The 144179-nt window shown below is 38.4% G+C and overlaps 3 protein-coding genes across 9 annotated transcripts; 1 reads left to right on the top strand and 2 right to left on the bottom strand.

Moving 5' to 3' along the window:
- Nucleotides 1-2631: 2631 nt before the first annotated feature.
- On the top strand, nt 2632-16864 carry ASIC5 (acid sensing ion channel subunit family member 5; the record flags this gene model as incomplete). The annotated part of the gene is made up of 10 exons (XM_082050983.1): nt 2632-2671; nt 5094-5400; nt 7239-7470; nt 8212-8331; nt 10388-10537; nt 11095-11242; nt 12737-12793; nt 13796-13964; nt 15986-16077; nt 16665-16864. The coding sequence occupies 10 exons, from the start codon at nt 2632-2634 to the stop codon at nt 16862-16864; spliced, it is 1515 nt and encodes a 504-aa protein (XP_081907109.1).
- A 9661-nt stretch (nt 16865-26525) lies between these two features.
- GUCY1B1 (guanylate cyclase 1 soluble subunit beta 1) lies at nt 26526-76084 on the bottom strand. Of its 4 annotated transcripts, none has more exons than XM_082051496.1 (14): nt 75992-76084; nt 75601-75674; nt 58932-59032; nt 57959-58077; nt 52999-53196; nt 46273-46503; nt 44742-44858; nt 43774-43907; nt 42769-42966; nt 41994-42231; nt 41035-41175; nt 38845-38999; nt 38407-38533; nt 26526-26639 (listed from the first exon to the last, which is right to left on the bottom strand). In XM_082051496.1, exons 1-14 carry the CDS (start codon nt 75992-75994, stop codon nt 26532-26534), a joined length of 1944 nt encoding a protein of 647 aa, XP_081907622.1. In that variant the 5' UTR covers nt 75995-76084; the 3' UTR covers nt 26526-26531. The 4 variants fall into 4 exon arrangements, with proteins under 4 accessions (XP_081907622.1, XP_081907625.1, XP_081907623.1 ...); XM_082051497.1 differs by lacking the exon at nt 26526-26639 and adding an exon at nt 33844-35214; XM_082051498.1 differs by lacking the exon at nt 26526-26639 and adding an exon at nt 33844-35173.
- Nucleotides 76085-83418: 7334 nt separating this feature from the next.
- GUCY1A1 (guanylate cyclase 1 soluble subunit alpha 1) lies at nt 83419-120742 on the bottom strand. Of its 4 annotated transcripts, none has more exons than XM_082050488.1 (9): nt 120558-120712; nt 97124-97530; nt 94140-94201; nt 92471-92529; nt 90719-91428; nt 88722-89207; nt 88056-88199; nt 85792-85946; nt 83419-84414 (listed from the first exon to the last, which is right to left on the bottom strand). In XM_082050488.1, the coding sequence occupies exons 2-9, from the start codon at nt 97370-97372 to the stop codon at nt 84213-84215; spliced, it is 2067 nt and encodes a 688-aa protein (XP_081906614.1). In that variant the 5' UTR covers nt 97373-97530; nt 120558-120712; the 3' UTR covers nt 83419-84212. The 4 variants fall into 4 exon arrangements, with proteins under 4 accessions (XP_081906614.1, XP_081906615.1, XP_081906616.1 ...); XM_082050489.1 differs by lacking the exon at nt 120558-120712 and adding an exon at nt 120143-120512; XM_082050491.1 differs by lacking the exon at nt 83419-84414 and adding an exon at nt 86151-86228 and having other exon boundaries at nt 85795-85946; nt 120558-120742.
- Between the last annotated feature and the right edge of the window lie 23437 nt (nt 120743-144179).

The raw sequence follows: 144179 nt of genomic DNA, 5'->3' as shown, positions 1-144179 counted from the left end.
GGGTAGATGTCAAGAGGATGGGATCACACTCAGTGGTGCCCACCAACAGGATGAGGGGCAAAGGGCACAGACTAAAGCACAGGAAGTTTCAGCTGAATATGAGGAAAAGCTTTTTAACTTTGAGGGTGACAGAGCACTGGAACAGGCTGCCCAGAGAGGCTGTGGAGTCTCCTTCTCTGGAGACATTCCAGACCCGCCTGGACACCTTCCTGTGTGATCTGCTCTGAGTGAACCTGCTTTAGCAGGTGGGTTGGACTAGATGATCTCCAGAGGTCCCTTCCAACTCCAACCATTCTGTGATTCTGTGATTCAAAGGGACTAATAATAAACAATTTTCTATATACAATGGGATGAGAAAAGGAGTAACCTTATTTAAATAATGGCAAGATAATACAGACATCAGAAAACAAAAAATAAATCAATTTCTAGTATCTGTAGAGCACTAGAAAACATTGATGAGAGCTCATAATTTTTCCAGTCATAGCTGATTCTGCCTCAATGCAGACAGAGACCAAATGAGTCCTCAGACTCCTTGAGCCCCTTCTTCTGCAGTGACCCCCCCCTCCTTACCGAATCCACTGATGTACCTACTTTGAAGGAAAGAGCAAGACAGATGGTTGTATATACAATTAGTTACCAATTTTCCTCATATCCCAGCATTTGCCACGAAACAGCCATGTCAATGCATTATAACAGTACAGATGGTGGTCACTACTTCTATTTCTGCTCAGTTATTCCATTTTTGCTAATATTTTTGTATGAATTAAATATAAGTATTTGCAGTCTGCTATATTAGCAAATGCATGACTTGCTCTGTCTTAAAAAGAGATAATATTTGAGATGCTTCTATTAAAAAAATAGAGCTAGCAAAACATTATAAGGAGCATTAATATTGATAAGGGACTTAAAGAGCCTCATGCAATGAAACAAGTTGGAAAGAAACACTTTACCATAGTTGAAGATGTCCCTGCTCATTGCAGGGGGGTTGGACTAGACAACCTTTGAAGGTCCCTTCCAACCCAAACTAGTCTATCATTCTGTGATTTTCTCTCAGTAGCCCATAAGAATTCCTACAAGACATTTTGCTGCAATGAGGCTATAAAGAAGTAACTTAACCAGAAACATATTACCGATTTGTTTCAGCAAATAGCCACGTAGTTATGCTGGCTGCAGCATTTTTTTTTTTAATTTAGCACCATAAGATAAAAACCGAACAGCACTGAGGACTGACTTCAAATAACATTTTGAGTACAAATTTTGCAATATGTATGAATACAAAAATCCATGACCACCTCTGTCATTGGTTGGTTTTCCTTACCTTTACTGCATTAAGCTTTAGGAAATGTGCTGTTTAGATAATGAGATACACACTGCAAGGAGTAAGCAGACAAATCAATCTCCTGGTAACCAATTTATAATCTGAAAGCTATTTGTGCAAGCCATTTGGGAAAGATGAATACAAGATGGCTGGCCTTCGCCCCCTAGTGTTTGCTTAAGAATTAATGTAAAACAACCATAAAAGAAATAATATTTTAAAAATTATTTTATTTTGTAAAACACAACTGGAGAACACAAGTCACGTTTGTCCAAAATATTGCATAAGCATAAAGGCTCTTTGTGAGGCACCAACTCACAGGTTTTTTCGTTTGTTTTGGTTTTTTTAAACCAAGTAAGATGAATCATATTTGCTCTGTAGAGAGCAACTTAAAACCTTGTACTTTTTAATTGTATGCACATAGCAATATAAAAGACCAACATAGTTTGGTTTAAGAACTCAAGCAACTCAAGCAAGAGGCGTCGTCTGGGTTCCATGAGTGGTTTGCAATAATAAGACTCAATGGATCTGCAAATAACTGCTTGGCAGCATTTTAGATATGGATTAGTTACATACAAATGTTGAAAACCAGTTTACTGTTAAGCACTTTGCTGCTTGAGTGGATGCAAGTGCTGTGCAAAGCTTGTCCTGGCAGAGAGCCTCAGTGGTGAGGCAAAAGTGGCAAACGGAGCTGGGATTTCCAAGAAGCTGAGTACAGAAATCTTCTGCTTGTCACACGGGAATGAGTACATGGCGCTCAGTGCTCTACCTTGCGGCTCACAGCTTGAATAATATGGCCAGAAAACAGCTAGCAAAAATCTAGACAGTGAGGCACTGAGGGGCCAAGCCACCTGATAATGCAAGAACAATGTGGGCAGTCAGCTGGATCATTACTGAGAGAATGAATGAAAGAAGCAGCAGCCATTCCCCATCCCCTGCAGATCAGAGACGGAATGTGAAGGGTTTTTTTAAAGTATTATTTCCTAAAGCATTATTCAAGCATATCCCAGGTCTGAATATTCTAGAATTTCTTATTGCAAGGTGATGCAACACCCAAAACATTATTAGTATAATATGTACCTGAAATGTATATAAATACATCTGATCCTGTCATAAAAATAATCTTCTCTTTTACTTTGCAGACCATGTTATTTAAAGGCAAAACATAGCAACCCTGGCAGGTAAATTGCCCAGTGTTATGTGTGATTGAGTATCACCTCCCATTTAGTTTTCTATAAAAGCCATTACCTAGTAGTGATCACAGTGATAAGGCAGCTTGTCATCCTTTCCTTCCTTACAGAAATAAGCACAGCCTCATGGACCAGCTTGGGAGATTCATTCGATCAGATGCTAAAGGTATGTGACTAGACATCTTAGAGTGCTTTACTAAGAGTTTTGTTACATTTTCATAGTTTTTTCTTCAGGACTGACAACCAAAATGAGAAAATCTGTCTCCTTTTTCTTGTAACTTTATCCAAAAATAGCAGTAGTGTACATTTGCAAGATATAAAGAAGAAAGGAGATATGAAAAAAGCTTTTAGAAAAACACCTGTACAGTTAGTTAAGAAGTGAGTACAAGTTTCTAGCTGTTGGTTCTTTATGCGTTTAAAATAAAGCTACCATAGTTCTAACCAGGCAATTACTTCTCTGAATGATACCATACTTTAATGATTTTTAGTTTAAGGCAAAGAGGAAATCACAAATCTATCTAAACTAACTAACCCTTGCACAGAGACCACGTTTAACCTTCCTGAAAGAACTCCTTCCAGTTAAGACCTCCAGCTGAAGATGAGCTAACTTCTAAAAAGCCACTCTTTCTTAATATGTCTATTAATGAAAATCCAATCACAATTAAACACTGTGAATATAAAAATAAATATGTTGTACCTACCTTATTTTTGCTATGCAAAAACTTGGCTTCCTCTTCTTTCCAGTGCATCCTGTTACATCTTTTTCTCCACTAGATCAAAGAGCCTATTATTATTATCTACCAGTTCCCTTTACAAGTAGTTATAGATTGTGATCAATTATTTGCTGACTAAATTTTTAAAACCCCTTTAAATTCAATTGACAGTGTTAACATTAAAGATCCTGTGAATTTCTGAGTTTTTTACATAAGCTTTTAATAGTATGTCCCTGGCCATATATCCTTGGTTATACACTCAAGGAAGTCATTTCTTCTTTAACAACACTGACTGGAAAATCAGGCTTATCTGACTAACCATGATGGTTCTCAGGGTTCCTCCAGTAATCAGTTTCCCAAGCTGAAGAATTTGCAGCCCATCCTGAATATATGAGCTGCCTTACTAGTTCTTTCATGCATGTTCTATATTTGGCTCCAAACTGTTCCTGGACCTGGATTCCTCTCATTAAGTTACCTCCTTGTTTTTTTACTTATCCATCCTCTGCATCTTCTATAACTACCAAGTTTATTCACATCTTTGACAAAAATACTTTTATTGTATTGATGATTAAAAGGGGTCACAGTAAATTATACCAGTATTGACCGAAGTTTTTACATAGAGCTTTAGAGAACAACATAAAGAAAACTGTTGCCCTTCAGAAACATTTTGAAATGCAGCGCCACCTCGGATTTCATTATCATAGTCCAGAAACTGTGTAGAGTTCAAAGCAACGTCCTAGAGCACTGTTGTGGTCACAACAGCTTTGGCAGATCACTCTTACCTCCCTTTGTTCCTTTACCAAACCGTAATAGCCTCAAGTAAATCAGTCTTATAAAGGATAAATTCTCTTCCTACTATGCAGGCCACACTATTACATCTATTTTTTGTTAAAAAGAAAATGAATTAGGGAAGCATTTAATTGCTGTTAAGCATTGATCTAAATAATATATTTTCAGATACTATTCATTATTGTCTCACAAACTTTATTTCATTTACTGTTCTTACAGACATTCTTAATGACAGAATAAAGTAACAGATAATATGTAAATGAAGCATTTTGCAAAGAGACTGGTCCAATTAGGACTAGATTCAGGAAAGGTCTTACTAAGTTTCTCTCATTTGAATGTTTTGAGAGAGAACATTCTGTTCAAATGTGATCAAAAGATCATTCAGCAAAGAGCGTAAGAAAATTACTACATTTCCAGGTATTGATTGCTGTTATAGCTCTTAAATTTAGAATTTAAAATTGTTTGATTTGTTTGGGTTTTTTTACATCAGTTTGTAGGAAAAAATGGGGTAGACGACAACTAAAAACATTCTTGTTTCAAAAAAAACCAGACAACTACAAACCTTAAAAAAAAAAAAAAAAGAGCAGATTTCCTTTTGAACCTGTAACCTTTCAAGTTGTACATGGAAACTTTAAGTAGTGAAAGAGTGGAAATCCCTTTCATATCATTCCCTTTTTACTTTATTTCTCAGAGCAAGTATGAAGGACCTGGCCTTTAATGGGATGTTATGGTAAAAATCGGATGCTTCACTTTTTACAGGAGGTTCACAGCAACCCATGGGTTTAGATCACTGAAACATAAAAATCTAATCTCTTCCACAGAAGGGGAACCACTTTTTATAATAATGTGCTTAAAAATTTGTGTGCTTAAAATATTACAAGATATACTCTGTTGTCAGGCAGCACTGAGCTCATCTCTTAGCACACAGATCTTTTATCCTCAGAAGCAAGTTCACTACTTAAAGAGAGAATTTACAAACAAAGAGGAATTTTACAACTACTTTCCAATATCAAAATTACATGGTTTACTTAAGTGCCATTTAAATGCTAGTTTTAAAATCGTGTTTTCACTTTGCTCCATATTAAGGAATGTTGGAAAAGATGCGATTGTGCTTGACAGAGAAACTGCTGCCACATTTGGAAGACAGAAGGAAGTATCATCAGGAGTTTGCCTCATCCACTTCATTTCATGGAGTGCACAATATTGTTCAAACGCGGAGCAAGACTCGCAAAGTGCTGTGGCTGTTAGTAGTCACAGGCTGCCTTACTATTGTCATTTGGCAAATCTGCAGTCGTTTCATGTACTACTTCAGCTGGCCAACCACAACTGCAGTGGTAGTTCAGTATGTGGAAAATGTCAAATTCCCTGCTGTGACTTTTTGCAACTTGAACAGGTAAAAGTTATGTTTGTTGTTTGCTCTTGAGAGGCAACACCTCTTTATCTAAAGCAGTCAGGTTCCACAACTTGCTTGAACAAATCACATGAAATAAGGAAAATATGGCTCTGAGGAGCATGTGTTCCACACCACCACATGATATTTAAAGGAAGACGAAAATATGAGAATCAAGGAAGGGAGGTTGTTGTTTTTTGTTCTTTCACGTATGAGTGTTGCTTCTACATCTTAACCAAGGGACAGTTATCAGTCACATCCAAGTTAAAAACAAAAGATTTGCAAATAGAGATATTACAATAGAAACCTCATACAAGTGTGGAAGTCTTAGGCAAAGCAGACACTTTCTTTTTCAGAGGTGCTCAGCCTTTATGGTTCCAGCTGATGACAGTGGGATTTACAGGAGAGAAGCATTTGTTTTCTTTGGAAGTCAACGTATCTAAGCAGGAACTTCATTACAGTTTTCTACATTTGAATATAATGGTCAAGATTCAGATGCAGCCGCTTTGAAAATTATGTAACAAACCCATGCCTGATTTCTAGGGTAAATATATGACTTAGGAACAGGTTTAGAAATACAGAAAGTTTACCCACATTGTTTCCTCAAGAATTGTTTTCTTATCTTGTACCTTTTGCTGGCAGAATCAGACAGAAGTCCAAGTCTCACATATCTGGAGCTGCTTTGCCTTGCTGTGTGTCCTTCCCATCACCCTGCATAAATCTGTCCTGGGTTATAGTGCACAATGTGCACTGCAGATGGAAGTCCCTTCTAGTTACAGTGGGCTGTCTATTATAAAAATGCCTCACTTCTTGTAACTATAGCAGCAGCACATTGTAAGTAGTCAGCTACCAAGCAGGGTGGTTGTCCAAGTGATAGTTTGCTGCCACATCCATCTGTTGCTTATGCTTCCCTCCTGTTTTTAGTAACTGGCTTTTTCTGTTGGCAGGACAAACAGGCACAAATCTACCTTTGTCTTTATTTTTTGACTCAAATTCAGTCATGAAGAGTTATTCCTACTAATCTTCCCTAAGCTGGGGCATTAAGATCTATTATACAAATGCATTGATAGGTTTTTAAAAATAGGATCACATAAAATAGCAATTCTAAAGAACATGGTAGTGTAGTTTCAGTTGTATTTATTATCTTTTTATATTTACAACTGTTCTGCAAACTCTTACTTCAATAAAGAACTTAAGTGCTGTACTTCAGGAAAGGACCTCCAATGCCTCATCATGTTTTTGAGATTTTTCAAGTGGATTCTAGGAGTAAGGATCCTCCTTGGTTTATACCACTGTGTCACCACACACATCGCTCATGGGAAGCTAGACTGTCTCTACACTGGGGCATACTGCATTAGTAAAGCAGGTATAAGAGATTACTGCACTTAGAAATCGATTTTCTAAATGATGGAAGACAGCTTTTTTGAAAGGAACAGCTCCTCCCAGGTAGCTTCCCACATGTAAGCTGTTCAGCTTGTCATCAGTTCTACAAATCTGTTTGGTGGTTTATGCAGATGGATAATCTACTCTCTTTCGTTGTTGTTTTTCTTTGTTTTTTAATAAACAACCACACAACAGAAATGTTTCCAATATGACTGTCCAGAATAGCCATGGGAAGGTGTCTATTTTCTGTTTTCAGATATGGGAAACACCTTCCTAGAAATGGAGACTATATTGTTTATTCGTGTTGTAGAGATCAAAGTGCAACGTGGTGAGCAAAAAATCACTTGCAGCTTGTGATCAGACAACAAATCACGTCACAGATTTGGTGAGACCAGCCTTGAGACCAGTCCTATAACTCTGCAGAGTTCTAAGCAATTCTTTCTCCTTCCCATTGACAGATTTCAAGCTCATGCAGTAAGCAACCTCAAAATAATTTTTTTAATTTGGAACATTGTGTCTGGAGCTCAACACAAATCTCATGTGGAAGAGAAATATTCTCAAGAGCTACATGATTTTCTTCTTGGGAACAAGAACTTCAGCATCAAAGAGTTTACAAGAAAAAATGGGTTTTATCTAAACAGCAGCACATTGCTAGAATGTGATTTCTTTGGAAAGCCATGTAACCCACAGGTAAACATGTTCATTTTACTAAAACAGTAGCATAGAGGGGAAGGGGATGTAGTCTTACCACTCAACTTGAGACATCTAGCTTTGCAGCAATCCCCCTGTCTTCCCTTTAGAGTCAGCCAATGGAGAAAACAGCTCTGCTTTAAAGCACTCTGAGGGCTCCAGTTCTCCCATTGACTGCAGAGACAGCCTGCTGGACTCCCTGAGCTGCACAAGGGGATTTCAGGCTAAATTGCTTTCTGCTTAGTGCCACTTTTGCACAGACGGCCACCTCTGAACGCTGGCACACCTGCAGGCTGTATCCAACAACCTCTTCTATAACTGACCTTCATTATATGCCATTTTGGACAGAGGTTTTTGCATGACACGCCTGCATAGTTTTGTTCTTGAGATCAAGAATATAGAGAGCCAGGGTAACTGTATGCAGAGTCCACAGGAATTTTAAATAATGAGACGCTCATAGATATTAATAAACAATGTGAAATGTACCCTTTAAGCTTTATTTTCTACAGAAAAGGATGAAATATTTTTGAGTATTTTCACCAATTACCACTTTTCTGATTGTAATACATAGCACTACCTTTGGAAAAGAAAAAAACCCAACACACACACAAGACCCCCCAAAAAACCAAACAAACACAACCTACACAATTACAGTAGTCCATCTCTTGCACTGTAATTCACTACGAAAACTTCAAGTGATCTTTCTTTCATTTTACTCTTCCCTATTTTCCTTTATTGAAGGATTTTGAACATGTTTTCACTGAATATGGAAACTGCTTTACTTTTAATCATAATGATATTTTGGCAAGAAGAGTGAGTTTGTCTGGAAGAGGTTTGCGTTTGCTTTTTGATGTCCAACAGGTACAGCTATCCTAATGATTATAAACAACAAATCATGTAATATCTTATAAATGAGCAGAGTTGTTTTGGTTTGGGCTTGGTTTTGTTGGTTGGTTTTAGACAGACCTTCAGAATTTCATGCACAAAATTCTGTATCAAGATTATTTATGAGAGGGTATTTTAAAGGAAAGTTCTAATACAGATTTTAAAAGTCAGAATTATTATTGACTCTGTTCCCAGCTAAATGATTTTGAAAGTTGTGAGGGGCATAGATATGTATATATGTACAGTTCACCTAAAACTGAAACATGTCAAAGTAGTAATTTAATTTTATACAAGCACTTTGGGATAACATAATTTCATTTTAACAAAAGGCCCATTAGAGAAGTTCATATGGTGCCAATTTCTAAGCAATACTGAATTTCAGTTGTAGCAGCAGCAGCCCTAAGTTCTCAATGCCAGTTAAGATCTGGTCTTTGCACTGTAGTCTCTGACCTTATTAGAATTGTCTTTGACCAACAAAACCCAGAAAGCTCAGGAAATATCACCTTGTGAGATCACAAAATCACAGGATGTTAGGGATTAGAAGGGACTTCAAAAGATCATCTAGTCTAATCCTCCTGCCAGAGCAGGAACACCTAGATGAGGTTACACCGGAAGGTGTCCAGGCAGGTTTTGAATGTCTCCAGAGAAGGAGACTCCACAACCCCCATGGGCAGCCTGTTCCAGTGCTCTGTCACCCTCACTGAGAAGAAGTTTCTTCTCACATTTAAGTGGAACCTCCTGTGTTCCAGTCTGTACCCATTGCCCCTTGTCTTATCATTGCTTGTCACAGAGAAGAGCCTGGAGCCTGAGCCTGAGCTCCATCCTCATGACACTCACCCTTTACATATTTATAAACATTAATGAGGTCACCCCTCAGTCTCCTCTTCTCCAAGCTCAAGAGACCCAGCTCCCTCAGCCTTTCCTCATAAAGGGGATGCTCCACTCCCTTAATCGTCTTTGTGGCTCTGCACTGGACTCTCTCCAGCAGTTCCCTGTCCTTCTTGAACTGAGGGGCCCAGAACTGGACACAATATTCCAGGTGTGGTCTCGCCAGGGCAGAGTAGAGGGGAAGGAGAACCTCTTTTGACCTGCTAACCACACCCCTTCTAATACACCCCAGGATGCCATTGGCCTTGGCCACAAGAGCACAGTGCTGGCTCATGGTCATCCTGCTGTCCACCAGGACCTCCAGGCCCTTTTCCCCTACACTGCTCTCTAATAGGTCATTCCCCAACTTATACTGGAACCTGAGGTTGTTCTTGCCCAGATGCAAGACTCTACACTTGCCCTTGTTGTTATATTTCATTACGTTTCTCCCGCCAAACTCTCCAGTCTGTCCAGGTCCCACTGGATGGCAGCACAGCCTTCTGGTGTGTCAGCCACTCCTCCCAGCTTGGTGTCATCAGCAAACTTGCTGACAGTGCACTCTATTCCCTCATCCAAGTCATTGATGAATATATTGAATAGTACTGGCCCCAGTACCGATCCTTGAGGCACTCCACTAGATACAGGCCTCCAACTAGACTCTGCCCCATTGACCACAACTCTCTGGTTTCTTTCCTTCAGCCAGTTCACTGTCCACCTCACTACCCGACCATTCAGGCAAAACTAAAATCTAGATTGATAAATAACTTAGACATTCGCTTTTGTTCTCTAGGAATTATGAGGCAGGAGTGACAGGTTCTGGAAAAGTAATGGAAAGTTTGCCAAAATGTGATGAGTAGTTTCATATAAAACGCACAAGTATCAAGGTTATGAGTAAATGTTCATTTATGTCTTCTTGCTTTGAAATTGGGAGATGCCAGAGGGAATAAAAAACCTGAAATTTTATAGTAACTGGAAGGAAAACTCACAGAGGTAATCAACAAAATAAATTCAAGTCAGTCTGCTTCTATACTTTTCTGTGAAGTGCCAAAACTGTGAGCAGAGATACGAGACCAAATACAAAAAGTATAGTACCATTTTAAATATAACTAAAGCTTCAGATGGTAAGCAAAGCCAAAATAATTTAAAATAATTGCTTTTCTATCAGGAACAATTCACTGATGAACCTGATCTTGGTTATACCGATGCTGGTATGACTTTTGTTATCCATTCACCCAAAGAGCGTCCACGCTTTGATGGTTTAGGTTTATTAACACCAGTTGGCATGCATGCACAGGTTGCAATCCGACAGCTGAAGGTAAGTGGAAATAATTGGACTTTATTGTCTCTAATTCTATTCTGAAGTGAGACAATGAATTACACATTTTGGAAATTAAAGTATTTATCATGCCAAAGTGACTCCTAAAAATAACATTTCCTCCAGCCACAAACAAAATTATGGCTATTTTTGGAGGGGATGTCATTGGTCCTCACAATCTGTATCTATTAAAGTCAGCCTTTCTTTACTAACATGTTACAGTCTCTCTGACATATAATGACACAAGTACACCATGGCATCTCCCCATCAACACATTCTGTTACCATTATGGTTATCTCAGATTCCTAGCGGAATCCAAGTGGAGCGGACTACTCTTCTACACTAGCCTGTCTGATTAGATCCTGCTTTTGCTGTGAGAGGGGGAGATGATTTTATAATCCTAAAAGCATGGACTGCAATTGCCTCCAATTAAATCACAACGTTACTGCTCATGTCCTCAACAGCCGTCCTTCAGCACTTTAAAATGTGAGAAAATAATATCTAAATTTAAACAGAGGCAAAAAAAAAAATTATCTTCTGTTACTGTTATCCTACAGTCAATTATTCAAGAATACCCATGGGGAGAGTGCAACCCTGATATAAAGCTTCAGTACCACAAGACTTACAGTACTAATGGATGTTTGCAGGAATGCAAAGCTCGGTACATACAGGACTGGTGTGGCTGTTTGCCATTCATTCTTCCAGGTATTTCTCAGAAATATAATTCTACCATATGCTAATGATCTTAATAGGAGACCCCACTTGTTACTGAGCAGCAAAGGAGATGGGGCATATGCTTGAGAGATATCTACAGCTGGGATTCATTAAAACTAGTCTTTTTTTCTTTTTTCAGTTCATAGAAAAAAGCAAAATATCGGGTCAGCTCTAGATCTAGCATCTGGGTCATTGACTATTCTTAGGATACAGACCAAAAAACTTGCAAGAAAAAATTATGCCTTAGGGTTGTGAGACAAGTCTGTACTCTTCAACCTGAATTCCTAAAGAGCTGGAACTAAATACACAAGTAGTCAGAGATTTTCACATGTACCACAGAAAACCTACTTTGCAGGTGTTTAGCAGCCGTGACAGGACTGATTACTTGAAAACAGAAACTGAGGTCTTCCACACAAACCCTGGAAAGAGTCTAGCATCAGAAGAGGGCTCTGTAAAAGCCAAAAGGCTGCGCGGAGCCACCTAATCATCCCAAATTGTGGAGTACAGGTGTATGCTGTAGTACTCCCCATTCAAGAATCCAGGCATCTTAATCACTTGAGAAATGTAACGCAGTAACACTGAGATCTAACCAGCCTTCTCCTTCCCACTTTTTCAGCATTAAAAGTAATGATAATACTGTCACCTCTCTCTGAAGCAAGAGCTGGAACCAAAAATCTCCACTCTCACAGCTCTTCTTTGTCAATTAGTGGGCAAGAAAGTCAGTGTCATGCCTGCACTTTCTGACTCAATGTACTTTCAAATATCCTGAAGCAAGGTAGAATGTTTTCACTAAGGGAGACCCATTAATGAGTAGTCTCTAGCCTGTTTTTTTGACAGCCTCTTGGAAATGAGGTTGGTAATTGCCTGGAAGCTCTCATGGCACGGGGTTTGAGAAGGAAATTAAGCCTAGATCTCCCATACCCAGAGTCAAAGCTTTATACAGTGACAGCTAAAGGAGGGCAATGCTTTTTTAATGGTGTGCTAAACTGCTAAGCAATGTCTTCATGCAAGGGAAAAAATGGGCTGAGATTGAAACCATTTGAAATCAGAAAATTTTGCTGTTTGCTCAGGGTGCTCTCTTACCCCTCAGGTCTCCGAACAACTCTTGCATGAAGTTCAAATCTTTTGCTGAAACACATATGGTGTAACCATATATTCCATCTACCCTACTTTGTTTTTTCATATCCACTAGGAAAAACAGAGTGAACTACAACCTTAAAGGCAGTTCTGGGTGGCACACATTGTAAAGATGTTTGCACCAACAGCAAGCCTCCTGGCTCGGTCCGTTGTCTCTCCTCACTATGTTTCCCTTCTGGTGTTGGTAACTGCACTGGGCCCAACTGAATTGATTTCTCAATTGTATAATGACGATAAGCACGAAGTGACGAGCAGGCTTCAACGGCATTACGTTGCAGTTTAGTACAAATCAGAGCTAAGTGTTAGATTGTTAATTGGAGATCCTGAAGCTTGTTTTTTATTTTTAAGGAAATGGAACAGAATGTGATTTGCTGAAGTTTTACAGTTGTGTTTATCCAGCAGTCCGTAAGTAATAACTTCATGTTTTGAAAGCCAATTCCAAATTGGCTTTCTAGGCAACATCTATCACTTAAAACAAAATACTGAAAGTAATACTGAAATGGAATACATCCCAGTTCATTTAATATTCTAAAAATAGGAACCAGAGAGCATTAAATAGATGACAAGTAAAAACAAACCAAAACCAAACAAAAAACCCCACAAAAATAATAATTCATTTTAGTAATCGAAAATGGTTTAAAAGGGAAGAATGTTCACTTAATCTGTTTTCAGTTATCAAGCCTCTGGCTTGCATTTTTGCATCTTTGTGGTATCACCCTTACAGCTCAAATGTTGTATTCTTCTTGTATGTGACAGAAAAGTGAAGAGCAGAGTTATATAAAAATATACTTGTTTATATAGAGATATAAAAATAACAGGTTTGCTAACTGAAAAAAATATATTTCTAAATCACTGGCCTTAAAGGTTTTATATTTTCAAAAGTAAAATGAATTCTCTATTTTCAGAGTGCTCCAAATGCAATTCATTTCCATAAGCAAATAGTCTGCACACAGTAGATACAAAATTTTTAAGTCACTACAACAGACTTTCTGGAAAATACTGCAGGCAGACATCAAGACCAAGGATTATATATGTACATATACTACTTATGTATGTGATTAGAAAGCAAGCACAGAACATGGAAAGTTTTCTGTAGTCCTACTGTTTAACTGTGGATGAGAAAAAGTAAACGCACGAGGCCCCAGTGGAGGAAGAAAGACTCATGCATGCTGAATTTCTTTGGAAAAAATGACCAAAAAAAAAAAATCTCAGTCCTTATTACTGTGCACTAATTTCCAAGTGCCAGTAACAAATACTTAACAGTTTTGAAGGATCAAATAAGTATCTGCTTCTCTCAGGATACCTAAGCCATATGTTTATCAAAGGTAATTTTGTAAGTTTTAAAAAGTCTGTAAACTGTGTACTTTTTAATAAATGTTATGTAAATTCCGTCTCACAAAATTTCAGATGACATAGAAATAAAAGGATTATGTACAGTAGGAACTCACAATTCTACTTGCCCTGTTCCATGTGAAGAAACAGATTATCCTACTACTGTCACCTATTCAAGTTTTGGAGGAGAAAACGCCATAAAATACTTTTCTGAAAAACTGAAGAAAAGCACAGAATACATCAGGTAATCTTGCTTAACACCTTGTCTAATGAAGAAATTATCAATTTTAAAATATATTCTTATGGGTTGTATTAATCATGTCTGTGAGATAATCTCTTAGACAAAATTTGTTAACGTCTATACATGTTTCTATATATTAAAATATATTTTCATACATCTAAGGCTTTTGGATAACGTAAAATAGATACTGCCGTTAAAAAGTACTATTTTCAGTTACCTTCTGTGTCATTGATCTCTTATAACAAAATTTTGACCACTTTTACAATTAAGAATAAAGAAAGGGCAGGGTTATCAAACCTATCCACACAAGCAATCCATCCGATAGAGAAGATAAATCTTCCTCCTTCCACAACTGAAGTCAATGAACTGAACTGCCTCTTGCTCACAGAAGCAGATGTCAGCAGTACAAATAAGTACTAAGGTGCTACATGAACTCATAATATCCACAATATCAAAATATGTTTATAAAGAACTGTGGAAAATATGGGTAATGAAATAGGAGTGTTTCACTCTCTCAGTGACTTCAGTTTTCTCATTCTTGAAGCCATCAGTCTATATGAATCACAGAATAGTTTGGGTTGGAAGGGACCTTCAAAGGTCATCTAGTCCAACCCCCCTGCAATGAGCTTGGACATCTTCAACTAGATCAGGTTGCTCAGAGCCCCATCCAGCCTGGCTTTGAATGTCTCAGGGGATGGGGCATCCACCACCTCTCTGGGAAACCTATACCATTGTGCTTCACCCCCTTCATCATAAAAAAGTCTTCCTCATTTAGTCTAAAACCATTATTCCTTGTGCTATCGTTACAGGCCCTACTAAAGAGTCTGTCCCCCCTGAAGATTATTAAAACTAAACCTCTTGTTATATGCAAAAGATACTAATCCTTTGAGAACATTCTATCTTTGTTGATTATTTTATTGTCTGTAAACATCATGTGCAACACAGTAATTATTCAATTAAGCAAGTGAAAATCCAGGACATTCTCTTGTTACCAAGCCTTAACCAATAGAAATCCTGCCCACATATTAACAAGTACATATTTCAAACTATAAAATGTAGAAATCAATAGATTTCTGAAGATGTAAGAAGGGAAAAGATAAATATTTATTGGATAGCTCTGCTAGCAACTCCATAGCAATGACGGGAAGTCTTATTAATAGAAGTGGTGAGAATAAGAATTTTTTTATTACTCAGTGCTACCTGAGTTCTAGAATTAGCACCTAAAGAGATAGCAGTGATCTTTCTGTATAGCAAATACTCTATTTTCATTAATATTTTTAATGAGCTCATTATCACTGTCAACCCAAAAGCCTGTAGCTGTTCACACTTCCGAATAATAATTGCTACTTTTATTCTTAAAGGTCACAACATTTTGCGTGCAATCAGTTTTGGTCTGTTTTATTCCACAAATGTTATGTTTATATTCTATTTAGGTGTCAGGCAGAATCTTTATGTAGACATGATATAGTAAAGATGAGCTCTTTACTCACACTGAATCATTCCACAGGTCTTGCTCCAACTGAGATTTACCTACTCTTCCACTTTTGCAGCAGGCAAGAATATAATTAGGTAAGCGAGGCTATTAGCAGAGGATAGAAGTAAACATGCAAGTGTAGGACAAGGGCTCTTCTGCACAAACATGCCCATGAAAATAAGCACAATTAAATATACAGCTGCATATAATCAAGAGTGGTAGAGTACACTTCCAAGCACTCTCTGTTGTAGGTCAGGATGCTTGACAATTCCACTCAAACTTATCTCTGTGACCATTAAAAAGTACAAGTCTTGCAGTATAGATCTATGCAGCCTGAAGACCTACTCATCTGACAAACTCCTGTTTCCACTGTTGTTATTAGGATACTTTTACTTTCTTCAGTCATCTAACTCATTTTGATAATACTCATCTAATTTCTCTGTAAAAGACACCATCAGTCTCCCTGAACCTGGTCCCAGGTGATAAATGTTGGTAAAAATGAACAGCACTCCTGACTGTTTCAAGTAATACAATATGCATTTGTCATTAGGAAGAACCTTGTGTGTATTGACATTAAATATAATGATCTGAGCTACAAAATAACACAGCAGCAGAAGGCCTTGACTATATCAGAGTTGATAGGTAAGTGAAGGTTTAATATTTATTTATTGCTGGTTGATAATTAATCTAAAAATAAAAACCCCACAGAAACAAACCTGTTTTATTCAGTCCTCCATCCCAAGTCATAGCCTATGTGGGTTTCTAAACAAAAAGCAATACTTTTTATATTATAATGGTAATAATCATGCCTGTCTCATGGTAAATTTTGATACTGTCTCCTGTCATCGCATTAAAGAACCTGCAGTATGGACAGCAGCTGAGAGCAAGAATTAAGTTCGGCACTGGTTTATGTCTATAGCACAGGCAGGACTGTAAGAACATAGGGAGGAGAAGCAAGAGAATGGTTAAAAATGCATACAAGTAGGAAATATTTTAAGTATCTGTTTCACAGTATGATGTGCTGTGTTGTACTTGCTTTATTTAGAATGTTAAGAAACATATTAGTCTTCTCCAATAAACATTCTTAAGAATATGAATTCTGTTTTCTTAAAGCAATGGCTTACATCTATTGAATTTATTTAACACTTGAACCTGGCAGGGGTTTTTTTTTGCTTGCTAGACTAAATCAAATGCTTAGTATGACATATGTTTATTTCCATCTATTACAGCTGATGTAGGTGGCCAGCTTGGATTGTTTTGTGGTGCCAGTATGATTACAATTATAGAACTGTTGGAGTATATTTTTACTAACTTCTGTTGGATGTGCATCTTCCTTCTATTGAAAGCTCCTGAAATGCCCCAATGGAATAATCCATCCCAGAACCAAGCAACACACAAGGAAAAAAAGATGGGAATACAAGAATGTTAGTGGCTTGTAGAAGCAGAAAATTAGCTGTTCCTGCAACTTCTTTTTTAAGATACAAAGGAGACAGTAATATTTTGCATTTCTCCCTTCCCTGCGCTCCGTATTCTTCCTGTGTCATTTATTGCCTAGAACTGTTTAGCTGTGCTGGATATCCTTGAAAAGTGAACTTTGGAAAGCCTCACTCCCTTTCTCATGTGAATAAATATGTAAACTTTAACTAAAGTTTTATTTTAAAGAATCACCAATGTTTTAAAGTAACATAGCAAGCAATACTGACATACAATGCAACTTAACACGTCTGATCCAGTTTTTATCTTCTGTATTTTGTGTGAGGAGAATTAATACATATGCCAAACTAACACGTGTCAAGTTCCTAAACTGCCATAAAGATGAAACATTGCCATGCTGAAAGAGCAGATTCCTTATTAATGATGAAGAATATGGTAGCTTTTCATTCAGAATTAGGAGTGTGCCTAATAACAGTAACTTCTACAGTGAAGTATCTGTTTGTCTGAAATGCATCCAAAAAACAAATCTCATGAATCGGAGAATTATTGCAAATACGAAACTAGACAAATATTTGGCATCTGAGCAGATGGCAAGTAGGCTAACATAGGCTAAGTTCAATGTTTAATGTCATGAAAGATGATTATAAAGACTAAAGGCTCCATCTAAGTCTTACCAAAAATCGGTGAGTCAGAATATTGTGGCTTTGGTGCTGAATCAGGCTTGCTCAAAGTTTATTGCTTTGAAATTGTTCGGAAAAGTTTCTGTGCTTTCCTACATCCATGTGGGCCTATTAAGCAGTAGTGGTTTAGACTCTTACATGTTTAAAGACAACTTAGGCGATTTTTGTTTTTAACTATGTCTTCACAAACAGTGAATGTACCTTTAGTACATTTCTTCCCCTAGAACAGGTCCCTGAACACAGTTGCGAATAAACACACAGTTGCCCAGGTCTGCTGCCAGAGTCTATCAATCAGAGCTTTTGATGTGTTTGGAGGTACCAAACAGAACCTGGATGGAAAACCTTATGGAAATATCGACACAAAACAATCTTGGACGAGACGTACCCAAGACTAAATTTAAGACTACAAGATAAAATATTATCCTGATTTGAAGCCAATTTCTATTCAATTAATTATATATAACAGCAAGAGACATCTCTTTATTTGAAAACTTACAGAAAGTTGTCTAGGCTTCTGACTAGCACAATATAGACTTTGATAATCAAAACATTTTTACACTAGAAAGCTCACGAAGGCTACAACATTATACCTTCTGAGCCAGTGTCAGGGCCCTGCAACCTTCAGTCAACCCAGTCTCCATGCTCTTAAATAATGTCAATGCTGTGCCTGAAACTCCAGGTGAGCCACCAGCCATAGCCATGCTCCGCAATTCCCACTGTTCTTCCATACCATCTGCCCAAATTCAGTGGCTAAAAATAAGTTAGTTTCCACAAAAGAAGCGTACCTATTAAGCAGCCAAGCCCTTAAGGTTAGGGATAAAGTAATGAAAATGCTACCACTTGGTCATCATTGACAACAACTTCCTTTCAACATAAGCAATTTGGGAAACACAGGAAACGTTTTACTTCCTAGAAAGAGATGCCTTTATTCCACTCCTCAGTAACTCTAGGCTTGAGAGACCTTAAAGTTAACTTGGAGATTTTTGTCTTGCTCTTTTTTATTGGTCATTTCTGCTAAGACTCTTCCCCCGACTTAACAAGCACATGCACACTTGGAACAGCAGCTGTACAAAAAGGTCTGTCTAACCCCAGTGTCTGAGGTGTGTGTGGCCAATGCAGAGGGAGAATGGAAAGAACAGAGCGAACACACTGTAATATTTCTCTAAAGACTTCTACAAGCCTCAAACAGTTGGGAATCCCCGAGCCAGAAGAACAGATGGTTTTGGAAGTAGGAATCAGGTAATATCTGGCTCCTGGATAAGAAGAAAAGCAGGGGAAAGATTAAACATAGTGATCTAGCACAGCTCATATTTCAGAGATCAAAGTGTTTTGTAGCTATCAATCAGAATTATTATTTTCTTTGTTTACTTATACTAAGAAGGGCTAAATAAATTAGTATTTTAAGGACTAATAAACAAAAGAAAACTGGTATTACTTCTGCTGTGCCAAAAGTTTCAGTGAAATGAAGCACAGAATGTGCAACTACAAAAATAACGTGACTTTTGCTTACTCCACTGACTTTGGGCAAGGAGAACTGAAATCACTGCTCAGTTACAGATTCTTCTAACATACATGGCAGAAGGAGCTCTGAAGAAAGCACAAAGACTGGTGTTTTGCCCAGGGTCAGCTGATTCAGGCATATTTTTCCAGCAATGGCTTGTGACAAGATTCTATCAAGCAATTTATTCCCCAGCACTACTATATAAGAGCAAGTGTGTTGTGCAGCAGAGCAGAAGTAAGGGTGCTTTTGTACTTTGATATATGACTACTGTTCTATTAAGGCAACAGAACTTTAAAAATGTTTAAGAAAATATTTGGATTTACTGGAAAAGTAAAGGTGACACATCTATAAGGGCAGTAGAAGCAAGGTATTTTAAAAGTTTAAACAGATTTTCTCCCAATTTAGCATTACTTTGCTGCTTATTCGTTCTCTTTTCCTTTTCACAAGTGCATGTCCATGTTCCAAGTAGAGATCAGCAAGATTTTCTCATGCTAATTGCTCAATTTTACAATGTTAATCATAACAATGAAAATAGTAACATGATTAGGAAAGCCACCTTGGGCTACTTCCAAATCCTTGCCTAATGTGCACAGAGATCCAACACAGAATTTTGCAGCTAGAAGCACATCAGCCTGAAGATGACACCCTCTAACTGGCCCAAAGCAGTTAAGTGTTGCACAACAAATAAAACAAAAATGGAACATTTAAATGCATGCTGCAGAAGTTATTAAAGCTTATTTAACACTGTGGAGAATATCAGGCTGTTGCATACAACATTTTCTGAAGAATGGAGGAAGGCAATTGGGTTGTGTGGATAACGACCTGTGTTTCGTTGCTCTGGATTTTATGTCCATAGAGTATTGCTGTGTTGTCTTATGCATTGTATTCATTTTCACACCCTTGGGCGGCAGATCAAAATTGCTGTAGCTCCTGGTACAAGGAAGACAGCTTTATAATCAAACAGAGAACCTGCCATGACAGAATGAAGCAGGGGCTGGAGACTGTGAAAGAAAGACTTGCATCACATCTTTTTACAAGATTCTTTAGCTCATTTCCTTTCTTCTTTTAACTATTTCACAAGACTAATATTGGAAGACATCTCCAAAAGATGGCCAGAAATTAAAGATTTATTCAAGGAGAAATTGCAATTTTGGCAAAATAGCTCAGCACAGGCCTGGCGCTTGCTTATTTGGCAAAGCAAAATGAACACAGAATGGCCTGTACGGGAGAAGGACTTGGACTGGATTTTTATGTAGCAGATTAACTCATTGCAGTGCCTCACCAGCAGGTGCCCCACTTACCTTAGGCTTGTCCTGTTCACAAGCCGCCTTGTGCCTGGAGTTGATTTCTCAGCATCTGTTACAGAATTACTCATTATAACCTGAGTCAGATTATTTCCCTCTGATTAACAATGTATGAGCTGCCGAAATATTTCAAAGGAGTTGCTGGCAGCTCTGACGTTACTTAGCCTGAGCTGAATAGTAGTGTCTTTGCTGTACAATGTTCAGATTCATTTCCAAGGTAAGCATATGAACAAACAAAAATCTACAGCCATCACCATTCTGCATAAAAATAAGGTGATCAAAGTATCTCTTAAAGACCTTATTAAACCAGCTGATCTGTTGGTTAAGGTTGAAATAAGAATGTCCTTAATCCTCACCAATTCATTAAACTATGCAAGTTTCTCATGGCTCCTTTCCAGTTTAGCACTGCTGCTCCATATTTTGGAAATCCAAGGATCATCATGCAACTCTAAAAGAATCCTAGACCAAGATAAACCATAATGGTTCACTCATACCACCTGTCAAAACACAGTGTTTTGCGAGTGGATATCCCTTATAAACATCTAGTTACTATAACTGTGTCCCGACAAAACACATCCTCAGGTTGACAGTTGATGTACTTATTAAATTCATTATACATGAAATATAGAATCCTAGAATCATTTTGGTTGGAAAATACCCTCAAGATCATAGAGTCCAACCATTAACCTAATGCTGGTGCTAAACCAAGTCCCTAAGAATCTCATCTATACATCTTTTAAACACCTCCAGGGATGCTGCCTCCACTACTTCCCTGGGCAGCCTGTTCCAGTGCTTGATAACCCCTAATATTTTCCTAATATCCAATCTAAACCTCCCCTGCCACAACTTGAGGCTGTTTACTCTCACCTTATCGCTTGCTACATGAGAGAAGAGACCAACACCTTCCATGCTACAACCTCCTTTCAGGTAGTTGTAGACAGCGATATGGTCTCCTTTCAGCTGCCTTTTCTCCAGGCTGAACAGCCCCAGCTCCCTCAGCCGCTCCTCATCAGACTTGTGCTCCAGGCCACTCACCAGCTTTGTTGCCCTTCTCTGAACTCTCTCCAGCACCTCAGTGTCTTTCCTGCAGTGAGGGGCCCAAAACTGAACACAGGATTTGAGGTGTGGCCTCACCAGTGCGGAGTACAGTGGCATAACCACTGCCCTAGTCCTGCTGGCCTCACTATTCCTGATACAAACCAGGATGCTGTTGGCCTTTTGGGCCACCTGGGCACACTGCTGGCTCATGTTCAGCTGGCTGTCAATCAACACCCCCAGATCCCTCTTGTCAGGCATCTTTCCAGCCACTCTTCCAAGCCTGTAGCGCTGCCTGGGGTTGTTGTGACCCAAGCACAGGAGGTGGCACTTGGCCTTGTTGAACCTCATACAATTGGCCTCAACCCCACAATCCAGCTAGTCCAGATCCCTCTGTATGGCCATCCTACCCTCCAGCAGATCAACACTCCCATCCAAGTTGGTGTCATCTGCAAACTTAGTGAGGATACACTCAATCCCCTCATCCAGATCATTGATAAAGCAATTAAACAGAACTGGCCCCAATACTCAGCCCTGGGAAACACCACTCGTGACCAGCCACCAACAGGATTTGGCTCCATTCACCACAACTCTTTGGGCCTGGCCATCCAGACAGTTCTTTACCCAGTGAAGAGCACACCCATCCAGGCCATGAGCTGCCATTTTATCCAGGAGAATTCTGTGTGAAACAGCATCAAAGGCTTTGCTGAAATCTAAGTATGCAATATCCACAGCCTTTTCTCCGTCCACTAAGCAGATCTCCAAGATTATAGTGTAGGAATTACTTACTGAATTGTTGTAACACAACTGAGTTATAAACAATAAGCTTTATATGCAAGGGATACTTCTGTAGATTCAGGGTTAGCATCACATGTTGTTGATGTTGCTTATGACCACCCTGGTCCTGTTAATACTCTTGCACTGTAAGTCTCTTTATCTGCCAGAAGAAACTCACCTCTGCCGACTCCTCACTGGAGGCAAAGTCACCACAATAAGCAGCGAAGCTTCTTCAGAAGAGGATAAACTCCCAAATGGCCCTTCCCACTACACACACAACTGACGTACAAATGAGAGCTCCCTACCTGTACCCTATCTCAGGAAAGTACGCTGAAAACCAAACAAAAAAACCTCCCACACAACACCTCCTCTGGGATCAGGACCGCTTTCACAAACTGTAGAAAGGGGAGAGAGATCCATGCATGTAGCCGTATTTTTCCAGACTGAAACACTAAAGCACTTCTACCTCTAGAAAAGTGAGTGATTTTGCTACATGAAGCCTGGTTATGCACCTATCTACTTCTGCGTTGCTAATTGTGGGTTTCCTTTTAAAGAAAGGATCCCAAGCTTTAGAAAATTTAGTAATACTTCCAGTACACATCAGGGTCCTTGATGAAAAGAAAGTTTGTAACTCACATTATAATTATTAGTATTTCTGCTTACTTTGTGACACTTTTGAAACCACTCTCAACCAAGCCAGTTGTTTTTAGTTAAACTCATGAACACTCAGATTTACAGGCATTATGTCCCTTGTGGGTCTCAATGTCAGCATAGCACTGGGTTGCCTTATCTATTCTACCTATTGAAGACTTGGCAAATAGGCATTAAAGGCAGGGTTTATTATTATATATTTGACCATTGTGGATGTATCCATTACATACTTAAAGGCTTTATTTTAAACTGTGAATTGACTGCAGATAAAAACCAGGAACAGTTACATGAAGGAAGACTTTTTGTACACAAGCTGTGAAAACATAGACTTCTCAGGGCTGCACACATGCCATAGAACATGCAAGAACTGTTCATTAAAAAAAAACAAAATTTGCTTCTGGTGTTGTTCAGCTCAATCCATATGCCTCCCATGAAAATAACTCCACTCTCAGTGCAGTTTCCAATAATTTTAGGTAAGAATTTTAATATAAGCTCTTTTCCCGGGGTAACCAACAGGTTTTTGCATGCAGAAGCTTCCAAAGAAAACACAGAAAGCCTGCTGCTGCTCCTAGCTAATAAGAGTAGCCCTGGCATATTTTCCTTTGGGTCACCTGGCCCACTACATTTGTCATCTGAACAAATCCTCAACATTTCTAGCCACTGTCTGCAGAACTAATATAATTTGTTACAGACTTGATCCAGAGTTCAGTGGGAATTTTCCAACCTAAAACTGCCAAACAATTTCAGACCATGCCCATGTAAACTTACGGTTCATTTATAGATTGTGCATGTTCTAGTTTGGAGAGTTTACATCATATTTTGATCATTTACTGTAGCCTGAATGAAAGGAATTTTGGGGGGTTATTTTAGTTCAAACTTCTAAGTAATTAAAACAGTAAACAACGCCCCATGTGAAACAAACCAGATATGAGAAAAAACTACTATTTCACTCAAGAAACATCACAAAGTGTCTGCTTCAGGACTAATTGTAAGAAGCTCTTCACTGTTGAAACATGAAAATCTAGCAGACAGTAACAAGTAGCAGGAAAAAAAAAAAAAGCAAAAACCTTGCTAAGAAAGGTACATAATTCTAAACAAAAAAAAATTAGAAAAACAAAGTCACATTGTTCAGTACAGCACCACCCTTTAGAGACTTCATTTTTCCTGAACAGTAAGTTACCAGTTGCTCTTTAATTTCCAGTATTCCAGTTCAGATGGGGACTCCACTGTGTGAAGTACTTCACAAGATGTGGACCCTGCTCCAATGGTCCTTCAGCCTTAGAAAACTGTAAAGCGCCTGCATTTCCCTCAATTCAAAGTGATGAAGTATTGCGGGATGCCACTTTAAATGGTCAGATAGGAAAGTGGGGTAAGTAAGCAACGGCTATTCCCTGTTCGCTCATTCCTGCTCCTACCAGAGAAAGCTTAGGTGTCTCAACATAAAACAAATGGCCTAAATAGTGAGCAGACAACAGCACTGCCATAGAGACAGGCAGGATTCTCCCCAAGCCTCCCTTGCTGAGGGACACAGGTTACACACCTGGTGTGTGAAGAAGGCAGTGGAGGACACCAATGCTTTTGAATAGTGTTTGAACAGCCCAGCTTCCTGCCCCCCAGTTGTTTTGATGACATCCTTTGAGTCTGCTCTGGCAAATATTCACCCACAAACTCTGCTGGGGACACTAGCAAATACTGGATTATGAGGTTCATACCTAAATTTGGAGACCATCTGTTCATTCATTATTGCTGATACAAGACCAAATTGTCTCTAGCTGGCACTGTCAATTTCTGCATATCCCATGAGAAGTTTTAAGCACAATAAGCCAATTTCAGTGGAAAATTTGTCTGGAAATCATGAATACTATAAGCAAGTTAATAATTGTATTCAGTCCCAAAGATACATCCAATAAGGGAAATGAGCTCTTTGAGGAAGAAAAAGGGGTAGTTTCAAACAGAAGAACAGTATTTCTTGTGACACATCCAATGAAACGTATAGTTTATACATCTGAGGAGCATCAGAAGGGCTGGGGATCCAAACAGTTCCTGTGCTAAGGAAAAACCCAAACATTTTTCTTCTTTCTTAACCTCTGTGTCTTTCATAACACATAACAGGAAATATACTTTCTAAACACAGAGCCTGCTACTGAGTTTCCACTCAGCAGCGAAGTTAGGCTCAGTTAATTAACCCTGACAGTAGCTTTCATCACACTCTCACAGTTCAAAGTCAACAAATATATTTGAGAATTCAACTGTATAACTGTGACATTGTTCCCTCAATAGAACAGAAAATATAAACACCTCCACAAATGGATCATTCATTTACATGATTTCAAGACCATCCTTTCGGTGCCCTGCAAGAAGAACACACCAGTCACTTATCAATATGGATTTAATTAACAACAAAATCCTATGCAACAGTGGTTAAAGCTAGTCAAATTCTGGAAGGTTACATCAAAGATAAATTTTGACGACCAGTCTCCCTGGGTAGATTTATGAACACTAGGTTACTCAAAAGTTCTCTGCCTTCTAATAATCAGCTGAAAGAGGTTGAGGGTTAGTTTTTTAGATTGTTCAGCAATCAGCCATCAGGACAGAATGGTTGTTATGCTGAGAAAGCTACAAGAAGAAGGGATTTATAACCTGTTTTCTGAATGCATACATTTGACTATGTATTACTAACAACAGATTAATGAAATAAAGCATATGCAGAATCCATTAGTTAAAATGAACGCAATGTTCACATACATCAACAGATGAATGTTTGCTCTAAAGAGCACGAAGGACAGAAGAACAGACAACAGATGCCTAGCAGCTCTCAGATTCATAAAATAAAATGACAACTCCAGCCATACTTACAGAATCAGTGCCCAACTTCTGTCCCTCTTGTTAAAAGTAATAAAGTTAAAAGTAATAAAGTTAAAAGTAATAAAGTTAAAAGTTAAAAGTAAAAGTTAAAGTTAAAAGTTTCTTGTTAAAAGTAATAAAGTAGCAACATCATTTTGTACTGTTTCCTTGAGCACAGATAGTGCTCAGGGTGCCTCCAGCACCTTGTAAATCAGTTTCTTTCACACAGGTCCCCTACACCTACAGAGCCACACTCCCTCTAGCACAGGGCAGGTGTATCTCACATGCTGCTGCTCATACACGTACCAAACAAGAAGGGCCCAAATGAAACCTAATGCTCAGGAAGCACTAGGTCTCCTTTATCCTGCAGCCTCCTGATGATGTGTTTCACCTGTCCCTGTAGGGTGGAAACAGGCATCAATGAAAAAGCCACAGCAGTGCTTAAAACTCTTCCCTGACTGAGCTGTGTCCTGGTGGGTGGGGGTTTTCATCACTCAATTCCCTGCTCAGGTTCCCTATTCCCTGATTGCTACTAAATTTTTTTTGCACCAAGCCATGCACTGATAGAATTCACCCACTTGCATATCAGCCAGAAGAAAGCTGCTTTTTTTATTTTTCCCCAGGCAGGGAGTTTTCCAGCATGTGTTCATTGTTTAGGAGCAGGAGACATTCCAACCCGACCCAGCTACTGCAGTTAGTAACACTAATGACTTACGGATGTTTTCAAGTACAGTGACCAAGTGAAACAACTCTGGGAAATGCAACCCAAAGTTCATATCTGCATTACTGAGATGAATAGAAGGGGAATTGTTACAGAAACAGATGAGGGAAAGAAGCAAAGACTCTTCAACATTAGTCCATCCAGTTTATTCACATCCTTGTAATTACAGACCGAGAAGTAGTTTGAAGATGGTGGAACTGTAGAACAGAAGCATCAGAATCAGGGACTTTTGGCATACTCCAGGTATTAGCAATAGTCTGGAAATAACAGGACATCAATTTTTTCTTTGTTTTGGAAGTATTTTCAGTCTTGTCATCAATTCAGAGACACCTTCAGTAACACTTGTATTAAGAAAACTTTTTCTGTATATTTGCCAGAAAGTTGTGGTCAAAAAGAACATAAGGCACAGAAACATATGTGTAAAATGCACTATGTTGCATTGGGCGTGATGCTGTTGGTCAGTAGGAACTGGAAACTGCTAGCAGGGAAGTGAGAGCACTCCATAACAGTAGCCACTCCTGAAATGCAGACCAGTTCTTTCAACCAACCAGTTCCATTAACAGACCAGAGAAACACATCATGGCAATGCCCTAATGTAGTATTGTATGCAGCAATGTTGTGGTTGCCACAAGTCTCCAGGTTCATGGAGGCAATAAAATCTTCTGCTTTGCAAGAGGAAACGACATAAAAATTCTTCTGTGAGAAACTATCCATGAAATATGAAATGAAATGCTGAAAAAGATGTTCTATCTTAAACAATGAAAACTAACAATTATCCCTTAAAATAATATCTCCTTTGTAACAAGTTTTATTTGCTTCTAGGACACTTTTCTTCTAAGAGCTTCCTGTAAAGGCAGTTGTGGGAATACTGTGTGCTGCTTTGGAAAAGTTTACCTCATCTCGAATTGGGGTTGTTATGGAACACCAATGTTACATAATCCTTACCAAAAAAAGTGCCATAGATCAATGGCATTTTAACCATTTCTTATGTAGATACTGGAATATTTTATGCTCATTTAAAATGATAGGTTCTGTTACCTCCTTTTACATGACAGCTGTTACAATGCAAAATATCAACACATTCATCAGAGACAAAACATTTGGTTTGTGTATTCCTGAAGTAAAATGTAATGAACCACAAGCTGTATGGTTTTAAAGTAATATTAATACTGCCCACATTAGATGAACCAACCACAAATATCAAACTGACATCGTACCGTTCCGCTAGGATGGCAACAGCAGGGGAGGCTGACAAGACCGCAGGTGTGCACAGCCCTGCAGCCACAGCGAGCTCTTGGCCCCTTCCCTGCCTGGCAGCAGTGTCTCTGCCCCATGATCGCAGATCACACTTCTGGGTATCTAAGAGAAACATCTGAAGCCTTATGAACTACCTCCAGCTGTGATCCATCTGTGGAACTGAGTGTTTGTTTAATCCAGAATTTACTCGCTGCCTTCAATGAGGGTTTTCCCAGGGCATTAGTTGCAAACTCTTACATGCTGAAACACAGCCCATGGTACTGCGGGCCCCGCTCTCAGTAGAGGTGACAGCCGAAGACAACACTGATCAGCCAGAAGGATGCAGAAAGACAGCCTCACCCTGGAGGAACATTGTACAATGTGTTTGTGTTCATGTCATGGCCTAACAAACATAAAGTAACTCAGCACCAAACAAGGACCCCAGTCAATTAGCTTTTTTTCCAGGGAAAGCTTTATCTTCTTATTGTGTATAAATGGATAATAAACATTAAAACACATCAGGGCAAAACTATCCAGTTCACCGTACCTTCTTCTACAGACTTCAATTTGAAAAAAACCCAAACAAAACAGACACATTCTTCAGGCAGCTCTTGTTCCACCCTTGGATGACCTATTTGACTGTTAATGTCTTTTTTGCTGGGGTCAGGCCAAAGCAAGGCCCTACTGTTACTTTTCCCCAATGTTTTATAACACGTGATACTTGCTCTTTAACCAGTTTTGAGCTGCTGCCCAAGAAAAATTACTCTTCCCGCTAAAAATTAACAAACAACTGAAAAGCAGCTCAAACTAGTTGAGCAAATGTTGTATAAAGACGTTTCTGACAATGTTGCGGTGCTTCACATAGATGGCGCCCACTGCCAGGCCAAGCAGGATCCAGCAGAGCCAGCGCAGGTTCTGAGCAGCTGCAGGTCCTGGCTTTGGGGACAAAAGCCTCATACCGTTTGCAAGATTAACACAAGTTCAGCAACCTATCTCGTTGCTTCCCTTAAAGTTTCAACTGAGAAAAGGCAGGATTTCCTTTTCTAAAGTGTGTTCCTCCACCCTGTTAAATTACAATTTTACAAAGTGAATTGAAATTGTTTTTCAGATGGAGAGTATTTTACCCAGGCGGTATGAGAGTGGGACATGCAGGTACTTCTCAGGCATGATCATACACAAAGCAACCACTACAACTTTATCCTGTCAGCCTTGCAGAACTTTTAAAACCTGTCATAACAGTCTAATATGATATCCTTTTTGTTTTCTTCCAGACTGTAGTAATGTCCTTCATAGATTACCTGGTATTATTGTAGCAACAGGGGGAGAAAATACTAGCACCCTGCAGCATTTAATTAGAAAACATGGCATCATCTGACACAGAGTGAGCTCTTCCATTAGACAAGGAGGAACATAAAACCTGGGGACTGGCAGCTGTGCCAGTGAAGAGCTCCCCCATCAGATTTATGGGCTGGTTGCTGTGATCTCCCATAGTGCAGCAGCTTGTCATTTTGCAGGTTCCTTCTTGAACAATTAATTGTAGAGTTTTTAGCATGTTGAGACCAGAAATTAAGAAAATGTAATGAGGAAGGGAATCAGTGGCTTTTTTAGAAGCTCACTTTGCCTCCTTTTGACAGGCTATGGCAGCCAGAGATTAATGTTTCCTACTGCTGCAGTGCCATGGTGCCAGGAAAATCATGGTTGAAAGATAAGGAAGTATCGTAGTTAAAATGTGACACACCTGGGAATGCTAAAGACAATGGAGATTGTCTCCAGCTGCAGTGCTGTGTTTTCCACCTGAAAATATAAGTCACCATTTACCCACAGATACCACATCAGGAAAATGAATAATGCCCAATAATGAGAGTAAGCAAAAAACCTGTCCTAGCACAAGCATTTAATAAATAGATGTCGACTTTTTCTTGGCATCTGCCTGATAGAACAAGTAATTACAGCTTAAGAAAATACTGACATCTCCAGTTTAACAATGTATGTACATCAAACCTTGAATTTACACAGTGTGACCTGCAGATGAGAAAACAATGTTTTTTGCAATCTGAGACACCTATTCGTCATTCTAGTTGGAGTTCAGGTGTTCCTCTCCTGTCCATAGCTGTACCCTTCCCCACCAATAATTGTGCTCCTAAGATTGTTCATATGTTTTATGTTAAACTGAAAAGAAGGACAGGGAGTAGAAAGTAACTACACAGCCCCTGCATAGCGCCTTCATCAGGATTAATGCAGTATTATTGTACTTGTTTTCTAGGCCTCATGAGTATTGTCTTTATGCCTGCATACAGGCTCAAGCAGCAAGGAAAGACGAGAGGTGGCCTACACGGAAGTTAAAAGTGTGAGATCTATATATATATGTATTTATAAAACCTGAGGAGTAGGATGCTGAGAAAGGAAGGCTTTGTGCCAAGGCATGCATCCCCACTTTGTGGGCAAGTTTCTTATGCTCTAGATCATCACGTAACTGCCCACAAACACACCTATGTGACAGAAGGCAAGGCTTTCGTTTCTTGAACAGGCTGCTAAATCACTGAATGATTCACTATGCTCTCTGTGGGAAAAATATACTTAACTCTTCAACGTCCTAATACGTTTTTTTTTCTTTGAAAATCAGAGTGTTTCTGAATGCTTTGCGTATGAAAATTGCCATTTATTAAGTTGACTTGCATAAACTATCTCAAAATAACAGGACATAACCTGCTGTCTTTTCTTTCAAGGAATCTTACAAACAGTGATTTGATTTTTCACATTGTTTTGATAACACTATGCTCCTATTGACACAGGGACTGAATCCAGCAATACTGAACTCAAACAGAGTTTTATTTTTCATCTGAAAACTATGGCCAAGTAGTTTTTGTGTGGGTTTTTTTGTCTATATTTTATTTTTAAACAAAGGCTCAAGGACTATTGACTTAATCGGTCTCCAGTTCAGGATTAGGACTAGCACCAGCTACGAACACTTTCAGTCTTTTGTCTGTGCTCAGCTACGTTCTGTCATTTTAATTACAAGTCAGTTGTTTGAGCACTAGACAGGATACCACACTTATCGAAGTGTAAAATCAATTTTGGACGGCTAGAATGACCCTGAGATCCTGCAATATAAAATATCACACAGGCTTCATGCCAGAGGTGTCCAGCATATGAACAGATAAAAACAAATGTGTGCTAGAACTGGCTGATTGCTACAAGTTCGTAGACCCTCATCACACAAAATCGCTTCCCTTGAAAGTACAGTCGTACTGTAGCATAAAATTTCTACTAAGTGCTTAATATATATTGAAATCCCCATAATCATCTTTGGAAAAAAAAAAAAACAACCCAAAACCAGTAACAAAGGCAATGTCAATCTGACTGCTGGATATGTGGAATAGTCTGGAACAAAACCTTTATAAAAGAGAACACACAGCTTCATCCCAGAAAAATAATCACAAAATTGTTCTTGCATTCCCTGGCAGTCATTATCTCCAAAACAGCTACATTGGCAGGAAGAGCCATGACCATTATGATGAAAACGTACGTTAGCATTTTCCTGCTAATAACAAAGAGTGAATTAGTGGAGACAGCATGTATTGTTGTAGTTTTTCCACAACTGTCACCCAAAGGCAGCCAGAAGTCTAAAGAACAATAGAAAAAAAAATAGTGCCATGTATGGGCAGCTATAGACTAGGGAATGAAACCACTTTTTTTTTTTTTTTCCTTACAGTTAGATTAGCACAGCTCTGTTTACTGGCTTACTACCCACTCCTCCTTCATTTGCAAGTAGGTGCATGAAATTACAAGCTTAAGACTCTCCCTCAGGAAATAAAGGATCTTGTTAATTAAAAAACAACAACAGACTCTCTGTATGTCCCTGGCACTCAAATAAAACAGGACTATAAGTCCAGTAACAACCCTTTAATTGGAGATCATAAGCCAACACAGTGACTGACGGAATTCATTTACAGTTGCCCATAAGCTCCTACTTGTACCACTATGCTGACTGCTTGGGGACTGTCTGGAGAACATGACTACTGAAGTATCCACAAGTTCTCATGCTGCAAGAATGTGGTGACCCAACTTTTATTTTTCCCCAATATATGATGATTCTGGAAATGCACTGAACAATAATTTTACAGTTTGTGACAATATATGTATAGTGTTGACCTGCTTATATGGCCAATGAAAACCACATGAGGATGTGGATGCCTCAGGCCTTGCTCTGGCTCCATGGAAACAGGTGTTATTGGCAGGTGTTATTGACAAGGCTGCCAAAATTTCAGAGTACACCAGTGTATACTGCAGTGCACAGCTTGGCCGCAGCACACTCAGATGTTTATTAGCTTTACATTTTACTAGACTCTTGTTCAAAGAAAAGGCTCTGGTGCCTCAGGCTCCGCCCAGCTCTTATTCATATCAGACGCTAACATATTCCTTCCTATTTCCTTCTTATACATATGACTGTCCTTCAAATGTGAGCTTGTAACTACTCAGATATGTTTTGCACTACTAGCTGCACTAAACGCTGTCTCCAAGTCATGAAAAAGATCTCAACCTAATCAGTTTTTGCACTTTTGCCTTCATGACTCCTTCCTGGAGGATGTTCTCCATATGTGTGTGTATATATATGTTTAAAACACATATATATAATATATGTATATAAGAGTTAACACATGTATTTTCCTACCCATACGAATTTTACAAAATCAAGTTTTGATAGAATTCCACATGGGGAAGGTCAATGAAAAGATCAACATTAAAAATATGTGCTGTAATATCAAATGGCCTTGTTGGTGCAGAATTCTTTAACTTCTAAAGACTGACAGTATGTGTTTAACAAGCTTGCCTCAAGATTTACTGAATCCAGTGAAAGTCCTTCTGCTGTCTTTCAAGACCTGCATTAGGAAAGGAAAGAAAAGTATTATATCATCCAAGAAACATTAGCAGCAATCACACTGCTTAGGGAAGTCAAGCACAGTGCCAACTTCAGGACAGCAGTAGTGTAGCAGAGTCCCTGAAAGGCCACAGCCTTTGTTAATAATACCAAAGAAACCCAAACTCTTTTGCATACCTGAATTCAAATAAAAGCATATGAGCCAGAAGATTACAAGCAGCAAAGCACTTCATGATTTGCAATTTCATTGTTGCTTTCCCCTTTCTTGTTTCAAATTTTACAAAAAATGCAAAAATAAAAGACGTATTTGTAAATGCCTCTGAAACAGACTTCAGTAATTACTCCACCTCATGTTCCAGCAAGAGAGTTTCTATTGAAAAAGTAAATCACTACAGTTAAAGATGCAATAGAGCACATGTGAAAGAACTAAATTCCCACAGAAGTTTTTAATTGTTAGCTGGAAGTAATATTTAACCAAAGTATAACTTTAGTAGCTGAACACGGCATTTAAGTGAAGGCCAGTTTTAGTAATAAAAGTGGTTAAGTGCCTAAATTGTATTGGTTTTCTTGAGATAAAGAGTTCTTATATGAGTACAATATATGGGCTATTATTCTAGTGCTTTAAGAAATTTGTTTTATTACAGAGTAGCTTAACAGGAGCTTTAATGCTCTGTAATGAGTAAGAAGGTAAAATATAAACTCAGATGATTATTTGAGTTTTCTGGCATGCCATGTTCCCTCAGCTTGAAGTGTAATACAGAAACTTCATTTACTGCCCCTCCACTTGCATGAATTATGTCAATGCACGACCACAGCCATCACACATCCCATGTCCTTGGGAGTCACCATTAAAGTTTTGGTAAGCTTGACCAACTTCAAGTGCAAATTGCTGTTGTGTAGCTACTGAAGCGAGGGCAACCTCTCCTGGAGCGCTGGGGTGCGTTGCTGTCCAACAAGATGATGGAAAGGAATGTCTGTGGCCTCCTCTCTTCGTTTGCCATTCCTAAAGCTTTGGTTGGCAATGTACATCCTGCTCAAAGCGGACGGCTAATCATTGTTGATTCTTAAATATTTTCCAAGAGTTTCAAAGGAACCTATGCATTTTTGTGACCTCATCTACTATTTTTGGAGCGTTAATCTACACATATTGAACACCACTTTAACCTGACAATGTGATTCATTAACTTGAATATGGAAGATTCTTGGGCATTTGCAAACATTGGAACAATGACTCGATAAATTATTTAAACTTGGACTTCAAATTATGGAATGAAGAACATACTTGCTTTGTATCAAACAATGAAATAAAGCTTTCACTGAAAAGAAAATCCCAACATTTCTGTAAGTCAGTGGAAAAAATAATTTATTGCAATTTCTTTTGCACATTAACATGAAACATTTATACATATATATTCTGTGCTGATAAGGTATACTAGATACAGTTTTTATACACAAAGTAATTGCACTACCCTATTTTATAATGCAAATATTCAGAATTTATCAGTCAAATAAGAATGGATATTATTCACATAACATAACAATGCACTGTGTATTGAAGTTATGGCAAGTCTATGCATCTAAAACCTCGTCCACTTTTACTAACTGTATCGGCTGATAAAAGACACTATGTTCCCTTACAAGCTTTACATCCTTTAATTATGCCATGATGCCTACAATATTATCAGGTCCTCCCAAGGAATAAAGTATGGTTATTTCTGAAAATCAGAGAGACCAAACCAAAAGGGAACCATGAAATACATGTCCTGGCAGCTCGCCTTTCCATTCTGAGGTCTCCATCAGGAAAGAATCAAAGCATTACAGGTGGTCTAACATTGTCCAGCAATCTATTATTAACATGACAACTTAATTCAGTTAATATAAATCAATGACAAATACACTGCAAGTGAACAGCATTTCAGTAGAAGTACATTGGCACATGCTTCAAAGGGCAGTATCAGACAAACAACTGCCCCCTTTCAATACAGAAAATGTTTACATAGTGTCCACAAAGGGAAAATGCAGGATGGTATCAAAAGAGAAACCTTTGTCTAACCAGGAATTTACAGTGCATCAAGTGTTATTCACAAAATGAATGGCAAGCATGGTAATAGCAGAACTAAATCTGATAAACAGCATTTATACAACTATTTTCATAATGCTGTTTTAGGTATTATTCTTGAAAATAGTTCTTCAGGTTCATTGTTCTGCCCAACAACTGAAATACCTAACTTTCCAGAAACATCACTGATTTACATAACCACTATACTTCAGAGATGAAGATGAACATGTGAAGTATCAGTTTGAAGTGGTTAGTTGTGGTGTGCATACTACAAAATTATATTCAGTTTTATCTGGTGGTAGGAAGTGCCACATGAATGACATGCAAAAATGCATATCAAAAAAAAGAAAGCTTGAAATACATGCTCATAGCAGAGACATAACAATATCAAACGTTAAGAAAAATGAAACAGCAAGCAAGCCTGGAGAAAAAATGGTGAGTATGATTTCAAGAGCAGGGCAAAGGACAATGGTACTGCATGTGGCAATGGGAGATATGATGTGAAGTAACATCCATAACTCAACCTTACTGCCTGCAACCTAAGTGGAGACAGTACTGCACCCTATCCAGCGTCCTCTTCCTCTTCCCTCAGCTCAGAAAGCATCTCTCTCTGTCTCCTTGAGTGCATGCAAGTAGAATTTGAGAAGTAAGGGATTTTCTTTGAAGCAACAACATGGTGAGTCAATGCAGCGATAGAATACTTTTTAGAACTTGCAACCAATATCAGTAAATAATCAAAATAAAACACAGCATAGGTAACACACATATTTCTTTTGTACAAGTTGTATGTAGGAACGTAACAATTCCTACATGCCCTGATGAACTAACAGCTCTGACTGAGATACTTTAACTTGATCCCGTCAGTGATGTGGGGACAGGGCAGAAGAGAAAGATAACTGAAAGTGAGGAATGAGGGAAATTGCAGGTTCTCTGCAAGCTTTATTTTTTACAACAAATCCGTTTCTCAAGAGAGAAACTGCAGCTGAACCTCTGTTAAAATAATCATCACAGTAATAGTTAAACTTGTAACATGCAAACAAGCAGATGCGAAATGAGTAATTGATCACCATTGCTTCTGTTCTAGATATTTTTCTGATGCAATTCTAATTTTCTCTGTAATGGTATCATGGAAGAGACATCTTAAGTGGAAAAAAGTAAAGGAGCAGCACTCCAAAGCAACACTGATCCTTGTAAATCAGGTCTTTCTCAGAAGTAACTACTGCTCATGGTGACTGGTAAACAGAGATGCCAACTAAGGAACCAAGTTTGAGGTATGCTGAATTGCTCCAATCCTGTCATTTCCTACAGACCTCACAGAGAGAGAGCATATTTTAAGCCTTGGTTTCACATCTCTATGCCAGCTCTAAGTATTTTGTCCTCTTTGCTCACCATATATTAATTATTGGGCTTCAGGATAAAATATGTTGATAGATTTGCAAATGCTGAGCTAATCACTCTATAAGAGATTTAACGAAAAGAAGAATAAATCACTAATGTGAATGTATCCTAGACGTAAAGATACTGGAGGTAGAAAACTTCACAGTAAAAGAATAATCAGCAGAAATATCTTCAGGATGATTTAAGAAATATTTTCATGTTTACTTCTATAAGCCACTTCTTCCAGTATTCTGGAGTGACCTTTCAGGAAATTTGCCATATAGTTTCTGAATATACGTTAACATGCTATACTTATTGTTATGAACAGCCCTCCCAAAATTGATGGCACTGCACATAATACATTAACACATTTTTGTGTTTGAAAGGTCAGAGAGAATAAGATTGGTTATCTGATTTATGTTTTTGGATTACAACTATTATATACAGCCTATAAAGTGCCAGAGATAACATGAAAAGTACCTTCACAAGACAAACTGCAAACGGTTCAGAAAATCTTAAAAGTCAGTGCATCTTTTTGTGTATGGACAGATTAAATTGTGCAGAGAGTGGAAAAGAATTAAAAGATTAAAGAATTATATTCTTTCACCTTTCAAATTCACCTCTGACAAAATGATTATCAGTTCCACATTAATGTATCTTTCTAGTCTCCTCCCAAACTTACTACAATTTAGAAGAGATACCTATGACGAGAGAAGTCCTATCTATAAGAATTACATGTATATCTGAAGGTCAGAATTAACAAAAATAACAGAAGTCAGAGAGCCTTTGAGTGTGCTTAAACTGTGAGTCTTAAGTGCTGCTGAAAATCAGTCTGAGAGCATTTTTCTGTCAGGTTTATTCCTGCTCCCCTGTTCTCCTCTAAAAAGCTCTATTACTAGAAAACAGCATCAGCAAGTACCTCTCAGGACTGCTGTGAGAATTAAAAAACAACTGTTATACAACAGATCTAAAATGAAATTGTAGTATCTAAAATTCTAAACTATTTGAAACCTATATTCATGTTAAACACATGTGAGGCTGAAACAAGGAAAATACCCACCTGACTCAGTACCCCTCTGAAATTTTACATTTAAAATAAAAATGTGCCCTGCTACAAATGACAGAATATAATTTAAAATGCAGAAAAAAGTGAAAGGTGTTTCATTGAAATATATTTTAAATACAAGTATAGATTTGAAAGAATGGTAGCCATGTGAAATTATTGTTAACCTTGACATAAAATAAAAATAGAAAAGTGTTATCAAAAGTGGCACCCAAAACATTATTGTGAGTAATATATGCTAAAATACAGACTTCAGCAGAATTAAAGCACAAGTTCTCCCCTGAAGTTCAGCACTGGGGGTTAAAACTGGGAGTTCCCATTAAAAAGTCATTATTCATACACTTGGGTACCAGTGGTATTAAATTTGGATTAGATCTCCTAAGGACCCCAAAGAGTTTAACAGCCTAAATTTAATTTTCAGAAGCACATAAGTATTCAGATGAGTAATTAATTTCCTGTGACTTAAAAGAATTACTTTAGCCAAGGTAACTGATGACTGTCACTATTTTAGCCAAATGTGTTTTTAAGATTAAATACCTTAGCTTAAAACTCTTTATATTATTTTAGGACAAAATTCAGGCTGTGTAAATTAATGTTTTTTTCTCCCTGTGGCAATGGGTGGAATGTATGCACCTGCTCAGCTATCGCAAATCAGCTGGCATACTGTTACCTCATTAAGTGTCTAAGTTTGTAGCACACTTAGGAGTCTAGATCTCATTGGCTTTTAATGAGATTTTGGTTAATACAGGCCCAGACTTCTGAAACTGAGGCATAAGCTTAAAGACCACTCAGTGCTTGAAGAGCTTTACCCTACTTCATTTTTAGAAGAGGATTTAGGCTCATATGTTATTTAGAAGAAATCATTTTCACCATGGTAATTTCTGAAGCAAGACCTCTATCATGCAACAGCCTCTGAACAAGCAGATCTGGGGTTACCAAACACCACACACATCAGGTGTGAACCTGACTGCAAGCTGTTGCTAGACTGTTGTCTGAATATTTGAAGGCACATTTATTCACTCACTGTAAGGAAGCAAATGATGAATTTTGAAGTGCTGATAACCAGATGTAAGCTAAACAGGAGTGGACATTATATTGCAAAATCTAGTACAGTGGAGAAATCCATAAGAAGGAGATATAAATATTTAAAGACTTAGCATTCCTTCAAGGACTTTGTAAAACACAAAAGTATTCTTTTGGGGACTGCACAAACTGCAAAGACAAATAATCAAGGACTTTAATGTGCTGTCAAGATAGTAAACACATTAATGAAATACTGTTGTACAAAACCCTTCCTTTTTTTTAAGGGAACATTTAGTTTTGCAAATGCAAATGGATCTCAGTGGTTTAGATTAAACTTGTCATGTTTATGCCTTGCTTAAAAAAAAATTACACTCTGGTTAGTCATACCTCTGTCTCTGTACTCTTCCTGGACAAAAACCAAACCTGCATTGGTTCTTTTTTACCCTTCATAGAAACTGGACCCCTGTACTCCAGCTGGAACTGAGGATCTGAATTTTCTGGTGTCATGAGACACCTGAAATTGAAAAAGAAAACATGTAAATGTATGTACTGTGCCTCCATGCCACAAACTATATAAAATACTAAGCATGCTACAGATAGGTGAGCAAATTAACAAAAGAGTCAAATATATCTCTAGATCATGATTATATTTACATATCAATAACAGTATATCATAATGCAGTCTGTCATATGGTTTCAAGGGAACTCATGTACTTAAATAACGGGTTGGGGGAGTCCTGTCATTTTCAACTCCACAGATACTTTCATCTTGTGCTCTTATTTCTTTTAAGATATCAACACTAATAAAAATACTGCACCACTCACCTGTAAGTATATTCAGAGACATTGATCTTTCCCTTTTCTCCAGTAGTTTCTGTTCTGCTTGTTAGATTGACGGTATTCCCAAAGAGACAGTAACGTGGCATCCTTTGGCCTATGACACCTGTGACTACCTCACCAGTATGGATTCCTATTGTTATCTTTAGAAAGAAAAAATAAAGTTTGAATATTCAAAATCAACGTAACTGATCTGATGCTTCTAACTAAACACAGGTATTATGCCATTTCTATCTACTAGAGTTCATTTTTTTCAATGTGCCCCTCTTACTCCTTCAAAGCCTTGCATTTTGTGTCACTTTTTTATTGCAGTGCAGTGTCACGATCCGCCAGTCACATGAAAGAACAAACTCCATATTTTTCCAACATGCACCATGCCATGCTACTATTATGTACTGTGAAATTAAAGAAAGTGGAAATAGAGGCATACTCTGCAGGTCTGTGTTTATAAGTGCTGAGAAGATGTAGAAATGGATGGTGTAGGTCAAGAGAAAAAGATGTTTCCCAGAGGAAACATCATGGTATTTTGCATTTAAAAGATCAAGAGATAGGACAGGGGTATGGAGAAACTCACTCTTATAGAACATTACAGTTATTGTAATGCCCCACATCAAACCTTCTCATTTCTTTACCCAATGACAAAGTGAAGTATACAGATCTAAGCCAGGCGCGGCACCAATAATATTCACATAAATAGAAATACGCATCACATTCATTACTTATTTTGCTGTCACAACACTCTGATGAGGACAGGTCAATGCAGTCTCCACCAGTTATGTATTAATGCCACAACATCTTCATAAAATTCTACAATGAGTGAACTTCCATTAATATCCATTGTTGCCAGTAACCATTGCCATAACTGCCTATGGAACTCTACTGTTCTTTTTTATGCAATATTTTCTCATGCTGACATGAGGATCTGAAGCATGATCAAAAACATCAGTAAGGGAATACTATTGTTCTGTTCATTGAGATGAAGATGACTCAATAAATTGTATTTGATGCACCATGGAAATTTGTTGAATAGATTGAAATGATTGGAAAAAAGCCATAAAGGATGCAGATCTAATTTGGTCCTTTAAAAGGTTAAGCACAATAATTAGATTACAAGGTCTGGGAATTGCACATGTCACACCTATGTGTGACTCTTCATAATATTTATATAATAATATAATACAATACAATATAATATATATTATTACATATATTATTGTATTAATATATTTATTATATTATTTATATCGGGAGGAGTAACTGACATGCCAGAAGGCTGTGCTGCCATGCAGCGAGACCTGGACAGGCTGGAGAGTTGGACGGGAGAAATGTAATGAAATATAACAAGGGCAAGTGTAGAGTCTTGCATCTGGGCAAGAACAACCGCAGGTTCCAGTATAAGTTGGGGAATGACCTATTAGAGAGCAGTGTAGGGGAAAGGGACCTGGGGGTCCTGGTGGACAGCAGGATGACCATGAGCCAGCACTGTGCCCTTGTGGCCAAGAAGGCCAATGACATCCTGGGGTGGATTAGAAGGGGGGTGGTTAGTAGGTCAAGAGAGGTTCTCCTTCCCCTCTACTCTGCCCTGGTGAGACCACATCTGGAATATTGTGTCCAGTTCTGGGCCCCTCCATTCAGGAAAGACAGGGAACTGCTGGAGAGAGTCCAGCACAGGGCAACAAAGATGATTAAGGGAGTGGAGGAAAGGCTGAGGGAGCTGAGTCTCTTGAGCTTGAAGAAGAGGAGACTGAGGGGTGACCTTATTGTTTACAAATACATAAGGGTGAGGCTCTTCACGGTGACAACCAATGGGAAGACAAGGGGCAATGGGTGCAAACTGGAACGCAAGAGGTTCCACTTATATATGAGAAGAAACTTCTTCTCAGTGAGGGTAACAGAGCACTGGAACAGGCTGCCCAGGGTGGGTTGTGGAGTCTCCCACTCTGGAGACATTCAAAACCCACCTGGACACATTCCTCTGTAGCGTCATCTAGGTGTTCCTGCTCCGGCAGGGGGATTGGACTAGATGATCTTTTGAGGTCCCTTCTAATCCCTAACATTCTGTGACTTGTAGATATCAACTCAAAATCTAACCATAGTGAAGCCTGCATGGCCTGGGACTTCATCATTATCATCACCTCAAACAATGGGCTCTTCATTCAAGCCCACGCATTTACTGACCTGTACAGGCTCACCATCCACTTGAACTTGGCCTGCGATTTCCATCATATCCAATGCCAGGTGGCAGATAGATCGCGCATGATGAATGCAAGGCTCTGGTAGACCACTCACTGTCATATACTTGTCCCCAACTGTTTCCACCTATCAATATATATTTTTCAATTACTTTATTATCATGGGCTTTAGAGTACTAGAATGGACATAATGCTTCCATCAAGACTGCTTGTCCTTTCAAATAGTCTCCCTTCACTTTCATTCAAATCATCCTAATTCCCATAATCTCCGCTTGTTATTGAGGAGAACTGATCATATGCCAACAATATAACAAGTTAAAATGACACTGATGGTGTGAACTGGAGGCTTTCTTTTGGGATCTTCTGAATTTCTGTAGAAAGTGAGCACTACGTTTTGACTCACATCCTTAATTCACTTGGTACTGGATGTAAAATTGATTTCCAGTAAAAGCTAAGCATGAATCTTCTACATATAAACATACAAGCATACACATGTACATGTATATGGGATATCTATATATCTCTCTACCTATCTACTGCTACAGCCACATCTGCAACTACATCTCAGTCCTAATGAATGAATGAAATTCACGTTGAATAACCAAATCATTTACAACCAAAAGACCCAGGTATACGACTGAAAAACTTAAAGCACAGGGCCAGCAGAATTGCTTGTATAGGTGCTAAATGTGGAAGTAGATTTTTATATCCACCTAATGGCTGACTGCAAACATCCTGCTGAGAAGGAAGCCATTTATGTTTCATCACACATTCAGAGATAATCAACATACTCTTCTTCAGCTATTTAATATTAGATAACAAAATTCAAAGACTGAGAACATAACTATTTTTTTGAAAAGCCTAAAATCCAAAGGACTGAAAAGAATGACGATAATAAATTATTGACAAGTCACAGATTAAATACATTGAAAATAATCTGCTTACCTTATAGACAAATGGATTCCTTCGTGAATCAGTCAGAATATCAAATCTTGTGTAAAGATCATTTAGAAGATTAACAATCTTCATGGCTCCCTCTCCAGAGGCATGTTTACTACAGAAGGCATTGAATCCAACAATGCCACTGAAAAGAATGGTGACATTGTCATAGCGTTTGGCTGGAACGGGACGCTTGTGTCTCAGCTCATTTGCCACTGATGGTGGTAGAACAGAGTACAGTAATCTAAACGTGTAAGAAAAGAAAGGCATGAGCAAAACAAAGAACTATTAGAACTATACAGACTACTTCCAAGACTTATATCTTTTTCTGTTCTATTTAACCTATGAGCATGGCAGTCCAGAAAGACAAAGCCATCTACAGCTGCGTCACCAAACTCTGTCAAACAGTACCACTTGGGCATTCATCAAATTTGTCTTGGCTACAGGGACTGCATGTAAGAACATTTGCAAAACTACTGTTTTAGGTAATCCATGAAGCAAAGAAGATTGTCAGTTCAATTCTCCTAACTTTTCCTTATCAGAGACAGAGCCATCAAATACCTGTGCATTTAACATCCTAGACTGTAGATGACATTTGACAAGCTACATAAAGAAATACCCTATGAGGTGTTAAAATAAAATTCTATTTTTTGACTCCAAAATTAACAGCCTTGAGTATCTCTTCTATTCCTTCCAAGATTCTGTTATTTTTTGAAGAAGGTAACTATAAATAATACATTGTTGTGACTGTTTCAGTTCAAAATCAGGATTTGGTTCTTACGTGTCTGTCTTTTTCTTTTCATCTTCCAGTGCACGCAGTGTGTGCTGCAGTCTGTCAGTGAGGATCTCAAGCTCTTGAGTCAGTTTATATTCCTCTCTGAACTGCTCACCCAAAAGAACCAGATCACGGGTCGCATCATGCAATGGAATATCACTCAGATACAAACCTCTTCTAGTTAAATCATCCAAGTTCATCACACTGCAATGTGGAGAAATATATAATAATATGGCTACAATAAAACTTGCCAAAGGAGCATTTAAAACTCAAATGAACAGCAGAGACTGCTGAATAAGAGAAGAAAGCTTATGCCTCTGAACTTGTGATGAGCTGTACCACACATCCCTTCTACAACATTTGTGTTCATTCCTGTTAACACCTGGCTCTTGATTCTTGCATTTAAACACAGAATTCTCATTCATGAGTTTCTTTAACATATCAAATGTACATACTTCAATACATAAATATGAGATTACACTAAGGTAGCCTCTTCCCTTTCTGTCTTCATCTACTCTGCCCCCTTTATACAGGAGATTAACATATCATAACTGTAATCTGATGTGTTAGCTCAACATGGCCTTAGCTAAAGAAGCACTCCATTCAACCCCCATTCCAACCACTTCTTTAGAATCATCACTGCTCTATTACACTAAAACTACTTCAAAAAGATATGAATCCACAGAGGAAACCAAATCAATTTGACATGTCTTAGCACTCTCAGAGTAAGAAACAAAGGACAAAACTTGTCAAAATTCATGGAATCATGAGGAATTCCTATTTGTACAAACAGGGTCAGTCCATCCCAATGTTTATATTGAATTATTTAATAATTCAATAATTTAATAATGCAATAATGTAAATGCTCCTCCCTCTTCTAGTATAAACATAACAAAGTCTACAAAATCAATACGTGAACCAATTAGTCTCTGTAGTACTACTCTCGTGCTTTTAAAATTAGAAATTGTAAAATGAAAATCAATGTTATAGAACTCTTAAGGTTTAAAGTACCTTGGTGAACAAAGGAAGAGAATGCTATCTGCTTCAGGCAAGTAGATCATTTGCCCCTTCAGGCGTAGGCAGCTGATTTCTGTGCCAGTCAATTCATCCTCACACTCCAGCTTTTCCACATCCAGCAGCCCCTCCTGGTGATGAGAAGTCACAGTTACATAAGGTCAATGGTACATGTGTTATGCGCCAGGCCACGTATGTGCGCGTTTTCACTATGAAGGCAGTCAAAATGTTTGGAATAGAGTTACAGCCTATATTAAAAACAATCAATTTCTCATTTGAACACCATACACTACCCATGCTTTGATACTGTGATTTGCTACCTTAAAGACAGAATGCGTGGTATCTGCCTTTATGTTCATGTTCATAATTTCTTGTTTTCTTCTGTGTCACTTCCTAACAGTAGTTTGACTAAAGTATCGCCTAATCTATGAAGTTGTATAGGTGCCTGGAAGTATCTCTAAGAAAGCTTGTTGGTTTCTCTCAGGTCCAGTTTTCTAGAAATAAACAGGCTCTTAGACCTAGTGGGTGATACTCTACATGCTGTATTCATTCATGTCATCTGTCTCCTCCCCTCTCCTCTTTATAGAAAAGGACGCAGAACTGTGTATGAACGCATGGGCCCAAGCAAGAACACATTTCATGTTTGTCTCACACACTGTTATGAAGCAAAAGTAAATGTAATTGCCTTTCTAAGTTACTTTGGTACAATACCATATAACAGGTTGGCCCGCTGCAAACAAACATCAGACATGAAGTATATGTACTTCAACATCCCTATAAAGCATTCTACTTAGCAGCTACACATGAATTCACAGCTCTGACTTTTCCTTGGCTAAAGACTCAAAAGGGACTGAGCGTACTATAGTGCAAAGAATTTTCTTTGAAGACTTCTGAGCTTTCAGCATTTCTTATCTCTCCAAAGCGTACTTACTTAAAGAAAGGCCAGGTGAATATTCTCTAGTTACCTTGGTCCTCAGTACAAAGACTGTATTGATATGTGAGAGGATCCCATGGAAACTAATATCAATATGAGGCCGGACCAAGGAGAAAACTGACAGAAGACTGCAATTTCCTGGCTGCAGCTAGAATTAAAAAAAGAAAATAAAAATGTTATGTTTTATAATAAAAATATGCATGGAGTAATTATATTCAGTTTGCTTAGATTACAATAATGAATGGAAGAGAATATATACTTTATGCATTTCTCCATTAAAACACAAGGTATTTAAATTAAGGACTTTACATCAGAAGTATATCACCTTTCAAGTGCAATTCTAGTCTGCAAGATGACTTTGTAAAATAGTGTTAGACTATCACATTTGTTCTCTGTCAAACTGTTCCTACTCTATAGTAAAAAAATTATTCCAGTATCTTCCTCTTAAGAGCCCTCCTTCAAACTCCCTTTTCAATACTATGTTCTCTAAAGCATCAGCTCTGATAATAAGGATTCTGACAACCATCCTCAGTAGGCTGAATTGTTAGTTATAGCCACTCCGTGAATACCCTTGGGAAAAATCTGGCAGAGCTACTTACAAAGCTCTTCTTTCAAATCTTTCTGCAAAATTCAGAGAGAAACCACCAAAAACAAATTGCATAAAAAGCAAATAACATAAAATTGCATTTGAAAATTATGTCAATGATTCAGAATCAACATGGTATGTGCTGCCCTAATTGTAAAGATCATTCAGTGTTTTTATCATCTTCCTTTTCGCTTCTCTCATTTTCTGCTTTTACCTGTTGTCTATTTTTAGAAAAAATAAGCAGCTTGTTCAGGCAAGAACTGAGGTATCCTATTCATCTACAGAACACATAATATTAAATGGACCTCTGAGTATTCTTTTTCTGTTAATAATCAGAGGAAATTGCAGCAGCTGCATTCAGTTGAGAACACAGGTTTAGATATACACCACGAACATAGTTTAGCTCATCTTAGTTAATACTGATACTTTTGATGCACAAGCCAAGAAAGTATGTTACAATTTTGGTTATTCTGCTCTTCAGTTATTGTGCATCTGATAGCTTAAGTATTTGAAGGCATTACTGTCAAGTAATATACTTAGGATATGTACCTGCTGCTACGCTACACAGTAGTATGGGCAAGACTATTTCCTAAACCCCAGGCCAAGTTGTACTGACTGTCTCACATTCACTTTAAAGAGTTATCTGCCACTTTCATAGCAAATGTATCTTGAAGTGAGCTATAAGAAAGAATTTGGTATCAAGCTAACACTTGAATTGTGGGGGTGGTCAGCTGAAGCTTATTTTCTTACTTCACATGGACATGATCATAACCAACAGAGATGTTGTAGAATTAGGGCTATTTTCATAGTCCTTTTACAAACAAGAGGAGCATAACATAGTAAATTTTACACACTTACCTGGGAATGCTGTTTAGATAGAGAATCCTAAATCTACTTTATTCATCTTTACAATAAACCTGTGAAGCATGTAGCATTAGGAATCTCTATGACTATTCATGCATGAGAATCATCTAACCTGTGGAAGGACTCTGTATATAGCATTGCCACACTGCGTGACCACCAGATCTCTGTCAAATATTATGTGGAAAGGAAAGGCCTTGCAGAAAGTATAGGGACTGATGCGAGACTCTTGGGTACCATTTTCTTCAAATCTGTCAAGGTCTTCATAGTAGTCCTCTTCCTTAGACTCTTTCTCTTCAATTAAAAATTGAATGTGGTCACATTCCTCATTTCTCTGTTGAATAACCTAGAAAAATGAAGCAAAAATGAAAAACTGAAAGCTGTGCTACTCACTAACTACTGGAATGCTACTATGAAGACATATTTAGAGCAGAAAGATGAATTAAAGAATGACATTTGTATCTTGAAAAACACTGTATTCTAAAAAGTATTTCTGATTTTAGAGAGTCTTTATAATTCAAGGTGAATAATTATGTCTTTGCTCAGTCACAGTTCTTCCTGTGAACAAAACACTGAAGATCACCCAAATATGATTTAGAAAGCTTGAGTGAAATGCACATCCTGAAATCAGGGGTCAATGCTCAGGTTACGCTTGCTTTTACCAGCACCTGCCAGGAAACAGGACCCTCCCCTTCCCTTGAATGAACCTGTGGCAAGTAATGAATTACACAGGCCACTTAAATCCTTATTTTGATGAAAGCTGTTTGCAATGTCATTAACACCACAGCAAACACAGCTGCCAGAGGACGGGCATGTCACAGTCAGCCAGAAGAAAGATGGATGCAGCAGATGTTTTAATACAGGGTCCTTACACATTCCGGCACATGGCAAGGTCAGAACCAACAGATAAAACTGAAAGCAATGACAACCTTCTCCAAGCTGCATTCCATATTAAATGGGTCATCTATGTGAAAAGAACCTCAAATAAGTGTCCTCAATATAGCATTTCACACTTTAGTCATTTTACGCAAAGTTAGTAAAAAAAAGAAATTAATAGGGATTATTTTGTTTGCAGTGAGAGTCATGTATTGCAGTATAAATAAAACTAATAACTAATGGAATCACATAATTTACCTTGAGAGGCCAAACTCACCTCTTCTCAAGTTTAATTAGATTTAATGACTGAAACAGAACAATTCTATTTACACAGTATTGTTCAGCACCAACTTTTTGGAACATGTTGTAACTGATTCTACTTTCATGTAGAGTCTGATCCTAAAGCCACCGAAGCAAAAAAAAAGACTTCTTAAAATCTCTAATGCATCCTGATTCTGCCTTTTATAAATAGTCTAACCACAGAGATGAACAGTTACAATAAGAAAACAGAACAGATATGCACAAACCCTTGCGCTTGATTCCCAAGATGTTTAGTTTTTTAAATATATCTCCTCCACAACTGTCAGCCATGCTAACTGACGTTGGGGAATGCTGATACCTTTACTTGTTCCTACAAAAATGAAGGAGTGTAAAACAACAAAACAATGTTTTATTGCTAAATGATGCTTAATTGAAGAAGGCAGTGTTCCTCAGTCTCCTATCTGACTACTCATTTAAAAGAAAGATTTTTCTGAAGGACAGTTCAGAGCAGAAGGCCGATTTAGGTGCTCTGTACCATGTGCTCCATTAGTCTTCTCTTTCTATTGCACACATCAGTAACTTAGAGAAAGATCAACCTAACAGATTTACCAGCTAATGTAGGTCCCTAAAGCTGGATGTATGAATAACTTCAAATGTTAACGATGATAAAACATGATTTCCCCAAGAAACTGCATTGGTAATCCATATGGCAGTGTGTGGCAAAGAAAAGTGGGAAATTATGAGTTAAGAAGAGGTAAACCTCAGAAAGAATATGTGGTGGTCATTTGAGGAAAACAAGTTATGTGAGTTTGTCTAGTAGATGGAAACCTAGTTTTATGTGAATTCAGGGTTTCAAGGTTCTCCCTGTCTTCCTCTTCTTTTAAAGCATTATCCCTCAAATGGTAAGAGATTGTGGCCATACTGGAAATTGACATAACACAGAGTCTTAGTTCTTACTTGCATGCTCACTCATGCACAGTCCCAGAGGTTTTATTTTATTTCTACTATTATTGTTGCAAGGGATAGCTGAGATTATACACTGTAACTGTTTTCAAATTGTGTAGAATTATCACTAGAATTGATCTATGCTTCCAGATCATTTTCAGTCTTGGATCTTACTTCAAAGAGTTGCTCTTGCCACAACTGGAAAAAAAATGCATACTTTGGATGAAAAGCTTCTTAATTCAGCAAAGCACTCCTAAAATTCGTTTTTAAAGATCTAATAATTTTTAAGGAAATGTTCATAATAACAGCACATCCCCTTCCAGAGACATTATCACCTAATGACCATCTTAATCACTACAAGCTGCACCTGAACGTACAGGTTTATTCTTGCTACCATGCAGCACCTAATGGGTTCTTCGTAACTTCTTATTTCTTCCCATTTATTAGAAAGTAGTGATGCATCAATAAACAAAACTCAAGTGTTGATTAAAAAAAAAGGACCTACAAAAATAGAACTGCTATGTGCTTCAAGACATCTAGTTAAATTTGAGACATGACCCTCTGGAAATTCTACAAGTTTACACAGTGACGAAGTCAGTCATTGCATACAATGTGCTATTTTTCTAGCCTTTACAGATTAGAACAACAGGCCAAACACATGAAAACTTGTCAGATCTATAGGACAGCCACGGTGTCAGCTGCACACACCTGGTAAACCTGATATGCTGTGGCCATGGCTGGTTTACTGAATTTGACTCTGGTCATCCATGCACAGACCCTTATTAACAGATGCCACAACCACATCCCTCTCCAGGCTAAAAAAGCTACTGATTCATCCTTAAAAAACTTCCCACTGGATGTGTAATTTCATTATGTCTTTTCTGCTCACATCATTTACGCACTATCTAATCTTCCTATCTCATGATTTTATCTACCTTGTCAGCAAATTTAAAATTAGTACTTCTGGCCATTAGCATAATTTGTTACATTCTGTCTTTTCTGTCTGTATCTACAGATCCAACCAAATTGGCCAGAAACTTATCCAGCATAAAGACCTGGCTAGGTACTCTGCAGTAAGCTTAATTAGATTAGAATTTATCTGTTGTTTCATTCTGCAAGTAAAGTTTGCAAGCCACAGACTTTCAGTATCATTTAAATATTGTTGAAGAAGCCTCTGTTAAATGTTTGACAAATGAAAGCTCAGTAACGGAAGCAAAAAAGCCAGGAATTGAGTCTAATTCTTCCTCCCTTGCAGTCTCAGCTGGTGAAGTGACATCAGTTCATCACATCTAAGAGATCAATCACCATAGTAACTGCAGTTAAAAAAACTGAAGGGAAAAATCACTCTCCTGGTTTCAAAGAGAATATATAACATCTAACTGCTAACCTGCCTGTGCTTTCCAGAAGACGTGTCTTCAGAGTTTGTCCTTGCTTAGACAAGTGAAATATCACAGCAATATTTCAGGGAAGGCCAATTCAGAGAAAAGCTATTTAAAATGACTTTGTGGTTTATATATTTGGTGAACTTCATACAAGGTATTGAATCAAGCAGCATCACTGTGATACAGCATGTATAATGAACACATGCTCTCTGTTAACCTTGCACTGATGTATCTCTAAGACAAGATTCAATTCTATAGATAAAAAAGCACGTCTCCAAGATGCACTCCTATCTCAGCATGTGGGAGGGACAGAACGTCCTCAGACACAGAGCTTTTTCCATTGGATTGTGAAAATTAATACAAAGTGAGGTTTTTTCCATTTAAAGGTCAATACAGTATGAAATTCTCAACCTCTTCTGATCAAAACTGACTATGCAAGGCTACTTGTCAAATTTCACTGCAGCTGTTTCAGGGTGGTCCTGAGGCAGGGCAGTTCACTGTGGAAATGGTGCCCCTCTTCACTTTGCACACCCAAAGTTAAAACCATGGAGATGTCTCCTGTGGCAGCTGGTTTCAAGGCAGGCTGTTGCACTGCACCAAACAGCCAGGCCTGGAGTTGAAGAAGCTTCCAGCTGCCTTTGTGATAGAATTAAAGGCTGATCATGCTCCGTGATTGACCTATCTTCATATATAGCCAGCATTTCAATGAACGGATCAGTACTTCTTGTCCTCTGTGAGTATGTAAGTAGTTTTTAGGTAAACTCTGCAGCTGGTTGTATACTGGCTTTTTTTTTTATATTGCCATTAGTAATATGACAGTCAGAACAGCTGGCACTGTTGAGCCTGCGAAAGGGTCAGGAGGATCTTATCCATATGTACCTGACTGGTCCACAAAAACCGAGTAGGTAAAAAGCAACTGCATTGTTTTTCTGTGCTGTGCTATTTCAAACAATGTCTCAAACATGAAAGCATTCATTGACTAAATCACAAGGCAAGAGATGGAGATGAAAGAAGTCAGTCAATTTTTTTCTCTTGTTCTCATTTCTTTAAACAGCACAAAACTAGCCAGGTACCACACTGGCAGACTTACTCTGCTTTAAAACCCTCACTCTATAGCATTAATGATTAATAGTTGACCTGTGAACTAATGGAGAGGCTTTCATTGTTTGTGTGGATAAGCTGCAAATTTTGGCACTCTCACCTTACAGAAACAAGCAACTGATTATTCTTTGCTTATCTACCACTGAAGTTTGAGTACCCATGGAGTAAAGCACTATTTAATGTCACTGAAGGTGTCAAAGGCTAGGCCTTATTAAGTAGCAGAGACAAGAAAAAGTTCTGGGTCAAGGGCACATGACTTTTGACGAGGACAAAGGAAAAAACAGGGTAACAGACAGAACAAAATACAGACAATATATACACTTTCTTCTGTTTAGAGGTAATACTAATTTTTAGGCAGCTATGTGCTTTTATCTGAGATGGTCTGGAAGAATAGTTTGAATTTAAGTTAAACTTTGTGCTCACTTAAAATAGGTTTGACTTAAATGTCTTAATTGCAGTACAACAATAGAATATTCAGAAAAGCCTAACAAAGTCAATTTGAAATGATAAGTAAGTTTAGAACCAATATTTAAACCTCTTTGGTACATATATTATTTGTGAGAAGTCCTTGATGGATATTAGTACCCTCCAATACAATCTTCTCAACAAAGTAACATTCACAGCGAGGATGCAGTTTGTCCCAAGTTTGTCCTGGTAGCTGCTTTGCACAACCCATATTTCTACACTGCCCCTTCTTGTCTCTGCACAACCCCTCAACTGTGCTGGCAGAACTCTGATAGACAGAACACCAAACCACACACAGGAACAGATGTGGATAAAAATAACCCAGACAAAAAAAACCCCTGTTATTTAGAACCCAGTTCATTTCCCCAGTCTAGTTTATTTTACAGCTTCACAACAGCTGGAGAGACACAGCTGAAGAACCTGTTGTAGGACAAGCTTGAGCAGCAGAAGGGAGACTGCGTGAGCTGCCTGTGCTACCAAGAAAAATGCCTGTCAAGCAACAGCTTCAGCAGCCTTGCAGCCAACTTTCCAACACAGTCGTTCTTGCCTGTCTCAACACCTTGAACAAACACGGACATGAGAAGAAGATTGTTTTGATTCTGTTGCATCCTTCTGTATCTAACACCTGCTGTAAAAGTCTGAGCTATAGATTTCTACAAAGTAGAATCCAAATTAGGACATTCCATATATAACCATCACTATGCAGAAGTAGCCACTCACTTTAAAACTGAGCTAGCTTATAACAAGAAACCTAAAAGGCAAATCCTTCAAAATAGCAATACAAATTCCTTTGTCATTGGGTTCCTTGTAAATCTCTTATCATGTTTTTGTGACACACTCATGAAACTGGAATGGATTTTCTGAGCAAGTATACAATGAAACTGTGCTAAAAATGTAATGTGACTAGGAGTAGTGTCCCTTAAACCATGACAAGCAGTCAAAAAAAAAAAAAAAAGAATGCTTGCTGTACCTGCTTAGATTCTTTTCTCCTTGGTGAAAAATATTTTATATCAGTTGTAATATTTCTAACAGCAAAAAGATTTTATTTGCTGATTTTCCACAGATATATCAGCAACTTGGATCAAGATCTGATTTTATACTGCTACATATGAAAGGCCTGATCAATTAAATCTTCCTGTTGCTCTGCGTGGACACAAAACAACAGACTCTTTCCCGTCTCCCAAGGGACTTAGCACACATGACATTATGTAAACTGTGACTGAGTTAACATTTTTCCACTTCTGGGGCAGCAGGTGCATATCCAGCCACACGCCCACACAGTGGTAGCATGAGATCCACAAGCACATCTTGGTTCTGGGGCAGACCTGGCATGCAGGCTGGAGGAAAATCCTCTGCTCAGCAGCCAGGCCTCATCAACACACATCAGCCTCACAGTTTGCACATACTAATAGGTGAAGAATCTAGGACACAGGGACAAAATGTCCATGTTCTCACAGAACACAGTAGACAGTAAGAAATATATGCCAAACATGAAGTGGAAAAAACCACCCCAAACAACCCAGTACGTAATTTCTGTACACGCTGTCTCCTTGTTTGAATAAGGGAATATTGTCCTGAACTGTTCCTGATAGGGTCTGTTTGCAAATTAGTGCTGACCTGCACAGCACACGGCCGACATGTCCTTAAAGCAACACAAATCATGATGGCTCTTCCTGAGTCAGTACCGATGCCACTGCTTGACAGAGGACAGCAACAATGAAAATTACCGTTTGCCATCACTTCACTTTTGATTTTCTTGATTTTGTCCTCCTGACATAAACTTCCAATGTGTACATCCCTTCAGACATTACCTTCATATCTATTTCTGTACCGTGGATCTGTTGAGCTACTGTTTTGATGATTCCAATAACAATATCCTGGAGGCCTTCTCTTTCCGAATAGTAATGCAGAATGAGTCCTTTCCCCTTCTCCGCATCAGTGCATCTAAAGGAAGGGGCTCGCATACCTGGGTAAATGGTAGCAAGGTGGTCATGCAAGGCATCCAGGTTCTGGAAGAAGAAATTAGAAACATGATTATAAGGCATTCACTTATTAGTTCTGAAGATAGTAAGTACATACATATGCTATCTAATCTGAACATCTCCTTTTTCCTACTGCTCACACTCCCAGTGTATTTGCCTTATTACTTGTAGAACTGCCATCATAGCAGGCTTTTCAGGTAGCTTGTGATACTCTTTCCATCTACTGTGGCAATATTGAGACAACGAAAGTCATCAAAACTGGCACTATTAAAAATTACTCCAAATATTAAGAATTCATGCTTGACTATGCTGTATTTTGAGATACTCAGCTGCAAATACGCATGTCTGAATAAACATGAATCTAATTCTGACATCATAACAGTCAACCCAAGTTTACGGGGTCTCAAATTTTAAAGAAAAGTTTTAAGCAATCAAAGACTAACCTCAAATACACACTTCCTTTGAGAATAATTGAAAAAAATCCATAGAATACACGAAACACATCACAGCTGCTGTAATAATGTTTCAGAACAGGTTATCAAAGAAAGGGAAGAGGTCTTCTATTTTCCCAGCTGATGTCCTGGACATCTTATGTATTTAACTTTAAATTTTGACCAGAAAAATTGCTGTCTGGAGAGGAAAGTTAAATGATACATTGATAGGCATATCCAATAAGGACAATTAAGAGAACAATGAAATCAAAATCGCACTTAGAACACAACGTTAGCTCCAACTTTGATTATGAAGCAATTATCAAGGCTCTAGTTTACTATTTACTGTACATTTAACACAGAAAGAGCAACCTAGAGGAACCTTTCTGGATAGTGCCGCAACCCACATAATTTTTACCTACATTATAAAATTCATGCAACTCCTTTACATCTTAAGTCCAGAACATTACTGCACATTTCCAATGTTTTTCTCCCACCCTCCCAGGTAACTGCTAGCACCAGGCTTTGCACATTGCTCTCTGCCAGCACAAGGAGAAGTGAGGTGAAAATATTTTCATTTTGCTGTCTGGGCCGTTCTCCACCTTTCATGAGCATCTGTCGGTCATCAAATTTGTGGAAGCATACTGAACTTGATTTCATGTGAGCTGTGAAGTGCTCGAACAGCTGCTTCTTCTCCTGGGAAGCCTCCAGAGGAAATGGGACTCTTAGAAATTAATTCCGTAGGATGCACTCAACCTGGAACTTCCTCCTTCAGATTTTTAGTTTGTTTCAAATTCAGGTTTTTGTTGCTATATCAACACCTCTAAATTAAAACTTGAAGAGGCAACAATCTGGGAGTCAATTCATTCCAGCTGTTAGTTGTCATTCAATTAATTCATTGCAAAAAGTGTAACACTTGAAGGCAACCTCTGAAGCTCTTTGCAGGGTTTAAGACAGTGAAACTGGAAGAGACTGCTTTCAAAGAGTGTGGATGAGAAAAGAGCGAGAGATCTCACTGGCTCCAAGGGAGAGCTTCACAATCTCCTTAATGGGGTGCAGGACTGCTCTTTCAGTACATATGCCTCAAAAACAGCTGGGATCTATTGACCTTTTGGAAAAAAAGTCTTAAGGAGATACATGGGTAAGTAGGATAACCTTCGAGTTACACCATCATCAACACCTGAAGAATTAATTTCAAAAGGAGTTTGTTATGGGAAATAGCCAATGTCAAGGACAGAACTTTTCCAAGACTGCTGTCTAATTATTAATATGTATTTCTGGCATGTCTTGCTAACAAATAGCAGTAGCCTCATTCTTCAAGACCACCTTACTACCCCATTACTGCTGACTTTGTCCAAGCAGTGTCACAGGCAAGCCCATGTGATATACCCTTCAGTCTCTACTCTCTAGTCATCCAGAGTGGGGACTTGCCCAGGATGTATTGCAGCTGCTTTCCAGTCCCCAATGTGTCTTTTCTCCCCATGCACACAGATTATGGGGTGAGCAAAGAGCTTATTATATTCAAAATCTTGCTCCAACACATACTCGAGATGAGATAGAGATGTGTTTCCAGATCAAGAAGCTGAAATCACTCCCAGATCCTGTTTAGACATTGTCATTGTCACTCCCACTCCTATTTTTTATTGTGTTTGATCCATTCTAAATTGATATTGCAGTTTCTGGAAGAACAAATGTGTCTTTTTTTCTGGTTTGTTCACCTACTCTGGACCAGAGGTATGGTCAGGTACAGATGATAATAGGTTGAGCTCTCTCTTTGAATCCTTGGCTCCTCAGATGTATGTCAGAGCTCGTGCTGTGTCCAGAGACACTAATTCTAGAGCTCTGGAGAGCACTGATCAACTCCGTGGTGAAACACAAAGGAATCTCCAAGCAAGAACAAGCAGTGACACTAAATCAGGCTGATCCTGGCCTGTCTAAAAGCAAAAGAGTTGTGATTGGCACCTGAAATATAAAGATATGCTGTTGAGCCCTGTGTGGTACAGAGCATCTGGAAACTTTTCTAAAAGAGGAATTAGTCCCCTGAAGTTTATTGCACTGCAATTATGAACAATGCAAAAGCACCTCAATAAGACTACTAATCACTACTCCAGGGTTTGATTTTCATTCAGTAGAAAGCTACCGAACATAACATAAAAGCACACTCGGAGTTTCTTGGGAAACTCTTTTCACACTGCTTCTCTTTGGCATGGTGTCTTTCAATATGATTGGCAATATTTCCAGGCCTGTGTGTTTCATAGAAAATATAAATACCAGATTTAGTCATGCTATCTTTTTCCTTTTTCATGAAGCTTGAAGTACCTGTTTTTCATCTATGAAAAAACTAAATTTTCTCGAAGATGTCAGGGGAAATGGGACATAAACATGAGAATTATTTTCATATGCTTCAAAAAACTGCAGCCTTCAATTTTTTCATACATCCTGGACTCAGTACAGATTTCAAGAAGCACCTTTTGGAATTCTATTATAGATTTTAAGAATCAGACAAAAGTTCAGCACATTAGACCAAATCTGCACCTATTTTTGTAATAAGTATATAAATCAGTTTCCTGATCTAATTAACTGCTGGAAGATGCAAAAGTAATAAATCACAGATTACACTGATTTTCCTTAACAACAGAAAGCTAGAAAGTACACTTTTGGCACAGCTACTAATACATTAGTCCTGTTAAAACTTACAGAAGTATGTAATAGCCAAAGTAATCTGTTAACACTGAAATTCAAAGAAAGCAGCTTAAAATACTGTCATTAGAAGCATACAAACGTAAGCTGTTCACATTTTTATAGAGGTTTGGTGTGTACTACAAACATGTCCAGTCTTTTCATAATCACACAGGGCAAGGAATGGAAAGAGAAGTATACTGTATGGAAAAGGGGATAAGGGAAAGGAACAGGGAAGGACTGGCCCACCTATGTGTACCCAAAGTGATGGAGCACCGGGCCAGCTACACCTTTTTTTAATTCCTCCCCTACACTTGCTCAATCCTATCTACAACTTCAGTACGTGACTCATCTTTAAAACTTACATTCACCTGAAGGCTTGCTTTGAGGGCAGCCTGTGAATGAAGCTATGAAAGATAAAGGATGTCACATCTCACAGACAGACAACAGTATACAGACCACACGTGGTATGCACATGTTGGAGCACAGACATACCCTGTCCATCTGCCCAGCAATTACAGTCCATGGGATTTTTAAAAGAAGTCTCCGTTGACTTCATTTAGGGTACTCTGGAATAATCCAAGATTTTGGGGCAGGTAATGAGACACAGAAGTAAATATTCTAGTACTCCAGTAAACTATGCACTCTGCTCTTTTTACTGATTGCTCTTGGAGAGATTTTAAGGGAACAGATGACAAGAGGCTGCTAAATTTCTGGTGAAAATCAATAGAGATTTGACACTTAGCTTCTGGGCAATCTCCCATGAAATCTTAATCAGTTCAGTGTTTGTAAATTCATTACTGCACACAGTTGTCTCCAAGAGTGATATATACCATAAGTCTTAAATCAAAGTGGTTTTTTAAGTGAACAATTTTCAGGTGACAAAAAAGATAAGCCAATTTTTTCTACATGTAGAAATCACACTTTAGAGAAGTCACTACGTTCCATGGTACTGAAAAATCATTCTTGTTTTGTTTTCCAGTGCAGTATCACGCTGTGTGCAGTTAGGAAAGCACAAAAACTCGCTTCACTGCTGCTCTAGCCCACTTTCAGCTTATGGATAAAGGATAATGGCATAGAGATGAGCTGTGTATGAGCACTAGATCTGTACATAATGTACAATTAGAAATAACTAGTATTTATAGTAAAAGATAACTAAGGAAAAGAAATATCGTACAAATCTGAAGACCACATCTTCTGTTAGTATAAAAAAGGTAAGTCTTTTTACTTAACACACACACAGAAAATTTGAATTGGTGTTTTTTTTCATGTCTCTTGTACTCCATACTTCTGTTACATACAAAAACTCCTGTTTAAAACTTTTCTTTGGAATTTCAAATGAAATTTCAGTTTTGTGAATGTCTCTGCAACCCCAGCTTACCTGCCTTCTCAGTCCCTTTTTATAAAATTGAACATTCAAAGATGCTACAGGCAAATTATTATTCTATCAAGTAAGTGAATAATATACTAACTGAGAGGGAAAGAGAACAATGCCAAAACTGCTCAGCAGTGGAAAGCTCTACAGAATATAAATACCACAGAAGAAAGTTTTCAGACACCTCTCCACAAATAACTGGAAGATTATACAGTACAACTGTTATCTCCAAATCTCAATCTAACCTGTTGACTAGACCATATTTCTGTCTGGTACCCAATATAATTTGGCACAAAATTCTTACCTGCAAAAACTCTCTGACGTTTGAGCCCAAGACACGTAGAATTGTATCATAACCAGATTCTTGACAAAACACAAAAAACATCTTCCCAAACATCTGAAGAATTTCCCCGGCATTTAGATCTAGTTAAAACAGGAAAATATAATTCAGTCCAAACTCTGCATTTCATGCACTTTGTTTACTACTTCAGTCTCATATTAATAAACAAGACAGTACCTAAACACTACCCAGATCCAGTAGGTCAAGAATATGAGAAAAACAAGATTCAGGATCCACATGGCAAATAATGAGTATTCAATACAGGAATTTCATTAGGTGGTAATTTACCAATTACCACTATGACCTTGCTACATTGTGCATTTCATGAATGTATAGCATGTTCTTGGCTAATTACTGATTCAGAACAAATTCATACCACACTTGGGTCTTCAGATAAAATAATTCTAATGGGCATAATCCTACCTTTTCAATTCCAGACCAGAGTTGCAATGACTGAAAATGAACGGGACCCAGATATGAAATGAGATGTGCTCATGCCACAAATGTTTCTGTAACTCTGCATGCTTGCTCAGCAAAGAGATCAGGGATTCATTCACAGGCTGCTCTTGCAGCAGTGTTTGAAACCTGGATGTACTGGCAAGGTAGTTACAGCAGTATATTGTTACTTCATGATGGCTCGTAACACCAAGCTCTAAGGACAAGGTACATTACTACAGTTTAAGGGGTATCTATGACTGGGAATACTTTGGAAGTAATAATCACTTCAAGGAATAAAAGGAATAAAAATATCTTAGATAAATTAAAAAAAAAAATCCTCTCTTCTGAGATTTTTAAAATATTCTCTCTTTGACCAATACCCTGTTTTCACTTACTCTATGATAAATCCTGTTTCTCTCTGGTACATGGATTTTTTTTGTGGGGGGTGGGGGCTGTACCTTTTATGTGCTGAATGGGCAAAGATAGCTGTATTACTTACTAAGGACCTTGCTTGCAGCTGCAACCAGATCATAGGTTTTCGAATCATCGTAAATTATTCTGACAAGAAACTGTCCTTCTTCATCCAGCTGTGCCTCCTTCCTAAAAAGAAAATAGAAAAACATCTTTTTCTTTGAGGGAGAAGCACTATATCGATAAATCAATTATATATTGTTTGGTGTAAGTCTTTTAAATAAAATAAGTTTGTGGGTTCTGCCTTTCAAAAGTTACTTAAGACATAAAATTAGAAATAAATCTGTTGCATATCTCAGAGTCATTAAGGTACAATACAAATATTTCAGACCACCTGTGTTCTGAAAATAATAAATAGCTGTGAGAAAATAAGCGTGATTTTTCTGTACAGAGCCTCACAAAGAAGTTGTTGAACCAGTAAAGACAAAATTTGCAATTTAAAATAGGGGAATATCTAATGGCTCTTTAAGCACTTTTTAAGCAAGTCTTTCCATTCCTTCCAGTTTTGATTACATTTTGTTTACAAAAGGCATGGGATGTTTTTAACAAACATTTGCACCTAATCCAGATGTAGGTACCTAATCAAATACTTCTCTCTTTTTTTTTTTTTTTTTTTTCCCAGAATTCTGCACATGCCCAGCAGATAGAAGGGAAAAAAAAAAAGTATGCTAGGATTTTGTAAGGTATTTTTCTTGCACAGCACATCAGTCCTTCATGACTGAAGTGTCAGCACTTAGGTAAAGCATAATAAAAACGTACATTTCTTCACTAAAGGAAACAATTCTCAACCCCAAGTTTAAGACAAGATTTTTTTATAATAGCTGTTCACCTTCTGTGATCTCACCTACGATGACTTTCTACAAAGATAATGTGCTTTGCAGAAATAGTGACAAAAGAGCAGACATGTAAGTATTCATGCTCTAATTTATGTGCTCAGAATGTATTTTGGCTCAGTAAAACTAATATGATCATGGCATTGATAGTATCTTTGCAGGTGGAGGGTCACAGCTACTGTATTAAAAGAAAAAACACCCCAATCTCCAGAGGTCCCTTCCAACCCCAACCATACTGTGATTAATCTAGTCACAGCTCTCTGCTGCAGAACACTTCAGAAAGACAAAAGGCAAAGAAGTAGGAAAGCCTAGAAGAGAATGACTGAATCACATCCTCTTAAATTACAGACACACAAAAAAATAGTATAGGGAGATGGTCTTCAGTTTTTTCTTAGAATTAGAATTAGAAATTTTCTTAGAACTAGAAAAAAATATTAAAAAGACAGACGATGAAGTATTTTTTTATAAAAAGGTAAGCATATGCCTTGCCAATCAAAATATTCAACTCAGGACTGAAATAATTTTTTTTTAATATACAACTGAAAGAGAACCATGAGTAAAAAATATTTACTAGTACCATGGTAATGAAGGGCTTTCACCAGAGTAGGACAGAAATGCTTCTTGAGATAAGACTTGAAACATACAGTTTAGGAGCGAATATCCCTAACTGCTCTCAATTTTTAATGGTCACCAGAGGAATTATGTACCTATAAAAAGTGGATTCTAGATCTGCTATGTAAAATCCAACATCCTCTTTAACATCTCCATCATCATAACATGATCAACCATCGGTCAAAATTAAAGTCTTTGACTGAAACTTAGATTCTAATTTTCTAGAGCTGGCATAATTTATTTTCAAAATAAAATAATACCAAATAATAATGCCTGCACAAAAATTCAAGCATTTACAGTTGTAGTGGAATTAGCCAGCCATACAAACAGAAACATTTTCTGCATTACTCAAAGGGGAGAGAGGTCAGAGAATTAAGAGCACTTGTTCATCTTAAAACTGCTACATGGCATGTAGTATTGCTGATAAGACCTGATTCCAATCTCACATGGTAGTATCTTATTGACCTAAATGAAATTACTTGTCATTTAGCCCTCCAATTAGTAATCATCAGCCTTTGATAAAATGTTCACTTATCAATGGAAGTCTGGAAACCATTATTTTCTTTTTCCTTTTCATCTTTCTTTAATCTTGCTCATCAAATTATTATTGCTGACCAAAAATTATACTATACTGTTTTCATATTTCAAAAATATATCTACTTTTTAAAAATTAATTAATTAATTAAGTCTTGTAACTGCCACTCATCACATAAATTTTTATACTTACTCTATGAATGAGCATCATGAGCTAAAAACAAGCAAAGCAATTTTCCCACAGTAATATGACAAGGCTATAGGGGATGTGAAACTAACCAGCCTATATATTTCTACATAAAAGGAACATCATTCTCTATTCAATGGCATGAAAAACATTAATAAACTTAATGGGCTGGGTTTTTTTCTTCAGCTCTTTGGGAACTTCCCAAAAGGAATGAAAGAATGGACACTAGCAATCAGGGCAAAACTGGCTGCAGGAGTGTCTCAGAGATACAAAAAGGTCAAGTACAGTATTATCTTTTTAAAATAATCAATTACAATAATTTGTTCATTACTTGAAGAAAGAGTATGTTTTTAAAGAATAAGCAGAAACAGTATACATACACACAGTCTCCTAAACAACCTTCATTTTCATACTCCAAAATAGTACTTCTCGTCCTCTTCCCTGACCATTTACTGAAAGTTTCAGATCAGCCTTTAGGATACCAAGTCTCACAGACTCCTGAAAACAGCTCCCGTGCCACATATTCCTACTTTTCCTAAGTAGGAGAGCTGGAATTATTAGTGGGAAATGTTGTCTTAAAGCATATGAGGTCAGTGAGGGACAAGAAGGTAGAATTTACATTTCCTAAGAACTGAACAGAAATCACAAAATCACAGTATGTTTGGGATTGGAAGGGACCTCAAAAGATCATCTAGTCCAATCCCCCTGCTGGAGCAGGAACGCCTAGGTGAGGTCGCACAGGAACATGTCCAGGTGGGTTTTGAATGTCTCCAGAGAAGGAGACTCCACAACCTCCCTGGGCAGCCTGTTCCAGCGCTCTGTTACCCTCACTGTGAAGAAGTTTCTTCTCATATTTAAGTGGGACCTCTTGTGTTCCAGTCTGTACCCATTACCCCTTGTCCTATCATTGTTTGCCACCGAGAAGAGCCTGGCTCCATCCTCGTGGCACTCACCCTTTATATATTTATTAATAAGGTCACCCCTCAGTCTCCTCTTCTCCAAACTAAAGAGACCCAGCTCCCTCAGCCTTTCTTCATACGGGAGGTGCTCCACTCCCTTAATCATCTTTGTTGCCCTACGCTGGACCCTCTCCAGCAGTTCCCTGTCCTTCTTGAACCGAGAAAAGAAAACTGTCTTGATTCTTTGATTCTCATAACATGCCATGTAACTGGAAGTCAGATACAGTTTGAAGGGAAGTCTGCAAAGCATAAGCAAACTTTCCCACATCTCTGATACACACTGTGCTTTCTCTTAATCTCTCTGATCTCAGCCAAACCACAACGGATAACACGAACATCTGTAAAAGCAATTAAAATCCTCAAAACCACCACATAATTGCACAGTTCAGTAGACACAGATTTTATGTGTGAGAATTTTCTGTATTAAAAATTTGACCCGGTTTGATGATGCTGGTGTCTCTTTCCAAACTTCTTGCATCTCTTTCCAGTTACATTGACTGGAACTTTTCCTATTTCCTTCTCTGTGCCAAGCCATGCTTCCTTTCTTCTTATTTTAACTGTCTCTAGTTTACTTTGTCAAAGTTTTAATCATTGCCTACATATTTGTTTTTCTGGGTTATTTTTTGTCCTGGATGGATTTCCCTGTCTGCTTTCATTGCCTGGTCACAGAAGTTGCTGTGCAATCAGAACAAGAGGTAGCCAGAGAGTGGCTGAGGACAGGACAGGCAGTTCAGTGAAGCCAGCTGAAGCCTCTCCCTGCCTCCAGTGAGCTGTCTCTGCAGCTTCTGAAGCCTTTCTGCCTCCCTCTGTAACCTGACAGTGCTGAGAACTCAAGTCTTTCTCTCTGAAATATTTCAGCAGCCTTAAGACAACATGTGATGGGGAAATGCTGCTGTAAGCTTACCCAAAATGGCCAATGCAATGTGAAAACACTCCTATTTTTACAGAGGCACTCGTCCTTCAGCAAGTCTACAAAACTGCAGGTCCTCTAATAAACTTGTTTGAGAGAGCACAGCATCACAGCTGTCAGCACCAGAGAGGCTGGCCAGGATGTGACCACCAGCAGGCCAGGAAACAGAACAAAGTCACTGAAATCATGGCTGCAGTCTTCTCACCTAATTACCTGACCCTTACCTAATCTATCAAACCTGTCTGCATTTACACTGAGGAACTGCTTCTAAAACAAGGGGGATATGAAAACATATATGAGAGTGTTATGAAAACTGTTATAAGTAAAGCTAAAAGTGAGGCTACTCTGTCAGTTTTGCGAAGCCGCTATGGCTGGGTGTCCATCACTGGTAATTCCTCCAGTGTGACGTTGCTGTTTTTAAATCCATAACCTATAAGTACCACGTATGAAAATAAACTTGCCTCTGTGAAACAACAAGGTACAGTTACGAACCTGGGTATGTGAATTTTAAAAGACCAGAAAGCTGCAACTGTTCTTATCTGAACAGCTTCCCTCTCCTGGCTGGTTCATGAGCTGGGATAGAACTGCAATATAACATGGCATCCTTAGATGCAAAGAATTTACATTTGGCTGATCATATTTCATGGAAAATTTCATAATCCATAACTTCATGAAAAACTGTGGCATTTCCCTTGAAATGTTTTGCTGCAGTCTTTATTCCCAGTTTTTGACCAGATAAAATTATGGGACTAAACTAGCATAGCTCTAATGTTTTCTGCCAACCGTGGTGTTTGATCACAAAGTCATTAACAGTAATAACATGTTGGTGGCTTTCTTAAGGGCTTGACTGGAAATGAGTCAAAAGCAACAAGCTCTGGCAAATTCCCAAGCCCTGTTTAATTCTTTAGAGAAGTAGCAGTACTACAGTAGCAAACTTTTAACTTTTATATGGCCTTTCTTTCATAATAACTTCTATGTCAAATAGAACAGAATTTACAATTAATGTCTCATTTACATTTCTAGAGACCAAAAAAAAAAAAAAAAAAAAGGCTGTGCTTTGCTCCCCAGTAAGTTTACATTCAAAACATTAAAAAAAAAAAGGATTTTAATGCTCTTGCCCAAACGGACTCCTATTGTCAGCACATGGGATGTAATATTTCATGGTTCAAAAATTACATCCTATGTTATGCCTGTCCTAACTGCTACAGTCTGGCAGCCCTTTTTTATTTACTCTAGACTAATTTTGAATGCTTACACAGAGCTATTAGAATTGTGGGAAACAAATATTTCAGCCCAGACTTTTCCAAAATGCCTGTTTTCCTCCAGAATGTTTATATTATCCAGGTTAATGTGAGGAAGTTTACTTGGGAAAAAAGAACCTTAACCATTGCACCATGGAAAATAGCACAGCTATAGAGAGGCCATTTTTCATGTACAGGTTTGACATTGAAACCAATGGAAAAATTCCTATGAAGTACATCAAAGCAAGACCAAGACTTAAAGCAGCCTTTCCTCCATCAGTCATGCTGACAGACCCCAAACTGTTGTTGGTCTATCAGCACAGAATAGTGTTACAGGTGATACCATGTGCATACAATAGGACCTTTGAAAATCTTTCCCATTGTGAAACTAGTTTAGTATTTGAAAACACACTACTAATGTTCACAGGTAATGTTAATAATTCACAGAGATGGATGAAATGTTAAGTGTGGACAAACATTCCAACAAAAAACGTTCCTAAAATCCGAACAGATGTTGCACTGCAGAATTTTAAACTGCAGATTGCACACATTTTTATTTCAGAGGACATACTTACTCTGTTTTGATGTAACAAAGATTTCTTTTGCCATCTTTAGAGATTTTAGAGACAACATAGTTGGACCATGTCAGGTTGGTCTTACTTACGTAGCCTACTCTGCACAAAACAGATTTAATTGTAGTTTTGCAGACAGATGGTAGCATTTAAAATGAAATTGAATAAATAACAATCAAGAAGAGGGTTGCTGCTGTCAGAACTTTATTATTCATGTGAAGTAGTACTCCCTGCCCTGTTTCTGTAGTCAGCCATAAAGCTGGAATTAAAAAAAAAAAAAAAATTACAGAAAAAGAGCCATTCCCATTAGAGACCTCTGCATGCAGTAAATATTGAGAAAATGTCATGGATACAAACAGTAAAAAGGGATGAAAACAAGACTGCAAGGAACAATGACTTTGTATCCTGAAGATACACAGGCTTCTTTGTGATACAGCAACATTATTTTTCAGAAGCTTCTAGTTATCACTTTAACAGATGATCTAGGGTCCCAAAAGCACAACTGGACCTCTTCCTCTCCAAACTCCAGTCCCAAGCGCATGCCCTGGGTGTGTCACCTTGGACACACCACAACAGCAGCTACTTCCAAGACCACCTCTAGGACTTCTTCCATGATTGGTATTGTTTCTGCTGGGACTTGTGCCACCATTGTGCTTAACTACTCCTGGTGTACCAAGGATGGAAAAAGTGCTCATTAAATTGAAGAGACCAGTCAAAACAATCTTAATGACAAAATAACACTACTGCACTTAGGAACCCAGCATGGTTCTGATCTCACTGATAGGAGCACATCAAGTTTAATTCCATTCCAAGAGCAACACCATTAAGCAGAATTACATGTGTCAGAGCTAAAGATGGTATCAGTGAAACCAGAATCATCATCTTTGCAACTCTTTTACATTAAAATGGCAAACTCACTGCTCATTATATTACTTCACAGATGGTTTGTGTTTTCAAAATGTTTCTCATATTTTTTTCATGTATTTCACAAAGACACTTTGCTAAAAATTATTAAAAATATTGAAATAACTCTTCTTACTCCTCCAAAAAGGAAAACAAACCAAAACAGAATAGACTTGTACATGTTGTGGATGGTCAGAGATATTTTAAAACACCCAGCTGGGAAAAACATAAATTATATTAAGTTACAAGATTAAAGAAAATTGGGAATCTGTCCAGGAAAATGACGTTCGGGGTAAAGTAAATAGGTGTATTTATAGACTTCAGAGCTCTGAGCTATTTCCCAGTTTTACAGGCTGGATATGATAGTGTTTAATGTAGGTTTTCAAAATAAGATAATCCTAGAAAATACAGTTAACAAACGTACAAGTTCTTTGCTACTACTCCAAACACTAAAAATATTTTTTAAAATAGTATTATTTTGCTTCATTTCACACAAGTGGACTAAAAGGAATGGTATTTACAAAATACTCTTCTAAGTATTTCATTTATAAGAGTGAGCGATGTTTCTAACGCCTGGTATCCTGACAGGTCTAAAAGCACTTCCCAACCTTGGGAAGACTGCAAAGTACCTGAGAGATGCTGCAGGAACACTCACAACATTTTGCACAAAATGCCACTATTTCCTTTCAGCTAAGCCTTTCCCAGAAAACTAGAGAATTTGGCATCCACACAATTTAAACTCCTGACCTCCAAGCAGATCCTTCCGCTGTGAGGAACTGAAGGAGCAGGAAATGTAGTGTCCTGACCCTATAAATCTTGTGAACATTAACCTCCAGACCCACAAAGAGCCATCTATTCAGCAACAGTTTTAAAGAAAACTTAAAAAAAAATGCTTAGAACTTTGGAATACTATGGAATAAGGACTTAGAAACAAAACCAACAATAAGTGTTCCTACTTAATGCCACTTTCTGGATAAACACTCGTTAATGTTAAAGCGGTTGATGGATTAAAAAAAAATTCATCTATTGTCCTTTCACCACTAATGGCTTTCCAAAGTCTCTTTCTGACATCTATTTATAAGTAATCTGTATTTTTTTCAAAGTTGTTACAAGATTGATTGAACAGAACACTCCATCTTCAGCACTGGGGAAACCCACATGGTGCTATGGAGGCTGCAATAAATCAGTTTTAATGTTTTTCCACCAACCGCTGCAATTAGTTATAACTGAGTCCTACATGATCCAAAATAAGTATGGACTTCCAATCTAAAACTCTAGTGAATAGTCTGTTTTTCATTAGTGTTAATGGTGAGAAGACAATTAAGATAATTAACACAGTATGTCTGCAACATTTTTGAGCATGAAAAAACCCAGTAATTTCAGGTAAACTGTAAAGTAAGCATTCTTTATAATAAATAAGTCGTGGGCTGGGAAAGGGAAATACTGAGCAAGCTCATAGCAGTTTAACAAAGCAGGAGAGATGATTCACACAGGACTGATTATCACCACTGCAATATAGAGCTACACATGTCTATGTGGTAAAATCTTATCCTGGTTTTGTTAAAAAACAAGTTTATCTTTTAGTGAATTTGCCTGTCAGCTAAAGCCTTCATATTAGCTGCATTTTCCTGGAGAACCAGATATATGTTTTGGTAAACATAGCAATGGAATGCAAACTTATTGATAAGGACAGATTCACATCTCGCGAGAGGGGCAACAAGAAACAGGTGACAAGAAACTAACCAACTGTGTATAACATTCCATTCACGTGAATACTTCATATAAAAGTGGGAGATCACGAGGATCTCATCCTCTTTGCCCTTTTTTGCCTTCTTTTCCCTTCTGCTTATGGTCGACATTAGGAAAGGACCTTGCTAGTCGTCCCTGCAAACTGAGGTCTAGTGAGAGACTGAATCCAGCTCCGGCTGGCTGCAGAGTCCAATCCAGGACTTTGGGTGCCAGCTCTGCAGTTGATGAGATTTTCAAGATTGGTTTTGTATATTTTGTATTATTTTCTCTATTCTTATTAGTAGCATTAGTAAAACATTTTTAATTTTTCCAACTCTTCTCCCTCTGTCCTTCTTTCCCTCCCGACCACCTGTCCTCAGTGGGAAGGGGAGAGGGAAGGGAAGAAGGGGGAAAGCGGGGGAAGAGGAGGTTAACAATACATCTGCCAGGGTTTTATTGTCACTCCACAATCTAAACCCTCGAAAATCCATAAGCCACTCCTTAGCCACCTGGAGATTTTTACAGTTCCTGGGAAGAGACGTACATAAGAAAGGAATAGGAAAGCCAGAAATCTGATGGGAGAAATCCCAAAGACATTAATAAGATCCAAAAAAATTGAAGTCCTAGGTAGGCACATCCAAACCTATGCTTAGATGTTTAAAAGGAGTTTGGCACCAAGTTTGTCTTGCAATCAGCCCTTGTTGAGAAATACAAGAAACTGGAAGAGCCTTTCATTTGCTTCAGCTACACAATACCTAACCGAAATGCCACACCTCACATTTTGTACAGATCTTTGATTCTTACCTCCTGTTTAGTTTGCATTTTTATTGCCCAGGCCACATTGTAGTTACGTGGACATAACATGCACATGCCTATACATACACATATAAAAATACAAATATAGTTTCTCCAAAAACTTTACATTCTAAGCTGATGTGACAGAAGTGACATGGTTACCACTGTAGACAGATTAGTATAAACTATGGTGCTGGTTTACATGCTTTTTAAAGGGTTGCTATGTATATAGAAACTACAGCCAGCTGAAAACTTAGAAAACATGGTGTTTTCCAGAATTATTATGAAGAAGTCAAACAAGTGTCTCATAAAGGGACACAAGCATTTTATAAGCTTTTTTTTGTTGTTTTGTGAAAGTAGGAGAGATGGACTGAGGTACCACTCATAGTGACACGAGTGAAGTTTGCTCCAAGCCGCATGTCCCTGGCTCTCCCGAAGCCCACATGACACAACCCACCAGTCGCCACATGAGCCCACAGAACCTGCTCCTCTCCCTCCAGGCTACCAGTTCTTTCCGTACCGACAGTAGATTCTGCTCAGCCCTTGCACAACTATTCCATATTTTATTTTATCCCATTCATCAATATGTAACCTGAGGCTTGAGGTTACAGCATAGTTTTCTAATCTAATTTCTAACTTTACAGCAGTGTTCAAATCCAGATCTGAGACAGAATTATTCCTTTGTAACAAGCATTCCTGTGGAATTGATCCCTATACTTACTTGCATGCACGAGCATTAGTTAGCTCTCCAACAAGAGGTCAATTATACCATTTCCATTTTAAGCGGGCAAGACTACCACAGATCAGAAAGGTTTCATTAACTTTGTGTGCCCAGTTTGAGACAGGTGGACCCGTTTTTTCAAGGTACTCAGCACTTTTTATGCTCAAAACACAGCTTTCCTGGACCTTACATGCCACCAGCATCAGACCTATAACTTATCTGAATTCCAAGACCTCTTAAGAGCTTACTGTTGCCACTTGTAACAACAGTCTGTCATTACAGGTCTTGTGTGATTTCTGAAAAGGCCAACAATAATATAGTATGAATTATTATTACATCTCAACATTGTGCTAAGCAACAGTAACAGGCCAAAACCTTGATTTTTACACGATTTTTCAAAAAATGTAAATTGTGTTTTGCCATCTTAGTAAGCAGAAAAAAAATCTTTGACAAGGTGACATTCTTAACTCAGTATACAGACACAGTAAGTCAAGCCAGTGCCTTTATTCTGCAGCTACAAAAGATCTTCTATTATCTGCTTTGCTCAAGAAGCATAAAAAGGTACAGTTTTTGCTATGCCAGAAATTCCCAGGAACCAATGTGAGTTTTAAAAAAGTCTAATTCTGTCCCCTGTAAAAAAAAAATGTAAAAGATACTCTTAAAGGCAGAGTTGAGTAGATTTGCTATTCTGTTATTTGATTTTTTATTTTTTACTATTTTGGAATATAGCTGCAAATAAAATTAGTCAGAATATCACATCCCGTCAATGAGTTCATAAATATCTAAATTCTAGTGAAAGTCAGTGGCAGACATTTTTAAATGCATAAATGAATAAAAGCATTTACTTCTCCTGACTTAACTGGGCAACCTGCAACAACAGTGATGTCCCTAACTGCTAGGAATGCCTTTGAAAAGTCACCCAATGAGCATGTATTCTTAAATCACCTACATTTTACTGCAAAAGCCACACGGAGTTACTAAAGTCTGACCTATGTTAACTATTACCAACATGATGCACAAGTTTCTGTGTCTGTTTTGTTTTCTCGAGGCAAGCGATAGCCCTACAGCTTATCTCCCTCCCCAAAACTGTACAGGGTTTTCTACCACTTCAGTTGAACCCAACTTGAAACTGAGAAGAGATGCTTTCCACTTAGGTTGCACCAGGATAATTTCAGAACCCTCCACATTTCATAGTTACAGAAAACAAATTCTGATGAGTCAACTAGCCTGCAGCTTTGGTAGGTGATAATGTGTGAAGTTTGGGGCAGAACAACAAAACTTTCCTTCCTCATTGGACAAGTGATATATTTTTGCTCTTCTTTCATGTGCGCTTCCAGACCACTGGATCCATGTAAAGTTTGTGCTACCCAGTGGGCTCCCCAGAGCTGGAGTCTTGGCAGGTAATAGCATGTGTGGACAGCACACACCAGCCTAACCCACCCAAAAACAAGGACAAAAAAGGACAAAGGCAGGATAATGCCTTAATTCTACGCTATGCATAGAGCACCACGAAAATAAGACTGTTGCCTTCTGCATTCCACACTGAGGTACAGCCAGCAAAGGATATGTGGCTCTTGGGGTACAAAATGCCTATTTTGCTACTGTGCAAGTTTCAACACAGATGTTATTTTCTAGAATCAATTGGTTTGAACTCTAGATAGGTAGTTTTGCAAGCACAGAGTTTTCAGCTTCTTTTCAAGTTTTTCCATGCTCCTCAGGCTACATGGTTTTGTGCAAACTTCTACCATAAAAACAGAAGGAAGATGAAGACTGTAGTTGACTAATCTTGCCATTTCATTTTGCAAAACCAGTTCTTTCATATACCTTTATGTGGAAAAACTAATTTATCCTGAAGTCTTGTGATGAAGCATTTTAATGCATTTTTAATATGCTCTCATTCCATTTCTTGGCAATATATTTGAAAGTGTTTGAGCATCTATTGAGTATATTTGAGCATCTAACCTCACCTAAATTCAGATTTAGGAGCCCATGGGAAAAGCCTGTATTCATTTAATCAAACATGAAGGGATAATGTTGGGAAACACAGGATAAATGACTATGTATATATTCCCTGCTGACAACATGGCCCTAGTTCCTACATATTGTCCTGAAGCTGTTTCAAGAGGGCATCCCTGTTAATTCTTTTTTGTTATACAATTAAGCCTTTAGAGCTGCTGAATGGAGTGCTCAGAATTTCACATGCATTGGCTGTTCAGCTCAGCCACATGCGACACCTGTTGCAGAAGAGCTCACATTTCATCATTATTGAAGCCCCCTTTAAAAATGTGTAACCACACCTGTAAATATGTCCATCATAGAAAACATACTAGAGAAGACAGATCTTCAGAAGCCTTGGATTTTTTTTTTCTATTAACGTGGGTAATCTCTCTGTTTAGACATAGATAGTAATTCCATACACATTACTTACTATCACGTTCACACACAACTGTATCACCCAGCAGTACAAATTTGGCCTTGATCAGACATGAGAATACAATGGCATGTATGTGAGAATGGTCAGGCCTGACAGCTTTTAGTTTATGTCAGCTAACATTTACACTGGCTGCAGAGGAACTGAAGATATCTAATGTGAAAGGAATCCTGAGAACCATCTTTTCAAGCCATTTCAATTGTGGCCACACAATCTGAAACAGCCTTGACAAAATAAGGGATGTGAGAGAGGTTTGCTCTTAAGCAGGAAAGGGACAACTCAAAAGTGTCTTCTGACCAAAGACGTAGTTAACAGCTCTAAGTAACAGTTTACTTACTAAGAAAATAACTGTTTGCAGAACTAGCGGAGTTTTGATCAAAGAAGCATGTCTCTGTGTATTCCAGGTTCTAAGTCTCTCCTTCCAAGGACTGAAGGAGTGAACTACAATGCAAAGCCCACATTCAGCTTGCAACTGACAGTAAGCAAATTAAATTATTATGCTGAACCATTTTCACCTTCCACTAAGAAAAATCTGCTAATGCAGAGTTCAGCAACTGCAGGACTCTCCCCAGTGGCGCTCACTCCTCCTCTCTCATCCAGCTTCATTAAATCCCTCTAATGCTTCTAGGGTTCATCACAAAAAAACTGTCTGCAAGACCAAATTCTCAATTCTGAGTGGTAGCCAGAGGAAAACTAAGGAGAAACGAGGTTTTGAGATTTTGCAGTTAAGAAAATTAATAAAGGCTCCATTAATGAAGATGATCTTTCACTGATCATATGCCAGCTTGCTTCACCTTATTTTGAACTCAACTTATTTGGGATCAGGAATGTTCGTTTTTAGCAAAACCAAGCCATATTTCCATTGAGCTGACGAAACTGATATTCAGTAAAATTTCAGAATATATACTATAATTTTTCCATGAGCTTGATGCCTCATGTTTAAAAAAAAAAAAAAATCCATTGTTTAGTTATTTTAGTTATGCTCTGTTTTAAAAGTGGGAGAAAAAAAAACACAACTTGGAATCTAACTTTCCCAAGAATTCTACTCTGGGACATTTAAAAACAAAACCAGTGTATATCTTTTTCAGAAAGATCGTGGTGTCACAAGAATGTTGAAAAATGAGTGAAACAGCAGAAACAGACACTTGAAACCATCATTCTGACTCAGTTAACATTAAGTGATGGCCATGAAAACACCACTCTCATAAAAGCATCAAACTCAACTATTTGGTCTCCTATAATCTATACTTAAGAACTTCACTCAATGTCACTTTTGAGTGAAGAAGCTACAGAAGACAATATTCTTCGTGCTTCAGCTGGAGCATACCCTTTCAATTCACTATTTAACTTTTCTGAATGTACTTCTCTGTTTTGAATAATGACCTGTTTTCATTACTCCACTTTATTGAGTTCTGTGTTTTCTTTTCACTTCTATCAATATTAAGTACTAATTCACCCACTGGCATTTGAGAATCACTCAGCAATCACAACCCACCACTCTGCAATGCTGATTCACAGCTACTGCGGTGACTTAAGGGAGAATAAAATAGCAATATGTGTTCAGATCAATGCGAAAAAAAAAAGAAAAAAAAAAAAACTTAGATGTCAAATTTTGTACTAAACTACCCAGAACCCTTTCTGCTTCACAGAAATGCTTACATTGTTGCAAATTCAACCATACTAACAGTGGAAAGTTCCTCTCATGTTTTTTAAAACAATCAAAGACCCTTAACTTGGACAATTACTACTACAGTTTAAGCATTGGTGATTCAATTGATTCAACCCAGCATGCCACAACACTGGTGTATTTCTTCCTATTGTTTCCTAAATGATTAACACTTCTAACAAAGCATTTGCCAGAAGTCTGTATTTGCTTACATAAGGTAAAACACCTAACCTATTCCACAACACTACTGCAAATGCACCACAGGAACCTAAAGCACCAAAACCAACAAGCATTTAATGGCTACCAGTTGACCCTGTACTATCCCCTAAACCAGCACAACCACAATAATCTGTTCCAATGCGATATATAGGGGTTTGTTTGGTGGTTTCTAAACTCCAGGATACAGAAGTTTTTAAGATAAATCCTGCTAAGTAAATAGCCTGTTGCAAACACTTTTGCATAAGGAGCTATGGCAGTTGTTGCATATGTTGGCTCTTTCTTGCAGATGATGTTACATTCTTCTGTTTGGGTTGTGTTGTGGCACAGTTTCCTTCCAGAAATTCATATTCTCTGTGAATTAATAGGAGAGCCTACCTGTTGGGCTGCTACAAGACAGAAATGTTTCTCAGCTGAAAGACAGAAACAGGATGTAGCAGCTTCCTGAATTTTCACAGCTGACCTTTAGCAAAATATTTCATATCTTTCTATTAAATTTCTCCAAAATGTTAAATAAGTAATACTCCTCACAGGCTTTAGTTAACCTTAGTATTCTATTATGTGTGTGTAAAATCGTAGAGATAGGATGCATCAGGAATTATGACTGGGTTCTGACAGTCTGCAACATGACCTTGTACTAGAAGGTGAAACTTTGTATATTCTCAGATAGATTAGTTTTAAATACAAACTCTGTTCACTGAGTAATCTGGACAAAAGTGGACCACAATACTCATAAGCGTGTTGGTAAGGGATGGCATGCCACGAAAGAGTGAACATTATACTTTATACAGATTTTATTATAATTTTCATGGAAAATTATTTATAATTTTTTTTTTTTTTACTAAGTCTCTTGACTTAGATGTGTCACATAAAACCACCATCAAACCATAAGAATTTAAAATATGTCAGTGTGTTTAAATAAGATATGTAAGCAAAAGAAATGTACTTAACTTACAGCCCAAAACTGTGTGGCATTCACTGAAGACTCATCTACACAATCCATAGAACTGCATTTGCAAAATGTAATTTATAGACTGTCAGGGATCGCAGGAACAGTGAATGTCTGCCGAACCAGAACTTTGGACTCTCTGGTGATTTTAAAGACTCAGCCAGATGGAAGTCATACCTGAGCTCTCATCTAGTGCCAGTGACTGTCCTGGCTGGAACAGAGACTGGACTAGCTGACCTCCAGAGGTCCTCAAACCAATATTTATGTGATGCTCTGCTTTCATGGTACTGTGTAAGATTGCCACAATTTTAATGACTGCATTAATAAAATAAAGTGCCATGGTCACAGAAATCTCAGAGTTAAGAGCAGTCCTTTCACTCAGAAAATTTTATTAGGACAATGACAACACAGCTGCATATTAAAGCTGGCCCAAATTAAATGGAGAGAGGAGTACAGGAGAAGGTGTCCAGCTGAAAGAAGACTCTTTTCTCCGAGTTGGATTATCTACTTATCCCTTAAAACATATGATATCAACAGATGACATTAACCATTTGTTCTAATCATGTAGCTACATAAAGCCTTACAATGCAAGCTTAAAACTCTAAGCATTTATGTATTTTTTTAAATATTTCTAGTAGTTTTTCCTAAGTATCAATACTACCATATGTATGGTAAATTTTCTTTGCACTACTCATGTCAAACTTCTTATGCAATCCCACGATTCATCAAAAGTTTAAGTGAAGACAGTCTTCTCCTTGGAAAAATGCCAGACAAACAAGGGCTGGACACAAGAAATCACGTTCAATAGAAGAAAGCAGAAAGTCATTCTTACACGTACATGAAGTTCTCCATAGCAGAAGCTTTTAAAATATCAAGCGGAACACATTACCAAAATCTCACACTCATTTTAGATGGAGTTTACCAGCTAAAAACTGTATGTCAGTTCATTCAGGAATGCAAAGAGACGCAGCTGTTGCACGGTTCACCTGGTGACCTGACTCAAGGAAGGGCCTCCGTGGTTTCCGGCACATTTTGGATGCTCGGTACTTCTGTCACATACTTTGCACAACCGAGGGAACCGCGGGGATCAATGTCATCTCCGCTGCGGCTCCTGGACACCGGTAAAGATGGCACAAGGTGGGACTGTGCGGCGTAAAGAAAGGCCTCGAGGGGGACGAAATGCGGCAACAACAACCGCGCCGTGCCGGTGTTGTCGCGGCTGACAGCCACGTCCGGGGGACCGCTGCCAGGCGTTTATATAGACCTGCCGGTACCGGATAGCCGCGCGGGGCGCCACACGGGGCGCCCACGGGCCCCGACCGGCCTGACAGGTACCCCCGCCGGCCCAGCCCGGCCCCGCCACGGGGCGGAGGGACACGCACACGGACCTGCGCACGGGAACACGCACACGGGAACGCGCACGGACACGCGCACACTCACTTGATGTCCTCCCAAACGGCGGGGCCGTAGTTTCGGATGACGAGCAGCTCCAGGGCGTGATTGACGAAGCCGTACTGCGGGGCAAGGCGAGGCGGCGGCGCGGTCAGGCACCCGGCCGGGGAGCCGCTTCCGCCGCCCCGCAGCATCACATCCCGCCCGTCCCACCCCGGTGCCCGTCACCCGGCAGGACGCGACCCCTCTGAAACCCACCCCGCTGCCCCCAGCCCCCCCCAAAACAAAGGGCTGGGGCTCGGCTCCCCTCACGGCTCCCTCTTCCCCAAGCGGATTCAGCCTCTTCCCTCCCACCATGGGCCCGGGCAGACCAGACCAGGCCAAACGTCTCCGTCAGCCCCGCTCTCCCGGGTAGGGAAGGTGGCCCGGCGGAGCTCACCATGGTGCCGCCGCCGCCGCCGCCGCCGCCGCCGCCCCACCGCCAAAGCCGCGGAGCAGAGCAGTCCCGATCTCCTCACCGCCTCCCCCGGCCGCCACCGCCCCGAATGGCATCCGTCGCCATCCAATGGCGAGCGCGGCCGCTGCTAAAGTATCCAATGGCGCGAGAGGCCGCCATGCTCTCCTCTAATCAGAGGCGGAGGCGGGACTGCGGGTGGCTGAGGGATGCGGCGGGGTGAAGGGGCTGGTCGCGCGGGCCGCGGGTGGCCGCCGCCCCGGAGCTGGTCGCTGTCCCGCAGCGGCCGCGGGCGCCATCGCCAGTGCCCAGCGGGGAGCTGGAGGGAGCGGGCTGGGCCGGCCGCCCCGGTAGCTTGGTGGGTTCTCTGTGCGCACTGCCAGGTCTGCGGCTCCCCCTGCACCTCCTCAGGTGCTGAGGCGGCGGCGGTCGGCGGGTTAACAGCGTTTGCTGTCGCCCCAGGCTGGCATGTGCGGGGGAGAGGAGGAGGGACAGGCCGAGGAAATACGAACATTCCGCACGGTTTCTTACCCCCATGCTCACCTCAGCGAGGAACCCCTCGAACCTCTGTCGTACAGTTTCCTGCATATCAAAAAGGACTTTCCAAATGCTTTTCTCCAGCTGGAGTTGCTGGGACTTGCCAGATGCTGAGAAGATTAATCAAAGTGCCCGGCAGGTTCCTGGTGGTCAGGGAGGTAGGGCTGTAGGGCTATGTCTGCCCTGCTGCCAGTGCCCTTGGCAGTGGTTGCCTTTGCGGGAACAGAGCTATGTCCTCAGTTGCAACCACTTAGCTTTTAGTGTCCCCTAAAAAGCGAAGAATTTGAGGGGTGAAGTGATCACAGACATTTCTGTTTCTGTGCATTCATTTTGCAAAGGCTAGTGAAGTTAAAGGCATAATAATGAGTGCTTTCAGTAACTTTTTTTGCTGGTGTTAAGTCAGTAGCCAACATGAATTGTAGCCAACACTGCATTGTATCAGTAACCTGCTGCATATGGGTTCTGGAAGGGTTCTCCAAGTAAGGTATGACCCTTAAAACAGGACTTCTTGAGCACAGGATTACTGGCAACATGCCAGGGACTTTCCAGAAATAACACGCTGTCATCATATGTTATCATATACATGTAACAAAAAAGATGTTGCAATACTTGAAAAATGCATTTAGTTTAAAGTCCTTTGTGCCACCTAAGACCTGGCCTCAGTGTATGCAATAAAAATCCCAGGGACAGTACTGATTTTTTTTTTGTTTGCTTAAAAAGAATCAAAATGCATCCAAGAGATAAAGAGATTACCTTTAGGTAAGGATTATAAAAGGATTATAGGACAAATGCTTGATGGCTACTATTGTAGTAGCTCTTGGGCAGAGACCTTGCTACATGAAATCAATAGAGCCATAGATGCTAATCAGTTCAGAGGTCAGTAAAATAGTGCAATATAAGTTTAAAATTTGAACTGTTCACATACTTTATGGAAAAAAAAAAATGCAGTTTATGCGTTGGGACCTCCCTGTCAGTAAGTTAAATGACAACATTTAGAATCTTTTGAAATCTCATCTATTGCTCGGTGAACTTTTGAATCTGTGTAAAGATTTCTGTTAAAATTGCTAGTAAGTAGGTAGACAAATTATGGGAGGATAGCCATCAGAAATTTGGCAAACCTCATATCATAGGCATTCCAAGAACAGTAGAGGGAAACCCTGCTTTTGGGTCATGTAGGCATAACATTACATTCAGATGTTGCATAGTCTTCGTCTTCACACACCTATAAAATATTTTTTAGGATATAAAATGTGAAAGAAGTCCTGACAGCACATCCCACAGGGTATGCTGCCAGAAGGCTAGGAAATAACAAGACTGGGTTGAGAATCAGTGTTAACAACATCCCCATTCTTCACAAGTTTGAAGGGAATCCACTTGCTCAGCCTGTATATAGGGTAAACCCTCATGCTCCTAAAATGATACTGGAGGGATTAAATAAAATTCTTTTTTGATATGGTTTTCAGAAAGTAGATTATCCTGGCAATTTTGTGTACCTGAGTGACACTTCTTCAAAAGTGCTGATATCTGCAAAGGTCAAAATTGCTTTAGACAACTGTGAAATTGACTTTCTTCTGGATCTGCTTTTAAAAGTTTGGAAGATGCTGAATTAAGGAATTCAAGCGAGTGACTTGCGGAGAGGGACCAGCCTCCATTCCAGATGCCTGCTGAATCAAGACTGTCTAGTAGGCCTTAGGCAAGATTTGGTTTCAGCTGAAGGAAAGGCTCTAAGTCAAAAAGATAAAGCACATATCAGACTAAGCTGTTAGTACTGGGCTGTTTTCAAGGCCCAGCCCTATCAGTATCAGGACTGTTAGGTCACATGTATTATGCACATCATGCAACCGTTTGGACTGTATCTGATGTACTTCAAAGCCTAAAGCTTGTTCACTACAGCATGCCATCTCATTCACATTTGGGCACCCTCATGCACTAGGTACAGCTCATGAGCTGCTGCCCAGCTGCTTTTCGGTATTCTGCAGTGGGAGAGAAACTGAGGCACTAGCCACAACTGGGATGTGCATGGGATGGAATACTGATGTGAAAGTAGCCTTTTAGAAAGTGTTTTCTGTAGCTGAAATCCCACAAGGCAGCTTCTTCAGGAGGAGTTTCCTGCATGGGCTGTCAGAAAGCCAAAAGAGTTGCAGACAGTGATTACAGGAGAAAAACAACTGTTACACTTTTTAAGTGATGGTATACATGTTTTTTTCTGATGTGAGATGCTCACTTCATCTGGAAATTCTTGTTGAGATCCATGAAAGTAAAAAGTAGCTTTAGGATCCTTTTATGCTGGATGAAAGGGCACTTAATGAGACAGTAACTTTGGGAAAACCACTAGCTGGCCAAGAACATCTACATTCAGTTCAATATGGTTTATGTTAATACACAAACATAAAACAAATAAAATTTTTTAATAAGTTGCATTTTTTAGTTTGGACTTGGACCCTTACAGTTTATGTTGTTACTTTAATCCTGAATAAAAACGCTGCCTTATATGGTATTGCTGAATTTCACTTACAGAAGATGGAGTTACTTTACTGACATCAAACTGAAATATGGGTATTGTTTAGTTGTCTGTTTCAAATCATAATGGTCTGAGACTTGACATTTGGGATTGTCATAATAATACTTCCCAGGTGCAGAAATCTATTCTTAAGATCACTTCAGCAAGATTCATTATTTCTACTATACCACTATACACTATTTCACTATATAGTTACATTCATTTTCCAATACTGGTATTGACAAGCTGTGACTGAAACAGCCCTCAATATACCAGTGCTGTTCTGTAATGCAGTAACCTGTGTAGATTTGAGAAACTCTGCGGGCTCTATTGCATCCTCCTGTAAGAGGAGTTTAATCTTTGCAATGCAGAGCAAACTAATCATGTGTCTAGATCTTCTCTGACACTTCCTGCAACCAGTGGAAAGACTCCTGTTGATTTTCATAGGCTCATAGTCCAAAGCTCCCAGGAACATTATTGTCCTCAATATTTCTTTGATAGGTTTTGTTTGGGCTGAAAAAATCAGAAGAGTGGAAGTGTATCTATGACTTAATCTGCCCCTTTTCACATCCTTGGGATGTTACTACACGTATTCCTCTAGGTTATTTCCCATTACATGCTGCGTGTGCAGGACACTCATCTGAACATGGCATTTGTTGGTGTAGTGGCACAATATTTTGTAACTTTTTACTGCTCAGACCATGAGAAACAATTTCAGCACAGATCTTCAAAGGAGGCCGTATAATGAGGCCACAAACCAACGTGTTCATCTCCATTTATACTGGGAAACCACTGGCTCAATTTTACTGTTAGCATCAAAGATCTGCTGAAGTAGATGACACACAACTTTATAAGGTTGTTTACTTTGTTTTAGATTCTTCCACAGTTTATTATTTCTTTGACTGGCTTTCCAGCTTCATGTTCCAGCCTAACTGCATATTTAACATTCAGATCCTACTGTTTGTGCTCAGGAGAGTACATATCTTTAAACCATTGCATCTGGATGTAGCAGAGTTTCCCAGAACCATCGATTATTTTCCATCTTTTATTTGTGCTTCAGTATCAGAGCAACACTGGGTAACGTAAGACAGTGAGTTTTACTCTCTCCATTTGTTCTGCAGAAAAGGACTGACAGTGAACTCATGCAAATGGGATTGGGAAATTAAAAACCAAAAAATCTATCTTGTATCTGATTATTTCCTTCCTATGCATTTGTGAGCAGCCATACAATCAGAGATGGTTTCAGGGATCTCTAAAGCTTGTTGTAGCACACATCTAGCACACTTCAGAGCCAGGAAAGTCCTAGCTTTCATTTCAGAAACAGCCTCAATGTTAAATTTGGTTTCTGCCACGCTGACTTCTTGAAAGGTTTGAAAGCAACAGTCCCTTGTACACTATATGGCAAATAGCCACAAAAAATATTGGTGTTGCAGGAAACAAAAACTCCCCTTCCACTGCTTTTGCAGAACAATGAGCAGGCATGAAAAATGGCAGCAGCTGGAGTGGCCTGCTAGGTTATAGGATGGGTGGGGTTTGAAAAAGGGTCCCCTTGCCAAGATTTGAGAGAAAGTCCCCTTAACTCTAATGGCTTTCAGCTGGAAGTACTGATTTTGCCTCCTGTATTATCTGTTGCAGCTGTTTTTGCAGAGAATGCAAAAGAAAGTGATGGGAGAAATAAACTGTGTTTGGAGGAGGTCTGAATTCTTCCTTTTTAAGATTTCCCTGGAAAAAGTAACTCTGGCCTGGGGCTGGATGATCTGTGTGCTTGACTGCTTAGGCAGTTTCTGCGAGTTCGTTTGCTTTGGGTTTGGACAGCAGTTCAGAGAGAAAGAAAAACTGGCTCCATACTAATTGCACTTCCTCTGACACCAGCAACAAGGACATTTTTCCAACACCTCCCTGAAATCTTATTGGGTTTTGCCTGAATGAAATAAAATTAGTTGAATTCTTTTGCTATAGCTTTTACTTGTGCTATGTCACTGTTAAGATTGAAAGGACCCATTTTTTACTTATTTCAAGAGACATTCATACCTTTTTGGTAAAGAAATTGCAGTGTGATAAAAATGTATCTTCCATCATCACATGGTGTAAATGTGAACAGGAATCAGCCCCAGAGAAATCTTCATAAACCAATACAATTTAAAAATCACATAATAACAGAATTGTTTCTGGACATAATACTATGGTATTTGTGTATTTATATAAATAGTACTACATAGTTTCTTAAAACTTTCATGATATCATAAACATAATACTATACAAGACATCAGCTTAAAACCAACTTTTATTTCCTTGCAAAATCTTTCGGTATTCTATCAGTTAAATTGCCTTGCTTTTGTTTATCTCAACAATTTGTTTATCAGCTTTCCAATTATTTTTTTTTCCCAGTGGCTTTAATTTAAGTGAAAAGTTATTTAAAAAGTGAAAGGACTATTTAACATCTAAGTGAAAAGATTAGTTTAAAATAATTGTCTCTTATTAAATACATATTCATTCAGAAAAAAAAAAAAAACACAACAACTTGAACAGAGGAACAGCTTCAGTGAGACCTAAATTCTTATGTTATGCTTAAAGCTAAACATACACTTGTGGGGTTTTTTTGCAGAACAAGTCTGAACACAAGTACATTTTAAAGTACTTTATTGAATCATTTGCTTAAATACGTGCCTAAATCCTATTACTTTACTGAGATTCAAGCATATTGCTTCCTATGTACACTCAAATGCCTTATCAGGATACTTCCATGAACTAAGGCTGAAGAAGACATGGGAATGTTTTGAACTTTTCAGAAAAAAAGTTAGTGAAATAAAATTAATTCTACAGCAATTCTATCCTAGGTAATGTAGCCTGGGGTGTATTAAAAAAAAGAGAGTTATAAAAAGTAATGTTGGAAGATGAATTTGGTCTGTAATAAGAACTTTGGCCTACAGCACATTTTATTTTACAGAAATACACTCAGGAAGGTGTCAGGAACTGCCATGAGGAACATTCTACTGAATTACAGACTTACATGAAATCTGGCTTTGAGAATCAACCAGTCCGGCAATAGTTCTTTTCTAGGGACAAAAGGACATTCACTCCCAAGAGGCCCTCCCATTTGGTAGATACGGAGAAAGAAATCCTTTTAATTCAAAAGTCCTTTTGTTTTTAAACATTCAACAGATGACAGGGATGTATAGATTCCTACTGACTTTAGTCATTACTGGCTCAATATCATGAGCCTATTGAAAAGTCCGTAGTCAAATACTCATTTTTAAATCCAGGAGCATGCACGTGGGACTGCTTCTAGCCCCTGGGTATTTATGCCAATAGAACAGAATTTTCTGATCAAAATCATAAAGAGCAGTAGCCAAGACTTGCAGAGTTCTTGTTTCCTTGAAACACTGCTGTAAAAAATGTTACAAATTCATATGCTTATATATGTGCATGCATATATATGGCATGTGCAAGAGATAGGTGTATATATAATATATAGGGAGACTTTCAGATTCCATCTTTGTGTCACAGAATTATTTCTAAGCATCTTGGATGGATACAGGAGACCTCAAGGAACAGCGGGGTTCAATGTTTCAAGTTTTGTTCAAATGCTGCTTACAGGAAATGTGAATTAAAATACGGATTCAAAATGTTCTTAGTGCTAGTCTCTTACAGGATTTTTCTCAAGGTTCTGATGGTACCTGCTCTGTATGAGTAGGATAAAACAGTGTAGCAGCTTCAGAATGAACCAGTTAGGTTCAGAAAATGAACAGAACGGCATCTTAATGTAATGTAATTGCTCTCTGTAAATATTCAGGGAGTAATACATGATTCAGTGGCAAGTGGCTTGAAGAAAGACTTATGGGTTGACAGGCCAAAAGTCAAGAGGTCAATAAGTTTGAATAATAACTAATAGTATTTGATACTACTGGAAATATTTGTATGTGAAAGCAGTGCAGCTCCACAGCCTGCAGCCAGGATCAAACTGCAGCACAGAGGCATTTCTGTGCAGATGGATCTGCTACTTGGAGAGGCAGAATCCTAAACTTGGGACTTGTAACTAACCCTGTTCTGCCAGTTCCAGAGGCAGACACTTGAGAGGTCTCCACTCTCCACAATAGAAAAGCTTGTACTGTAGTAATATTAATGCTTTGTATAAGTGTTCATATGTTTTATAGCATTTGTGTTCACCTGTATATTCTCCTGGCAACTTTAAAGTGAATATACCATAGGTATTTCAATAACATGGCATACCCACATTGCCGTCCTTGAATAAGGTTCAGAGCTTTAAACTGGTGTGCTTCTGTTCCATTTTATACACTCTGACTGGAATTTCCTTTCTAAGCAAACACTCCAAAGCATGTTTTATTACACTTCTTTTAAAACATTTCAAATGTAATTGACAACAAAAAGAAAACATTTATTGCCTTAATACATAATAGCAAGTGGGTATTATTATTTCTTGTATTTTAAAAAACCCAAGAACTAAAATATTATTTGATCATTACAGAGACTTCAGATTGTGATTATACAGTGTTTTAATCTATATTCATTTTATACACGCAAAGTTCATGAAACAGTAAGCAGCAAACTCTGCTATGTGTATTAGCTACAATCAGCAGCCTGATCCAGAAGATGCTGAGCACCTTCAACACATGGACTCCAGTCAGTGTTAGAAGATGGTCAGCAGCTTCTAGGATGTGGCCCAAATGATGCACTTGGAAGGAGTATGTGATAACAATGACAATATTTTAATGGATATTTTCTTATGGAATCACTAAGAAAAAAGATTTTTAATAGTCATTGGTAAGCACCAGCTCACAACACTGCATGTGGCTGCATCACTGGCACATTGCATTTCCTGACACATTGCATGTACAACATCTAGAATTCTCAGCACAGAGAGAACTGAGAAGGTTGTTACATAGCACTTACAAATTACCACAGGGAAAATGTAGTCTTTAGTAGCATTTTCAACAGTGAAGTTGCAATATTATTTTAGTGACTATGTTTCTTACACAAAGGAAAAATAAAAAGTAGTCAGTGACATACTTCCTGAAATTTTAATACTGGCTTTCAGGTGATCACAATCTAAAGTGCTTTCATGTTTCATACATGTTTAAAAATTTTCAATTTATACAAAAAAAATCAAAATATTTATAAATTTATTTTATACACTTGTGAATGTACAATTTAGTCTATTCCTGTTTCCTCACCGAAAAAATTGGCATTGCCATCTCCCAAATCTCTCTTTTGAAACCAAGTCTGTGAGTTTGTTCCTTGAATATAAGCATCCAGAAAATAGCAAATTCCAGGGATATCACTTGGAAAATTTGGTGGAAGTTCTTCTCTTGAGCGAGGTGTGAAAACAAAACCTGGATACTCCTTTAACAACCTAGAACAAAAATGAATCATCTTGATTAAAAATGAATCAGTCACTGGTTGTTACTACAAGTGCAGACATGTGATAATTCTTCATGTACAGCAGAGCAGAATGTAGCCGGGCAGAATCTAATTTAGTATTTATATGTTATTTACTGAAAATATAAAATAATACTGTTTATTTGGTAACCCTGATAACCTATTAACTTGTGCACCAGCATGAACAGGAGTACTGCTTCTCTTTTTTTATTTTGTCAATGTTCTGCATGTAGGTGCTATGTTTGTTGTAAATATTTTCAAAAATTATTTAGTACTGAAAGCTGTCTCAGATTTGCACATGAAACTGGCACTACAATTAATGTTTCAACTAAGTAAATACTGAAAAGCTTGTTAACTAAACTATTCAGATCCTTTTACCAATTCTAATATTCTAATAATTCTGTTTTTTTTCACACATGGGTCCAATAAACCCAGTGGTCTTCTATATCTGAAACACAGGTTGCTAATCTATAGGGAGAATTTCTAGAAGAAACAATCGTCTCTATCAGGTCAGTGGTATAAAATCCAGACTTGGACCTGGAGTTCAGCTGTAGACTGCTGTTACCTTCAAATTCAAAACGGTTTCCTATTATTTTGCCTGGCACCTATAAGATGCTATTACTTGGCCATGAACATGTTGCAAGGTTACTTCTAAGCAATATTAAAGAGATAACAATAAGAGAGTATGAGATTGGGAGGACAAAGACACTGTATTTCACATGGGAGAGCACACATAATCACATAGTACACATTACTAAAAATGCCTGATTTGAGTGGATAAACAGTACAGCCTAAGTTCCATACTAAAAGGTTTAAACTGAGTTGGGATCAAGACCTGTACAACTTAACACTGGTGTGGTTGATTCATTGCAACCTATTCATTCATCTTCCCGAAGCAAAAGAGAATAAGGGTGTGTAGGGTGATGTTTCACAATTCTTCAGTTAGGTTGTTACCTTGAAGGGCACCTGCAGCCAGTCTGGCATCCAGTTCATACTGAAAGCCACACAGCTCAAAGAGGAGCCAACTGTATTAGAGAAGAAGTTAAAAAAAATAAAATAAAAAAATAAAAAAAAGCAGGAGGTGTATAGCCGCAAGGTAAGAAGCAAAATTGTCCCAAATGTGACATCTGAAAATAAATATCAGCTTTTCTGTTTCTACCCTTTTTCTTGCTGCTGCTCGTTGCATTCTGACTAAAAATAACCATGATGCATTCGTGAGCAATCAGATAAAAAGAGAAAAAGGAAAACAAACAGCAGAATTTCAGAGGGAAAAAAAAAAACAAACTGGAGGATAATGAACTACTACAGTAACTACTTCAGGTGGACATTTTACAGATATGAGGCACTGTACCTGTAAGTTGTTGGGCTGACATTTATTTTCCTAGGTACACTGCAAGATTCAAACTTATTGGCAAGGGTTACATTATTTCCAAAAAGGCAATAACGAGGCATTTTAACCCCAACAACTCCAGCAAAGACAGATCCAGAATGAAGGCCAATACGCATCTTTAAATAAAAGACAGAAAACAGCATTATTAGGTATAAATTAATGGTTAAAGTCAGTTTTATAAATTATTCCTCTATTAAAAAAAAAAAAGAAAGAAAAAGAAAGAAATAATGACCTACTAATATAAACTGAGTTAGTACAGTTTCCTTAAAATATCCGTATTGTCATCACTGCTCGTGGAGAGCAAACCAGCTGAAGTTTACCTTGCTTTGCATTTATAGTAAGTGGATCTTCATCTGATATGACTATGGTAACACTGGACTCTGCAGCAGTAAATTAATCTGAAACATCAGCAGAAGTTACTATGACACTTGGATACTTTCCTGGGAGGAATTATGTGACACAATGTGGTTAGACTGGTAACAGTTAATGAATAGTCCTTGCTTTGCTGTTAAGGTCAGAGGACAACTCTTAAGGAACAGCGAAGACAATCTACATATGCTGTAGTTCCAACTAAACTCTATTGACAAGGTTGCACATAGAGTAAATCCCAAGCCCAGAGTACAGATAATTAATACAGCAATTGACACATTTTGATACTTCTTCTTCATAACTCATACTGAGATTTCTGAGTTTTGCTTAGCTGGTGCTGCATTCTGTGTTCCTTTTTCTTTGGCATGTGTGCTTTCTCTTATGTGCATTATACATACATAGACATTTTCTTCCGAGTAGCACTCTGGCATGATATCGGAAAGCTTGCATATCTACTATGTGTGCTACTCTGTACGTACCTAGAGAATATAATCTCATTATGAAGAAGCCACAATTTCTAACGTTGGGTGGAAAAGCAGAAAACCCTGCAACAAAAGCAAAATCCACCCACGCAGCAAAGATGGTTGAATTATGTACATCAAAATAAAAGTCTAATTTTAAATATGCAGTTTGCAGTCATGCTTTTTTCTTTGACAATTCATATAGAAAATGACAGTAGGGTGTGTGACATGTTTGCTGCTTTGCAAAACAGCCAGTGCTTTCATGAACATTTCATTAAAATAGATGAATGCTTTCATTAAAAGCAGGAAAATTCAGTTTTCTTCTAAGAAGTTTCTGCAATTTTTTATCCCTATTTTAATAATACTTTTAAAAATGTAGTAGCATTCCTCATTCAAAATCATAGAGGTAGCATTTGTGTGGAAATTATAAACATGTTATAATATTGTCAAGGTGTTTCCAGATTTTTAAAGTGTAATTTAATTTGATATTGTGAATACAAAGAGAACAACATCTATTTACAATATAATACTGCTGTTCTCTGTGATAAATGTGAAATGTAGTCCTCTTAATAACCATTTTCTCTGTCTTGGAACACAAACACTCCTTAATCTACAATCAAAGAAGCCTGAAGTTTTCTAAAGGAACAAAGGAACAGATAAATGTTAAAAACGCACAAGTGAAAGACATCGTGAACAGAGACACCTGTTTTAAAAATAATAGAGCCCCATTCCAGGGCATTTGAACTTAGCAGAGGGCCCACATCGTTTGTCATGCATGCAGGCTTTTTCTTTTCCCTCAGTGAGAGGTAAACCTACATGAAAAATTCAGTACATGTGTCAGTCCTCATCAAAAGGAAGCCATAAATATAACTACCACTGAATCTTAGAATTGCATTGACAGCATTAACACCATCGTCTTATGGTAGTGGTTCAGAATCTGACTATAAAACAAGAACAGCAACAGAATCCTTTAAGGATGTGTGGATTACTGCAATCAGAACACGTCTTTGATAAATCATATTTATACCTGTTACCTAAAAAGATTTAGATGTTCTCACTGGGACTGATTTTGAGACAGGATTAGTCTCCTCATTAAAAAACAATAACAATATTCCATGCCACTGACAAATTTAGTGCTACTGAGACAAAAACTGCAGTGCATACCTACTGATTTCATTGCATTCAAGTATTTTGGATTGATTTTCAGATCTCTATTTCATCTTTACCTCTTCACAAAACTCTCATTCATAGAACTGTTCTCCAGCTGCACATATTTGAATCTCCAGCTTCTCTGAGTTAATACAATTATGTGAAATTTCCTTGAGACAAAAACCCCAAAAGCAACTAAAACAAAAATGCCACTTTAGCCATGTAAAATGCAATAAAATATATGACCTTGATAGGCTCTCCATGGGGAGACACCACCTCATCTGACAGCTCCATCATCTTCAGGGCCATCAATGCTATTTGAACAGCATGTGTTTCACTTTCTTTGTGTAAACCTCCAGCGACACAGTAGGCATCTCCAATAGTCTCAACCTAAAACAGGCATATTTGTTACAGGCCTTACTGTTAGGCAGTTTGACATAAAAAAGAACAGTCTGTGATTTCACCAAGAATTGCACCTATATATTGACTAAGTCTTATTTGTCCTGCTCAGTTATTGAAGTCCTGGGCTAAACTCTGCAGTATCATTCAAAAGGAAAAACTGTACAACTTGAATTTACTGCTTGGCATGATGCTAAAATACTTTTCCTTGCTCACCTGCTGTCAGGCACCCATAGCTACATTAAACACCTATTTATTCCAGATTCATAGCATTGTCATTGAAATCAATTTTTTCAATTAGCTCTTAAGTTTTGGTGCATTTCTCTCATGGTTGCATGAACAGCTGATTATGTTGATTTTTGTTTGTTTGTTTTGTGATTTATCTTAATATGTTGTTCTTAAAATGAAAGTTTAGGGCAAAATAATTTTTTGACTTCTATTATCCTCTGTCCCATTTAGTCTTCATTTATTTTCCTGCACCAGAACCCCACAGAAATGCAATAAATTTTGTACCTTGTAGACATCTAGCTCTCCACATTGGTAATCAAAGCGAGTATAAAGCTCATTAAGCATGGTGATAACCTGCATAGGTGAGCATTGGGAACAGATGGCAGTGAATCCAACAATGTCAGAGAAAAGCATTGTGACATTATGAAATTTCTTGGCTTGCACAACTTGTCCCTGCCACAGCTGCTGAGCAACCTCTCCAGGAAAAATGGAAAACAAAAGATCTACGGTCTTCTTCTTTTCTTCTTCAAGTGCTTGATGGGCTTGCTCAAGGGTTGCTTTTAGTTTTCCTAACCTCTTCTTCAGTCCATCCTGAGCTCGGGCCTGCTCTCCTATCAGAACAACATCTCTCAATGCATTGTGAATGGGAATATCTGAGAGGTACAGTCCACGTCCTGTGAAATCTTCCAGTCTATCCACACAAGGAGATCCCAAGAACAGGATGGCACTGGACTCAAAGATATAAATCATTTGGCCTTTAAGATCCATTACCTGCAACAGTTAAAGAAACAAGAATTGATGCAAAACATGCATGGTTCAGAAGCAAGAAGTTTTAGAGGAAATACGTTTTGCTGAAAGGTAGGAAAATCAGACATGTCCATAGTCCTTACATTTTCATTTAGCTGCTTAAGAGAAAACATGGGGTGCTAAATCATAAAGCCATCTAATAAGTTTACTCTGCTTGAGCCTTCTGGTACAAAAGTTAGACGACAACTTAAGGATAAACACTTAATTATTTTTGATTATTAGCATCAGTTTTAGCTTAGGAAGAAAAGAAAAACAAAAAGAATTCTATGCATTTTCATCTGTTAATAAAATGTCACTGACTACAGTGGCCTATGAATTTCTGCTAATAACTCTAGTGTTTAGGTCATGCACCACTTTGTAAGATAAAGTGAGAATATCTGCTTCAATTTTATCATAGGATGTTCAGTACTCCCTGCAACTTAAAATTAAAGACATAAATGGCAGAAATATCCCATTTTAATGATCTAAAAAGGTGAAATATTTTGTGTAAAGTGTTTTTATGTCCCTTCTATATCCAGCAGTGTAATGTGCAAGGTGCTGCAGAGCTCCTCTTAACATTGCTTTGAAAGACCATTCTTTGAAGAAAATCTGTTACTTGCTAATAGACATTTGCATATGTAAGTACATGCAAAAGCAAAGCAGAGTCTACCATCCCCTGTAATCACTGAACTCTTGCCTAGTGCAGAAACGGATCTGAGATGAATCAGCTAATCAGTGCTACATTTTTTCCCTCTTCAAAGGGTGTAACCTTTATCGCTGTTCTTCATTTAAGTTCTTGGAGTGTTGAGTCTGAACCGCTAATTCATCCTGGAGGGCTCAGGCATATATAAGCTGGAATTCAGCTGGGGCCCGTGATGAATAAAAGCAGTCATTGAATATTTGATGTTTTTTACTGACCTAGGTCATCTGCCACAGACCCAGCTTCAGCAAAGATAGTGAGAAATGCCATCAGCTGAAACTGACACATTTGGCAACTGTATCCGATGAAAACATCAGAATATCAAAGATACCAAAATACCAAAGATACCAAAGGCTGAATGAGCACAGGAAATGTCTGCTTCATTCCCCAAATCCTAGAGCTGCTGTTTCCAGATGACTGAGGGACACTTTAGCAAAGCTTTCCCTGCCCTTGTCTTTGTGTTGGAGATGCCCTTATTCTGAGCAGCATGGCATGTCATTGGCTTTGTCTTAATTTATTGAGTTTATCTCAATATTGTGTTGTTTTTTGATTTTTTTTTTAAATATCAAATTAACAGTAGGATTTTACTTGTGCTAAAGTCCTAAAGCAGAGTTTTGAATGAATATTGGCTTCAGAATCTGAATTACATTAGAGTGCCCTCAATAAATCATTACTGTTCAGTTCTATTAGATGTTGAGAGGTAGACAATGCAAAATGCACCATGTTTTGTGGCTATTTTAACTGTCTTAGGAAAACAATTTCCTCACAGAAATAATAGCTATAAAAAGTCTCTTACCATGGATGATTTCATATCAGTATTATCCCATCTTCTGACTCGTACAGTAAACTGCATATTTAGCATGGTCATTATTCCACTAAAAGTGCAGCTTACTTTGGGGGTAAGAATTTCAAAATACTCTTCAAAATTTGGCTTAGCTTGAAATTCTCTCCTGGTCAAAAGTCTTCTTATCCCATTTCCAATTTGAAGAACTGACATATCCTTGTCAAACATAAAATGAAATGGGAAAGTCTTACAGAACATAGAGGCAGGAATCACAAGTGAAGACTGTGGTTTACATGGAGATAAGGAAGGTTTTGCACTTTTGACTTGTATAGAATACAGCAAATAAGGCTGATTAGCAAACTCAGTGCAGTCATTATGGAAACAAGGAGGCATGAGCATCACTTCCACCTCAGTTTCATACAAAATATGAGCTGCTGCTTTAATAATACCGGACAGAATAAGACTCGTGATTTTCTTAGGAAAGAAATAATACACATTTAAGAAGTCCTGATCTTTCTCCAGGCATAATATGGAGGCATCTTCAAGTCTGTCCTTTTTTCCTGCTTCCTGGCTGTGGCCACTCTGCTTCAGCAGAGTAGTGAAACTGTTCAAGAAGTCCTTAAGGGTTCCTCCAATAACCCCTAATATGTGTTCATCCTCTTCATAGCATATTTTGAATAGCTCTTCACCAAGGGATTCCCGTAAAGACTCCACAGGAACACCTGCATGGAATCACATTTTAGTCAGAGCTGCATGCATCATGCTGAATCACAGGCTAACCTTCATCTTTTTCACACTAGACCAAATCAAATAATTAGCAATATCCTTCCCTGATCCAGCACTGACACCTGAGGGTCCTCCATTTAGGAGTCCTGCTGTAACAAAAGACAAACTTGTGGTGCCTGGAAAACAGGGAGACAATAAGTTGCGGTTTGGAAAGATCCAACATCCAGTGTTCTTTTTAGAGATGTAGACAAAATCCATGTAGGTTTTGGCACAGAGTTTAACCTGATTCCCTTAGCTTGATATAAAGAAATAAAACAAGAATTTAAAAAATTAAAATAAGAATGAAAAAGATATAAGTACTATACCTGATACAATAATTTAAATGACCCTAGGAGTATTCCACGGTACTGAGGCCAATTGGCACAGAAAAGCTCAGATCTTTGCTAGTGAATTCATTTTAACAGGATAACTGCATGCAGACTGACTATTGGGGATGTTTCAACTCCCCAACTGTTACTGGGAATCATTTGGAAAAATGTTATCTGTCACAGGCCAACTGTGTGCCAGGACCAGCGTAACAATTTAAGTGCACAGAAGACCACATTCAGATCCTGGAAATGTTAATTTACTATTACGGATGTAGCCACAAAGTTCTGTATTGCAAATTACAGCAGTTCTCTTCCGATGGACTATAGTCCTTCAGAAGATGAAAAGGATCAAACGGTTTTTCATGAGTATAAAACTGTAATTTATTACTGAATGTGTGTTACAAGTCTCTCTAGATGTTTGATCTGAGGGGTGCATGATTCTATGACAGCTCGGACTTGATAAACTCAGCCCTTTAGCTCAAATTTTGACACTCTGCACTGTCAGTTGCAGAGATCACCTTTAGGCTCTGTGTTGTCAGCATCACTTACACAGAGAAAATTATTTCTTTATAACTAGCCTAACTTATATATACATATATTACTTTATATACGAAACTTACATTTAATCTATGTATTTATATATACGTATTATTAAACAAGCTTACATTACCTGCTGCATTAGCATGATCACTGATTATTTTTTCAAAATCTTCTCTATCCTCAGTTTTTCTGTAAAGATGATAAAAATATAAATAAAACCACTGAAAAATCAAGATAAACATGCTAAAAATAGTAAGAAGCAGAAGTCACCTACACTGCCTTCAATGTGTACAGACCAATTTCTGCTGATCAAATAGGCAGTTTTTCATTAATTGAAAAAAGAGTCTTGGTAGGATCTTAGATTTTCCTGCGTATTAGTGATAAATTACAGTTTTAGTGGTCTCAGTTCTGATTATGATTGAGGACAAATGCTATAGACTATCACCAATTAAAAACTCCTAGGTTGCAGCAGTCCTGGTTTTTGTTTGGTTCAGTTTTTTTGCTTGAAGCCATAGCTATATTTTGTAACATATTGTAAAATAGAATTGGAATTTATATTCAAGCATTTAGTGGAATTACATTAGATTCAACTCAAAAGAGGTGAGAAAGTATGTCTGTTTTGAGAGGACATACCAATAACAACTGTTAACTTCAAAATTACTTGTTTGTTGGTAGTAATCCAGATTCTGTGACACAAAACTGCAGACCTCTGACTTCTCTGAGGTCAATAAACGTCAACCTGAATGTCAGACCCAAAAATGATGAGGACATGCAGCTTAGACTAACCTCCCTATAACCAATAATGGTGCAGACTTTCTAAATTTCTTCACTTGAAATACCTTAGATATGTTTATATGCAAGAGCAATACAGACATTTAGATTTGGTTTACATTTGCATTAAGAATAGCATAATAATTTTTTGTTTCAAACTAATACTGCAGGAAGCAACACAAAATTAAAGAGTGGGAAAATATTCACATCAATAAGGCAGTCGGCAATTGCAAAGCACATCTGACCAGCTATCTTTGGTTCAGTCAATGCATATGAAGTGTTTTAAGAATATCAAGTATAATTTAAAACATACATTGTAATTAACCTTCTCAAGGTGAGCGATAATGTAGTTTCCAACTTCATTATTCTTCTCCACTTTTGAAAGGAGATCTAAACTGAGGGCTTGCTTTTTCAGATGCATTCCATACATTGAATCTTCAATGTATAATGAGACACTAAGAAATTCTCTAATCCCTACAAGGCTCAAATGATTAATATTGGATTAGTACTATGATGAGTTCCTCAGAAACAGCAACCAGAAACCAAGGGAGCCCAGTAAACACATGAGTGTCAGGATCTGTAGTGTATGATTCCTTGTTGTATCAGAAGCCTTTTTTCTTTTAATAATACAAATTGTTTGCATTTCAAATTCTTTTCCTGGAATCTTAGAAACACTGGGCTTGATCCATATACAACCATATCTACATTTCCATCTATGCCTGCGTAGTCTCTGACTTCCTCTGAAACACTTGCTTATTTTAAACAAAGTCCTTGCCTGTTTCCCTGCACAAATGGCTAAATTTGACCATGAAGTTAACTTTGTGAGTGATTAAAATATTTGTGAATATTTTAAAATAAACAAAATCATTATTAACTTACATTACATGAAATGTTACACACCAATTTGACAAGATAATTGAAAACAGGTTCCGGAAGTCCTGATTCCCAGCCACCACCCCAGTCTCTATGAGCTGCCTGCAAAACACTTTTGCCATGAAGTTAGCTGCAAACCCATTATGCATGCATACCTTGTTTCTTTTATTCTGTGTTTTGCAAGTGTTCTCTGAAGTGCAAGATTTAGTCTTTCAAACTGGGGAGGAAAAAACGGTATGTTGATTAAAATGTCATTGCTGAACATATAATTATCAGTAATATTTTTACACAGAAAATAATTACTTCACTGTCATTGGAACTAACGGCTTTTTTCAAGATGGTATAGTTGTTAGAAACAGCATGTCATTTCCGTGTTTGGAGGCTACTTTATGTTGATGTCTTCGGCTCCAGTACCACTGTAATTAAGCCCCTTAGCTGATGTGCGCCAGTGGTTGTGCACGTTAAATATAGTGATATGCTTTACCTCTAAGTTGTCATACAGCAATAAAGACAGTGCTGCTAAGACATAAGGGTAACTATTCCAACTTTCTATTATTAGACATTCCCCCCCCCAAAAAACACCCTACCATACATGCAAAATGTAGAAAAAAATCTTTTCACTTTAAAATATGTCACAAAAAAAGCCAGTTATATTCTGCAATGTGCCCACAGCAAGACAGTTAAAACTGGCTCTTCTAGCTAGTAACTTTTATTGGAATATTAAGAGTAAATTTTTTTTTTCAGGGCAATTTTCAGAAGTTTCAAGGTTGAAATGGCAAAAGGTGACAGAGTTTCAAATGCAGCTATAAAAGATCAAGATAACATTCTGTGCTCCAGATCACCTTCTTTTCTGTTTTCAAGATTATAGCATTTCCAGACAATGTTAAAACCATTTATTTTATATTTCTATAAAAAGAATTTCAGCTATGTATGCTTCAAACTCAAATATCTGCCAGATGAAAATCTAGTCACTGTAAATAACCTTTGTAAAAAGATTCTGTCATAAAAGACCCTTTTAGAGTATCATGAAGATTTACCTTAATTTATCTCAATCACATGGTTCCATATCCTTCCTGTAGTTCCTAATTGGAACAGATACAACACTTTCCAAACATGCATATTTCAAGCTGTTGGGGCCAGCAAAGCTGTTTTATGTACATAGTATCTGATCATTCAAAACCCAAACTCCGCATAGAGACAGGGTCATAGAAAAGTGCTATAATACCATGAGAGAATTTGGCTGTGACGTTTGCCGTGGTCTGGTTTTTCTTTGCTTTTCAGAAACTAGCTATTTCTACTGCATTGTTTACTTTTTGTATTTTCAAAAGGAAAGTTTGGACATGCAAAGAAAATACCGTGTGGAAGAAAGGGAACATATTCTGGAAACAGTTTCCAAGCAAAAATCTAAATTGAACAACTCTTCTACCACATATATGAACAAGATGTAAATTACATCTGTGTGTAAACTGGTAGAGTAAGTGGAATGCCATGCAATTCATTACTTATATCCAAGTAATATTCTCTATATTTCTGTAAACACCCAAAGAAGCAAATAAAACAATCACATGCACTGCATTATATCTCAAATTTAATGAACAGTTATTCTGGAGTCACTGTGTCCTGGAGTCCCATGCACAACTGACTATGTTCATGAATCAATCGGGGTCATGATGTGATCTCCTGTTTTGGAGTTTCCAATTGGAAAGAAGATGATGTTAGTTGATGATGGTTAAGTAAGGCACTATAAAGTATCTAAGCAATTAAAAATACGTTTTTAAATAAGCAAAATCCTTCTATGGAAGATAACTGGGATTGGGAAGATGCTTAGGTCTTGACCCCAAATCAGCATGAGAACAGACTACTGTGCGGGGACAAAGTTCCAAAGCATATGACTTGAATAACAGTAAGTAGCAATGACAATAACCTTGAACTTCAGCAGCTCCTCAGGTATGTGGTCATAATATCCTTGACCTTACCAAGCTTTTGACCCAGCTGATGAAATAGCCTATTGTGATTATATAATAGGCAACTGCATACATTTATATTATTCTTTAAACTAAAAAATACCAATTATTTCATTAAAAGTCTCACCCACAACTATATACTAGAAGAGAAATACAGCAATCATGACTCCATAGAAAGGCTGCTTTGCCAGTTCATTCTTGAGTTAAAAGTTCTTTCCTTTATACATTTAAAGATCAGTTTAAAGGGATGACTTCTCTAAGTGCAGCAGAGGTAAAAAAGGGTCTACCAAAAATTGGTAATGTAGGTTTAATGAAAGGGTAATAGATGAAGATTTGCAAAAACAGATTGGCAAATAGTTCTAACAAAACTTCAGCACATTTAGTAGGATACACTGAATGTCAAGTAATAGAATTGTAATTGAGTATACAGAGTTGGCCAGTTGCCATTTGTAGTCCAAATAAATACCAGTCAGTTACTTCACACTTTCCACAGACTTTGAGGCAAGCCCAAGTGTTGAATTTTATGGAGCTGCATTTTCCATGTTCCTTTTACAGAGACAAACCATGGTATTCATCTCCACTCAAGCAAATCCCTGTGGATGCACTGTACCTGTTTTCAGTTGAGTTGAGCAGACATGAGAATACCTTTGTGGCAAACACAGACAGTAATGTTTTTAAAAATAGTATGGCAAAGAGATTAGCATCACAACAGGTGAAAACAGCCATTTTGATTTCTCTGTGATAATGACTAATGCACATAGCAGTACAGATTCAGTTAGGTGAAGTGATGAGGTGAGCACATAATTTACATAATTAGGTAATGAGACAGTTTCTCTAACTGTAACTCTACATTAAAAAATTGCTACAGAAATACATGGATTTAAAAGGAACAATTAAAACTATCAATGGAATGTTACAAATACAAGGCAAAAATATAGTGAAATAAGGGATGGTGTTAAAATATGCAAAACTGATTGTGGCAAAATTGTATCCAGAAGGAATGGAAGAGGATGAAATGAGGATATAAACTATGCAGAACTACATAAGAACACAACCTTTAATGTGAAAGCAACTTTTGAAAGGCTTACACCTAAAGGAGTGTATAAAATACTTTTTTTAATATTTATCATTAAATGCTATTAAATTATTATTATTATTATGCAGTATCTATTTACCTCAGGAAAGAGTAGTTTGCAGATGCTTTCAGTTAATGTGTGCAGGTACACTCTACTTCTGCTTGTTTTCCTTTGTGGAATATTTCCATGAGCATCTTTTTCATGGACTTCTTTGCAGATGGGCAAAGCAGCTCTAGAGTTGTTTTCTGTGCAGTCCTTGTCATGGTCCTCGGTAATGGGACTTTGAGGCAGTAAGGAAAAAGGACATTCCCCTGTGATCTTCAAGTCTTTCAGTTTTGTACAGAACATACTGTACAAAGTGTCTCTCTTCAGATTAACAGTACTTGGCTTTGTGTTTAATAGTTCTGTTTACTAACAAGAGCAGAAGATGCCAGAATAGCAGAAAAGGCAACCACTGTGGAAGATTATTGGTAGCTATAAATCACCACAGGAACAAATGTGTGCCCCTACAAAACAAAAAGAAATGAAAAAAAATTAAAAGCATTTATGTTCTCTTTCAAATTCCTGTGACGTGACAGTCTGATCATATGTGCATTAAAATAATGGCTTCTCTAGGATCTTTCTCAGGAGATCACTTAGACTCATGTGCCATTTTAAGCATGCAATCCCTCCTGACTTCAGTGCTTCAGGTAATTAAAGCTGCGTGCATGGTTAAGTTCTTGGCTGAACTGGGGCTCTAGAGATTAAGGCAGAGGAGTCGTTTTATCTGATATATCTTTGGTCACATTGATGGATGAGGTTTCTGAAAGAATAGAGAGAAAAATTATAATAAGGTTTATTATAAACCTCATAATAAGGTTTATTATAAAATTATAAAAAGGTTTAATTCTTCATAAGCAGCAACTAAAAACCACCTGATGCGGCACAATGATACTGATTTGTTAGGGATAATTAAATCACGATTTACTTGATGTCCAAGATATCCTTTTTATGACAGAGAAATGTATGACTGAAGTTAGTACTTGCACTTTTGGAACAGCAAACCATCCAAGACCAAAGGTCAGCACCTCGTGGAAAAGCCACTGGCATCCTGGCCATATGACCACATAGCTGATGTAGTTGCTTGGAAACACTGAGGGATTTTTATGTTTTCGAAGGTGGTATCTTTCAAATAACACATTAAAAAGGGGGCTGAAATTTTAATGTTAGTAATTGTTCCCTGTTCGTTATTTCAGTAAGACTTATTGTGAAAAAAAGCTCTTCCCTTAAGGGCTTCATTTTCTATTGACTGGATCTCATTGAAACAGATCCTCTCATCCTCATACAATACTCCAACAAGGTAATCCTTGAGAGCTTTTGGCGACTCTGAAAGCAGCTGAAGTATCACACTTGTCTCTCTGGAGATACAGTACAATGACAATTTATTTCAGAGGCACTATGGCTTTAATCAGCCTGCACACCACACTGCTTATTTCTGCCCCTGAGACACCAGAAGGGCTTTTAGAGTCACACAGCAACTGTACCAGGGTTAAAAATAACTAATTCCCTGGTACAGGTTATCAGCTGCTTCCTTTGAAACAGCTGGAATGAATGGCGTGGCAGAGGGGGCTGCAGACCCAGCACAAGTGGCACGGAGGAGAGGAGGAATAGGCAGAACCTGCTTTGGCTGCACCTGCTGTGATTCTGTGCTGCTGAAAAAATACATTTGGCAGGAAAGGCCCTTTTAAAGTATGCTGTAATAATGATGGTGTCAGGCCAGCTTCCGGGGGACATCTATCAATATTATTAAAGCATTAAGAATCAATAAACACAGTGCTAAGAACAAGTGGCTGAAGAATGTTTGCATGACATTCCATATTTCTGATTTGAGATTTTACATAGAACTCATTTGTGTCTACTGCATGTACATCAGTAATGCTTTATTTTTTTTTAGTTAAATACCATTGTGTAGCAAATGAGGCAACGAAAAAATCCAAGCCAGAACCACATTCTCAATATATAAATACACATAATACTTCGTAATGTAATCATCGTTTTATATATATATATATATATATATATATATATATATATATATATATATATATATATATATATATGTAAAAGTATTTTTATTCAGGAGCCATTATGTAACTATGTATTACTTCACTAAAAAAGAAAAGCAGAAAAGAACCATGTTTTCTGAAGTAAGACTGATCTGTGTACTTGTCCTGGTTTTGTTAAAAATGAGACCAGTTTCTCTTTCAGTGAATTTTCCTTTCAGCTAAGTTCTTCTAAGTAACTGCACTTTTCTGAAGTTGGATACATGTTTTTCCAGACATAGCAATGGAATGCAATGTCGCTGATAAGAATGCACACCCTGTATTTGCAAGGAGGGGTGAACGGAACAGGTGACAAAAACTGACCAATTAAGTATTCCATCCCATCCATGTCATACATCATATAAACGTGGGAGATCATGAGGGTCTCACGCTCTCTTCAACTGTGGCCAGAATCTGGAGAGGACCCTGTCTGCCGTTCCTGTGACCTGAGGCCTGGTGACAGATCCTGCATCCTTGAATCCAGTTCCGGTTTGCTGTGGTGTCCAACCCAGGACTTCTGGGTGCCTGCCCTGCGGCTGCTGGAGCAGTGCAGAGCCGGGAAATTCAAGACTGCTTTTGTTTATTTTGTATTATTTTCTCTATTTTATTAGTAGCATTGGTAAAACATTTTTAACTTTTTCCAGCTTGCAAGTCCTCTCTCTCTTTGCCTCTCTTTGCCCTCCTATTGCCTTTCTTTAGTAGGGAGGGGGGAATGGTGAGGGGAGGAAAGGAAATGGATTAACAAAGCATCTGCCATGGTTTATTGTCGCCCTGCAATTAAATAGTGACAGTACTGAAAGAAATTGTTAAGAAAAACAGTAGCATAAATGTATACAGGCATAATTTTCAAAGGATAAAAAAAAATTGTGGCTTTGATGGATATTACACATATACTCATGTCCTTTGCTGAATCTGGGCCTTACATTTCAAGATAAAACTCGAATTTATAAAATAACACTACTAGAACTTTTTAAACCAAGTATACTAGCATTTTGGAAGAAAAAAACCTCAAATATATTTTTGTGAAAAAAAATATAATAAAACATTTAAAACATCTTCCAGTGAATGTAATACTGCACCTATATGTGCTGCTATTAAAAACAAACAAACAAACAAAACCAAATGTCTGTCTCTCTGTGAAGAATGTCAGACTGAATTAATGGCTAAACTAGATACCAGCAAATATTTACTGCATTTGCACTAACCAAGAACAAAGGAAGTGGATGACCTTCAGCAATTACCAGTAGTTTTGGTGTTGGTTCTTTTTTTTTCCTGCTGCTGAAACTACTTCTCTGTTTCTGGAGGACAATAATTTGGAATTATTTGAGGGTTCACTTCCATGCTATCATACTGTATTGTACTTAAATTACATTTGATGTGGTAGGAAAAATACCCAAGCAGGTAGAATCAGGTCTGTGAAGGAAGCAATGTCATTCTTTTACACCTGGAAAACCTGAAGTCTCCAGAGGCTGCCAGGTGGGAAGGAGCGGTCCTAGATGGTCATGGGCCAGGACTTATTCAGGGGCAAAGTGGGCACAGATGTGAAGGTCCCTGAGTCAACAAAGCTGCTGGACATGCAGCTACTGGGTCTGCACCTGCTTTTTGCAATGCAGCCCGCCATCCTTTGGGCTGCAGGACACCCACATTCAGCCTTTTCCTCCCCTGGCAGGGACTGGAATCTGTTTCCTTGCTCTGAACATGACCTTGGGCTCCTGCCAATTGCTATTTATGACAAAATCATTATTGATTTGCAGGAAAGTGGAGATCCACGATGTTTCTAGTAATAACACTGTTGTACAAAACCAATATCATTAATGTACAGATCTTTAAATTCCAAGTAATGATGATAGAGTTCCTAAAGAAAGCTTCCTGCAGAACTATTTGCTCAGTATCCTGAAGTTCTTGTTTTCCCAGAAAAAAAGTTGGATGGGTCTTTGATAACATATATTGCAGTTTAAAGTCAACTTAATAGGCATAACAATTTTCAAACACTCAGCAATTCATGACTCTCTTCCTGACCTCTGCAAGGACAAGACTCCCTGAATCACATCTTTAAAGAAACAAAGTGGAAAACCTAATTCCGTGACTCAAATACTGAAAGAACCCATGCATATACTAGGTCTTCCTTTATTAAAACACCAAGCTTGCATGTGGTAATATAAGTAAAATTCAGAAAAAAGTCTATTATGTTATAGGAAAACCTGTCTCACTCACACAGTAATTAGACAGTCATTTGAAAGGTCTGATGGGAAAAAGATAATAAATTGCTATTGTAGTGTTTACAGAAGGAATTTCAGCAGTATAAGGGACCTTAAAAAGGTATGAGAAAGGAGATGGCACACATCACAGGTTAAGTGAAACATTTGCAGATGTGTTTTAAAATTGAGGAACACCAGCTCTCTTGTTGTTCACAATGTTTAAAGACATTTTCTGCTCATAATAAAAAAATAAGAAACATGGGAAAAGTTTCTGGATTTAATTTCTCTCCAAATATGCTTTGAGAGAGCTCATCTCAGGGGAGCAGCAATGTTTAATGTGAATTCTCCATCTCTGCCATATTAATTGCTGTCATATTTACCTTGGGAAGTAAATTGAAAATTAAAACTAAATCATCTGCTGTGAGATCAAACTATGAGCAGCCAATTTATTCAATGCCTGCCTGAATGCAACATGGCACTGTGCCATTCAGAAAAACTAAGATGACTTTACACAGTATAGTCATAGAAGCAGAATAATTTAAAATGCTTTGTGCAAACATTTCATTGTATATTTACATCTATACTTGTCTCACAGCCAAAATGCCTTCCTGCATGCTTATTTGTACTAGTTGCTTCTGAATATTTTCCTCTGCTAAAACATTTTCTTGACAATGGCATGAAATACAGTGCAATGAATCAATCATACAGTAAAACTCTCTAATATTAACGCAGCCATTTATAAGAATTAAGCAATTCCACTTGTTAACAGTAGCTAAAGTTGGGTTATGATCTTACTTTATAGACATGGGTCAAAAATTAGAAGCAACATTAAATATGTTTTTCTTGTTATGAGCAGATTCCTCTGCTCAGAGTAGGACAGAATATGGTATTATGCTATAATTTTTTTATTTTTAATCATCCACGTCACTTTGTTAGGCGAACTGCAGGAGTTCAGTGTGGTCTGGGAGGCCTTGCTTCAGGAGAAGCAGCTGTTAACTTCTGACTTGTCTTTATGTAAAATGGAGGCTCGCGATTCCCCTTGAGCTCTGATCTCCGAGGGATTCAGAAATCACAGGTTTTCGCCTCATACCAGTCAGCAGAGCTCTGCACAGACCAAGGCAGGAACTGCTTCTGTTATGCACCAGAAAAACACAACGGGCTTCTAGCAAGGCAGGTCAGTACCCATCACCCTATCAGTAGCAGCTGACGGTGGATTCAGCTGTTGTGCCTGTCAGCAGACAAACACAGGGAAAATAACTAATTTCTATAATTTAATCTTATTAATCTGAAGTGCAATATCTGCACTTCACTTTTTCTAATTCAAGTGTTGTGTTTAGTAACAAAATGAAAGCCCTGGTGATCTGTCAGTTTCCAAGAATTTTAAGGAGGGTTCTAAAATACACAGAGGAAATTGTTCAAGTCTGCACCAATATATAAGTTAATATTTTAAGAAGCTGAAGTATTTATTAATCTTGTTAAATCCTATACAAATAAATAAGCTTTCTTTGGCTGCTTCTTTGTTAACTTAAACATGTTCAGAGTGCACACACTTTCAAAACCTTAATTTGTTTGGGTCTATTGCTGCTTTGGAGAGCACAAGATGTAAGTAACTGGAGGAGCCATGCAAACCTGTTTACAAATTTCTAAGTAGTAGTGAGTCATACCTAACAGAAAAGTGCCAATTGTTGGCTTAGACAGAGGACATCTTGGAAAAGATGTGTCCTTCTGAAGAGGAGTGAGATGTTGTCCAGCACCTCCCATGTCAGTGACTAACCCATCAACTGAAATTTGAAGATGCCTCATTTACCTCTTTCCGGTAATTTGGTCCTGTTGTTAACACAGCAAATACATTTGCTAACGTAGCTCAGCATTAACTGAGAATAACACATAAGAATAGTTTAAAAACCATATCACGTGTAACTTGCATGTTAGGTGAAGTGCCCAGTAGGGATAGGATACCTAAATCTACAGCAACAACACAAATGTAATTAAAATATTTATCTGACCTAATTGCATAAAGAATATAACTTTATGAAAAGAAAATTGCAAAATCAAGGACTTGAGCTCTAGCAAATCTTTAATATAGGTGACGATTCAATCCTAAACCATTACCACCCCTGTGTACATACTAGCTTTACTTATCCTAGAGTAGTACCTTTTCTCTCCAGAAAGATTCTAGGCTCTTTTACAGAACTGGTTTTTCTTACTTGACCAAAGGCAATAACTGGTGAAAAGGTTGTTATAATCTCTGTAGATCAGGATGAAACATGATATTTGACAGAGAACTTCACAATAATTTAATGGTACCCAAGAAATTACCAGATTCAGCAATCTCAGATTCCACTCCAGCTCTCAAAACGAATACGCTTTGTCAGGCATTAACTTTTCTGCTTGTTCCCCCAAACTTCCACCCTTCTTCCTGACAATTCATCCCTTGTTCTGATCTGTCTGTACCCCAGAGCCCTTTAGAGTAGCCCTCTCATTTTTCACTCCAGAGCACTAATGGCCATTGTGTGCTGACCAAACCCAATTCCAGTGTCTTTACTGCCAGATATAGCTGTTTGAGGCTATCTATATCTGAGCATGCTTGAAACCTTTCTGCAAGTGACAGCATATTTTTGGTAGTAAGGAAATACCACAGCACACCACAGCACTTACTGAATTATCTAGTGGGACCACAGTGATTACCAAGCTACATACAAGGTAGTAAAGTGACTATGATAAAATAATACAAGTCCTAGCAATCCATTATTATTTTAACAGTCCAAACATTTTAGTAACTCATCCCAGTGATTGTCCTATGTGACTGCTTAGGGTAAGCTAAAAATCTAGACCTTGCTTACAAGAAATGCTTTGCCCCCACGTAATGTGGAATTTCCTCAGCTTGCTACCTATTTTCATTATGAAGGGTTTTAAAAAAACAGAGAAACGCAATGAAGTGTTCCTTCTGTGGTCCGTGTCACATAGATTGTGATCTGTATTGCTGCAACACTAGACAGCTACCAAGACAGGAGATGAAGAAAATAATTACCTTTGTTTTCTGAGAAGAAAATAAGTTACATCATTTTCCATCTTGTCCCTATTGTAATCAGCAGAAAACTGCTATTATGTCTCATTTTAAGGTCACTACAAGACAGACATTTCTGCTGTTTTAAAATATTAGCATTTGTGTAATAACAAGCTCTATACCTTGATATTGAAACCAGTGTTCTTGAAGACAGGGAAAAACCCTAGTTTTAAAGTATCACTGAATTTCAGATACTGACTTTGTGATTGACTCATTTCAAGGTCTGAAGCAAAACCCAGGATCCAAATATAGCCCTGAGAGAAGCCCAGATTCCAGATGTGAAAGTTATATTGCAGCCACATCTCTGGTTTCAATTAAAGGCACAGAAGGAACCCTAATTACACCCATGTTTTGGCATGTAGCTAAAGGAAGGACCGATTCCCAAATGTTACTTATAAAATATATATTTGTCATTTTAAGTATCACATGTACTTTCATAGGGTAAATATTTTCCTGACGCTAGGACCAAATAACAGGGAGGCATGCTGAGAAGAAGATAGCGTGGGAAAAATATTCTCAGTTCCTGTGAGTCAAAGCCGATCTGTGCAAACACTCCATAGCCAGCCCAGCGGGCAGCACTGTAGCACCCGATTCTCTGCTCCCCCCATCACGCGCTCAGGCAGGAACAGCAGAAACAGCATCCCTCGGCTGTGGGACATCCTCGCACCCTCAGCCCTGGTCCCAGACATCGTGCCACCAGCCGAGCAACTCACGATGGAGATGCTGCCCCTGAAAACATGGGCCTCCTTCCACTGCGGGAGCTTTTGAGGTTTACAGCTCACAGGCGTTTTCCTTAGATAGAGCTAAACATACCTCACAGACACCAGAAAGAACGTGCTGTATGTAACAAGAATACATTACTTTTTTTTTTTTTTTTCTTGAGAAATCCTGATATTGAACAGACAGAACTGACGACACCACAACTGATCTGGGTAGCCAGATGAGGAAGCAATTGAAACAGAGGAGGTGCTACAGTGAGGACAAGCAAAACCAGTCCGAAGTGTCTGGAAACTATTCTCACACTTTGACAGAATAAATTTTAAATTTAGCATTTAATCTGCATTTGCAGTCCACAAAAGTACAATACTTTCATGTAAATCATAAGAGGAAAGCTAAGAAATAAATGCATGTCTTCAGAACTCCTTCTTTTTAAGAACCAAAACTTGTCCTGAGGACGTGGTGTTCATGACAGTTACCATCAGTTAAATGTAAAGATCAAAGTCTTGCTAGAAGCCAATGGAATGTAAATTAGAATCCACAAAAGGACAAATGCTGTGGTTCTAGCATACGAAGTAATTGTCAATTGTGCTTATTGATTCTTTCCAGATACAAATGCATATAACATTACTCATTTAAGCAGACCTCTAACTTCGAATGTCTGCAAAATCTGATTTTTATCTAGCTCATAAAACAATTTTTCAGAGCAAAGAAAGCAAGCAATATTGCACTTACGATTACTATTAAAAGTGAAACCGAGGAACTTTTTATCTCATAGTATTTGTCACCGAAACCTCTAGCTAATATTTACCATCCAGGACAGCTGCATATTCTATAATAAATGAAATAATAAACTGTTTAAGCTGTGCTGGGTCCTGCACTTGGGTCATAACAACCCCAGGCAGCACTACAGGCTTGGGGAAGAGTGGCTGGAAAGATGCCTGGCAGAGAGGGATCTGGGGGTGTTGATTGACAGCCAGCAGAACATGAGCCAGCAGAACATGAGCCAGCAGTGTGCCCGGGTGGCCCAAAAGGCCAACAGCATCCTGGCTTGTGTCAGGAATAGTGTGGCCAGCAGGACTCAGGCAGTGATTGTGCCACTGCACTTGGCACTCATGAGGCCACACCTCGAATCCTGCATTTAGTTTTGGGCTCCTCACTACAGAAAAGACACTGAGGTGCTGGAGAGAGTTCAGAGAAGGGCAACGAAGCTGGTGAGGGGATTGGAGCACAAGTCTGATGAGGAGCAGCTGAGGGAACTTGGGCTGTACAGCCTGGAGAAAAGGAGGTTGAAGGGAGACCTTATCGCTGTCTACAACTACCTGAAAGGAGGTTGTAGCATGGAGGGTGTTAGTCTCAAGTAACAAGCCATAAGACAAAAGGAAATGCCCTCGAGTTGTACCAGAGGAGCTTCAGATTGGATATTAGGAAATATTTCGTCACAGAAAGGGTTGTCAGGCATTGGAACAGGCTGCCCAGGGAAGTGGTGGAGTCACCATCCCTGGTGGTCTTTAAAAGATGTGTAGACATGGCACTTAGAGACATGCTTTAGTGGTGGACTTGGCAGTGTTAGGTTAACAGTTGGACTTGATGATCTTAAAGGTCTTTTCCAACCTAATGATTCAGATTTTAGGATTCTAAAATTTCCAAATTTGTAACAAATTAAGCAACTTCTCATTTGAGAACCATGGTGTGGATTAACTGTGAAGCATCTTCAGAGACAATAAAATAATTCTCCTACTTCTCCAAAGACACTTATCTTGCTGAGACTTGTGCATGCACGTACTCATCAATCCGAAGCTGAATGTGAGTATTTGATTACACAACTGACACACAAGCTTGCATAAATACCTTATTGTTTTCTCAAAGATACCAGAGTATTGTAGAGCAATCTAAAACACTGTTTGTAGTTTTTTTATAACAGCGCATATGGTTAAATATTCCCTTTGTGCTCACAGCTTTAAATTATAATGAACAGCAAGTTTTATAAATAATGGAGTACTAAAAGTTTCCCTGAACTCTGTAGATCTTAGAGAACTGTTTGAAAATTAGGTCTGTAGAAAGCGAAGTGTTTTATTAGTAGATTTGAAGTGCAGAGTTTCTTACTATGTGCCAGCTGACGCTTCTGTTTACAATGTCTACAAAATCATTTTTGCGCTGAAAAATCACTGACAACTACCTTTCATGTTTATTTCTAGTTACACACTCATGACAACTCCCGTCGAAGTCAATAGCAGGTTTCTGGTTATAGAAGGATAAGGATTAAACCTAACAGATCTGTGACTGCTGTCACAGAAATACTGATTTGCATGTTTTCATATTTTGGAAGTAAAATATAACCTTGCCTTTTTTTGTTTTGGGTTTTTTTCAGGTAGGTATGTGATGGTAAACACAGAACTAAAGTCATTTGAGATTCTGGAAAAGTTAAATACTATGCATGGGAAGCTAATAACAGGAACTTGTAATCAGTGAAAATGGTTTATCCTGCAGCAGTGAGGTCATGTCCCTGTAATTTTTATGATAGGGAAAAATATCTTGATTGAAGAGCTGTATTCAGCCAGAATAGATGGCTTAAGAGGTGTTTTCACAGCCATCATGCAGCTACTGATTTCACTTTAACTAGAGCCCACAGCAAAGAAAGCAGCTCTGAAGAAAAGGAGAAATCAGCTACTTTCCCCATTGTTCTCTTCCACAGTATCTGCTAGGTAGGACCAGCAGGCACCTTCCTTTTTGATTAAATGCTTATAGATGGCTTCTGCTACAAAACATGTTTAAAATAAACAAAATTGCTGATTTGGCCATGTGCATTGTAAATTAGTACCTTCATTTTTTTTTTATTTTGCTGATTGGCCTATTCACAGCCCATCACTCTCAAAATCTGCTTTTTTAAGCAAGATTTGAGCACACAAAAGCAGTGGATCTTACCTTTGCAAAGCACAGTTCCAGAGGCTATCAGCACATCCTCTGAGACCAAATGCTCTACGAGTACATTAGAATACTAATTTCACTGTTATCACTTAGTTGCTCCCTAATACTTTTTCTGGAAAATACAGCAGATATGCATTTAAAACAAAGAAAGCTAGGTAAATATGGTAAATATGTGAATTTATATTGTCCTTAAAAACACAGGCTTCTTTTTTCCACTAAAACGATGAAGCAAAGTAAAGGTGAGATGTTTTGTGAAATACTGACCTTGCACATGTGATATTAAGACAAATTAATGTTGTTAATTAATCACAGTAAATATGCACTTAATGAATAATACTAGGCTGCTGTTAGTATATACCACCTCTGTAACAAAACCAAAACTTAAATAAATCAAGAGGCAGATTTCGGCTTCCTGTAGAACATTCAATCTGTGATGCTTGTTAGAGTCTCCAGTGCAATTGCAGGAGTTACCACATCTACAGATCTTTTAAATCCCTCTGTTCCATTTATTCTACTTCTCTTTTAAGCATATGAAAACAACTGAATTTGCATGGAGTGTTTCTCAGATTACTTTTGCACAGGAAAAGCCAGCACATGCAAATGACAGCAACAGGGAGAAGGCAGCAGGTGAAACTAACTCACAGATAACTGCCTTATTCACAACATCTTCTGTATGTGGAATTTCCCCTTGTTCTTGGTGGCAGTTTGATGTAAAGACTGAGGTGAAAATGTAGCCGTGTGGAAAAATAAGCTGACAATATTTATGGGTGGTTATTCAGCTTTGACACTTCTATTTAAAAACAAAAGAAATGTGTGAGACAGACTATAGCAGAAATCTAGGTTATTCAGGTGTAGAAATGTGAGATCCTTCACAAAGAAATTTCTCAAGCTAAAATGTAGCTTCTTATTTTAAAAATAATTCCAGTGAAAATCAGAGGATTGTTGAGGCATTGATCATGAGGCAAAGGCAAATACTTGACATATATGCTACTTTTCCAAAGCTTCAGTAGTGCTGAACAACAGAGAAAAGATCCACCCTTACAGCTAAAAATTCATCAAACAGTGGAAGCCTCCCTTGATGCTGCTCCCTCGGTTTTATCAGATGCATTTAGAAAGATCTAGCATTTTCCAAACCATGCATTATACTGATTCAAGTGCATTAGCTGCTGAATTGCAGCTTCTTGTAACAATATCAAACTTGAATATTAAATCCCACAACAGTAAAAATAATATCATCCAGCTTTTTTAAAACTCTAGTGTCTGCTTCAGTTCGGGATATTTTAGTGCCAGGCAGAGATTGGCACAGAAGCACATGTTTGCCTTGAAATGCTTGTAAATTCAATTGAAATTCACTGATTTTTGTGGCAAGCATTTCATATTAAAAGAGATTAAACAGATTAAGAGATTTGGAGGATGGAAGTCCAAGAAAGGGTTAAAAAGGAACACAATGCAGAATCTCTGCTCAGACGTACCAATCACCAGCCTCTCAACTGAGGTACAAATTAAGGGTTTAAATACGGAGGTAAATTAAATAAAACAAGTAAAATGATTTCAGCAGAGGATTTGGATTTTCTAAAAGACTAGAATCATATGGAAAACCCTTACCAAAAATATGTTTGTCATTCAAACTAATACACAATATGTTTCTGTGATACATAACCTGAACTTTGTGCATTGTGTGAACCACAGGGTAATCTTCCTGGAATTATTCTATGTAGAGTACCTAGAACTGCCCATGGTTTTTCATCTCACAACCTGTATAATTGCATTGACTGCAACAATGTTAACATCACAGCATTCTTACCGAAGTCTGAAGGATTACGGTTTTGCTCCATTTCTCAGATAGCATAGTTTTTATCATCTATTGTAGTGCTATTTTGAGATATCTGCTGTTCTTATATGAGAAAGAAAAATGACAGAAGGGAGATACAGACAGAATAAAGGAGCAAGGAGGAAAAAACAGAATAAAGTAGACGAGGAAGGCTGTAGAAAGGCATGAGGATTAAAAAAAAAAAAGTAAGAAAGAAGGAAAACATGGGTAATAGAACAAAACAATTTGCAAAGGCAGACAGTTCTCTTATTGATATATCGCTTTTTCTTTACAAACAAATGCACTGAAGTATGGTGGGTACTCATGCAAACAATTTTTCTGTAATGTGTCAGTGATAATTTCAAGGAGCTTTTCAGCAATATTTTAGATTTTAGGGGATTTTTTTTTTTTTGTGGTAGTTACAGCTTGTGTTTTAACCAACTCTGTTGGTTTTATGTTACTCTGTGTTGCACAATTAAGGAAGGATAAGTGTTTATCACCCTGATTCAGCTGCCAAGACCAAATTTCTACTTTCAGTGTTTTGCCTCACTAGCATCTAATAGGAGCCAGGGCATGAGACACCCTGTTTTGCGGCATTGTGTGATGAATTTACCCCATGTTAATAAAGAAGTAAAAACTTTCTAGGCTTGGACATTTCACATGCCATTTTCTAGTATTTTGTTATAAATGGCATTGACTTGTAAGTTAAAGTCCAGATACACATTGTTCCTGATTTAAGATTTCATAGTTTTATATTTTATTTTGTAAAGATATTACTCTTCTCCTTTATGTCTATAAGGCACCTCTTTCCTCTCTCCATCAGGCCTTTCGAAATACCCGTCAGTGCCGCGCAGGCATCTGAGATCCCAGGATGGAAGCACCACTTACCTGGCTTCCCTGAAGGCCCTGACCTGCATCCCAGAGAGGCAGCGTGGAGCTGCACCGGTGTCAGCGACCACCAGCAGCTGCAAACCACCAATAACCGCTGTGCCACCAGAGAAGGTAAGGAACTGCAAGGGCACTCAGTTCTTCGTTCACCATGTGGCAATTTATGCTTCAGTGCTGGGAGTCTTTGGGTTTCAGTCTTCAGGCAAAATGAGCACGGAACACAGCATAAGAATTTTGCTCTACAGGCTGGGGCTCCAAATGAGAGAGTCAGTTAAAGAGAAGCAGCAGCAGGTAGGAATGGGGAAATGACAGCTGGCCAGTGGACATGAGGTCTCAGTCACCCTTGAAGGCTGAAATCTGAACCCCGAAGTGGCACCAAGGACTGTTGAGGATCTCGGCTGCATTGCCTTTACTAAGAGAATGGGGTCATCTCAGATCTACTAGGTTGAGAACCAAAACTAATATCAAATGTAACTGTTAAATATCTTTGTCTCAACACTTCAGCTTGTGCAATGATAGATAAACTACCCAGATATCATAACACTCACTCTTAGTGTAGGAGCCGTCCCCCATCAAAGACCCTTCAAGTACTATTTCCCGCCAGAATGCTAAAGAACAACAACTCTGTATGTGCTGTTTTCTAAATCTGTAAAACACGCATCCACCACTGAACACCTGGTGGTTTTTTTAATTATATTAGGAAACAACATTCATTTCAAAAATGGGGCCAGGTAATAGGATGTCTCCAACTTGCTATGTTGCATACTGGTGCTGTGAATAGCAGCTCCCAGCCAGCACAGAAAACAGTTCAGCCTTTTCAGAGGTGAAAGGGCAGAGAACCTGGACAGTCAACTGTGGGAGAAAACCTAAAAACGAACCAAAATCCAATTCTGGCCCTAGCAAGGCCATATGTACTCAGAGGATTACTTCAAATAGGTTTCGAATGTCATTTGAATATCATCCTGAAAAGAAATGCTTCTCTGACTGGCAAGTTAGATTTATTGTTAACTGGGTTCTTGATCAAAGAAATCTGGTAACAAATAATAGGTTGCACCTCTGTGTTTGTGTATGTATGTGCACGGAAAAAGGATGCTACATATGAAGTTCTCCCTTCTTCTAGAAACCTATGAAATTCCAAGATGAAAAGTTTGAGGGACCACGTATATAGCTGGGGCAGAGGGAGAGAATGAGAGGCATGAGGATATAACCAAAGACCTAAGTTTAATGGTAAAGAAAGGTAGTATCTCTGTCATGAAGATTTTCCTGCCAAGATGAAGACAATATTTTTTTAAGCCTTTTGTTCTTCTGGAGTATCTGGAAGCACCATGAATCTTGCAGACTGTGCACTCTCACCAGGTTAAAAAAAAAAGATGAAAGAAAGTTTGCTGCACTGTGTATAGTCTTTCTTTGCATGGGGTCAGAAACTTTTGACATTTCTGCTTACAGTTTAGGTGACGTTGAAAATTCAAAACATTTGTTGTAAATATTTGTACTTGGCAAGTTCCAACGAGACAAAAGCGCTAACTTTACAAGTATCCTGTGACAATGGAGAAATTAAGTCCTCACAGTATCACAAGTATCTTTGCAGAATATTCATGTTGTAAACCTTTGCTCTGGGTTTTCAACTGTTTATACCAGGCATCTAAATCCCACACTCCCCATAATATATTAAACAGACAACAGGATTGCATTCCTAAGTAACGCAGCTTCTTTGCTGAAAGACAGGGTACCAAACCTAAGTTTAGCATTAAAGATCTGAATACATTTATTAATATTTTACTAAAGATTATGAGGGTTTTCCATGGTTGTAGAGTAACAGCTGGGAAAGAAAACAGTGAGAATATGTTATACAAATACTTGCAAAACTGCCTTTTTTTGCATATTTATTCCGGCATTTCACAGATCAGCCATTTACAATACAGTGCATTACAAAAACTGCAATAAAATCCAACCATATCTTTTTAAATACACCAACCCCATTAGATGTTTTTCTGCCACTACTACTCTAATTTAGTTTTCTTATCTTATTTATTTCCTCTTCCAATTTATTGCTAACAAAAATCTGCCCACAACACAGGCAGGGATGGATGTTCTTTTTTAGCTCTTGCTACATGTAAGTCATAATCCTGTGTTCCATCAGTACTCCTTACTCTTCACAGTTTCAAAGCCAATTTGAAAAGATACTTTTAACTTGTAAGTCCCCTCTGTTGTTTAAACCTATTTTTGCTTACAACTTAGTATTGCTTAGAACTGCAAATTACAATCTTTTCAAAGAGAAACTGGGTTATATAATTAAATTACGTTTCATATATTATATTAATCAACAACTGAAAACATTTTTTACTAGTATTTACTAGTGCCAGTCTCTGATCTTCTAAGAGAATAATTATCTTTTCATGGTGCTCACCACCATCATCTCAAGCATGGTATCGTTGCACACTTCAAACTTTGACTAAGCCATTCTAAAACTTACTATTGTTATGGTCAATGACTTTTTCCACATATAGTTGACTCATATGCTGCATCGCTGCATGCATATGCTGCATCTGGAGTGTGTGACATGCAGAGCAAGTGCAGAGCTGATCTAAGTTGATATTCATTTTCAGATCAGCTGTAAATGTTCGGTATCATACTACAAATGTAGTTTCTGCCTCGTTAGCCCATCGAAATGTTTTGCAAGCCATGCATACCTTCTGGCTCAAAGACTGGTCCCCTCTATGCTGTTTCATTGCCACCACACAACCAAATGTTTTTGTCTGGGAAGCAAACTATTTTAATACCTCCTAGCATTCATGTAGGCCACCATTCAGTCAGCAAGACTGATACTTTGTCAACATGTGAAAATTCTTATGAAGCCTTTGCTTAAATGGAAATACTAGTATTAAACCTTCTGTCTGGTGAGTTCATCCTTGGGCAGGTTGCTCAGCAGAGAAATTGTGCCAATGTTAACTTACATTCTGCTTTTTCTTTATCACTGTTGCTAGGTGTATTATTTATTTTAACTTCCCAGAAGGCCAAAACTAAGATCAGGGCCATATACAAATATACAGTGAAAGATTATGTCTGACCTGAAGGGTTTGCCCTCTAAATAACTAAGACAGAAAAAATGGGATATGAAAGGAAGCGTTACAATGCCTCTTTCAGAAGTGGGGAAATAAGGCATGCTGGGGATCACAGAAGAAAGACTGCAGCTGAGCCAAGAAGTGAATCCAGATCTCTTGAACACAGCGGCAGAAGGTTTTTGGCCAGGAGTTCAGTAGATCTGAGTCATTTACAAAAGTCAGGTCAAAGACCTTGTCAAAATTTGCAGCCAGATTTTAAAAATAAAAATGGGACTGAAACGCTTGCACATTTCTACAAGCGAAATTCAACTAGATTTTGCAGGTAGGATTCAAAAAAGGGTGTACATACTATATATAAAAAAGCAGAACAAGGAAGGTGTCCTCACCTTATAGCTTCATGCCTAACACACACCAGGTTTAACTTCTTTCTCTCGTATCTGAAGGCTCTGTAATTGCTAATAGGAAAGGCATTTCCTCTTGGCTGGTTTTATTAATATCATGCAACCTGTTTGGGAAGCTCTAACTGCATCAAAATATGCATTTAACTAGATCTAAAATTAATTGTAATTATTGCTGTCATGATTTTCTGACTTTAAAAAAAAATTAAAAAATAAAAAATTCCACATTGACCAAAAGCCTTTCGAAGTTTCTTAAGCCGCAAAACTATCCTTCCCTTTGTACCATCCTTCCCCTGTGGAAACTCTAAAATCCTACCTCTAAACGTGCTTTGTGAGTTCTGTGGACTAGTGGCTATGTTTTCACCAAAATTTGAACAGTTCATCAATCCACCAAATATTTTTTCTCAACATGAAACAAGTGGGTTTGCACTCTTAGTTTACCAGTGCAAACACACAACTATGAAGACAGTTTTGGGGAAAAAAAAAAAAAAAAAAGACATTTAAAGTTAGATTGATGCATGCTTTCTCCAAAGACATGGAAATTTTGCCATTTTTAGCAATGCTATTTAAAACAGGAACTGCATGGAGTATTTTAGGCTCCAGGGTGCCTGCAGTCAGGACTAGGGAGCCACACAGCTATTAATAAGCAGACACCCCTCCCTACTAACCAGAAGACGGCAACTGGGTATATTGTCTTCTGGTTTCGAATCACAGAAATAATTATGAGCAAACGTAAAATCCCAATTTTTCGAAGCAACAGACTGGAAATCTCACTGAGGTGTTCTTCCATTGTAGTCAGCCTTTTCTAATGCTCTTTCATGTGTGAAGAGTTTCTGTATTTGCCAAAGAGGGAAATCAGCTTTCCCTGAACAACTTTTGTCAATCTCCATCTGTATCAAGTGCCAAGTGAAATGCAACGTTAAAATGAAATTAAACACACGTTTACATGGATCAGCATTAGAAAGGCAATCATCACACTCCTATCTAATACGCCATAGAGAAATCTGTTTCCGGCATCTCAAAAATAACTGTGCTATTATTCATTAAAAGTGGACAGTTTAGCAGCAACTACTGTATGTGGCATCACAGAATCTGTAAGGTTTACCACATCCTCTGGAATAAATGATGTTCTACAATTATACCAGGAGGATTCCCACAAAATACATTTTCCACAAAAGACTGATATATTTTTGTTCTGAATACCTTAGAATGTGGCTGATTAAGAGACTCAATAAATATTTGTTTCTTTCAATTTCCATTTGTGGAGGAGAAAATAATGAAAGGATTTTAGCACATTGCCATATAGTAAGAAATTTTTTGCCTCACACTGAAACAATTGGATGACTTGCATGGGATATTCCCTGCAACTCCCTAATACAAATAGTTGTCTAAGAGTTAGATTCCATGACACTTGACAAAATCTTCAGTACTGGTTCCAGTCTCCTCCATGATGAGTGCCACGAGGATGGAGCCAGGCTCTTCTCGGTGGCAAACAATGATAGGACAAGGGGTAATGGGATCAAGCTGGAACACAAGAGGTTCCACTTAAATTTGAGAAAAAACTTCTTCTCAGTAAGGGTGACAGAGCACTGGAACAGGCTGCCCAGGGGGGTTGTGGAGTCTCCTTCTCTGGAGACATTCAAAACCCACCTGGACATGTTCCTGTGCGACCTCACCTAGGCGTTCCTGCTCCAGCAGGGGGATTGGACTAGATGATCTTTTGAGGTCCCTTCCAATCCCAAACATACTGTGATACTGTGATACTGTGATGATGATGCAGGATGTGTGCTTTCTACACTCCAACCCACACAACAAAAGCTCTCTTCCTAAGCAACTGCATGGCTGACCTATAGGGACTTAACTGAAACAATCCATGGGCATAGCCACGCGTAAAGTGCAAGGCATAGCCAAACAGTCCCGAGAGAGGGTTTCAGACAGCTCCGTGCCCCACAGCTGGAATGCAAGTCTTCTGGCATTTTCCTCCTTGTTCCAGGGCAGAGAACACGTGGCCTTGGCACTCAAGCAAGGAGAGCGTAGCATTCTGTTCTCATTCAGGCAGATACGTATGCACAGGATGTACAGACCAGGGGCCTTGTCAAAGAAGTGCCCTCTCAGAAATAATACAGAAGGTCACAACTTGATTATGATCTAGGCTCAGTGTGCTGCCTGTAAGAAAGCAGCCTGCTGGTGCTGACTTGCACGAGGAGGTGGTTTGTTTGAATACTTCTGCTAGCAGGGCACCATTCTTTTGGAACAGCTATTCTAGTATCAATATGCAAGAAGAAATTAAATTCACAAGTTGGCTTTAAGCAACACAAAGGAACTAATTTAAGGAGTCAGAGCAGTAAAATCAAGAATAATGGCTAGTACAGATCAGCTGAGTTTGACAAGCAAGGAGGGTGCCTAAATTAGCGGTGAGGGTCTGAACTGCGGAAGGGAGCATTTCAGTCAAATGTGAATGTTAGTTAAAATACCCCGCAGTTACACCTGAAAGCAGTAATATTCTTAGCAAGGGCATTGATTCCACTTAACAAAACTAAAGTGTAATAGTAAATATAAGTGGAAGTGAGTATCGTTCTCCGATAGGGTGAGATTCTCCCAAAGGCTGAAGGCCTATGGAAGCCCTGAAGCTCAACTTTACTTGAGGTCTGAAGCAAAGAACAGGACTTGGTGAGGTCTCTGTGTGGTGAAGTAAAATTAATCCCTAGAGACCATATTTGCTCTGACTTAGGTCATGAAGCAGCAGAACTGACAGCACTGAAACCCACGCTCCTACGTAAAGGAAGTAGATGTCAACTTGCTCCAGACTCTGCATCTACAAAAATAAAAAAGCGTCCACAAATGAGGAGCCAAAATGACAAGGAAACACTAGCACTGAGCTAAGAGTGGCATCAGCTGAGCAGGACAACCAAAAACCTGAAAGAACAGCATGTCACCAAATGAGTAGCAATCAATGCCAATGTTACAAGTAAAAGGCTTCATTAGAGATATTAATGTGATCTTTTCAAGTGTTTCATAGCAGGTGGTTCTATATGCAAAAACCTAACAAAAAACCTGCTGTCTCTAGCAAATTTTGCTGCCTTTGTTAACAAAAAAAAAAAAAAAAAATTGTTGTTTACGCCCTAGCTAGAAGCCCTAGCCAGAAGTCCTAGCCCATTCATGCACATGCTTAAATCCTATTGGAATTTTAAAATTAAGTAGATACTAATACTCTGTCCTGACCAGTGTTGCTTTCTTGAACAAAGACTTATGCCTTGATCACTGACTTTAAAATATTAATATTTATTAAATGGTAAAACTGAATCTTTACTCCTGGTACAACTAGTCATGCAAGACTTGCTGAATATATATCATACGCATTATGGCCATATCTCAGATGCTCAAAACATGCTGAAAAGAGTATTCAAAGTAATGTCAAATGTGAGATTTGGCTTAATTTAAATTTCAAGTGCTAAGCATCTTAATTGCAGTGTTAAACATCTAAATAAATGCAGTGAATTTTAATAAACACATACAGATCTTATAAAAGCATAGTACAAAATGTGAGAGGAATTTCAGCAAAGAATCTCTAATGGCAGCTCTCCACAGCTCAATTGTCATTTGCAAATAAAATGTGCAAGCTAAAATGTAATGATTCCTAAATATCATTACAACTAAATTCCTTAAAACATGTCCAGTTAACTATTTTAAACACTTCTTTTTACTTATATTGAACTTTTCTTAGATAAATGAGTTTGTATAAAAAAAGGAAACTTGCTGCTTGCCTACAGAGTAGATAAAAAATATGGCCAGTACCTTCTAATACATATTTCCTTGTTGATAATTTAGCATGTTGTGCCTGTTTCCTTAGATTACTGACGTGCTTTTTTTAAAAAAACAACAAAACACTAAGGGATCGTTTACATCTTTTCGTTTAACAACTCAGTTTAAAAAAAAAAATAGCTGCATTTGCTACAGATTCTACTTTGACTTGTTGGATTGCTTACTTTGAGTGCCAGTATTTTTTCTAGCATTTCAAACAGGAGGCATTTATCTTGATAAAGGCTGTGATATTTTACCTTTTACAACATGATATAACCAGGTTTTCACTGCTGCTGATGTTTTGAGTATTATATTTTATTATAAACTCTACTTATGTTTTGATTTCACTATGGGGTCTGTTTTGAAACAAACTGTCATAGAATGGTTAAAGACAGATTTTTTAAAGAAAGCATTAATCAGAGTAAGACAAATATACAAGACTTTAGCACTTACTTTTATGGACATGGCATCAAAGACTAACCTTGACTTCGCCTTTTTAACAGTTCATCGAAAACTCAATTGAATTATTTAAATGAATACTCAGCAGGTGAACCAGTGGGAGAGAGGATGGTGAGCCATTCTATTGACAATGTCAAAAAAGGGTACAAACCCAGTGTAGAACTAATTTTCTCTTCCAATGTTTGGCTTATGATCTTGCACTATCAAGACTCATAATACAAGCTACATAATTCCATGGAAAAAAATACAACCAGGAGATCTCAGGATGTGATTTCCTTCTTTCTCCTTCCTTACTTTTTCTGTGTGCTTTAGACCAGCATGATTTCAGCAATTGCTTCTCTCTTCTGAGAATGTGGAGCATAAAGTCTCTTACATCACCAATACAGTATTTGTCATGCTTCCTTACAATCACCTAGTTCATTTAAGGTTCTTGCTACTGGCAAAGCAACAGAATAGTAATCAGAGCTGCAGAATGTATGGCCATATGTGGTGCCCCAGAGCAACACAATCCAAGAAATAAACTTCTCTACAATAAAGAGAACTTTCCGTGCTTGCATTTGTAACATATTTGCATGCATTCCCTGGTTGCTTAAATTGCTTAAATTCTGATTAATTATGTAAAACAGTCTGTTATCAAAATCTCTTTCCAGCATGGGCTGTCACCACCTTCTGTTTCTAACCCTAGAAAAGCAGTAGACCCACTTACGCGATCTAAAGTATATGCTTTCTTGTGCCTACTTTCTCTGGTTTGGAAACAATTCATCTGAATCGTAAGTAAAAGAAAAGGGAGTGGCTCCATTGGGAGATTTGTCTTAGGAAAAACTATAACATTAGACCATTTCCAAATAAGTAAAACACTTTGTTCTATTCGTAGAAAGATAATTAAACTCTTACACTTGTTATGAAACATTGCTCTGTTACATTTCTCTGTAACTCTGTACTCTGAGACTTCACAATGGAAAATGTGAGCGAACACAAATTTATTTTTCCTACTAGTATTTCAGCTACCAAAAGTCTTACCATTTCTCTTCAGACCAACCCATATGCAGCACAGTGTATCCTGTAGTACAGTGAAAGTGCACAGCCCAAATCCAGCATTACTAACAGTCCATTTCACCCCAATACTCATTTTTAGTAATAACACATCCTTCCTCAGGACTTTTTTTCCTGTTAACTCATCCTTTGAAGTTAGAAACCCATGTCAGTACATACAGACAATAAGTGACCAGCTCCGAAGACAAAGCCATTTTAGGAGGAGCATTAGATCAAGCCTGAGCAAGTACACAAGATGTATAAAAAGTACTCCTTCACATCCAAGAGAAAAACTTTTCAAGTGTCTCACATTCATACACAGAGATGATTTTATAAAGGGACTACTAGGCCGTAGGCTTGTAATGGTCCCTGAACTTCACCCACAGAAACAACTCTATTCACTCAGAAAATTAATTACAAGCCTGAAGTCTTTAAAAAATAGAAGGAATAGCAGAGCCAAGAAAATCGGCTGCAAAAAGTAAACTGCTGGTCATAATGAATGTAACATAGTTTGGGGTTTCATTTATTCTTCCTAGAGGAAAAAAAAAAATGGAATAAGAAATGCAAAAATGAATTTATTGTTAGAGCACCAAGTATATGATTAAATATGAGGTTTGTGTCTAATTCATGAAGTGTAATGATATGAATTACTCTGAACACCAGATAAGAAACCTTACCTAAGTATAATGCAGTAAAACCAGCCTGAATGGTTCAATTAGCTTGACGGGCACGAGCAGTTCGCGAATTCTTAGAAAGCCTCCACAATGCACAAAGGCCTCCCGAGTACCTCAACGAGCTCCCACGTCGCTCCCAGCCCCGAATCGCGACATATTTCGCTCAAGACCATATTTGGCGCGGGGCACGCTGCAAACGGGGCTGGGGGTGCTGAGGGGAGGGGGCTGCCCGCGTCCCCCCGATCCCGGGGCTCAGCCCCACATGGCATGGCCGCCCGAGAGACCCGGCCCCGGCGCTGCCCCGAGCGCCCCGCTCCCCGCTGGCACGGCTGGACGCCCCGTCCCAGCGCTGTCCAGGGTCCCCGCCGCCCCGCTCCGCTCCGCGCCCCGCTCCGCGCCTCAGGCGCCGCTCACTCACCATGGCGCGGGGGTGCCCGCGGCCGCGCAGCCCCACGGAGGGGCTCTGGGCAGGGCGCCGCTGCCGATCCCTGGCGCCGCAAAGGTGTATTTGGGGAGCGGGCGCGGTGCGGCGGCGGGGCCGCCCGGGCGGGCGGGCTGGGGGGGCGGCGGGAGGGGCCTCCCCGCGGGCCCAATCAGGGCCGGGGCGGGCGGCCTCGGGCCGCGGCGCGGGCGGTGGCGGCGGCGCGGGGGAGGCGCGGTGCCCCGGGGTGCTCCGCGGCCCTTGCGCGGTGGTGGCTCCTGGTGCGGGGCTTCAGCTGGGCTGCCAGAGGGGCACGTACTGCCCGGCTGCCGCCCGCTTCACCGTTACGGCCAGGGTGTGAGGGGTTGGGGTGTTTCCCCCTCTTCGTGCAGCTCTGCACGAATTTAGATTTCGGGAAATGTCAGTTTGCGCAGGGGCAGGAGCTTCCGTTTGCAGCTTCTGCACGGGTGGGAACCAGTGTCATCAGGGGTTGAAGGCGTTGTGCTTGCTGGTGTCTTTTCCACGCAAGTGTCCTTCCCATTACTCTTCAATTTGAAAATTGTGTACTACCACATTTGTTTTATTTGCACTTTTTCTACTACGGCTTTGATTTACTTGTTGCTAGTGATACTCTGTGCAATCTAGAATATATACAATCCATAATATATACAATCCATAATATATACATTTTTACTGTGGCTTTGCAGTGTGACTATTATGGCTAACAGCTGCGTGCTCACAGAAGGGAAACGACACTTTCCAAATAAGCACAGAAAACAAAAGTAATCCAAAGAACTTTGGAATATCGGAGAGCCAAGTTAAGTTCAATTTAAAATGCAGATTCATAAACCACGTTTTATAGAGTTGTCCAGGTCTGAAATCATACTCTTAATTCTTACATACCTCCAACAAAACAGAATGACTACTCCACAATTTTAAATCTTCACTAACATCATAACACACTTATAGGATTTTCATCATGAAAACAGTTGTTGTTTTTTGGAAGCCCGGGGTCAGAAATCTTTATTTTGTTAGACTCGGACAATTAATAGTGACTGACCTCACACTAGGATTAGCTGCCTTATCAAGTCACATGGAAGCAAACAGAAGATTTCACCAAGAAAAACAGCTGTTGTAAGCTGAAGTCTGCGTTTGGAGGAGCACCATACCTACATGGCAAGAGGAGAACGGGTAATCATTTATTTTAGCTCTCTGTTGTAGCTTAACAAGCTAGTGCAGAAGAGAGAGTTGAAATCAACTAAAAGAAAAGCTGCACCTCACCAAGTGGTTTTGAACAGACCTGCTTTACGCAAGAGCTCAAGATGTGAATGTTTTGTTGCCTCCTTGACTGCCAGAACTGAAAACGGGTTTAATAAATATATCTGCTTCACACCATGCTTCCTTCCCTGCAGTGTTCAAAGAAGATAAACCTGTCAGCTAGAGTAAAGAACTGACAAATTCCTTCAACCACCAGTTAGTCAGCTGAAAATAATCTACCAAAACCCATTTTGTTGCCATTTCTGAAGTTATTGACAAGCAGTGTGAAGCTTAATTGAGTGCTAAATAGTCTAGGACATTGTGTACTTCAGAAAATTACTGTATTAATAGATAATGTATCGATGCGGCCTCTTGCCTCCAGAAACAAAGATTAATCTCAAGGCAAGGCATGGTCTTGCTAATGTTTGCCCTTATCTGCAAACTACCCTAACTCTTGCTGTTTAGTCCCACTTTTCTTGCCTCATGGAACCAGCTTCTTCTGTTTAAAAAAAAAAAAAAGTGTACAACCAGCCTCTGAGCAACTGATATAAATGAATTCCATTATCAAGTTTCTGTACCAAAAAGGAGTAAGAGCTTCTGTTGCACAGAGAATGACTGTTCCGTGTTCCGGGATGCGCTGTGCAAATTTAGATATGGTGATCACTGCAGTGTAAACCTGCCGTGTTCAGTGCAATGAATTAATGCCAGGCAATGGGTGAATTTGGACATTTGGTGAGTAACTGGATCATCAGCACCGAAAGGTCTCCCAGGGTTGTTTAAAAAACACTGTTCATCCCCTCAATGTACTAGTAATGACTTGCAAACTTGCACAAAATAAGAAACAAAAAAAAATGCATATAAGTAAGACCTTTGCAATGACTATTGGGAGAAGAAAATACTGTTTCAAATTAGATTAGTTGAAATATAAATATAAGGCAGTAATCATTTTACTTTAGTTACTGAACAGTTGGTTCTCTAAGCAAGATTAGATTAGATAAATTTATTTCATAAAATTTTACACACACCAAAAAGAAACTGTGTTTCCATCAAGAAACACTTATGTCACACTTGAAAATTGCCACATTTCCTTAATTTTTCTTTTTTAAATTAAAGATCTGGTTTTGACCAGTAAAACAGAAAGTTTATATTATATGTATATATTATATGTAATGATGCTAAGATGCATGTGCAATCAAATATAAGGGCATCATAATTTAGAGCATAATCAGTACTCCTAAACTGCCATTTACTGGCACCTGTTGTATATAAATCAAGTTCTCAAAAATCAGATGTCTTCAAAGAAGCACCTCTCAAATTTATCATCTCCCCCGTGACAACTGAAATTTCTGAAAGTACCGAAAGCTGCAGCCCAGAGCTGTGGTGCTGAACAACTGATGGCTCAGCCTTTACTGCTTCAGGCACCGTCACCATGGGGCTGCAGATGCTGGCAGATCACAGAGCTGGCAAAAAACAGAGGTTGTGAGGCACCCCTGGACTTGAGCTGGTCCAGCCCTGCTGCTGAAAGCAGGGTCAAGTAGAGCATGTTGTTCAGGGTAGTGTCCAGTCAGGTGTTTAATATCTCCAAGGATGAGGACTCCACAACCTCCATAGGCAATGTGTTGTACTGTTTGACAATGCACACAGCAAAAAAGTTTTTTCCTGTGTTTAAATGGAATTTCCTGTATTTCAGTTTGTGTATTTCTGTTTTTTTCACAGGATGCTGCTGAGAAGAGTCCGGCTCCCTATTCTTTTCTTTCCCATCAGATATTTATACATGTGGATAAGGTCTCCCTGAGCATTCTTTTCTCTAGACTGAACAGTCACAGCTGTCTCAACTTCTACTCATATATCAGGTGCTGCAATCCCTTCATCATCTTAGCAGCCCTTTGCTGGACTTGCTGCAGAAAGTCTCTCTTGTACTGGGGAGCCCAGGCATAGACCCAGTGCTCCAGATGTGTTTCACCACTGCTGAGTAGAAGGGAGGCATTCCCTCCCTCCACCTGCTGTCTGTGGTCTTCCTATTGCAGGCCATATAAGGTTTATTGCAGCCCAAATGATACTATTTGCATTTATCAGTGGCACTAGAAATAGCCTTGTTGCAACTGTGCAGTGCTTCACTTCAGTTAATACTCCATTTGGCTGTAGTACTGCACTCATTTAGGTTTTCCGCTTTTGAATCCAACCTGGTCAACCAGAGTCCTCATGGACTCCCTGGCTCAGTTCACCTCTAATTTGCGGGTTGTTAAATCCAGGAGTGATGTGGATATGCTATGCATCTCTTTTTTCAAGGCATAGCAAACTTAATTCTTGCCCTTAACTATAATGCTTGGCTTTGTGGCTTTGATTGTTTGGGACTTTTTTTTTTTTTTTAAATCATGTTTCTTATTTGGAATTGTGCTTTCTACTCCACTCCATAATGATACACTTTCAGCTTTGCCATTCAATGACATTTATTAGATACTCATGTGAGGAACACATTAGCTTTTCATTCCAATGCAGAGGAGGTGCACATGACACCAAAAGGTGACAGTCACCTGATCCATGGCACTAGTAATCAAATCAGGTTTTACAGAGCAAGAAATGACAAGTATTCCTGAAGGCGGATAGGAATATGAAAACCTAAAAAAATTGTATCATACACTGTATCTTTTTAAGAGTCTTCTAAGATCAATCTAAGTGCCAAAAGGTGTGCCGCAAACTGAAGACTTAATTTAATTTTCCACTACATAAAAGACATCAGAATTGAGATTAACTGTGGGGTTTAGATACCTCTGCCACCTGGTTAGTATTATTTTATTGCTTCACTTGTTCCTCCTATAGGGAGTTGAAAACACTGTGGAAAACCTACTACCACTGATGTGCCTGAAGGTGTCCTCTGGACTTCTTATTAAAATTATATCAAGTTCAGGGGAGGTTTCAGAGATTTATCCACATCTAGCTCAATTTGTCCCTTTCTGGACAATGTTAAATCGTCTCAGTTAAAAACTACTTAAGGTTCATAAATACCACTGTTTCCTGAAGTGCAGGCTAGTTTTACTGTATATCCTCTGATTATACGTCTCTATCTTGTATAGAAAGACAGGTTGTGAGATTCTTGTGGTGATTTACCATGGAGAATCACATAAATATTACAATGGTTCTAACAGCAGCAACAGACAAATAGGATTCTCGACCTTCTTCATTGGAAGTCACAAGCAGTCAAACTTCCTGTGGAAATCTTTTCTTGCCAGGTGGATTTGTTTTCTTGTCCAGCATTCTTATTTTCAGTTGGAAGACAAGTGTAATGCTTGTTTGTACTGATCAAGTATTAATGCCTCTTTTTAGACAAGGAAGCAGTGATACTTGGCCAGAGGACAGATGTATTTCATTTCTGAGGTCATATTTAGGAAGCTCTCAACTTTAAATACAAGTTCCAGCTTGGGTAACTGCAAGCTCTTTGCATCCTCCTCTAATTTAAACTGTTATGGCATCCTTCCTGTCCTGAGCGAGTTGTTATGAAATCTTTGTCACGCGTTGTACTAAATATTGGCTATGCCTATGCCGTGTGATCCAGAATAATTTTTCAGCTCCCTGCTCCAGGTGTGTGCCCTGATGACACCCTGACTTTGTCTTGGATGAGCTCTGTGACCACATTCTTTTCCCTTGTGCCTTGATCTCCACGCAAAGGCAGCCCAGGCAGGCGAGCAGGCAAGGACGTGGCTGCAGAGCACTCCCAAAGGAAGCACAGAGCTCAGGGACTTCGGACTGTGGGGAACAAACACCATAAAATGCGTTTAGGCTGCAATAAGTTTTAGCCTTTTTAACATTTTATTTTCAGATTAGTGAATTGATTCCTGTAGGTACAGGAATGCAAGTCTGGCCAAAGTTTTGGTATTTCTTGGTATATAAGAAACTTGATATATAAAGATTCGTCTATTCAATCCATTTCTTACAGCTAGGAAAAACAATATGGAAATGGCCTCAGGCTGCACCAGGTGAAGTTTAGATTGGATATGAGGAAAAACTTCTTCACGGAAAGGGTTGTCAGGCATTGGAACAGGCTGCCCAAGGCAGTGGTTGAGTCACCATCCCTGGCGGGGTTTAAAAGACATAGATGAAGTTCTTAGGGACATGGTTTACAGGTGGACTTGTCAGTGTTAGGTTAATAGTTGGACTCAATAATCTTAAAGGTCTTTGCCAACCAAAAGAATTTGTCGATTCTAACTATATTAGCCAGTGGTGGAAAACTTGCACTGGGACAAAGCAGCCATTCCAAACTGATTTTCCTGCTATTTAACAGCCTTTCACTGATACTGTAAGCCAGTTATTATGCAGAAAATATATTTATTTCTAAACTTCTCTGTTTTGAGAAATATTTGGTTTATGTATGGTAATCCACTGGACTGCCATCCTTTCTCCTCAGTCTCTGAATATCAGCTTAATTCAACTGTTAAAATGGTGTAAGAAGGAAAAAAACCTTTGCACAAGTTGGCACTCATTTTAGCTGCTGTCTTAGCATTATCGAAAATATGATCACAGTATCACAGTATGTTTGGGATTGGAAGGGACCTCAAAAGATCATCTAGTCCAATCCCCCTGCTGGAGCAGGAACGCCTAGGTGAGGTCACACAGGAACATGTCCAGGCGGGTTTTGAATGTCTCCAGAGAAGGAGACTCCACAACCTCCCTGGGCAGCCTGTTCCAGTGCTCTGTCACCCTCACTGAGAAGAAGTTTTTTCTCAAATTTAAGTGGAACCTCTTGTGTTCCAGCTTGATCCCATTACCCCTTGTCCTATCATTGTTTGCCACCGAGAAAAGCCTGAGAGCCTCGTGGCACTCACCCTTTATATATTTATAAACATTAATAAGGTCACCCCTCAGTCTCTTCTCCTCCAAACTAAAGAGACCCAGCTCCCTCAGCCTTTCTTCATAAGGGAGGTGCTCCACTCCCTTAATCATCTTTGTTGCCCTACGCTGGACCCTCTCCAGCAGTTCCCTGTCCTTCTTGAACTGAGGGGCCCAGAACTGGACACAATATTCCAGATGTGGTCTCACCAGGGCAAGTATTATTCTTGTGCATAACAGTAGTTCTCATGTTCTCATTCAATATGATCATTCAGTCTTTTTTTTTTTTCTTTTTTTTTTTCTTTTTTTTCCCCAGGTTATTCTTTTTGAGAAAAATACCAGAGAAGGAACCTCTTTCTCACAGGTCTTCTCCTGTGGACTGTGCACAGGCAAGCAGTCCTGTTTGCTTCTCTGGGAGCACTCAAGCAAATGGGAACTGCACTCTCAAGCAGTTTCCTATAGTTTTCCTCCTCCTCCCTGTTAGATCTTTCTTTTTTTCCCTTTCACTTCCCTGCTCCCCACCCCACTCCCAATTCACTCATCTCTTTTTTTTTTTTTCTCCCCTCTTTAACTTCCCAGCAATAGTGCAGGTTACTGTCAGGTAACTTTCCTCTTCGTTCATCTCTTCTTTCAGTGCTTCTTAATTCTCATTTTACTTTTCTGGTAAGGAATAACACACATACTATAGGGAGATAGAAATGGGGTGGCTTACAGAGAACTGACAGTAGAACTGCCTCCAGCCTCTCTGCAGCAGAAGCAGAGCACTTCCTATGAAATAACACCAGGAAAGAGTTATTCCAGTCATCTTTATGAAGCCCAATACATTGTGTTGGCTGAGCACTCATGGTGTAAGAACAACCACATATTAATTAGTTGAAGACTGAATACAGACAAAGGTGTATTATCACCTGAATTTGACACATTAAGTACAGGAAGCTTTGATTTTCTACAAAATAAGATGTTTATTTATTCCCCCCCACACACAATATATATTTTCCCTTCACTCTGAAACTTCCTAAAGTCATTTTGAATATGTCCCACATTTCGGCAGAAACATTTTTTTATGGTAGGCATGAACATTTGTCATTTTCCTTTCACCTCACAATTGGATTTTTCACAAAGAATTAGTTCTTTGTAGCACACATTGTCCTATAATGAGCCTGACACTCCTTTTGTTCTCTAGACCTTTCCACAGAATAAGTTTCTGAGCAGATTCTTTGTATAAATCAGTACAAAGTAGCACTTATGCTCTTAGTTTTGAATATTAAGTATGATAATAAGACAACAAAAGAAGGAAATCTGAAATTGACTTAATATAATGACTAGAACCAGAATAAGGAAAAGATAAAAGAAGCCAAGTTCTGAAAAGCCAGAAGAGCTACCTAGCAAAAGAGATGAATATCATTAAGAAGAATAAAAAAGTGTGAATAGTAATAAGAGAGTAGCATCACTTGAGTGATTTTATTCTTTTGTCTCTGTATTTCAAATTCCATACACATTAGCTGTTCCATGAAAATTTCCACTGCTAAATTACACCAAGTGCCACTACACTTGCTGCAAGATAGTCAATAGTAGAAATATGTCCCTGCACTGTCCAGGCTTGCACTGTCCAAACTGCTGCTCACAAAGTTACGAGGGAGAAATTAAAAAACTTCAAATGTATGCTTTTATATTGTCACTCCTATAATAACTAGTCTGATATCATAAAGGTCCTGAAAGTTAGAGCTCTCTGTCAGGGGAGTTTTCCACAGCACATGCATTCTTAAAACAAGAGTTAAAAAAAATCCTTCAGCCAGCAGACAAAAGGCATTCTTCCTCAAATAATAAAGGTCACGTGCATCTGTTGTTAGCCTCATCACTTCCCCTAGTACTTATGTAGTATCATTATGTTTAATGTGATTTGCTTGAGATAGATCCTTAGGTGAAAAATATTAAGAAAGTGCAGTGAAAAGTATACTTTATTATGTTTGTAATATTTTCAAATTGTATACTCTACACCAGCAACCAGGAAAATACAAAGCACATACACGATATTACAGACACATGCACTGATGTTCACTTTCCTCCTGCACACCCAGATGCTGCCACCAGGATCACCCTGTGACCTGTCATGTGACAGAACCACAGCTCCTTTACCTTAAATCTGAATTTAAACAATCTTCACTTTAAAACCCGTTTTAAAAGTGAAAACATGGAGGACAGAAGAACCTTCAATGGGGTACTTTTAAGGTTTTTTTCTGCTTATGGTTGGTTTAGGTGTCTGGGTAGGTACATGAGGCTGGGAGTTGGCTGATCTTCCCCCTACGTAAATGAGCCCACTGCTGAGCTGGCACAGGCAGCAGCACCACAAACTAAGTTATTTACAAAGCTGTGGAGTTATCAGTTAGCAAGGCACGATATAAATACCATTGTAGCTTAATTAGTATAATTTGTAGGTGGTATGTGAAAGCATCTCTTTATAAATGCTTTCCTAACCTCAGAAGTGTATTTAGTTATCTTTCCAATTAAGAAAAACACAACCACACACTGTGAAACAAACAATCAAAAGAGAAGGCTGAAAAAAGAAAAAGTTCTGATGAAGTTAAAGATAGTTTTAAGATCCTGGTCTGTCCTATTCTCTTTTGGTTTGATTTCTTAGTCAAAAGAATTATTATAATAATAAACCTTTCCAGTACATATCCAGGTAAGAAAAATGTTTCAGGACCAGGAAGAAAAGATTCAGCAAGGTTGTTTACCTGCCATCCTTTCTCAGAAAAATGTTTAATTTGGTAAGCTTTAGAATGAAAAATTGCTTCAGACATTTGGGAGGTGATGGTTCATCTCTTTGAAGAGCTGCCCATTGCCTAAAAAAGAAAATAATTCTGCACTTTCTCAAAAAGTTATAATTCTGATAAAGACTGGGCTGCTGAAAGAATATGAGAAGAGATATGGGCAGGTAGCATGCAATGAACCAGATGCTAACCTTTCCAAATGAGAAGTCACCAGCCTTACACGTCTACTGTTTTACACTCTTCCTGAAACCTTGCCGGCCACAAACAAGTAATTCCTTGATGACTAAAAATTTTCATAACACAGAGCAATACTAATTTGCAATATACAAGGCAGTGTAACTTCCGGAAAGTCAACATATACAACCTAAATCCTGTTTTAAATTAAACTCAGTATTAACCATTCTATTACAAAATTACAGGAATCAGGGATCAGAGGAAATCTCAGAACTACCATATTGGAATTATTTTTTACAGTTGGTCTATGCTGACTTTGAGCACAAAATATGCCTGTGTTGTTATACAGAATGGCCACACCTTATATCTGAACTGTTTGGAGCCGGTGCTGTTGGAAAAGAGATTTTTGTGTTGATAGGTTTTGATTGCATACTAAAATAAATAAAACCAAAAATGTTCTAGAACAGGTTGAGAATTTTCATCCATTTCATTTTTCCCCAGGTATTCTGTGCTTAATTTGTACCTTTGGCTTGCATTTTTAAGTTCTTGGTAACTACTATTTGAGTTTTTCTAGTTAACATAAGGTTGAACTAGGTAACCTTACAAGCCGGCCTACTTGTGTGTGGTGAAAACATGTCTAGAATCAGATTATAATTTAAATCATATATTTCCAATCCTTTCCTACGCTCAGGAAAAATAATCCTGACAACATCTGCTTTTCCTGTTCATATAGTGCACCCTTTCACTAGCCAGTTTTTTTGTTCCTTTACTTGCCTGCACAGATAGTCAATCCAGTTTCTGACCAAGTCTACAGTAAATGAACTATTTATAGCTGCTTATAAATGTTCATGGGTTAAAAAAAGTATCTGCTTGCTGCTTTTAGAAATGAGCTGGAAAATAATTGAAAATTTACTGTAATAATTTTTTTCCTAGTAGCCACAGTTTTAGAATTGTCAAAACTGAAATGTTATTGCATCGCTTCCTTTCTTTTAATCCTAATGTAATCACAGAGCTCACAATAACAGAGATCTCTCAAGATGAGACAATTCATATGCATAAGACATTCTAAGCAGAGGTCAAGTTTCCTCCATCTGCTTTAATTCTATTTCAGTTGCACATATCACCTCAATGTATAAACTGCTGCTGTCCCACAGGTGGTTTTGTCACTTGTGATGCAAAACAGTCTCTTTTTAATATCTCTCTAACAGTGCCAGAATAACAGGTGATGGTGTCCTGTTGTAGCAATCCATTTGTGGGAAACTTCTGAAATAGATGACGAGACCAGGCTGTGGTGTGTGGTTTTGTATCTACCGCTCTGATAGGGTGTGGGTCTCTACAGCAACAGCTGAAATGACTAATTGACTTCAGCAGGAACCTCAAAGCATCCAAATGGACCTTACTGCCTTGGGTCCAAGCATGACACTGACTTATTCATGCAGAAAGTAATAGCAGGTAGTATTCGCATATAAGCATATTTGAAATAAAACATTCACAGATGGGTGAATGTGAAATAAAGGTGCAAAAGATGTTTGATGACTGGAAAAAATAATGGAAAAATATATGCAACAACCTACATTGTAGTTTTAGATCTTTATGTCTATGGGAGAAAAAACCCCACAACTACGTTCTTCATTATCCTATGGCTTCTGGGCTTAATTATTCTAGGCGTCCTGGAAGGAGTGAGCACTTGAGACATTCTAGTGAAAAAGTCAATATCCCTTGGTAATGAACTAAACTGGATGGAACAATGTGTTGTATACCAAGCAAAATATGAAAGATCTATTTTTTTAAAAAATAACATTTATATTTTTATATATATATATATATATATATATATATCCAATCACATGTGTTTCTGTTAAACTGTTGGTTCCCATTAAACTGTTAGTTGTATTAACATGCAAGTTACTTTATTATCCAGGGCATTTTGTCAACATTAAAAGTCATAACTGAGTGTAGGATCCCACATTCAGAATAAAGGCATGGCAGAAGCTTGTTCATCCCTATGCACTGTCTGTGGCTACACAGAGTAGGATTTGTGCGTGGAAGGATTGCTCTCAATAACAGCTTCCTATGTGGCACACAGAAATGCAGCAAGATGTAACAGTGTCCTGTGTTTGATATAGTACCTCTTGCTATACCTGTGGAATATCAGTCAGAGGAGGACACTGGGTAACAGGTTTGTATTATAGAATTCCTTGCTACTTGCTTGATTACTCGTTATGTTAAAGTCAGAAAGAGCTAAATAATGAGTTTTAAGGTACAGCAGCAAAACCACTAAAAATCCTAGCCCAAATAACACTTTTTTTTTTTTTTCCTGGTCTTCTTATTCCTAATTTTGGAAAATATCAGGAGGGCCCCTGAAGGAGGGAAAGGAAAAGAGTCTATTTACACATTTGAGAAATATTTTTATATAATCAAGCTGTATTGTAAGGGAGACTTCACAAAGAAATGGCAAATGAGGAAACCAATCAGTTCTCAAAAGTAAAAAACCTGTTCATCCCTGTCTGTGCAGATTTACGCCATAGCTACAGTTTTCTTTATGTTATACTGTGCTATTTCAAATATTAAATAAGATTGCCATCACTGTTTTTGCAGTGATAGCTACTGACTGTGCCAGAAGCTGATATTCAGCATATATGTTTGGACTTGATGATCTTAAGGGTCTTTTCCAATCTGAATGATTCTATGATTAACTGCCATATAAAATCTACATTTTAAATCAACTAGTCTGTTTTATCCATGCCCTGAAGCAAAGTTAGCGAAAACGTAAAATGATGCTATTTTGTTGTCTTAATGTCTTGATCAGATCAAGGTAAGCGCAGAACTTGAACTAGTTCACTCTAGCCAGTGGAAGATGGTTTAAAATAAATGCAAATAAATCTATCAAAATATATAGTTGAAATGTATGAAATGTGACATATATTATTATACGAATAGTATACATTTAACAGGTTTCCAAGCAGAAAGGGGCAACATAAAATGAGATTTTCAAGAGATTTTGGCATCTTTTACTAGGAACGTATAAATTTCTACAGATAAATGGAAAACTACACAAAAACATGTTTCAGGCCAGAAGGCAGATGAGGTCAGCATCATCAAACTTTGCAGGCTTACTCTGTTCAAATGTTGCTTCTATGCCTCTTGTCCAAAAACCTCACACCTGAGTCTTGGAACGATTAATCAGTCTATTAACTTTGGGGTTGGTTTCGTGAATATATTTTCCCATGCTCCTTTGGAATGGATTATATGCTTGAGATTGGATTATTTTTCCTAGGTAAAAGAAAATAAATCAGCAGAAAAGTACATTTAAACACATAATTATCCTCTTCTATGGGAAATATATTACTTTGTGAGATGGACAATTTAATATACTAATTGAATTGAAGGATTGATGGGGCCTATTTGAAAGCTTATTATGCAAATTCAAAAGGACTCTATTGAAAGAGAGATAAAGGCTTTTAGTCATGAGCAAAAAATCTTCTTTTCTCCAACATGTAGGGTGGCAGTGCTCTTTTGTACCTGTCGTATTCACACCTGTGTTTAGGAGACCATTGCACAAAATATTCAGTTTAGCAGAATAAGGCAAGCTCTTTTATAAATATTGACAAAAGACACATGGAGATGAATACAGCACATACCTGGGACGAACCCTCTGTAACTTTTTAAAATGGTATCTCTTCAGTGTCAAGCTTATGACTTTTGGCCCCAAATATTTATTCCCCAACATTACTGGTTCTATTCACAAACTTGGAGCTTAATGTAGTATTTGAAGAGTTTGTCATTGAAGGAGATCAACACAAGCCTCTTTCACCTAATAAGACTACTGTGAAGTCCAAATTTTGGCTCTTCATTGAAGCTCCTAGAGAATTAAAAAGCTAGTTGTTATAACCATCAAATATATTATCTATTAGTATCCCATGCATTGATAGAAGGGCTTTGAATTTTAAGTAATCCTTATCTTATTTTAAGAAGATAAATATTTCAAATAGCATGCTAAATATTCTTTAATTATTCCTATTCATTTTCAAATAAGAACTGAGATTCAGATGTAACCTTTGACTTCTGAATTGCAGGCTAAAAGAAAAACAATCAAATAACAGAGTACTGAAAGTTTAACAATAAATGTTGTTTAGAGGGCATGTGCCTGCCAATCTCTGAAACATAAGAAACTTTGTGTGTTCTCCCTATCAAAGAAGATTAGGTTTAATGGAAATTACTGGTTACCTAATGTGTGGGTCATGGCTTATTTTTCTGTAAGTAACAGAAATTTTTGATCCATAGAGTCTTTATTATCAATGGTATACCAGAAAAATAAAATAGTATCAAGTGTCAGAGCTTTGGTTGAATTTAAAAGGACACAGATTTACTAGAAGGAGAAAAAGTAGAAATTAAATGGAACTGACAGAAAATGGGAAGTGTGAAAGGGAGGGAGGAGAATAAATAATTCTGAATTATTTTTAGTTCTGCTCTTCGATCTCCTCTATTGACTCTGTAAAATATCACCAGCAGAAAAATCATGTATAAAATTTCACAGACAGAAGAAAGCGAACATATGTTAAATATAGATACAACATGTAGAAAGCATTTATAATATTTTTTACTTCCTGGTATAATTAAACACATAGACATCTTTTGAAATGGTTTTGAAAAATTGCTGCTTAACACAGCTTTGGGGCCACTGAACTTCTTGTTCACCAGAAAAGTTCCATCTCTAACCTCCTGAAGGAGCAGCACACAGGCAAACTGCTTTTTAAACATGATTAGGGAAATGCACTCAATAGTGTCATACAAGTTTAGGAACCACAGTTGTGTATCTGGGGCAAATCCTCGCTTTTTACAATGCAGCAGGTTGCTTTGATCACCTGGCTGTGACCACCTCATTCCTGGCTGGTCTCTGCCCCTCCTGCCCTCCATTGCCTTGGACCTCTCAAGGCTCCTACTCACCAGAGGAGAAGTCACCAGATGTCCTTCTTTTTTGGCCTTTCATACAGATGAGTTGTTTAAAGCAGACTTTGTTTGGTAAATTGCACATGCTGCTCCTCCAACCCACATCTGTACAGACACCATTCTTCTCCTCTGCAGCTGCTTCAGGTTCTTGTGACAACAGCAGCAGTTTTTTCCACAGTAGGTCATATTTGGGAAAGTATTCTGTGTATTTCCAGACATCTTGTAATGCAGCTCAGCTGCTAGAAAATAAGAGTGAGCAACAGCAGTAAGTCAGTTGAATTTCTGCAAACCACCAGCAAGCACTCCGTGGAGTAGCTAAAATACATCAGCAATTCAATTTTAGGATAAAATTGTGTATAGAAAATCTATGGTGAAATACAGTCTTTATACCATCTCCATAAATCCAAGATGTGGTATTTTACATATTTTCTGAAGCCAAGAGCCTTCATAAAGAATGCCCAACCTGCTAGCACTTTACTCCTATGAGAAATTGTGTAGTCTCTACCCACATTTTAGATTCAGGTTCAGACAGATGAAAAATTATGTTTTTCCTACCCATTTCTTTGTGTGGCTACACTAGACCAGGTATAAATTTTTCCCTCACAAAAAGTCTGGTCTTCTGTGTTTCAGTTTTCAAGAGGCCTCTAGATCTTCCATGTAAACATCTTCCCATATAAACAAGGACTAAGTAATTATATCAAGGCTTGCACATAAAGAAAATTTTTTAAAAAGGCACTGAAGTATAGATGTAGAAAACTGCATCCTGTGATGCAGCTACTGGAGAACCGCCCCCCCCCCCCAAACCCCCCGATCTAATTCTAGTCATCTTGACCTCTTTTGTAAAAGGAGGGAACGTCCTCTCAGCACCAGGTGCTAATAGAACTCCATCAGTATGAGTGACTGTTGGTCCCACTGAGATCGCTTGTTTTGGTTCTGTACAAAGTTGCAGTCAGCTGGAGCTTATTCAGTTGCCATGTTTGAATAGGTTCAAGGTCGTCACCCCAGCCCTGCTGAAACTGGTGTTAGTGAGACCAGGATTAAATCACAGTATACTAGCTAGACTTGGACAACACAGGTAAAAGGTGAAGAAAAAGGAAACAGGAAACTCAGGAAGCTGAGGTAACTTCAGATATTGGGTATTCAGGAATACACATTTTCCCTTTATTTTATAGCTCAGACAAATCTGATTAATTTCATGATTATTTAGCATAATCTCACCGATTTTAATAAGCTGATTTGGCATTTGTACAGGTGCCACATGTATTTCCAAGACCTATCAATTCTAATTGCCCTTGCATAGTGGACCTGACATAAACTGTTTCCAGCTTCAAAGTGGACTTGGCAGCTGTGACACACACACGGGATTTCATTCCCTTCTGAGGGGCAAGGGGAGCTGTGAACTCCTGATTGCTGCTCAGAGAGATATCCCAGCCCTGCCAACAGGGAAAGCCAAAAGCTTGCTTCAGCCAAAAGCTTGTCATTGTCTTCACAGAGCTTATCTTCATGTATTGTTGTGCTAGCTAAAATAAGTAACAATACCTTACATAAGCTTCCACTTCACTTGAACTGTGAAACCTGAAGATAAAGGACTTGATCATTGGTTTTCAAGATCCCTGTCTCGAAGGTGATAAAATCCCCTTGTTTCCAAAATAGGCTTTTAAGGCTGCCCAAAAGTGGCAGATGAACCCAGCATACAGCAGACAGAAGGAGATTGTCCCTCTGAACTGTTGGGTCCTAAGGACTGTGCTGGCTTGACAGGCTGTGTTAACCCTCTGCTTCCTTGCTACACATGTGCTTCTCTCCCTTTCCCTAGGAGAAGAAATAAACTAAGGGGAGGAAAGAATGTTTTGTGTGGGAACAAAATGTAAAATGAGAAAGGATTATCACATAAAAATTCCAAAGACTAAGTTGCCACCACTGTTATATTCTTCTCTTTTAAGCATTGGAAAGTATCAGTTAGATAACATTTACAAAAGGTACCTCAATTATTTCTAACAAAGTGGGAAAAAGACAAAAGATACAAAATACTGGATTAGTGTCTGTATCTGTTATGTGTTCCATAAGGCTTCAAGGAAGTTGAGTTGAAAATGGAGGCTTTTATTTCTTTCCCTCAGAACAATGGAAACATCTTTTTCCATTCTGGTAAACCTGGATGAAAAAAATTCACTTCCTTGAGTACTAGGGTCAATTCAAGGAGTTTAGTTTTATTATGTAAGAGAAGTAAAAAAATATATATGTAATGGAAATATTTTAGTTCACACTGTTCCCTTTTCCCCCCCCTATGAATAACATGCATGTTGCAAGGCAAAAAGGAAGTGAAATGCAATAGTTTAGATTACCTTATATGCTCCAGTGATATACTGAAATAAAGCTTACAGTTTATTCCTCTTACATCCTCCTCAAACAAATCTTTATTAATTCTCTGTTTAAAATAGAACACATTGTGTATTCTCCTAATGGGTCATATCCTGCTATCAATATTTTAACAGATCCCCCATGGACTGTAATGTAGAGTCTGCTAAAAAATTGATGGCACCATTACGTTCAACTGCAAGTATATTTATAATTAAATTATTTTTCTTTGTATTCATTCAAATTTCTGTTCATGAGAAACAAAAGTGCCCTGGTTAAACTAATTAATTGTGAACACGTTGTGGTTTGTTTATTTTGGTAATGTTTGCTTCAGTCTGAAAATCTGTCAAGAATGTTCATGCTTTCCTGCTATGGATTCACGCACAAAACTTCACCAGCCTAGTACACATTCAGAAGATGTTGCAAAAGCCATTTGCCATAATTATAGGAAGCAATTGTAAAAAAGTATAATATATGTACATGAAAAGCCTTATTGAATAAAGTTGCACAATAGAGAGGAAGGAAGGATAGAAATTGCAGAACAGTAAAACTGTGATAAAAAGTGAAATAGAAGAATTTATGAAAAAATCCTATTTTTGTCCTTCTGACTTTCACCAGGGTTCACAAAGCTAGGGAAAACAGTCTGTGAAATTTCATCAAATTACTATGAAATCTCCACTTAAGAGCTATTTGCTTTAGAAAAAAAAAATCTCCATGCCGTTTAAAATCAAGCACACAGATTTATTGTGGACAATAGACTGAACAATGTATTTAATGGGGAAGACTTTATAGTGTAAGAGAAAGATTAGGGTAGATTTCTGGGTTGTATTACATCAGAATAAGCATCCTAGCTGCTGTTTTCCTTTATTGGCCACCTTAAATTCTTATTTCTGATTATTTCTTACCACTAGCAGACAGAATTAATGTATTGCTAGCTGGATTTGAGGCTGTTCTGTCTTTTGTTCTCTTTCTCTTGGTAGCTATTTGAGTTTTCCTTTCCTTCCCTTCCCTCTCTTTAGTGCTTCACTCTTCTGCAGTCTTTTAGAGAACATGGGAAGCATTGGGCCAAGCTCTCTGAAATGCTGAGTACCTCTCACTTAAATGTTGGAGAGAGTGGAGGGGTCTGGGCATCTTGATTTTTAAACCGAAAATCTCTTATTTCCAGCAAAGTTTCTGACAGGAATGGAAAATAACGGGTGATGAATGACAATTATTGTAATGAGAATGGAAATCAGCTCCATCATGGCTTCCTCACTTCACCATATTAAAGGTGGGCTTTTGTATCCTTTCTTGGATGCAGCGGGATAGCACATATCAAACTCCTCTTTCTGCTGCAGTGCACCCAAATCATGATTCAGTAAATATCACTGGAAGGATCAGTTACAGTGACAACAGTTTTGATGTTGATCATCCATAGTGTGACTCGGTCTATGTCCACAAATCCATTTGGCAAGTGTTTTCCAGAGGTACTTACTCCCAAATTCAGACCTTACCTTTGTATGGCAATTAACTTATTAATCTATGAGAGAAAAAGAGCCAAGCAAAGTTTTCTCATCTTTACTTCTCAGCAGTAAATAAAAATAAACGTGCAAGTTTATGAACTGTATCCCTTGCTTTGTACAGTGCTACTGGATTACTATAGTCAAAGTCAGTTGCTTCATGAGTTCTTTTGTCTTACAAACCAGAAAAGATGTGCAGGAGTTTAAACAGTTTTCCGATTTATGTACGGAAGTAAATTTATAAATGTGTGTATGTTTATGTATAGAAAACCATCTAATTCATTTATTGCATGTTATAAGTGAACCTTGTTTTAGCAAATGAAAGAATCCAATATCCCATAGTAGAGGAAAGCTCTTGCTCTTTACAACTTCACAAACAAGATGTCAGTTGCTCAAAATAGGCAGAACAAAGAAAGGACAATCCTTCTCTGTTCCACACCCTGGTGCATAAGAAGCGCTGCAGTGTGGGTGGTGTACTCTTGCCATATATTTTTGGGCCCCCAGTATGAGACATGTGTCTCAGAAGGTTACAAAAATATTTGCAGCAAGGTCTTTTTCTGGAGTCTCTATCTTTACAAAGCTGTTTAAGTCTGCTAGTTGGTGTAAACCTGCAATATGAGAATATCTTGTAAAATCTAAAAAAATCCCTGTATGAAAAAATAAATTTATACAACACTGCAAGTGGACATGCCCAGTCTGGTTTGCTTATAGTTGCTTTCATCAGATCTGCTTAAAAGTGCTGTATGCTGATATGTCTTACTGATCAGAGACAGGACAGTAATAATCAGAATATGCAGGACTTTTTCATGCTTGTCAGAGGCTTGAACTTAGCATTGTCCTGTTTGTACTTAGAACTTAAAGATGAACTTGGTGTTTATGCTGTGACACAATATTAAGTACATATCAAAAAGCTTATCTACAGTTAACCATGTCTTTTGTTGTTGAGATGCAGATTTTGTACATGTGCAAATTCTGCACTAAAATATAAAATAGGTAGAGAGTGGTCTTTATTACTGTGGAGGAATGTTATACATTTCATAGAAGCTATTAGTTTTCCTAATTTTAACAAAGGCATTAAGTTTCTGTAATAAAGCTGATTCTACTAGCTACATGATGATAAACCTTTCTTCAGTATCATTTAAATGACCATAATTATAGTTAAAGCTGAATCACAGCACCTATCTTAGCGGATTACAATGCAAAATCAACAAATAAGGATGGCTCCAAAGGAATAAAATTAAACCTTTATCACCTACCAAACCCCTATGACTACCCCAGCAAAGCTGTGGGAAAAGGATTGAAAAATAACTTAGTGTGATATGTTATGAGACAGAAAATATAATATTTTTGTATTACATGGTAGAGCACAGAAGCTTTAAAGCTCCTAACTGACAGCTCATCGAGCGTTGAATTGCCCTTGGCTGGAGTAAAGACAGAGGAACAGATTCTGCATCTTACTTGGTCCTCTGTCCCAAACAAGTAAAGGCAGCCATATCCTACACTCTTCTGACGCCATCACATAGAGGGCATGCAGAGTTAGAAGAGTGTACGAAGCCTCCAGGTTTCAAGTATTTACTGCCTCACTTGTGATAAAGTTCCCGAGACTGATTTTTGTCAGTTTGAAACAAAATTACATGCTCCAGACATGGGTAAAGTAGAAAAAAATCTCATAACCAGACTTGTAACAGTTATAAGAGAGCTAACACTAGTGTTATCTAGCACATAATGTTAACTTATCAGTAGCAGTATGAACTTATCCTGTTCATGCACGGTTCTAGGAAATACTGTGGATTTTAACAGGGCTGGACATTTTTAAATAAGAATCTGATGCAGATTTTATATATCAATCATATCTTAAAAATAGATCCACCTAATCAAAGGCTTACATTCACCTTGTCATCTCTTACTCTAAGCTTAGTATTCAAGCAGCACAGCAAAAACACCTTTGTTCTGAACTCAGTGGGATGTGAAATGCCAGTGTAGCAAGAAAACACCATTTCTCCATGTAAAAACAGACCATCAAAGATGTCAGGATTAATTATAAAGTGGGCTGTCAGAAGTACTATCTGCACTGAAAAAAGCAGATATCAAACAGATTTCAAAATGGAAGCAACATGCATATTTTTTTATGCATTAAAGATTAGCTATGAGTTCCTTTCTGTGTCATGAGCCAAAACGATGCCATCTGGTATGAGAAGGAAGCTCTTCAGGTTCTAGTCACAGTGAATACAGTTGGCTCAGCTGAAGACTATGTCTATGCTGTACTTTGCAGTACAATGTAGAATTGCCAGAGTTATGTGTAAATGGAGGAGCCTGAATACTGAAAGTAAGAAAACCAAATTAGCAAAGATTATTGGTTGGATTAATATATGCTGCTTTTCATCAAAGGATTTGTGCATTAAAATGCCAGTTGGATTAGCTTCAACGGAAATGTTGCTATATCGCTTCTAGTATCTGCTCTACTGCCAGTATGAGTCTATGTAAAAAGCTGGATATCCTAAAGCAGGTTTTGTAGGCACAATTAATAAAGATCATTATCTTGAATGCATGTTAGTCATTATGTACGAGTCAATTTAGCCGTATGCTAGCAGTCTCAAGAGGTCTGTTGCATGTTGCAGGCCCAGACTGAGAATGTTGCAGAGAAATGGCCAAAGCAGTATCTCTTGGGGACCATTAACTCCTGCTCACGAAAGAAAAAAAAAGCATGGAAAGCACACTTAGGAAGTTAATGAATGGGACTAAGCTGAGGGAGCAATTTTCATGCTGGAGTGTACCTACATTGACAAACTGGAGTCCAGTCTGGAGGACAGGACGCTCGTGAGTGTTGCATTGGTATCTTCACTAATTCATGGAAGGCTACAGAGAAGATGAAGCCAGAAGCTTCACAGTGTGTGCAGCAAAAGGAGGTGAGGTAACAGACACAAAACCGGACACAAACTGCATCAAGGGAAATTCTGATGTCTGAAAGGAAAAATATCTTCACAGTGAGGATGGTTGAATGTTACAGCCGGTGGTCCAGAGATGTTGCAGAGTTTTCATTTTTTGAAATATTGGAAACACAAGTGAACAGGTGCTTGAGCAACTGAAATTAGCCCTACTGTGAGCGGAAGGCTGGAGCAGGTAACCACCTGGGGGTCCCTTCAAACTGAAATTATTCTGTGTTTCTGTAATTTTTAGGGGGTTGTAGAGTTTTCTCTGGCCCTGAGACATACATACTCACGTCTGTGCATCTGGACTTTCTTACCCTCAGAAGGTGATCACATGCAGACTGATCACTGGGAACAGTCCCTGGCCCATGCTGTCAGCTGAACTGTTTGGGAAAAGGTTAGCTGGAGCAGGTCCAGATCACACGAGGGAGTTTGGCAGTGTTTAAAGATACAGATGTTTATCAACCATCAGTCAATTCTGTGTTCTGACTGCTCTCTTTAGTTATTAGCTTTTGTATAATCGTACTAATGAGGGTAAATAATGTAGTTCATAATCAGCTGCCATCGTCTAAGTGAGTACATCCCATCTGTATATGTTTTATATATAAAGCATTTAAGCAGTTGCTATAGTGTCTCAATTCCATTAACAGGCTTTCTGCTATCAGAATGTAAAGATGAATTAGTAAAGTGCCTTGTAAATGTGACTAATCCCTATCTAGCTGAAAATAGTTATGTAGGTCATGGGTGGTTAGAATTTTTCTCATTTGGAAAAAAAGAATGTATTTTAATAAGCATATGTGATTTTGTGGTTTTCCTAAGGTTGACTTGATTCGAAAAAGTATTGTCTAAACAGAAAGAGTGGTGATTCACTCTGGTTGAAATACAAAGGCCTTTGGTACAATCTATTTATCCACCAACTGGTCTGAAAGCCTTCTTTCTGTTTTTAAATTGTCATAGAGCCAAATTCTGCTTTCAGACAGAAGCATGTGGCTCCCCTGCAGTCAGCAGATATGAAGTCATTGGAAACTGTATGTAAACTTACAATGGTACAATCTGGCTCAAAATTTTTAGTACTTCTGTCTAGTCTTTTTCAACAAAATATTCAATAATCTCATTTATTCTAAATGCTTTTTGATAAATTTTGTGCAGCTGACTGATACTGAGCATGTAACAGTAGTGAGTGGCTGACCTTGCGGTATGATCAGAAATCATTGTTTGTTGAGATGAAAGGCCCCTTGGGCTCAGCCTTGCAAAGTGCATGGCTTTATGGTTTCAGTTCTGCCAGCTTGGTCAACATATACTTGATATTAAACATCTGAGTCAGCTCACAGAAATAATGAGGTTGCTCTTGTATTCAAAGACAAACACACACTGAATTGCTTCTCTGGGTACAGCACAGATCTTCTCACAGGACTGGCTTTCTATTTTATGTGCTTATGCATAAGCATCGATCTGGCTGCTACTCTGGTAAACCACAGTGTTACTCTTATCAGAATGGCTGACAGCAGCTTGGGAAATGTGGATTATAGTACCTGTCAGGAATTCATATTACTGTTTGCTAAGTAAATTAAAAAGGTCATAACCACAATTGATACTGATGTACAGGCATAATCAATTGTCTGTATCATAGATTCATACAGCAATGATCAAGTCAGAGGGCATTTCTGGTAGGTTAATAGCTACATGATAGTCCAAGCCCACTTACAGTTATAATGAGAAAGATAGGCAAATTTGATTTTAGTAGTGTTGCAGCTACAGTCCTAGAAGTACATGATATCCAGACCAATGCCAGAAAATCGAAGCTATGTGGTTGAATTCTTTCTGACAGTTGAAGAGTGAAGACTGCTGTTCAGTGAAGGTTCAATCAAATCCTTCTTTCCTGCTATATGTATACAAGATATGTTTTTTGGAGTTTGTCCAGAGCTGCAAGTTGTCTTTCCCCCGTTTTGCCTTTTTTTTTAGGAGATGTTCCACTTCGCGTCACACCCAAACAGAGTACTTGGGCTGAAGTTAACGTGAGGTCCTTCACTGTATCTTGTTACTTACTCTTATTGCAAGCTTTAAACATGAACCACATCACTACTTTCCATCAGAGTAGTTTACTTTATAAACCAACCACAGCTTCACACACAATGACATTCAAGTAACCACACAAAGCCTACTTTTTTGTTAGGTGTTCCCAACTGTCAGTGAGAAGATTCAGAACATTTTATTGGTTTGTTTTGAAATCCAAGTAGCTGATGATAAATAGATTTTGCGGGCTGTTGCAGTACGGGGTGCCTCTCTGGCCTCTTCTGCAGGGGCTGGCTGGGTGTCTTACAGTAAAGGTTTAGATCGTGCGCTCACCTGTTAACGCATGGCTAGCAGATTTGCTACGGCAGGCTGCCTGAGGGTACATTATAAATACATTTTAAAATCTGAAGAGCACAATGAATTAGCATATTCACTAACTGAAGAGGTTGCTGACTGAAAACTAGCAAGTCGCAGACCTTTACTGCTATCTCCGTCATCCATTAAGAAAATGCTTGATCTCTCTCTCTCTGTCACTTCTGAGTACACTGTGGGAAAGAGAAGTTCCAATTGAAATGCAAGCCAAGTAAAACAGGAGAAAAATGTTGTTTTCTGTGAACTGAAAAACTGGGTTACAAGTTTGCGTAGATGGAGGGGGGTCCAAAGGGTCAATCGTTTGAAATTCTTCATACTGTTTGACAAATATCTAAAAATACCAGTGAAGTTAAGACTTTGGAGGTTTGTTGGGGTTTTTTGGTGGTGTTTTGTTCCTTTTTTTTTTTCCACTTCATCGGTTCTTCTACACGTTAGGATATTTTGCCACTGATTAGAGTAAAAAACTTGTCCATATGATTT

The sequence above is a fragment of the Streptopelia decaocto genome, assembly GCF_964273445.1.
Source record: "Streptopelia decaocto genome assembly, chromosome: 4".
NCBI lineage: Eukaryota > Metazoa > Chordata > Aves > Columbiformes > Columbidae > Streptopelia > Streptopelia decaocto.
This window is presented reverse-complemented; position numbering and strand designations above follow the sequence as displayed.

Bases quoted from the DNA above. Each gene is read 5' to 3' on its own strand.
- GUCY1A1 (XM_082050488.1), bottom strand. From the start codon at position 97,372: ATGTTCTGTACAAAACTGAAAGACTTGAAGATCACAGGGGAATGTCCT. The intron at 94,202-97,123 runs GTAAATAGATAC...TTTCCTCCCCAG, and splicing joins GCAAACTACTCTTTCCTGAG to TTTGAAAGACTAAATCTTGC. The intron at 84,415-85,791 runs GTACAGTGCCTC...TTTTTGTTCTAG, and splicing joins GTCAGCCCAACAACTTACAG to GTTGTTAAAGGAGTATCCAG.
- GUCY1B1 (XM_082051496.1), bottom strand. The intron at 53,197-57,958 runs GTAAGAATTTTG...TTCTTCTTCCAG, and splicing joins ACGTCAGAGAGTTTTTGCAG to AACCTGGATGCCTTGCATGA. The intron at 26,640-38,406 runs GTATGACTAACC...TGTTATTTCCAG, and splicing joins GGAAGAGTACAGAGACAGAG to ACTATTGCTAATACCTGGAG.